The 138525-nt window shown below is 43.6% G+C and overlaps 2 protein-coding genes and 1 non-coding gene across 3 annotated transcripts; 2 read left to right on the top strand and 1 right to left on the bottom strand.

Moving 5' to 3' along the window:
• The first annotated feature begins 17174 nt into the window (after positions 1-17174).
• Positions 17175-97667, top strand: MARCHF6 (membrane associated ring-CH-type finger 6). Its single transcript, XM_070357718.1, has 26 exons — positions 17175-17412; positions 43704-43800; positions 44589-44662; positions 46444-46587; positions 51117-51189; positions 55079-55247; positions 56719-56908; positions 58386-58447; positions 59079-59111; positions 62918-62969; positions 64696-64754; positions 65993-66073; positions 66522-66590; positions 66675-66749; positions 67713-67847; positions 69672-69791; positions 70756-70856; positions 73335-73472; positions 74387-74591; positions 76465-76534; positions 79651-79832; positions 82952-83086; positions 88198-88287; positions 90127-90259; positions 91203-91338; positions 94007-97667. The coding sequence occupies exons 1-26, from the start codon at positions 17394-17396 to the stop codon at positions 94095-94097; spliced, it is 2733 nt and encodes a 910-aa protein (XP_070213819.1). The 5' UTR covers positions 17175-17393; the 3' UTR covers positions 94098-97667.
• On the bottom strand, positions 34479-34550 carry TRNAC-ACA (transfer RNA cysteine (anticodon ACA)). Its single transcript has one exon. It is a non-coding gene; the product is annotated as a tRNA-Cys (tRNA).
• A 5785-nt stretch (positions 97668-103452) lies between the features above and the next one.
• On the top strand, positions 103453-125735 carry ROPN1L (rhophilin associated tail protein 1 like). The gene is given in 7 exon segments (XM_014479387.2): positions 103453-103492; positions 103495-103582; positions 109796-109919; positions 111095-111256; positions 119188-119363; positions 121751-121806; positions 121809-125735. Coding segments are annotated over 7 exon segments (690 nt in total). The 3' UTR covers positions 121853-125735.
• The last annotated feature ends 12790 nt before the right edge of the window (positions 125736-138525 follow it).

Genomic DNA, 138525 nt, shown 5'->3' with positions numbered 1-138525 from the left:
AGGGGCAGAGGAGAAAGTGGGGCATAGGCCAGTGGGGAGCCTGGCAAGTCCCCTAAAACTCTGAGTTTAGAGTGAAGAAGGAGCCATTCTCTGAAAGAGAGGCAGATCTTGTTGCTAGGAGAAGGGGGGATGAAGAGCTTTACACACACAGATAACACATCTGTGTGGTCATATGCTTAAAGTCTGTGCAAAAAGAAGACTTCAACCTAAGAAATCTAGAAATTTAGATCCTAAGAACTGTAGAAATTCTAGTTAGACCCCGGAGTTACATCTAAGCAGTCAGAATACTAATCATGACATGGGTTTTCAGAGTGAGGTAAAAAAGTTTTTTTTTCCCAGTAATGCTAGATGTGTGTGTGTGTGTGTGTGTGTGCACACTAAGTCGCTCAACTGTGTCCTACTCTTTGCAACCCCACAGACTGTAGTCCACCAGGCTCCTCTGTCCATGGAATTTTCCAGGCAGGAGTCCTGGAGTGGGTTGCCATTCCCTTCTCCAGGGCGTCTTCCCGATTAAGGGATTGAACCCTGGTCTCCTGCTTTACAGGCAGATTCTTTACTGTCTGAGCCACCAGGGATGCCCTTAAAACTAGGTAGTCATACTAATTCAGTGATAACCTTTGAGCACAGGAATCAGGTCTTAGACATACCAGACGGGCTTATCTTCTGGGTTTAAAAACATATTTCACAAAATAAATGATCAGTAAATGTTTAATGATAATGAACATTTGTAAGGGGAGGCCTTACAAATAGCTGTGAAAAGAAGAGAAGCAAAAAGCAAAGGAGAAAAGGAAAGATATAAACATCTGAATGCAGAGTTCCAAAGAATAGCAAGAAGAGATAAGAAAGCCTTCTTCAGTAATCAATGCAAAGAAATAGAGGAAAACAGAATGGGAAAGACTAGAAATCTCTTCAAGAAAATTAGAGATACCAAGGGAATACTTCATGCAAAGATGGGCTCGATAAAGGACAGAAATGGTATGGACCTAACAGAAGCAGAAGATATTAAGAAGAGATGGCAAGAATACACAGAAGAACTGTACAAAAAAGATCTTCACGACCCAGATAATCACGATGGTGTGATCACTGACCTAGAGCCAGACATCCTGGAATGTGAAGTCAAGTGGGCCTTAGAAAGCATCACTACGAACAAAGCTAGTGGAGGTGATGGAATTCCAGTTGAGCTATTCCAAATCCTCAAAGATGATGCTGTGAAAGTGCTGCACTCAATACGCCAGCAAATTTGGAGAACTCAGCAGTGGCCACAGGACTGGAAAAGGTCAGTTTTCATTCCAATCCCAAAGAAAGGCAATGCCAAAGAATGCTCAAACTACCACACAATTGCACTCATCTCACATGCTAGTAAAGTAATGCTCAAAATTCTCCAAGCCAGGCTTCAGCAATACGTGAACCGTGAACTTCCTGATGTTCAAGCTGGTTTTAGAAAAGGCAGAGGAACCAGAGATCAAATTGCCAACATCCGCTGGATCATGGAAAAAGCAAGAGGGTTCCAGAAAAACATCTATTTCTGTTTTATTGGCTATGCCAAAGCCTTTGACTGTGTGGATCACAATAAACTATGGAAAATTCTGAAAGAGATGGGAATACCAGACCACCTGATCTGCCTCTTGAGAAACCTATATGCAGGTCAGGAAGCAACAGTTAGAACTGGACATGGAACAACAGACTGGTTCCAAATAGGAAAAGGAGTACGTCAAGGCTGTATATTGTCACCCTGCTTATATAACTTATATGCAGAGTACATCATGAGAAATGCTGGGCTGGAAGAAACACAAGCTGGAATCAAGATTGCCAGGAGAAATATCAATAACCTCAGATATGCAGATGACACCACCCTTATGGCAGAAAATAAAGAGGAACTAAAAAGCCTCTTGATGAAAGTGAAAGTGGAGAGTGAAAAAGTTGGCTTAAAGCTCAACATTCAGAAAACCAAGATCATGGCATCTGGTCCCATCACTTCATGGGAAATAGATGGGGAAACAGTGTCAGACTTTATTTTTTTGGGCTCCAAAATCACTGCAGATGGTGACTGCAGCCATGAAATTAAAAGACGCTTACTCCTTGGAAGGAAAGTTATGACCAACCTAGATAGCATTTTCAAAAGCAGAGATATTACTTTGCCAACAAAAGTTCGTCTAGCGAAGGCTATGGTTTTTCCTGTGGTCACGTATGGATGTGAGAGTTGGACTGTGAAGAAGGCTGAGCGCCGAAGAATTGATGCTTTTGAACTGTGGTGTTGGAGAAGACTCTTGAGAGTCCCTTGGACTGCAAGGAGATCCAACCAGTCCATTCTGAAGATCAGCCCTGGGATTTCTTTGGAAGGAATGATGCTAAAGCTGAAACTCCAGTACTTTGGCCACCTCATGTGAAGAGTTGACTCATTGGAAAAGACCCTGATGCTGGGAGGGATTGGGGGCAGGAGGAGAAGGGGACGACAGAGGATGAGATGGCTGGATGGCATCACTGACTCAATGGACATGAGTCTGGGTGAACTCCGGGAGATGGTTATGGACAGGGAGGCCTGGCGTGCTGCGATTCATGGGGTCGCAAAGAGTCGGACACGACTGAGTGACTGAACTGAACTGAACTGAATGATAATGAAGGCTTACAAGAGGACAACAGGAGATTCAGCTTAAGAGCATAATGGTGTCCATAAATACAGGAGTGAGGGGTGCCAGGTAACCCCTGAAGTTTCCTTTGGGCTCCACACTACCTAAGGTAAAAATTTCTGGGAAGAACTCGCTTTAGGGCAACTACACAATTTCAGATTAGAACCCAAAGTATCAGAGAAAAATGCATATTTCAACAGACTCATCGATTAAAGAGACCACCGTCCATTGGGGCCCCGGGAGCTGCCTCTGGAGGCTGCATGTAACCACACGTGGCAGAGGGTTGACCCTGGAGGTTTGGTTGCAGCCCCTGGAGCCAGTGAGTCAACACTGAGGTTCAGATGGGTGATGAGGCATGCATGTTAGTTTCCTGTGACCGCTGTAGCAAATTGTGGCAAACTGGGTGTCTTAAGACAATGGAAATTCATCTCTCACAGGTCTGGGGTTGAGAAGTCTGAGATTAAGGTGCTGGGAGGACAACGTTTCTTACAGAAGCCCTGAGGAGCGTTCATTCCTTGTTTCCTTCAACTTCTAGTGGTTGCTGGTGTTCTTTGACCTGTGGCTGCACCACGCCAATCTCTGCTTTCATCTTCACGTGGCCCTCTTCTCTGTGTGTCTCAGATCTCCCTCTGCCTCATTCTAATAAGGACACCTGCCAGTGGATTCATGGTCCACCCGGATAATCTAGCTCAGATGGCAAAGAATCTTCCTACATTGCAGGAGACCTGAGTTCGATCCCTGGATTAGGAAGATCCTCTGGAGAAAGTAATGGCTACCCACTCCAGTTTTCTTGTCTGGAGAATCCCATGGACAGAAGAGCCTGGTGGTCTGTAGTCCATGAGGTTGCAAAAAGTTGGACATGACTGAGTGACTAACACTTTCACTAACACTTGGATAATCCAAGATGATCTCATCCCCAAATCCTTAATTACATCTGCAAAGACTTTTTCTAAATAAGGTGACACTTACAGGTTCCAAGGATGTGTTTTCGAGGGCTAACCTTTAGCCCATGACACTCATCTTCCCAAGGCGAGAACATTAAGACGTTCAGAGTTCACTCCTGAAAATGCTTGTTGCATGCCATGGAGCTCCTGGAATGTTCTAGGGCTGAACCGATGAGCTCAAATGGAATAGCCCATCATCCATTCACCCTTGGAGATGGCATTCGTTGCCAGCCTGTGGTAATCTGACATAGCTGGGATATCCAACAGGGTTTCATGAAATTCCTGGGCTAAAGGATCCTCTGGATATGGAAGTTTTTATGGCCAACATAGATGATTTTCTACTCTCAAGGGTGGACTTCTTGGTCCATTTATCCTTGGGGGTCCTTGGGGCTTGTATGGCTCAGCATTTTGCAGACTGCATGCCCAGGCACTCCAGCTGTGTGAGATGGCCTCTGAGAAAAGAGTTCAGTGATCAAGAATGTGTGAACAACACTGGTGACTGTATCCCCGCTCTGTGGATCCTCAATACATTTAAATAGATTAAAGGCACTCAGAAATCCTATGGTGGAGAAGCCCAGTATTTGCCCCTCAGAAATCATACTTGGCTTTGGAAGGGAGACCTGTTGAAGAGGAAATGTACCCTCAGATGTTTGCACTGTGTCTTCTGTGTTGGCAGAATGAGGGAATGTCAGATTCCACCTCCTTCCTGGCTTTATTTGCAATCTCGGAACTTGGGCCAACTGCTGACTGTAGTGGACTCTGGTCTCTGTTAGCCACCAGCTTGCCTGCTGACACTCTGCTTTACCCCAGGGTTCAGCCGTGTTTGCCCAGGACTTACTGACTTGTTTGAAGTTACAGCAGAGAGTACAGAATCCTTTGTTGTGCACATCCTCTGTGGTCCTCCTCACATTTTGCTCTTTTACAATCATCGAGGGGCATGTGGGTGAGCTTTTGTGGCCATGGTACCAAATAGAGCATCTCCTTTAGCTGCTTCATTGAGTAAGAAGGTCAGATGTGGTAACTCAATTTAAATTTGTGGGACTTACACTCAACTTCTCTTTTTCTACCATGGGTCTCTTCAGAAGGAACTTTCAAGGCCCAGTTACATCGCATGGACAGTCAGGATGCTGTCCCTTGGGAAGACCTGTAGGAGTCAACAGTGATTTGCCTTTCTTTTTCTGTCTCTCCTTCCTTCCTTTCCCTTTCTTTCTTTCTCTCTCTCTTCTTTTCCTTTTTTCACTCTTTCTTTGCAAGGATTAGGAGATGGACACAAACAGAACAAGGTTGTCTTTCATTGGGAAAATTACAGGAGAAGTTTTTAATAAAGAGCTTAAGAGATTTTGTAAAAATACACTTGTCATTGTGAATATCAAGAAAGTTTTTAATGGTAGCATGTGCTTTCAAATGAAAGAATAATTTAAAAATTTGGTTGTCCTACTCGTGAAAAAGATATAAGTGAAGGACTGTAGCTTTCATGTTTTACTCCACAGATTTTGTTTTTACTTAAAAAAATATGTTTTGGGGGCTTCCCTGGTGGATCAGTGGTAAAGAATTTGCCTGCCAAAATGCAGGAGACATGGGTTCGATCCCTGGTCCATTAAGATCCCACATGTCACAGAGTAACTAAGCCCGTGTGCCACAACTCTCGAGCCTGTGGTCTAGAGCCTCTGCTCTGCAACAAGAGAAGCCACTGCAAAGAGAAACCCATGCTGCTACTGCTGCTAAGTCACTTCAGTCATGTCCTAACCCCATAGACGGTAGCCCACCAGGCTCCACCATCCCTGGGATTCTCCAGGCAAGAATACTGGAGTGGGGAACCCATACATCAAGCTAAAGAGTACCCCTTGATAGCCACAAGTAGAGACAAGCTTGCACAGCAAGGAAGACCCAGTACAGCCTAAATAATAATAATAATAATATGTTTTTTGTTGTGCCACAGGCATGTGGGATCTTAGCTCCATGACTGGGGATCAAACCCAAGCCCCCTGTATTGGAAGCACAGAGTCCTAACCACTGCCAGGAGGGAAGTCCCTACTCTATTGATTATTAATGAATGGTGAGACTCAGTAACTATTACTTCAACCAACGGATCAACTCAGTAACAGTAATCATGGTCCAACCTGACATTCTGACTTCCTGATGTGCTGCTGCTACTGTGATGTGCTACCATATGAAAAACACATCATCTATGAAATATTCTTCTTGACGGTGAAAGTCGCTCAGTTGTGGCTGACTCTTTGCAACCCAATGGACAATACAGTCCATGGAATGCTCCAGACCAGAATACTAGGGTGGGTAGCCTTTCCCTTCTCCAGTGGATCTTCCCAACCCAGGGATCGAACTCAGGTCTCCCACATTGCAAGCAGATCCTTTACCAGCTGAGCCACAAGGGAAGCCCAAGAATACAGGAGTGGATAGCCTATCCCTTCTCCAGTGGATCTTCCTGACCCAGGAATTAAAACAGGGTCTCCTGCATTGCAGGCGGATTCTTAACTTGAGTTGCCTCAAGTCTCTAGGCTATCTTCCAGTTTATAGGAAATACAGAGGCTGACGGAACAGTTAAATTAAACCAGGACAAATCAATCAGACAAATCTAGAATGAAGAATATTGTATAAAACAAGTGTCCTGTGATTTTCCAACAGGCATTGTCATCGGAAAATGAAAAGTACAAGGACCATTTTAGATTAAGGGAGACTACATAGGCTTAAATCAGCAGCAATGCATGAAGGTCAGTTGGATACTTGTTCGAAAAAATCAAAACAAAACTAGAAAAGACACTCTTGGGACAATTATAGAGACTTTAGGTTCTAGATATGATGGCTTTAAAGGACATTAACTGTAGGAGATACTTGCTAAAGTGCTTAGGCAGAAAGCTGTTCACACGCATTTTTTCAAATGACGCAGAAAAACACAATGGTTAGAATACATGGCTCCAACTTCCCTGGTGGTCCAGTGGTTAAGAACCCACCTGCCAACGCAGGGAACGTGGGTTCAGTCCCTGGTCCAGGACGATTCCATGTGCCGTGCGGCAACTAAGCCCTCTAGCCACAAGTACCAAGCCTGTGTAACCTAGAGCCTGTGCTCTGCAAGAAGAGAAACCACCGCAATAAGAAGCCCACGCATTGCAACTGGAGAGTAGCCCTGGCTCGCCGTAGCGAGAGAAAGCCCACAGGCAGTCATGAAGACCCAGGGCAGCCACAAATAAACAAACAAATAAAAAATTATTTTAAAAAATCCATATGACTAAATGTTAATAATTGTTTAACATTTAATTTAACATTAAAATAATTGTTTAATTCAATGTAAATAATTGAATTTAGGCTGAGAGCATATAGGTGTTCGTTGCGTTATTCCTTCAACTTTTCTGTACGTTTGGTTGGTGGTTTAGTCACTAAGTTGTTTCTAACTCTTACGACCGCATGGACTGTAGCCTGCCAGGCTCCTCTGACCATGGGATTCTCCAGATAAGAATACTGGAGTGGGTTGCCATTTCCTTCTCCAAGGTCTGTACGTTTGAAAATGTTCATAATAAAATGTGCAGGAAAAAACCTGGTCTTGAGGGCCTTCATCTCAGTAACACTTTGGCCTAAATTGCAAGTCATTTTTATGTGACTGTTGTATCTGAATGCGTTAGGGATAAGAAACACTTGATACTCTGTTTTGATGATTTGATTTGATTCAATGTACCTCCTTGTTGAGACTGTTTGAAGCACTGAAATTGAATTCATTATTACTGAGAACAGATATAAAAGTACAGACACACAAACCTAATACACTGTTGTTGCTCAGTTGATATTTCAGCTGCCACATAATTGAATCTCTTGCTAAGAAAGGCATTCATACACATGTTGCTATTTCGGCAACAAAAAAGTATCTCCTGGAAAATTATGCTTTGCTTATTAAGCTAATATTTATTGACTTACTGCTACATGCCACGCCTGTGTTGGCCTAAGGGAAACATCAATAAATGAAAGATGGGTGGTTGGGGGTGGGGGGTGGGTGAGGGCACTGCTGTTGAAGATCCAAGACCACAGACTTCCAAATGCACAAGGACAGAGGTAGCCTCATTTATGCTAAGTTCAGAATTCTCTAAAGATTTTGCTTGTGCATACCTTAAAAAATTATTAACTTCATTTCTTGATAAATAAAGTTTCTCATTGTATGTTTAAATGGTAGCAAAGATATAATTCTGGAGTAAAATTCCTATTTTTAAATTGTTCCATCACTTTAAGAAACGATCCAAGTAAGTATGATTCCTTTATAGTCTTTTAAAAATTATTAATTGGAGGATATTTACTTTACAGTGTTGTATTGGTTTCTGCCGTATATCAAGATGAATCAGCCATAGGTATACATATGTCCCCTCCCACTTGAACCTCCCCCACACCCCCCAGGTTCTTTAAAATCTTTGTCTGGTAATCCCCATATCTGAAGTCCTTGTTGGATGGGTTCTGTTATTTGTTGTCTGGTCTTCTTCACATATATATTTGGTCATGTTTAATGTGCAGCTCAACTTCTTTGTGAGTCCATTTGTGAAAATTCTTTGAAGGCTAGTGTTACGGACTGAGCTGGCTCCCTAAGATTAATTTGTTGAAGCCCTAGCCCTCAGTGTGATTGTATTTGTAGATAGAGACTTTAGGGAGGTAATTCAGGTTAAAGGAGGTCATAAGAGGAGGGCCCTCATCCAGTAGAACTGGTGTCCTTATAGGAAGAGAGACACCAGACACGCATGAGCACAGAGCAAAGGTCATGTGAAGACACACAGAGAAGGTCTCCATCTGCAAGTCCAGGAGCGAGGCCTCAGGAGAAGCTAACCTTTATGGCACCTTGGTCTTGGACTTCTAGCCTCCATAACTGTGAGAAACACATTTCTGTTGTTGAATCCCCCAGTGTGTAGTATTCTTTTAGGGCTGCCCTAGCAGACTATGGCACCCCACTGCAGTACTCTTGCCTGGAAAATCCCATGGACGCAGGAGCCTGGTGGGCTGCAGTCCATGGGGTCGCTAAGAGTCGGACATGACTGAGCGACTTCACTTTCACTTTTCACTTTCTTGCACTGGAGAAGGAAATGGCAACCCACTCCAGTGTTCTTGCCTGGAGAATCCCAGGGACGGGGGAGCCTGGTGGGCTGCTGTCTATGGGACCACACAGAGTTGGACACAACTGAAGCGACTTAGCAGCAGCAGCAGCAGCAGACTAAGGCAGCGAGAAATCAAGTGCTTTCCTCTGGAGAGAATTTGTGTTTGCTTTTGCCAGATCCTTAGGGGTCCCAGCAGCACAAGATCATTTTCAACGACGTTTACTGCTTGAGATTATTTGGTCACTGGGGTGTCATGAGTTTGAGATGCAATCCATTCCAGGGCTGGTTCATGGGTACAATTTTCATAAGGCTCAGCAAAACCAACTTTTCCTAGAACTTTCAGAGAGGGGGCTTGACTTTTGGTTCACTAATCCTCTTGAGATAGCAGCTCTGTGGGCCTTGGGGGAGGATCCTGGGAGAAGGTCTTTTAATAGTTGTTTCCCCTTGGGCAGGCTCTGGGCTTTGATGTTATTCTTGCCCCTGGAATCTGTCAATACACAAGTTCAAAGTTTGCCTGTATCAGTAGAGGAAAAGTCACGGCTGTGTTCCGTTTACATCAGGTCCTTAGATTCTGGCCTGTTAGTTTTTATTTTTCGTCAATGTGTCAGTGGTTTTACAAATATATTTTTTATATTTTGTCAAGCATTTTCAACTGTTGGTCTAAATAACCTGGCCTGCTATATTCTTAGAAAGGGGAAGTGAACATCATAATTTTTCTCAATACTTTAAGTGAGAAGTGTTGTGTTTGTTTCCCCCTCCAAACATATTTATTTTAATGGAAGGAAAATCGCTTCACAATACTGTGTCGTCCTCTGCCATACATCCACATGAGTCAGCCACAGGTATACGTATGTCCCCTCCCTCTTTAAACTCCCTCCCAGCTCCCACCCCTTCCCATCCCTCTAGGTTGTTATAGAGCCCGGATTTGAGTTCTGAGTCACACGGCTAATTCCTGTTGGTTGTCTATTTTGCGTATGGTGTATACGCTTCCATGCCACTCTCTCCATTCGTCCCATCCTCTTCTTCCCTCCCCCGCCATGTTCCCAAGTCTATTCTCTGTCTGCATCTCCATTTTGCTCTGCAAATAGGTTCATCGGCACCATCTTTCTAGATTCCATACATATGCGTTAATATACATTGTTTTTCTCTTTGACTCACTTGACTCTGTATAACAGGCTCTAGGCTCATCCACCTCATTAGAACTGACTCAAATGCATTCCTTTTACAGCTGAGTAATATTCCATTGTATATATGTACCCCAGTTTCTTTATCCATTCGTCTGATAATAGACATCTAGGTTGCTTCCATGTTCTAGCTATTGTAAACAGTGCTGAGATGAACACTGGGGTACATGGGCCTTTTTCAATTTTGATTTCCTCAGGGTATATGCCAAGAAGTAGGACTGCTGGGTCATATGGCAGTTCTCCTCCCAGTTTCTTGAGCAGTCTTCATACTGTCTTCCAGAGTGGCTGTATCAAATTACATTCCCACCAATAGTGCAAAAGTGTTCCCTTTTCTCCACAGCCTGTCCAGCATTTATTGTCTATGGATTTTTTTGATTAAGGCCATTCTGACTGGTGTGAGGTGGTATCTCGCTGTAGTTTTGATTTGCATTTCTCTCATAATGAGCGATGCTGAGCATCGTTTCATGTGTTTAGTAGCCATTTGTATGTCTTCTTTGGAGAAATGTCTCTTTAGGTCTTTTGCCCACTTTTTGATTGGGTTGTTTGCTTTTGTGGTATTCAGTTTTATGAGCTGCTTGTATAGTTCAGAAATTAATTACTTTGTTAGTTGCTTCATTTGCTATTATTTTCTTCCATTCTGAGGACTGTCTTTTCAGTTTCCTTTGCTGTGCAGAAGTTTATAAGTTTAATCAGGCCTCCCTTGTTTATTTTTGTTTCCATTTTCATTACTCTGACCGCTGGGTCATAGAAGATCTTTCTGTGATTTATGTCATAGTGTTCTGTTTATGTTTTTCTCTGAGAGTTTTATAATTTCTGGTCTTACATTTAGGACTTTAACTCATTTTGAGTTTATCTTTGTGTTTGGCATTAGGAAGTGTTTTAATTTCATTCTTTTGCACGTAACTGTCCAGTTTTCCCAGCACCACTTATTGAAGAGACTATCTTTGCCCCACTGTATATTCTTGCCTCCTTTGTCAAAGATAAGGTGCTCACAGGTGTGTGGGTTTATGAGAAACTCTTTTAACCTGAGGTTTCCGCACAGACTTGAAGGCATCCATGAACTCTCAGGAAACTGTATGCAACATTTTGAGTTTATGCAATTTTTCTGGGAAAAAAGCCCGCAGATTTTGTCAGATTGTAAGAGGTGCTTATGACTGAGATTCCCCAAATTTGAGAACCACTACTTCACAGTTCTATCAGAACTTAGCAACTTTCATTTAAAAAATGATGTCAGAAGAATTTCAGACTCACAGAAGAGTTGCAAGTACAGTCCAAAAAAGCTCCCATATTCCTTCACCCAGATTCACCAGCTTTTAACATTTCTCTCTCTTTCTCACACTTGCACACACAAACACACATTTAGTCTTTTTCTGAACCATTTGACTACAAGCTTCAGACCTGATTCTACATCACCCCTAAATTTCTCTAAATGAGGACCCCTCAAGAGATCGAGAAATCAGCACTGATACAACGCTATCATTCAAAGAACCTATTAGAATTTCAGTTTTGCTACTTGTCTTGAAAATGTCTTTTCTGGTCTTCAGGTCCAGGATTTTCATACATTGTGGTTAGTTGTCATGTGTCTTCTGCCTCCTCCAATCTGGAACTGCTCCTCAGTCATTCTGTCTATCATGTCCTTGAGAGTTTAAGAGAATACAGGCCTGTAGACTGGCACTCAACCCAATTCCATTGGATGTGTCCTTATTCTCAGACTCAGGCATGCATTCCTGATAAACTTTGATTTTCTCATTATGTCAGTCTTTCCCATAGCTGATGACTGCAACCTTGATCATCTAGTTATGTTTGGTATAGTCACTGTAAAGCTATTATTTTTCTTTTTAATGATTGGGAAATGTTGCAGTAATATGCTAAAATGCTCTTCCTCATTGAAACTTTACCCATTCTTAACCTTTATTGACAACTCCAGTTTGAACCACCGTCAGGTTGGTAAGTGGTTTTTCTGTTTGTATCATTCCTTTTTACACTTACTGGGTGGCGTTATACTGCAGAGGAAGAAGTTTTTTCTCTCCCTACTGGTTTATATCACAATGAGCTCATGGATTCTTGTTTTATTCAATAGGCTATAATCTGTTACTGTAGTACGTATTTTCATGTTCAAATTGTCCCCAGCATGGCAAGTGGGAGCCTCTTTGGGCCAGTTTCTATATCCTTTTAGCATAACCCTGCCAATTTTTGAGCACTTCCTTAGCTTGTTCACAATGTTCTAGGCTTGTCTTTGGTTTTCCTGCCCTAGCCCTAAAATTTAACATTTCCTCAGAGTCTTGGTTCCTCTTTTTTCCCCATATAAATCTTTTTTTGTAAAATTTTGACCTTTATTTTTTTAGAGCAGTTTAAGGACCCAGGGTGCTCACGATGGTACCGACGGCTGAAACCTGCCTCTTTGTCTCCTTCAGGAAAGCGCTCAAGCATCTAAGAGTGACTTGTTATGTGGCTGACTTTGTCTACAGCAATTTATTTTCTGAGTAAAGCATTTCCAGAGTGGGTTTCCAGGAAATGGCAACCCACTCCAGTATTCTTGCCTGGAGAATCCTGTGGATGGAGGAGCCTGGGGGACTGCTGTCCATGGGGTCGCACAGAGCTGGACACAACTGAAGCAGCAGCAAGGTTCACAGAGAAAGGGAGAGGAAGGTACACAGATTTCCAAGTACCCATGCTTGTTGTTGTCGTTCTGTCACTAAGTTACGTTCGACTCTTTGTGACCCCATGAACTTTAGCACACCAGGCTTCCCTGTATAGTTGCCCCCACCCCCGCTATCAACATTCTCCCATGATATCTTTGCTACATTTGCTAGAATTGACACATCATAATCACCTCAAGTCCATGACTTGCGTTACACTTCACTCTGTGGGTTTGAGCAAATGGATAATGACATATGTCTATCATTATGGTATCATACAGTCTTGGTTCCTTTTAGTGGGACATGGTATTAGAGACCAAAGTCTGTATTTTCAGTGTGCTCATAGCTACTGGGACATCACTGCATGGAAATCCTCTCAGGGGACAGACCTAAGAAATATATATAACACATATATAACATTACATAATATATATTTACCAGTATACATACTTAATGTCTGATATGTATTACATGTTATATTTGTAGACATACATATGCAGTTGAGCTTTGAACAACATGGCTTTGAACTGCATGGGTTCACTTGGACTTTTTCAATAAATATGTACTATAGTATTACATGATCCGAGGTTGGTTGACTCCAAGGATGTGGGACCACAGATATGAAGGCTCACTGTAAAGTTATAGTCAGCTTTTGGACTGGGTGGAGGGGGTGTGTCCATGCCTCTAACCCCCTACATTGTTCAGAGGTCAACTGTATATATTTTTATATCTGTTTATATGTTTAAAAATGAGTTCCTAATGATATCTATAGTTCCAGTCCAAGACTCAGGGTTCTTCCTAGCCTTCTCCTTTTCCACGTTAGTATTTTCTCTAACAATGGAAAATCTGATGGTCATTATTCAATGTAAAAAATTGTCCAACCCCACCAGTCTTCCCCTTTCTGCCACCTGCGTGCCTCTCCCTTCAGCACCCATGTTCTTGCCCACATTACTGTTGTATCTCATCACAGGAAAGGAAGAGAAATGGAAGAGAAAAATGGAAGGGAAGATGAAATAAGAGGAAAAAGAGAACAGGAAGGAAGGTGAGTTTAATGTTAAGATAATGTCTTCAATAATTTGTGGATGTTAATAATGCTAAGCTTATAGCAAGGCATTTTGCTTAATTGCTGTATCAGAAGCAATTCTGTGTAACTGTTGCAAAGTCTTGGGTTCTCTGTAAACATGGGCTCACAGTAAAAAGTTGAGAGTGTAATGGTAGTGTTAAGAGTATGGCTGTTAATGGGAAACAGGTGAGGTTTAAAAATCAGAGGTTTGGAGTCAGAAAGACCTGTGCTTTAATTTTGGTTCCTCTTCTACATATGGCCAAAAGCAAGTTACTTACCAATTGTGAGTCTCAGTTTCCTCATCTATAAAATGGGTATAATATTTTCTTCACAAATTGCTACTAATGTTCATTCATAATAGGGATTAGGGTTAATTATTGTTATTGTTAGTGTGTTAGAGTTAGTGCTCAAAAATTTATACTGTTGTCTTCCCACACAAGCTCTGTTGCTCATTTTATTGCTATATGGAAACCCAGAATTACTATAGTATTCTCATGGCAGAGTAACACAGACACACACATACACACGCACATGCACACACACACACACACACACACACACTCAGGCTAGAACCACATATATGCTATACCTTTAAGTGTCTCTTTTGACTAAAATAACTTTTCCCAGGGTAAAATTCTGTATGAATTCTAATTGGTTTCCTTGGATAAAAGTGTGGCAAATTAAAATATTTTTTTACAATCTTGGTGTACTTGTTTGAAAACAATGAGAATTCTAACTATAACACCTCTCTATAGTTTTGGGCTCCTTTTCTCCTGGGAAATGCTTTTTCTGCACTTCAGCAACCGAGTTCATTGGCAGCGTACATATTCTTACAGACCCTCATCATTGGGTTCAGGGATGTGCACCTCGCTGGACCAATTAACTGTCCTTCCCTGAGAATTACTGACTTGGGGCTGGAGAGCGTCACCCTCAGCCTGTCTGATGGAGAAGCTGAAGATATGGCCTTGAGAGCTATCAGTCCCCAGCCACGTGGAGGAAGCTGGTCTGACCACAAGAAGCTGATGTACAGAACGAAGCAGAGCTGAGGGGTGTGGGCAGAGGGAAGACTCTAGTTCCAGCAGTTCCAGAGGCCCACTGGACCACTACACTTGTCACAGTTTGTTCATGTCAACAGTACACTCCTCCCTTTTGTCTGCGGGCTTAGTTGGGTTACTGTCAACGGTTAACTGCATCCGCTAGCTGAGTGACTTTATTTCCAAGGCCCTGTTGTAAGGACCACTGCCTGACACATAGTAAGGACTCAGCAGATGTTAGTTGATTACTCTTATCTTTAAACTCCAAAGGCTGAATGAAAAAACATTGGGGCAGTGCTTAATTCTTGAAGTAACTTTCCTTAGAGCACCACAGAAAGACGTAAAGACAAAGGCAGGGAGCCCTCCACCCACACCACATACCTTCCTCCAATTCTAACCCTGTTCTACTGCCCGGAGGTTCACATACCTGCTCTGACAGACCGCTAGCACGTCCCTCAGTAAATCTCAAAGTCTACATCTCAGAATCCTACCCCCTTTTGCTTTATGACACCTGAGACTGGGTCTGAACTGGTGGTGGTGAACTGCGCCCCTAGTCTGAGCTGAGTGAGACGTGCCCTGCCACAGGCCTCAGAGTGGACGTGCCTGCTCCACATGTTGGGTGGGAGGAGTGGGGACTGAGGTATGAGCCTCCTTCAGATACAATTTCTTGGGAGACAATATAGTCCAAACATATTTAAGGAAAAGTTTAAATATGTTCAATTCTCAAGGTCAGCCCTTGAAATTAGTGGGCCTCCATTATTGCATCAAGAATTTGAATTCTTTCCCACCTTGGGCAACAAGAGTGACTGGAAAAATCAATGGCATTAGTCTTCAAAGGCTTCTGTTTTTCTGGAAGTCCTCCATTATCTTTAATCTACATCTCATTCTGATTGATGAGGCTTACAGGAAGCGGGGATCTTCCCAATTCCTTCACTCTCACAGATAGAAAAAGTATTGCTAGCATTCTTATTTTTGCAATTCATTTATATAGTCTTTGAAATATATTTTCTTAGGATTACCTATATCTCTAGTTCTACTCAGGCAATTCAAAGATGGTGACATAACTTGTATTTTCTAAATAGGTTTTTTTTTTCTTTTAAATTGGAGTATGGTTGATTTAAAATGTTGTGTGACAGTTCTTCCTTTAGAGTAAAAAGCAGGAATTACAGTGAGGAAAGGTGTGTGCTGATCCAGGCAGGGCTGTCTTTCATCAGGCAGAAGCAATTCACCTCTGGCCAGGTAAACGTCCACAGCTCAATGTATCAAGCCCTGTGCACAACGTGTCAACTAAAAGGATGTAATCACAACCTGAAAATAGTTACCTGGTGGGAATGTTTAGGACTCGAGAAAACTGCTCCAAGGACGCAGGTGGGGAAGTCAGGCTACATACAAGTTTACAACCAAGGGAACTCGCGGTCTGAACATCAAAGATCAGGCTATCAAGTTAAGGAATTTAGCATTCCAGGTATAGGAAGATGCAACCCTCTGGGCTCACTGAATTCATTCCTTTCACATGCACCTCAGCTACGGGGGGCGGGGCGAGGGGTCAACTCCGTTTCCTTATTCACCTCGCATTTCCCCCAGCTCCTGAGCAATCAAAGGCGGGGTTGGGGTAGCAACATCCAGAGGATTGCAGTTTGGGATTCGTATTTGGAGGTCAGAAATTGCTGATGGCTGTGACACTTAATAACAAAGTGAGTGAAGTCGCTCAGTCGTGTCCGACTCTTTGCGACCCCATAGACTGTAGCCCACCAGGCTCCTCTGTCCATGGAATTTTCCAGGCAAGAGTATTGGAATGGGTTGCCATTTCCTTCTGCAGGGGATATTCCGAACCCAGGGATCTAACCCATGTCTCCTGCATTGCAGGCAGACGCTATACTATCTGAGCCACCATGGAAGCCCCCTTAATAACCAATTTCCCTTAGAGGCGGATGTTACAGCCTCCAGCCTAAGCAGTTTATTGAAGCGGTCCTTCCAGTCAAATGAAGAAGTCTCCTGGGGGAGGGATGTCGGTAAAGTTAGGACTTGCCTTTCTCATACTAATGACATTTTAGCACTTCCTCAAAACGTGCATCAGAACTGCCCACAGGTACGGAACAAAAGTGCCTATTCCTGGACCGACGGAGTATCGGGCAGGAAGAGGGGAGTGGAGCCGGGTGCAGAACTCGTCTTTTCACAGGCGCCCAGGTAGCTCTTCAGCCCCGAGGCCCGCCTGTGTGGTGCACCGCGGTGCGGCGGCGGGTGCAGGGCTCGCTCCCGCTGCCCTCCTCCCTTGGCTCCGTGCCTTCTCTGTCGCCGCCTCCCCGCCCCCACCTCGGTGTCATTAGAGTTCAGTTCCTTCTAAGGTTTCAGCCTCGCCGGCCGCGCAGCCCTCTGGACAAAGCCCAAGTGGCCCGCGGCCCACGACAGCGGCCACCCCGCGGCCTGTGGAGGGAGTCGGGGGGTGGGGAGGGAATGTCCCGCAACGCCCCCACGGCCATCGCCCACTGAGCATGTGCACAGCGGCGCTGCCGGAAGTGACAACACACGTCGCGGAGTCGCCCCGCCCCTTCCGCCTGCACGCCCCGCCCAGGCCTCGCCCCTCCGCTCTCCCCGCCCCTCCCCCTCCCCTCTCTCGCCCGCTTTCTGTCAGCCTCTCTCCCTCTCCCTCTCCCCCCTCTCTCTCTTCCTCTCTCGCACCTGAGCACACGCACCTGCCCGGGCCCGGCTCCGCTCCCTCCTCCTTCCTCCCCTTCCCTCCCCCTTCCCCGCCCCGGCCGGAAGGCTCCGGCCGCGGCCGCTGGAGCCTCGCGGCTGCGTCACCGCCGCCCCCCCAGACAAGATGGACACCGCGGAGGAAGGTAAGACGGCAGCGCCCGCGCCCTGTGCTTGCGGCTCCCGCGGTCGGGTCGGGCCCGTGCCGGTTCCGTGCGGCGCTCGAGGAGGGCGGCGGGGCCCGGGCGGCGCGTGAGGTGGCGGAGTGGGCGGGGGCGCCTCCGCTCGGGTCAGGGGCTCGCGATGACAGCGTCGCGAGCGGGCGGGACCGTGGCGGGGCCGGCACCCGGGCCGTTTGCTCCGCGGAGGAGCGGGGCGCGAGGGGCGGCGGGGAGCCTGAGGGGACCCGTCGGCGCCTCCAGCCGTTCCCCGCGCGCCCGCGCGGGTCGTGGGCCGGGGGCGTCGGGCTGCGGTGGCCGGCGTGGCTCCCCGACCCACCCCCCAACTCCGTCCCGTCGGCCCCGGGGGGCGACGGCGCCGTCGTCGCGGCTCGAAGTCTGAGGGGGCGTTTTCTACGTCCTTCTCCCCCCCCCACCCCGCCACACTCGGTTTTGTCCGTCTTTTAACGTTGCTTCGCCCGGCCGTTCCAGCGGCCCGACCCCTTCGCGACGAAACTTCTTTGTTGACTCTGAAACTTCGCGAAAAACACCTCGCCAGGTGACGGCCGAGTGACCCCTATCTGAAGCCCTCGCCCTCTTGCTTGCGTGCCCCCACCGGTAATTTGTTTACAGACGAGGAAGGAGCAGGCCCAGCGAGGTTATTCGAAGCAGGAAGGCTCTGAAGAGACTCCTTTTGTTTGGGTGCAGTTTATTTTGTGCTCAGCCCCTGACACCGATAAGCAGAGTTTGTGTGTGTGTGTGTGTGTTTGCCTGGTGGGTGCGTGTGCTTTGACACCAGCTGACTCGTAAGCAGAATACAGAAGAGAAGACACAACTGAACATCTGTGGCTATTGACATGCATTTGCTTTATTCAGTGAAAGTAGTTAGGTTGTTTTTAAGCAATTTTATCTTCCTAGAGTCTATCGAATATTGAGTGAGTGTATAGATGAACTTACTAGTTTGTTTCTTGTTTTGATCATCAGTGAAGATACATTTATGCTTGAGGTATCTTATGTGGGGATGTGATAAGCGTCTTTGAGCCTTTCAGATTGTGACTCTTGGTGATTTTAGATGAAGATCGTTGAGGACTGTCGTGGTATGCAATAATTAGTGGTAGAAAATATGATATTGTCCATATATGTAATGAGTGGAGGGGATCAATGTATCATTTTTTAAAGAAGTCTTTTATTAAGAACCTCAGCTGTAATGATATTTTCATGTTATACTTGACAGTTTACAAAGCATAGTTACATGCCTTCACATTTGATCTTACTAAAAGCCCTGTGGAGTAGGTAGGTATTATCTTTTATAGATGTGGAAGTTATTGGTAGTTATTTTAGTTAAAGTTTGTCCAGGTTTCACACCCTAATAAGAAAGATTTAAACCTAGGTATCCTAATTACAAATAATTTTCCTTTCATTGTGTTTCGGCTGTTTCTATTATGTACTGTGAGTGAAGGAAAGATCATTGCCACAGGAGACTCCTTTGGAAACAGTCAAGTGAAACTGCTGAGATTAAGAATGACTTTTTTTGGACAGGTGGTCCTAGTGTGTAAATTTCTGTCTACATCCATACATCCTTTTGGGTTCAAATTTTAGTGACTCAACCTAGTAATACATGTGTTTATTGATTTATCACTTGATATATACCGGCATGTTTTATTAAGTTCTCATTCTTCGGGCTTATGCATTTAGTACCTGCATACACTTACCGTACAATAGTGGTGATTCAGGAATTGCAGAATCTCAGTCTATGTGGAATCGTGGAAGACATATTTTCAGTGTGCTTCTTAGTGCACTTTTTTTTTTTTTTCTTTTCTGTGTAAAATTATAATCAGGATGAGGTATAAATGATGTTTATGTACTGACTCGAATACTGTTCTCTATTGAAATAACTAACATTTATTGAGGGCTTGATGTATGGGCATGTCCTTCACTAAACATTTTACACACAACTCACATTTTACATACAAACACTTATCGGTAGGTAGCATTCTCTTTTCACAGATGAGGAGACTGAGGGTTAATATGATTAAGTAACTTTGCCAGGGTCATAACAGGTGACCGATGTCAGAGGCAAGATTCAAACTCAGTCCTGTCGGACTTTGTGATTACGTTAGATATTTCAGACCTCATGTTTAAATTAGGTATTTATAAGTGGATACTCTGTGTCTTCTTGGTGGCTCAGATGGTAAAAAAATCTTCCTGCAGTGCAGGACACCTGGGTTTGATCCCTGGGTGGGCAAGATGCCTTGGAGAAGGAAATTGCTAACCACTCCAGTATTCTTACCTGGAGAATTCCATGGACAGAGGAGCCTGGTGGACTGTAGTCCATAGAGTCACAAAGAGTTGGACACAGCTGAGCAACTTTCACTTTCACCTTGTATCCAATGTTGAGATAACTGAATTTTTGTTACTCTGTTTATAAGATGAATCATTTATATGATTGGCAAAGTGTAACTTTGAATTTGTTTTATGACACTGTTAGCTATGAAATGAAAGTGACTTTTAATACTTCTCATGCCTAATTTTGCAAAATTCCAAATTAGAAGTCTTCTGAAATTTTCAAATTAATGTAAACTTAACTTGAAAAAAGGCTGGAAAGAGCAGGAGGATTACAGAAGATTTCATGATAAAATGATATAGTGACGATACCAAAAAGCTTGGAAGCAACATCTGTTTGCTAAATGAGTTACTACAGGTTATTTCTTTAAAAAAATGCAGTTGGATTTTTATGTGATTATAAAAGAAACTTTCTTTTTGTAGGAGACTTGGAAAATATGGCTAAACATAAAGAACATAAAAATTTTAAAAATCTTTAAATTTTATCACTCATTGTTAATAACACCAAAGACATTGTTTACTTACCTGTTTTTTTATTATGTTAATATGAATAGATTGTTACTGAAATACCAACCAGCAAATAGTGTTAACTCTTCCATCTCTTTTAAAAATGCATGTTGCTTTCCCTTAATGGTACCATATATGATGTTATATGCCCAGAATGTTTCATATTTGTAGTAAAAACCCTGAATTGTTAGAAAAGTGATTGTTTGCCAGATTTTGACCCTTTGTATTAATTGTTTGTTCTGTATTAAAGTGTTCAGTCTATTCAATCTTATTTTTGCAAAACCAACAGGTATATCATCATTCTCATAATACAGGCATGCCTTGATTTTATTGTGTTTCACTTTATTGAGCTCTGTAGATAATGATTTTTTTTTTTCAACAAATTGAGGGTTTGTGGCAACCCTGCACCAAGTCTGTAGGTGCTGTTTTTCTAAAAACATTTGCTCACTTGCATGTCTCTGTGTCACATCTTAGTAATTCTTTCCGTATTTCAAATTTTCTCATTATTACTGTATTTGTTATAGTGATCTGTGATTTACTACTATTACAGTTGTTTTGGGGCACCATGAACTGTGCCCACAGAGAGAGCAAACTTAACTGATCAATGTGTGTTTTCTGACTGCCCCACTCACTGCTGTTGCCATTTCTTTTTTTTTCTCCTCAGGGCCTCGCTATTCCCTAAGACACTATAATATTGAAATTAGGCCGTTTAATAACCCCATAATGATCTCTTTTAAGTGTTCAAGTGAAAGAATAGTTGCCTGTCTCTCACTTTAAATCACAAGTTAGAAATGATTAAGCTTAGTGAGGAAAGTATGTTGAAATCCAAGGTAGGCCAAAAACTAGGCCTCTTGCTTCAGCTAGCCAAGGTGTGAATACAAAGATAAAGTTGTTGAAGAAATAAGTGCTGCTGCAGTGAACATACAGATGATAAGAAAGAGAAGCAGCTGTATTGCTAATAGAGTCTTAGTGGACTGGAGAGATCAGGCCAGGCCCACACTCCCTGAAGCCAAAGCCTACCCAGAGCAAGGCTCTCACTCTTTTCAGTTCTGTGAAGGCTGAGAGAATGGAGGAAGCTGCAGAGGAAACATTTAAAGCTAGCAGAGCTTGGTTCATGAGTTTTAAGGAAAGAAGTTGTCTGTTTAACGGTGAAGTGCAAAGTGAAATAGCCAGATGTCTAGAAGATCTAGCTGAGATAATTCTTGAAGGTGGGTCACACTGAAGAGCCGATTTTCAGTATCCACGAAACAGCCTTATATTGGCAGAAAATGCCAACTAGGATTTTAATAGCTGGAGAGGAGAAGTCAGTGCTTGACTTAAAAGCTTCAAAGGACAGGCTGACTTGTGTTAGGGGCTAATGTCATTTTAAGTTGAAGCTGTTGCTCATTTACTATTCTGAAAATCCTAGGGCTCTTAAGAATTATGCTAATTCTACTCTGCCTGTGCTCTGTAAATGGAACAAGGCCTAGATGACAGCACATCTGTTTACGACATGGTTTTCAGAATATTTTAAACCCACTGCTGAGACCTACTGCTCAGAAAAAAAAAGATTCCTTTAAAAATGTTACTGCTCATTGACAGTGTACCTGATCACCAAAGAGTTCTGATGGAGATGTGCAGTGAGATGAATGTTGTTTTCATACCTGCTGACAAACAGAATCCATTCTGTAGCCAGTGGATCAAAAAGTACTAATAATTTTGACTTGGAAAATCAAAGTCTTATTATTTAAGAAGAAATTTCTTAAGCTTATAGCTGCCATTTGTTGTTGTTCAGTTGTAAAGGCACGTCTTACTCTTTGCAACTCTGTGGACTGTAGCATGCCAGACTCCCCTGTCCTTCACTGTCTCCTGGAGTTTGCCCTCATTCATGTCCATTGAGTTGGTGATGTTATCTAATCATCTCATCCTCTGTGGCTTCAGCAAGCTGACATGGAGATAATGATTCCTTTGATGGATCTGGACAAAGTAAATTGACGACATTATGGAAAGGGTTCACCATTGTAGATGCCATTAAGAACATTTGTGATACTAGAACAACATTGTAAATCAATCATCATTCAATTAAAAGAATAAATAAAAAAATTTAAAAGAGAACATTTATGATTCACAGGAAGAGGTAAAAACATCAATGTCAACAGGAATTTAGAAGAGTTTGGTTCCAACCCTTGTTGATTTTGAGGGGTTCGAGACTTCAGTGGAGAAAGTAATTGCAGATGTGGTGTAAATAACAAAAAGCCTAGATTTAGAAGAGGAGCCTGAAGATGAGACTGAATTTTGTAATTTCATGGTAAAATATTAACAAATGAGTTGCAAAGGGGTGAGCAAAGAAAGTAGTTTCTTGAGACAAAATATACTCTTAGTGAAGATGTTATAAAAGTTGTTGAAATGACAGTATAGCATTTAGAATATTATGTAAACCTAGTTGGTAAAGCAGGGGCAGGGTTTGAGAATTGATTCCACTTTTGAAAGACATTCTGTTAGGTAGGTAAACTGCTCTTTCATTAAATCTGTAAATGTCAGAGCTTGAGAAGATCTTATATCTTTCTCATTTTGTCAGGAGTCTGATTCTGCAACGCACTGAGGTTATCAGTTTCAAAGAAAAAATGCTGTCCTTTGCCAAAGGGTATGTACTTTTAAAAAGTAAAAGCACTGCAATATTGGAATTGATGTTGCAAGCAAGTATTGATGTATGAAACTCTCATTAAGATATTAAACATTTTGGCATAGTAGAGTGCTCTTATTTCAGCCCAGTGATACATAGAGCTGACGTTTTTCTTTTTCATTTTCCTAAATTACTGCTCAAACTAGCAAAACATAATATAAAATCTTATCAGCAGTTTTTCATGGACTGCCAAAGCAATTGTTCTTAATGCTTTGTGAATTGTATTCATTGGGAAGGGATGAAGCTCAAGTGTGTCATATTGATCGTGTTCTGTAGTATGGCAAAACCTTGAGATGACTTAGATTTGGAAGCAATGAGTTCAAAGGATAGGAAGTTGTCAGAAGCAGACAGCTAGTTACTGTCTTTCTGGAACCACATGGTCTTTTATCTGTTTCCAGTAATGTCTGCTTCATTGTTTTTGCCACAAATCAGCTGTCACTGCTTTGGCATGCCCATGGCCAGGCATACATGCAGTTATTTGACAAGTGCTTACTGAGCAGCTGTTACGAGCCAGGCACTATTTTATGCACCTGGGGTAGGTGGGTAGCAAAATAGACAAAATCCCTTTTTTCATAGAGCCTGCGATCTTGTCTTCGGCTTGGTAAAGGAGGAAGGGAGAACAGAAAATAAACGTAATAAATTATACGACAAGACAAGATGGTTATATGTGCTGTGGAGAACAGTCAGTTCAGAGGGAATGAGATGGGTGAGAGAAGGATGAGAGATGAAGGAGGATTACAAAGGGGCCTGAGTTAATTCTGGTGGTGATGGATCTGTCATTATCTCGAATGTGGTGACAGTTTTACCAGTGTCAAGCATATCAAGTGGTATCCTCTAAGTGCATCTGATTGTATGTCAGTTATCCCTCAGTAAAGCTGTTTTAAAAAATCCATTGTCTTTTACTTACGCATGACTTTGTATCATCATGTATTGATCATTTGGTAGCTATTGGATCAAGTTATGCAAATCTTCCAAATGTTGACATGTTTCCTGTATAATATAAAAGTCACATTGATTAAGGACACCACTTATCTCAGAAGGGCTTTAGATATTTGGGAAACTGTCATGCTTATTGTGGTGGAAACAGGTTTTCTAAAATCCTAATCTTTGCTTGAAAGTTTTGTCATTGGCAGCAAATATTGTCAGTTGGTTTCTTTGGTTCTTAGACTCACTTCATTCTTTTGTGACAGTACTTGCCACATACCTGCCTGAGTAACTGTTGTCTGTCAGGCTTTTTTTTTCCTTCCATAGTAAAAATGGTGTTTCAGTGGCGTAAAAGCAGTTCCAACTGGTCATACCAAAGAATAATCCAAGTGCTTTTTCTTGAGACAATCATTGCTGTTGAGCCTGAGCCCAAGAATGAGCCTAGACTCCCTGTATTTTTCAGTTCTTAAACTTTTCACTTGGTTCTTTAAATCTTCTTTTTTCTTTTTATTTTGTATTCAGTGAGGAGACTGAAAACACAGTAACTTAATTAGAGGAAGTTGAAAGAATTATTAAGCTGTGGTAAGAGAATAATTATAAAGATGCCAGGACTGCTGTAAAGGGTGTGGCTGGGCCTGAGGCAAAGTGCAGGTAGGAAGACTTGGGAGGGGTGGGACTCTTCCTCACAGCTGTGGTTCAGACTGCATTGGAGAAGTACGGAGTTGTCCAAGCCAGAGCTAGCCCACAGTTTCTGGGTGAGCAGGTAACACCACCTCCCCCCACCCCCCCTCGCCCCCCCCTGCCCCAGGGCGCATGCAGGAAACCCAAGGTTGGTGGATGGCTAGACATGCACAGAGAGGTAGGGTACCGCTGTGGGTGCAAGGCCTGAAGTGTGTTGAGGTCTTATCAGTGGGGCTGTGAGAAGCTGGCAAACCCACTGAGAGTGCAGCAGGAGCAGGCATGCTCCAGGCCTCCTGTGTTGTCCCTCCAGCACCCTCTACTGACAAATCCTTTTCTGAGAACTGTTTAAAAGAGTCCATCTCTTATTACTGAACAAGTAGTACTGAAGGGTACGTTTGGAGCTGAGAGGAATCAGACTGATACTTGGCACACTCCTGCTGACACTTGGGAGTTACTGCCTCTACTGCTGAACTTGAATTTGCCCACTGCTGGGCAAAGCCAGAAGTAGAAAACGGCGGTGCCCCTTCCCTCCGTCTCTGGTCCCACAGAAGAGCGTCTCACCGACAGAAGGTAACTCAAGTCTAGTAGTTTTCAGGCTGGAAACTAGTTTTTGGGCTTCTAGGAGCAGTAGTGCAGGTGAATGTTAATTTTGTAATGACCTGTAATCTGAAAGGATAAGAAATAACTAAGCTTTGGGATATATGGATTGGAATTTTAAATCCAATTTAAATTGGAATTTAAAATTTTCAAGGCCTAATTACCAAATCCACATTTAAAAAGTATGTATATGTATATATACTTCCGCAGTCAAAAAGGAAGTGTTTTCCACAAAATTTTAGTTCAGTTTTTTTTCTTATAGTTGTAAAAGTAGCAATGAAACAGTAGAAACTAGGGAAGGAGAAGAAAATCACCCATATTCTCATCTAACCCACTTTAGTGGCTGTCATTTGTGTGTCTTTTCTCTTTTAGGCTGTTTAGGTTTCTTACCTAGTTGGAAGAACAGTGTGTATTCATTTTTTAAATCTGTGCTTTGCTTATTTAATATTATGCATTTTTTCTATATTGTCAAATAGTTGTTAAATTTGCTGTTTTTAAGGGACTATAGACATTCCAAGTACTGAATGTACCACAGTTTATGTAGCCACACTCCTGATCTTGGCTGTAATATTTTGAGTATTGTGGCCCTGCCAAGAGACATGTAGGATTTCCCCAACCAGGGATGGAACCCACACCCCCTGCATATTGGAAGCGTGGAATCTTAATCACTTGACTGCCAGGGAAGTCCTAAGTAATACTTTTCAATAATTGTTTACTGTAATCATAGCTGCTAATTATAAGATTTTTGTCGATAATCAGATACTGAAAATCCCTTGTTACTGCAACCAAGTGAATCAGCGTCAACTTTAGCAGTCATACAAATCATGTTGTTAATATGTATCCTCTATATTATGTGATGAAATGGCACTCTGCCTGTGAGATTTTCCTTCCCAAAATATAGCTCCACTCTAATCATGAGCAAAAACCGTAAACAAATTCTGATAGAAGGGCATCTTGTAATACTCCTTGAAATGATAAAAGTTGTCAAAGACAAGCAAAGTCTGAGAAACTGCCAGAGCTAAGAGGAGCCTAAGGAGACATGACAACTAAATGTAATGTGGATTCTGGAACAGAAAAATCACTTTAGGTAAAGATCAAGGAAATCTGAATAGATTGTTGACTTTAGTTGATGATAGTGTGTCAGTATGGGTTCACTAAGTGTCATAAAAGTAACACCTTAATGTAATAGAAGTGTAACATCCTAATGTAGGGTGTTAGTAATAGGGGTACTGAGGATGTTAGTAATAGGGGTACTGGGTATGTGAAAACATTGTACTGTCTTCCCACATTTTCTGTAAATGTAATCTGTTCTAAAAAATAAAGTATATTAAACCATTGCTTATTAAAATTATCACTCGTTTATCACCAGAAGGAAAGTGGAAACTTTTTGAAGTCTTAAAGAGCTTTCGGGGTACAGTGGTTTAAGAGTTAGGATGTACCCAAAGCTATGAGTTGGTCTGTATTTTTCCTTAGAATAGATGCTTAGAATGTATGTGGTGAACTGGATTGTTGGCTAAAAAAGACAAGGGATGGGCTAGCCCTAAATGGGTGCTGACTTGGTAACCTCACACTATTGGGCTTTCCCTCTCCCTTTCATCTCCTAGGCTGTCTCCTTGCTCAGTCACTCAGGATTTGAAGGTTTCATTCAGAGTACCTTAATTGAGCTAGGTACTGGGCTAGAAACTTTCAAAAGGTATGCTTTGTGAAGATACTTGTTCAGTCGCTCAGTTGTGTCTGACTCTTTGCGACCTCATGGACTGCAGCACACCAGTCTTCCCTGTCCTTCACCGTCTCCCAGAGTTTGCTCAAACTCATGTCCATTGAGTTGATTATGCCATCCAACCATCTTGTCCTCTGTTGTCCCCTTCTCCTCCTGCCATAAATCTTTCCTAGCATCAGGGTCTTTTCCAGTGAGTCGACTCTTCGCATCAGGTGGGCAAAGTATTGGAGCTTCAGCATCAGTCCTCCTAATGAATATTCAGGGTTGATTTCATTTTGTGAAGATACTAAATATTCAAATAAGCAAACAAACTAAGCAACAAAAGTTGCTACAGGATTTAACAGAAGTTTGCCCTTGAAAACCACTAAGAGCTTTTTTTTTTCCTAGGTAGGTTTGCAGAGCTTTGATTTCTAAGTAGGTTTGTGTTCATAACCAGCAAAGTGCATTGATTTTACTTTGGCCTGAGCAAGATTTGTAATTTTACTGCATGTAAATTTGATGGAGCCTTACTCCACCACTTTTCATTTTTAGTGAAGGGCCTCAGGCTGCATCTTTTGTACACTTAGCTCTCCTTTTGTACCGTTGGCCTTGTTATTCTGTTGAAGTTTCAGGTGGTGGAATTGATCCTATTAAACAAAATAGATTATTCATTGACTCCCTCCCCGCCCCCCCTTTCCCCTTTGAGTCATTTTATTTGCACGTGTTAAACTCCTTTAGGAAAGAAATTCCAGGATTTCTCTCCTGTGTGTTTTTGTCTTGTTTCTTCATGGTCCTCATGCCACTTGAGGTGGTCAGGACAATGAAACCAAGCTAACAGAATGGAAGTAGGTTATTTTGCCATTTTCTAGGTTTTCAAATTGCACTTCCAAATCTAGGGCTGGTCACTCCACACTTGTTAACTTGCCTGTGAGATTCACTGTAATTTTCCCAGCCCTGTGATCATCAGTGATTGGAAATTCACCAGTGTAAGCATGCTTCATCATCACAGTCAGAAACCAGATGATGACTTGGGAGCATAGCCTGATAAGGACCTAGTTTTGGTCTTTCTTTTCAGCATTGTTAATGCTCTTGAGAGCATGGAAAGATGGTGGAAAGAGTTTTCTTTGAATTTCTCTGTTGGTGGTAGTTATGCTTGTTTTAGTTTTGTGAATCTGCTAAGATCCTTTATAAAAAAGGAAAGGTTAATTTATGTCTTAGTCACAAACTACCCCCAAACCTGAGCAGCTTAAACCAACAAAAGGTTGACGTTTCTCACTGACATCACATCTCAAAATGGTCCTAAGTTGGATCACCTGGAGATCTAGATGGGAGACCGTGTTTTTGATTCCACAGTCCATGAGGCAGGAGCATGGAGTGTGATGGAGTGTGTTCATCGGTGCCCAAAGCCTTCTGTCTAGAAGTGATGCCCATCACTAGACCTCATAGTGCATTGCCCATAGCAGGTCACATGTCCATGTAGGGTTTCAGAGGTGACAGGGAAGTGCAGTCCCACCACAGACCCAGGAAGTAGAATGCCGGAAACATTTGATGACCAGCACTGATGATTCCCACAGTCCCTTGCAACATGGTTGGATGGAGTAAATGTGCTCACTGCCATACGTTTCACTCTACAACTTCATTAGACCACATTTTAGAGAGAGAACCAATTTTTTTCCATGTCATTACCTTTTCTCGTTTCCTGTTTCTCATTTCTCATTACCTGTTCTTGACTCCTACATCTGTTTAGTCACTACCGTAGAAAATCTTTTGATCTTTTTTCCCCCCAAGTATAATTAAAGTAAAATTTACCTTATTTAATGTCTGTGAGTTTTTGACAAATGCATGCAGTCATGTAGCCACCACAATCAAGAAGATATAGAATACTTCTTTCACTACTCAAAATATCTCCATGCCTTTTTATGGTCAACTCTACCTCCAGACCCTGGAACCACTCATCTGTTTCTGTCTATATATTAGGTTGGTGCAAATGTAATTGTGGTTTCAGACCTTGAATTTCAAATCATTATAATTAGGCTCAAACATATCTTTATTAATCAAAATAGGAACCATTATAATCAACATGTTTTTTGCCAGTGGGAGGTGCTTGTTTATTCTTGTAGCATAAAAGTCCATGCTTCGTGATTCAACAAACTCTTGGAAAGCATTTTCTTTCTCCTGCTGGTTGTGGAAGCGTTTTTCCTACAAAAAGTTGTTGAGGTGCTTGAAGAAGTGGTAGTTGGTTGGCCAGAGGTCAGGTAAACATGGTGGATGAGGCAAAATTTTATAGCTCAATTCCTTCAACTTTTGAAGTGTTGGTTGTGCAACATGCGGTTGGGCATTGTCATGGAAAAGAATTGGGCCCTTTCTGTTGACTAATATTGGTTTCAGGCCTTGCAGTTTTTGGTGCTTCTCATTGCTTTGCTGAGCATATGTCTCAGATGTAAGGGTTATGCCGAGATTCAGAAAGCTGTAGGGTATCATATGGGCAGCAGACCACCAAACAGCGACTATGACTCTTTTTTGGTGCAAGTTTGGCTTTGGGAAGTGCTTTGGAGCTTCTTGGACCAGCCGCTGAGCTGGTCATCGCCAGTTGTCATATAAAATCCACCTTTCATCACATATCACAATCTGATCGAGGAATGATTCCTTGTTGTTGTGTAGGATAAGAGAAGATGACTCTTCAAAATGATAATTATTTTTTGATTTTCGCTCAGCTTATGAGGCAGCAACGTTTTTCACCTTTCCAGTTTGCTTCAAATGCCAAACGAGTGTAGAATGTTGACGTTGATTTCTTGGGCAATTTCTTGTGTAGTTGTAAGAGGATCGTTTTCAATGACGACTCTCGGTTGTTGTCACCCTCCGGTGGCTGGCCGCTAAACTCCTCATCTTTAAGGCTGTCATCTCTTTCGCAAAACTTCTTGAACCACCACTGCACTGTACATTCATTAGCAGTTCCTGAGCCAAATGCGTTGTTGATGTTGTGAGTTCTCTCCTCTGCCTTATGACCCATTTTGTACTCAAATAAGAAGATAGCTCGAATTTGCTTTTTGTCTAACATCATCTCTATAGTCTAAAATAAATATAAAATAAACAGCAAGTAGTGTCATTAGCAAAAAAAAAAAAAAAACCAAGAAATGTGCATTAGAATGATGTATAATGTAACCACATTTAAGAATGTATTCCAGCATCAAACAGCAAATTTCAACAATGCAAAAACCGCAATTACTTGTGCACCACCCCAATAGTTTTGCCTTTTCCAGAATGTTATAAATGGAATTAAACAGTATGTAGCTGTTTGAGTCTGATTTCTGTCCACTTAATGCATTTGAGATTTATTCGCATTGTTGCATATATCAGTAGTCTTATCTTTTTTTTAAATTGCTGAGTGGTATTCTATTGTAGAAATGTGCCACAGTTTACCATGCCCCAGTTGTGGAATTTTGGGCTTGCTTGTTTCAAGTTTGGCAGAATTACACATGAAATTTACATAGATTTCTGTGTGAACATAAGTTCTCACTTTACTAGGTCAAATACCTAGGAATAGGATTACTGAGTGTATGATAAGAGTATATATGTTTTTGGTTTTGTCATTTTAACAGGTATATAGTGGTATCTTGTTGTTTAGTTACTTAGTCATGTCTGACTCTTTTGCAACCCCTTGGACTATAGCCCCCGCCAGGCTCCTCTGTCCATGGGATTTCCTAAGCAAGAATACTGGAGTCGGTTGCCAATTCCTTCTCCAGGGGATCTTCCAGACCAGGGATCAAACCTGTGTGTCCTGCATTGGCAGACGGGTTCTTTACTGCTGAACCACCAGGGAAGTCCGTGGTACTTTACTGTGGTTTAAACATTTTTTAAATGTGGAAAAACATACATAACAAGAGTTACCATCCTAACCATTTTTAAGTGTGTAATTCAGTGACATTAAATATAGGCACATTGTTGTACAGTTACCAACAACTTAATGTGATTTTAATTTGAATTTCCTTAATGATGTTTGCATTGCTTTCATGATGCTAACTTCTCTAGGTTAGCATAAGAAGCAGCTGTTCAAATCTTTTGCTGAAACTTTTTGGATTATTTTCTATCGTTAAGACACCAATTAGTAAGCTGGACGAAGGACTTGAATAATTCACAGAGAAAAAGAACATGGCAGAATGTAGAAATAATCTAGCTTTACTAGTAATAAAACTACTTAATTAGCTATTGTACAAGTTATTTTTGTCCTTATATTTAGTAATGCAGTGTGTTTTTATTAGACGGAGCAATCTACCATTCAAATGCAAGAAAATAAAGTTGGAGGGGAGAAAGCAGAGATATGTAGGATATTAACATTAAATTATGAAAATTTTAATGTTAATAAAATTTGGCCACAGGACTGGAAAAGGTCAGTTTTCATTCCAATCCCAAAGAAAAGCAATGCCAAAGAATGCTCAAACTACCGCACAATTGCACTCATCTCACATGCTAGTAGTGTAATGCTGAAAATTCTCCAAGCCAGGCTTCAGCAATATGTGAACCGTGAACTTCCTGATGTTCTAGCTGGTTTTAGAAAAGGCCGAGGATCCAGAGATCAAATTGCCAACATCCGCTGGATCATGGAAAAAGCAAGAGAGTTCCAGAAAAACATCTATTTCTGCTTTATTGACTATGCCAAAGCCTTTGACTGTGTGGATCACAATAAACTGTGGAAAATTCTTTAAGAGATGGGAATACCAGACCACCTGACCTGCCTCTTGAGAAATCTGTATGCAGGTCAGGAAGCAACAGTTAGACCTGGACCTGGAACAACAGACTGGTTCCAAATAGGAAAAGGAGTACGTCAAGGCTGTATACTGTCACCCTGCTTATTTAACTTATATGCAGAGTACATCATGAGAAACGCTGGACTGGAAGAAACACAAGCTGGAATCAAGATTGCCAGGAGAAATATCAATAACCTCAGATATGCAGATGACACCACCCTTATGGCAGAAAGTGAAGAAGAACTCAAAAGCCTCTTGATGAAGGTGAAAGTGGAGAGTGAAAAAGTTGGCTTAAAGCTGAACATTCAGAAAACGAAGATCATGGCATCCGGTCCCATCACTTCATGGGAAATGGGGAAACAGTGGAAACAGTGTCAGACTTTATTTTTCTGGGCTCCAAAATCACTGCAGATGGTGACTGCAGCCATGAAATTAAAAGACGCTTGCTCCTGGGAAGGAAAGTTATGACCAACCTAGATAGCATATTCAAAAGCAGAGACATGACTTTGCCAACAAAGGTTCGTCTAGTCAAGGCTATGGTTTTTCCTGTGGTCATGTGTGGATGTGAGAGTTGGACTGTGAAGAAGGCTGAGCGCTGAAGAATTGATGCTTTTGAACTGTGGTGTTGGAGAAGACTCTTGAGAGTCCCTTGGACTGCAAGGAGATCCAACCAGTCCATTCTGAAGGAGATCAGCCCTGGGATTTCTTTGGAGGGAATGATGCTAAAGCTAAAACTCCAGTACTCTGGCCACCTCATGCGAAGAGTTGACTCATTGGAAAAGACTCTGATGCTGGGAGGGATTGGGGGCAGGAGGAGAACGGGACGACAGAGGATGAGATGGCTGGATGGCATCACTGACTCGATGGACGTGAGTCTGGGTGGACTTCGGGAGTTGGTGATGGACAGGGAGGCCTGGTGTGCGATTCATGGGATCGCAAAGAGTCAGACACGTCTGAGCGACTGATTTGATCTGATGAAAAAATAAAACATTCTAGAAAACTTGATCATATAACTGAGGTATGCATGATAAAGTTGAAAAGTTCTCCTTTGGAAATTGGGGCTCTGTTTTAATCCTCATTTCTTCATAAACTTGCTTGATATCGTTGGGTTAGTTTAGAACTGGAGTTAGCTGATCTCCGTCTGCTCCCCACTTGTCCTTGGTGTCAGAGGCAGTGGTAGGGTTGAAATTTTTCTTGTACTGTTTGGCTGGATTACAGCAGCAGTTATTGTCTATAAAGTTTTCTGGCTTACTGCGTTGCCCCTTTACCGGTCCTTTGGCTAGAGGGAGCAGGTTTTCGTGGGGACTTTTTTTGGTCTGCTCTCGTTACTGTTTCTAGGTTGCCAGCTTCTCCACCTTAATCTCTAGTTCAGGCTCAGTTCATTTCAGTCACTCAGTTGTATCTGACTCTTTGTGATCCATGGACTGCAGGACGCCAGGCCTGGTCTCCCTGTCCATCACCAACTCCCAGAACTTAATTCAAGCTCACGTCCATCAAGTCAGTGATGCCATTCAACCATCTCATCCTCTGTCGTCCCCTTCTTTTCCCGCCCTCAATCTTTCTCAGCATCAGGGTCTTTTCTAATGAGATCCAACCAGTCCATCCTAAAGGAAATCAGTCCTGAATATTCATTGGAAGGACTGATGCTGAAGCTGAAACTCTAATACTTTGGCTTCCTGATGCGAAGAACTGACTACTCCAGGCTACTTAAGGCAAAACACAAACCCAGAGAACTCACTACTCACTGCTGTGTCTGTTGTTCCTTGGGGCCCCAGCTCCTTTTGCTGGTCTGCCTTTGCTTCACTCTTTAGTCTTCTTATGTGTGTTTCGTATATAATATCTTGTGTTTTTAGCTGTCCTTGGCAGGAGGAATAGGGAGAAGACTATTTTATCTTGATCTAGAACTTTCCATTCTTTTCTAGTCTTTACTGCTTTCTCTAGGAGGAAACTTTATCCTGATTTTCTAGTGATACGTGTTTTTCACATTTTTGTATTTTTTTACATTTGGAATTACAAAGAGTAAGTAACTTTTTGTGTCTGGGGTTCTTTATCACTCAACATCATTTTGTGTTGTTGCTGTTCAGTTGCTAAGTTGTGTCCAACTCTCTGTGACCCCATGGACTCCAGCACTCCAGGCTTCCCTGTCTTTCCCTGTCTTCTGGAGTTTGCTCGAATTCATGTCCATTATATATGGACACATACACAAATATATGCAGTTGATCCTGAAACAACAGTGGCTTGAACTACTTGGGTCCCCTTTTATGCAGATTTCTTCCAGTAATTATATGGTGTTGCCCCTCATCCCTGTTCGTGGGTTTCATGTCTATAAATTCAACCAACTGCAGATCAAAATTTTCACGCGCCTTTGCTTGAATCCGTGGATGCAGACAGAACTTGCAGATGTGGAGGGCTGACTTTGGGACTTGAGTGCCCTGGAGTTTTGCTACATGTGGGGGCTCCTGGAAGCAATCCATCCACGGATACTGAGGTAGAGGTGTACTATAGGCAGCATACCCATGTAAATTAAGGAAAGAACTTCTTTCCCCAACTGTGATCCCTGCAAAGTAGCAACTGTTAATAGCTCTTATCTATTTTTCCAGAATAAATGTTTGGCCATGACCTTGCTTTGTTTCAGGTTTTTATGCTGAAATATGGATTGGCAGGGAAGAAGCTTCCATGCCTTCTACTCCATGCGCACAGACTAGCGAAGGAAACTTAGTTGAGGATATAGACCAAGCACAGCCTAGCTCTTAGGCAGCTTTTCTTGGCCTCCAGTTCGCTCAGTCGAATCTGACTCTTTGCGACCCCGTGGACTGTAGCCTGCAAGGCTCCTCTGTCCATGGGATTTTCTAGGCAATAGTACTGGAGTGGATTGCCATTTCCTTCTCCAGGGATCTTCCCAAACCAGGGATTGAACCTGGGTCTCCTGCATTGTAGACAGACACTTTACCGTCTGAGCCACCAGGGAAGTACTGATAAAGGGGATAAGATCAGATCAGTCGCTCAGTCGTGTCCGACTCTTTGCGACCCCATGAATCGCAGCACACCAGGCCTCCCTGTCCATCACCAATTCCCGGAGTTCACTCAGACTCACGTCCATCGAGTCAGTGATGCCATCTAGCCGTCTCATCCTCTGTAATCCCCTTCTTCTCTTGCCCCCAATCCCTCCCAGCATCAGAGTCTTTTCCAATGAGTCAACTCTTTGCATGAGGTGGCCAGAGTACTGGAGTTTCAGCTTTAGCATCATTCCTTCCAAAGAAATCCCAGGGCTGATCTCCTTCAGAATGGACTGGTTGGATCTCCTTGCAGTCCAAGGGACTCTCAAGAGTCTTCTCCAACACCACAGTTCAAAAGCATCAATTCTTCGGTGCTCAGCCTTCTTCACAGTCCAACTCTCACATCCACACATGACCACAGGAAAAACCATAGCCTTGACTAGACGAACCTTTGTTGGCAAAGTCATGTCTCTGCTTTTGAATATGCTATCTAGGTTGGTCATAACTTTCCTTCCCAGGAGCAAGCGTCTTTTAATTTCATGGCTGCAGTCATCATCTGCAGTGATTTTGGAGCCCAAAAAAATAAAGTCTGACACTGTTTCCACTGTTTCCCCATTTATTCCCCATGAAGTGATGGGACCAGATGCCATGATCTTCGTTTTCTGAATGTTCAGCTTTAAGCCAACTTTTTCACTCTCCACTTTCACCTTCATCAAGAGGCTTTTGAGTTCTTCTTCACTTTCTGCCATAAGGGTGGTGTCATCTGCATATCTGAGGTTATTGATATTTCTCCTGGCAATCTTGATTCCAGCTTGTGTTTCTTCCAGTCCAGCGTTTCTCATGATGTACTCTGCATATAAGTTAAATAAGCAGGGTGACAGTATACAGCCTTGACGTACTCCTTTTCCTATTTGGAACCAGTCTGTTGTTCCAGGTCCAGGTCTAACTGTTGCTTCCTGACCTGCATACAGATTTCTCAAGAGGCAGGTCAGGTGGTCTGGTATTCCCATCTCTTGAAGAATTTTCCACAGTTTATTGTGATCCACACAGTCAAAGGCTTTGGCATAGTCAATAAAGCAGAAATAGATGTTTTTCTGGAACTCTCTTGCTTTTTCCATGATCCAGCGGATGTTGGCAATTTGGTCTCTGGTTCCTCTGCCTTTTCTAAAGCCAGCTTGAACATCAGGAAGTTCACGGTTCACATATTGCTGAAGCCTGGCTTGGAGAATTTTAAGCATTACTTTACTAGCATGTGAGATGAGTGCAAATTGTGTGGTAGTTTGAGCATTCTTTGACATTGCCTTTCTTTGGGATTGGAATGAAAACTGACCTTTTCCAGTCCTGTGGCCACTGCTGAGTTTTCCAAATTTGCTGGCATATTGAGTGCAGCACTTTCACAGCATCATCTTTGAGGATTTGGAATAGCTCAACTGGAATTCCATCACCTCCACTAGCTTTGTTCGTAGTGATGCTTTCTAAGGCCCACTTGACTTCACATTCCAGGATGTCTGGCTCTAGGTCAGTGATCACACCATCGTGATTATCTGGGTCATGAAGATCTTTTTGTACAGTTCTTCTGTGTATTCTTGCCATTTCTTCTTAATATCTTCTGCTTCTGTTAGGTCCATACCATTTCTGTCCTTTATCAAGCCCATCTTTGCATGAAATGTTCCTTTGGTATCTCTGATTTTCTTGAAGAGATCTCTAGTCTTTCCCATTCTGTTGTTTTCCTCTATTTCTTTGCATTGATCGCTGAAGAAGGCTTTCTTATCTCTTCTTGCTATTCTTTGGAACTGTGCATTCAGATGTTTATATCTTTCCTTTTCTCCTTTGCTTTTCGCTTCTCTTCTTTTCACAGCTATTTGTAAGGCCTCCCCAGACAGCCATTTTGCTTTTTTTGCATTTCTTTTTCATGGGGATGGTCTTGATCCCTGTCTCCTGTACAATGTCACGAACCTCATTCCATAGTTCATCAGGCACTCTATCTATCAGATCTAGGCCCTTAAATCTATTTCTCACTTCCACTGTATAATCATAAGGGATTTGATTTAGGTCATACCTGAATGGTCTAGTGGTTTTCCCTACTTTCTTCAATTTAAGTCTGAATTTGGCAATAAGGAGTTCATGGTCAGCCACAGTCAGCTCCTGGTCTTGTTTTTGTTTACTGTATAGAGCTTCTCCATCTTTGGCTGCAAAGAATATAATCAGTCTGATTTCGGTGTTGACCATCTGGTGATGTCCATGTATAGAGTCTTCTCTTGTGTTGTTGGAAGAGGGTGTTTGCTATGACCAGTGCATTTTCTTGGCAAAACTCTATTAGTCTTTGCCCTGCTTCGTTCCGTATTCCAAGGCCAAATTTGCCTGTTACTCCAGGTGTTTCTTGACTTCCTACTTTTGCATTCCAGTCCCCTATAATGAAAAGGACATCTTTTTTGGGTGTTAGTTCTAAAAGTTCTTGTAGGTCTTCATAGAACCATTCAACTTCAGCTTCTTCAGCGTTACTGGTTGGGGCATAGACTTGGATTACTGTGATATTGAATGGTTTGCCTTGGAAACGAACAGAGATCATTCTGTTGTTTTTGAGATTGCATCCAAGTACTGCATTTCAGACTCTTCTGTTGACCATGATGGCTATTCCATTTCTTCTGAGGGATTCCTGCCTGCAGTAGTAGATATAATGGTCATCTGAGTTAAATTCACCCATTCCAGTCCATTTGAGTTCGCTGATTCCTAGAATGTCGACATTCACTCTTGCCATCTCTTGTTTGACCACTTCCAATTTGCCTTGATTCATGGACCTGACATTCCAGGTTCCTATGCAATATTGCTCTTTACAGCATCAGACCCTGCTTCTATCACCAGTCACATCCACAGCTAGGTATTCTTTTTGCTTTGGCTCCATCCCTTCATTCTTCCTGGAGTTATTTCTCCACTGATCTCCAGTAGCATATTGGGCCCCTACTGACCTGGGGAGTTCCTCTTTCAGTATCCTATCATTTTGCCTTTTCATACTGTTCATGGGGTTCTCAAGGCAAGAATACTGAAGTGGTTTGCCATACCCTTCTCCAGTGGACCACATTCTGTCTGATAAAGGGGATAAGCCACAGCTAATCAGGTGTGTGGCTCGGGGCCTACTGAACAGTCAGTGTTTGCCATAAAGTGTTGTATAGCTGAGGCTTATCACCATTCTGGTTGATTTAGAGGAACAATCTTTGCTTTTCCATTTAGGGAAATATTCATACAGAAAGTATGCTTGAACAAAACTCATGTAGTCACAACTTTATCATGTGGGAAAAGACAAAGCGTCAGTACTACAGAAGAGATTTGTGATATTATTTCTTGGATCAAATTCTTTTTAGAGTCATTTAGATTACATGGTTTTAAATTAGAATTGGATTGTTGGTCTCATAGAAATAGACCTTTGGAATGTTGAGACAGATTATTTAGATCTTATTCTGCTTTCTTTCCCTGATGAGGATATAGACAGTGAAGTTTGAACACATTTGTTTTTGGCCTTGCTGTGTGGCATATGAAATTCTAGTTTCCTGACCAGGGATTGAGTCCATGTCCCCTGCATTAGGAGCTCCAAATCATAACCACTGAACTACCAGGGAAATCCCCTAACACATTTTTAAAAACATGATCACTAAAATAGGAAAATTGCTAACAAAAGTTTTTATATTTGTGTGTGTATATTAAATAAACCACATGGTAAGTCCCTCTACTAAAGAACTTCGTGATAAAATTGGACTTGGTAGTGTTTAGTAAAATAGAAGTTCAGCTATGGTATTTTCACGGAGAAGGCAATGGCAACCCACTCTAGTACTCTTGCCTGGAAAATCCCATGGATGGAGGAGCCTAGTAGGCTGCAGTCCATGGGGTCGCAAAGAGTCGGACATGGCTGAGCGACTTCACTTTCACTTTTCACTTTCATGCATTGGAGAAGGAAATGGCAACCCACTCCATTGTTCTTGCCTGGAGACTCCCAGGGACAGAGGAGCCTGTTGGGCTGCTGTCTACGGGGTCGCACAGAGTCGGACACGGCTGATGCGACTTAGTAGCAGCATGATATTTCCAAATTGCATGTTTAACCTTTGATTTATATAGTTTAAAAGTTTAATTACATAAATTTAAAATTCTCACAAATAGATCAATGTAGTAAGCCATCATATTGCCAGCATCTAGATTCAACAGACACAAGCACGGCTGACAGTTCTTTTATCTCAACTCTTTCCCTCTTGCTTCCCCACACTTCTTTTGGATTGTTTTAAAGGAAATCCCAAATATGATATCTTTTCATCAGTAAATGCTTATGTATTCTAAGAGATAATAACTTATTAAAAAAACTAACCATAATACCACTATCATACTGCTTACTGTCTTTATCCTCCCAAGTTTTAAAAGGCCTGTCAAGGGGCTTCCCTGGCAGCCCAGTGGTTAAGACTCCACACTTCCTCTGCAGGGGGCACAGGTTCTATCCCTGGTTGGGGGACTAAGACCCCACATGCTGTTTGGTGCAGCCAAAAAAATAAATAATTAAAAAAATAAAAATGCCTGTCAGTATTATTGCTATTAACATGATGATTACTGAATTCTCTTTAGGTTATCTCTATAGTCCCTTTTGTCTTTGGATATAGCCTACTAGGGATGTATGATCATGTTATCAAGTCTCTAAAATAATTATTATCTGTGATTAAGCTTGATATACACAGGTTCATTTGTTTTTGGCTTATTTTCTACTTTGTTTGATTTTCACTTTTATTATTATGTAAAAGAGTTACATGATTCTAAAACAAGATGATTTAGAAGCCTAAATATTCCCTTTTCTTTCTTTTTATATAATCAGTGGAGCTTGTGAAGTCTCTGATAAAATAATAATATTGTGTACGTGTGTATTTTGAGAGAGTCATAGTTTACTGTCAATTTTACTGTGGGGAAAAAAATTATATAAGGCAGTGGTCCTCAAACTTTTTTGGTCTCAGGATTCCCATAAACTCTTCTGAAAGACTCAGAAGAACTTTTTATTTGCCATATAAGAGAATAAAAACATTAAGAAATTTTTATTCACTTAACACACTCATTATGTGTTAATATACATTTTTCTTCATGAAAATAACCATATATTCTAAAGCCAGAATATTGGTGAGAAGAGTGGATTTGTTTTATATTTGCATATCTTTTAAATGTTTGGTTTAGTGGGAAGCAGCTACATTCAAACAGTTGTGTTCTGTAGTCTTTGGAAACCTGCCACTGTACACAGGCAAGACAGTGAGAGAAGACTCTCCGTGTTAGAGCGGAGATAGTTTTGACCTTGCAGGGCCCCAGTGAGTCCCAGTTCTGTACTGTAGACTCTGTTGAGCAGAGCTCTGGGGCTTGATTTAGATTTGTTATGTTTGCTTAGTTTTGTGTTCCTTGGTTTGTCCTTTAGAAGGATGGAATCTTCTGAAAATCAGTGTCTGGATCTAATGGAGATCCAGTCTTCCCAATCGCGCTCAACTCCAGCCCTGCCTGCCCCTTGCGGCCGTCCTGTGGAGTGTGGGGGACTGTGGTGCCCCGGTGGTGGATGGGCGCACCCCGCAGTCTCCGTGGTATTCCCACCCGCAGCGCCCGCGAGCCATAGGGGCCTCCGCGTGCGTATCTAGGAGGAGTCAGGCTGACCGACAGACGTTTGCCCGCTCCTTGGTGGTGGTCCGCACGTTACCTCCCTGCGTTCCGCTGGCCAAGTGTGCCAACAGAGGCTCTCCCTGGCCCAACCCCAGTCCTTCGCCGCATAACTGCTGGCTGCCAGGGCGACGGGAGGCCAGCGGTGTTGCCACTGCTTCCCTCTGCCCTGTGTCCTGCCTGCCACACTGTCTCTGCTGCGCCCTACTTCCTGCCCCCGGGGCCGCTTGAGTGCTGGGGGAGAGACAGGAAGAGGTGGAACTACTTGCCCTGTGACTGTACCTGCCCGCCCACACTTGTACTCAGACTCCCCGTAAGTGGGGGATCTTGTGGTGGCATATGCCTGTCTCTAAAGTTAATCCACAGAGGTCTAGGCATTTTCGCTGGTACCAACCCTGACATAGCGAAGGACTTTGAGTGCAGGTTTGGCTTCTACCTGCAGAACCGTGGCCATTCTAGAACTCACCCACGCCCGTGGGCATCCGCAGCTCAGCTCTGATGATTCTAGGTCACCAGGAGGGCATGTCCTGTGGCCCTGTTAAGTTGTGCCGACCAGGGCAACTGGGAATTGGGTGATGAGGAACCCAGATTTGGTTCCATAGAGGAAGCCTGGTAATGGACTATCCCAACCAAGGGGTAGCAGACTTGTTACTCGAAGCCCAAGGGTGGAGAGGCAGTGATGAAAAACAGAACTGGTCTCTGAAGGTCTGGTAATTGGAATGAGTCCACTTAAAATTCTTTAAGGTGGATCCATTGCATGGCAAGTCTAGTACCTGCAGCCGAGGTGGTGGTGGTTTAGTTACTAACTCGTATCCAACTCTTGTGACTCCATGGACTGTACCAGGCTCCTCTGTCTCTGAAATTCTCCAGGCAAGAATACTGGAATGGATTGCCATTTCCTTCTCTAGGGGATCTTCCCTGAGAAGGAAATGCATTGCAGGCAGATTGTTTACTGACTGAGCTATGAGGGAAGCAGCCAAGGTAATCTCCAGCTTCAATGGTAGGGTGTTGAGTTCGGCGCAGTTAAAATACCGTGTGATCTGCCGCCTGGGTTTACGGATGGGGAGCCTCCGCCCCTATCCCCACGCCCTGCTTCTCGACCTCCTGGCTCCTAGCCCGGTTTCCCTGGGCTGACGTGTGGGAGCTGCCTGAACACTGCCGCTGGAAATCATGGCATGGGACCGTGGTTCTGTTTTGTGTTGGAACTTTGCAGAGGCCGATTAGACGCAATGGCTGGGACGTTCCTACTGCACCGCTAGAGCTCAAAGTCTTAGATTGATGCAAAACGGACCAGAGTGAAAGCTGTTGCCATAGATGTTTTTATTAATTAAGGATGAAGGTGTAAAAAGGAGGTTCAAAGAGATTCTGATCCCATATTGTCTCTCCATAAACGATGCCGACTGCCAGCGTTATTTCCGGTAATGTGCAGGTAGCTTACCGGAAAGCAAAGTCCTTCCCATGATGGTAGCTGCAGTGTCTGGTTCTAGAACTGAAATTTAAAGGCACAGTGGTGCAATCTGTGCTTAATTTGATACAATTCAGATAACTCTAGACTCCATGGGAACCAGGATTGACACTTTTGATAGCTTTTTCCTGGGTGGTGGTGAGTGGCTTTTCTGTCTTCCTGGAGTGATTTGTCTGGTTTGTAGATAACAGGGAGACTAGTGTGCTAACCATAGGTTACCCCAAGCGCTTGATAGCCTTAACTTCAACAAATATTGTTTAGTTGCCCAAGATTGAGCAGTCACAAGTCTGTGATGCCCTTAAGTGGCCAGAACCGCACCACACTGCTCAGCATGTGTGCTTCCAGTCGGACGGGTGCTGGAGATTTCATTATTAAATCCGTTAGAGGTAGGCTCTGGGTTGCAGTTGTTAACTCATTAATGAGGAATTCCCTGTAACAGAGTAGATCAGAAGTTTACATCAAGTCCCTGCCCCTTGTTCACACTGCCCGTTGCCCTTCACATTCCCACCTTGGGGTTGGTATTTGGCCTTGGTGGTTCGCTGAGAAGCCGTTCTAAATGAAAGTCACTACCAGGTTTTGGTAGGTGGTCCTGCGGAAGGACCACATTAATGAACAAGAGAGCTTGATGGCGCGCTTTCAGTCCTCTGCATGTCACCCACCACCCCAGGCAGACTGACGGCGGTGCAGTTAGAACCACTTGGGGCAGGAGTGTGAGGAGGAGCTGCTGCCCTCTGGCGGCAGACCCATATCCCTGCGCTCCCATGATGAAGATTAAAGTCACTCAGTTGTGTCTGACTCTTTGCGATCCCTTGGACTGTACAGTCGGAGAAGGTAATGGCACCCCACTCCAGTACTCTTGCCTTGAAAATCCTATGGACGGAGGAGCCTGGTGGGCTGCAGTCCATGGGGTCGCTGAGGGTCGGACACGACTGAGCGACTTCACTTTGACTTTTCACTTTCATGCATTGGAGAAGGAAATGGCAACCCACTCCAGTGTTCTTGCCTGGAGAATCCCAGGGACGGGGGAGCCTGGTGGGCTCCCGTCTATGGGGTTGCACAGAGTTCGACACAACTGAAGTGACTTAGCAGGACTGTACAGTCCGTGGAATTCTCCAGGCCAAAATACGGGAGTGGGTAGCCTTTCCCTTCTCCAGGAGATCTTCCCAACCCAGGGATCGAACCCATGTCTCCCACATTGCAGGCGGATTCTTTACCAGCTGAGCCACAATAGTTTCTGCTTAAGGCGGCCTCTGGCTGTTTCTCTCTGGCCTTCGTGGTCTTGGGGTGCCCCCTCCACACCCTGATTGTGTGTGTGTCTGTTACAGTGTCTCCCTCTAGTGGAGGGTTGTCCCCAGGGCCACTCACTGCTGTTTCTATAAGTCCTGAGGTAATGTTTTTGTGAAGTTTAAACTTAGGACTGGACTTAGGACTTTAAAGTGTTAGGAGAAGAATGTGATTGATTTTTGCTTATTTCTATCTATAGTCTGTTAATTATGAGGGTGTGCAGTTTTAGAGCTTCCCTGGTGGCTCAGACGGTAAAGAATCCGCCTGCAATGCCAGGAGACCTGGGTTCGATCCTGGAGTCAGTAAGGTCCCCTGGAGAAGGGCGTGGCAACACACTCCAGTCTTCTTGCCTGGAGAATTCCATGGACAGAGGAGCCTGGATAGTTATAGTCTGTTGGGTTGCAAAGAGGTGTCACGACTGACCGACTAAGCACCATGCAGTTTTAAAGAAAACCACTGTTTCTGTCATTTTCAATTTTTATTTATTTACAGAACTCTGATACAAAGAAACAATTGACCTTTCTATATAATAGGGATTTTAAGTTTCAGATATATTTGATTATCATCTTGATCACCCTTTTCAGTTCTCCATGATGTTAATGATGTTTTATGTAGTGACAGAGTCTTACTTTGACAAGCAATATTTTAGTCTTTGGTGGTCTATTTTTCATAAATTATAACCAAAATAATTCAGTTTTTCTTTTTTCATTAATAGACATATGTAGAGTGTGTCGGTCAGAAGGAACACCTGAGAAACCTCTTTATCATCCTTGTGTGTGTACTGGCAGTATTAAGTTTATCCATCAAGAATGGTGAGTCATCCTTTTGGAAAATTTTTGCCTGAGCTTCACTTTTGTCATCTGTATAATAAAGGGAACTGTTTCAATGACTTTTTCTGTAACTAGATATTTAAAAAAATTTTTTACTATGTTTGGAGATTATCCCTATTGCTTATTACCAAGCCATGTCATTTTGGTATATTGTCTTTTGCCCATTTGTTTGTTTCTACTGTGGGGAGCTTATATGTTCATGGGGAGTATTACGGTTTTCTGGTTTTGCTTAGGATGGTTATAGCTTACATTGAGGAAATGCTTTGTGTCAGGGAATACTCAGTGCTTCTGTACATTTTAGCTCATTTAATCCTTACAACAGAACTGCGAGGTTGGAGTATTACTGTCATTCGCATGAGGAAACTGAAGCATAGAAAGGTTAACTTCTCGGTGGCCCAGCCAGCCAATTAGTGATAGGCCTGGCCACCAGGCAGCAGTGTTATTAAACCAGTGTTAGAACTGATGCTGATGCTTGGAGATTCTTTTTATATTCAGTGTCTTTGAGGAGATTACAGTTTACATTAATTAATTGTTCAGTTTAATCTCAGTTGCTTTTTAGTGGTAGAAACTCGTGTTTTTTTATCTTTATTTGTTATAATTCTGTACTCTTCGAGGGCATCAGTGATAAAAAAAAATTAAAGATACTCGAATTTAAAATCGTAAAAGCTCTGTGATATGTAAAACTTTAGTAAAGCAATATTAGTTTTCAGTGAAACCTCAAAATTTCCTTGTCATAAATATTATACTTATGAATATGTTTGTAATTGCAGCTTAGTTCAGTGGCTGAAACACAGTCGAAAAGAATACTGTGAATTATGCAAGCACAGGTTTGCTTTCACACCAAGTAAGTTCTTCAGAAGTTTTCACTGCACTTCTAGATTATAACTGGCTACCTAAAGGTGTTTAAACAGTTTTAAAGCAACTATGTTTGATTTAATTTGTTTTTGATAGTAATAGAAAGTATTGCTATAGCATTTTGGAAAGCATTTTTTAAAATTACATGTTAGCTTTTAACACACACATGTGTGATTTAATTTGTGAGATATTTCTTTCTTTCCCCTTTGTATTTTAGATGAGTTCAAACATATATGAAGGTATAATGAACCTAAGTGTATCCATCACTCAGTTGCATCCATTTTCAACCCATAGCCCTTATGTGTAGTCACCTGTGCTCTTTAACAGCAAGCATTTATTGTCTCATAGATTCTGTGGATCCAGAATCTGGACCCACCTTTGTTGGCTGTCTCTGGCTCAGCATCTCTCATATGCTTGCAGTCAGTCTTGTCAGCTAGAGCCCCAGTGTCATTTGAAGGCTTGGCTTGGGAGCTGTGGGGTGAGGTCTTGTTCTGATCTCGCTCAGGTGTTTGTTAGGATTCAGTCCCTTGCAGGCCGTTTACTGGGGGCCTGTCTCAATTGCATGTGGGCTTCTCTGGTGGTTCCCTATGCTCTTGTTCCCACATCTCCATTCTTATTACAGAAATTCTATTTATGATTTCATATGTACATATTTTAGCATGTACCTCCAAGACAAGGGTTCTTTAAAAAAAAAGAAACAAAACAGCTATAATACCATTATTTACCCAGAAAAGTGAGTAATTAATGATGCCTTAAATTTGTCAAATGTCCCATCCCTGTTAAAATTTGGGATATCTTTTGAGTTAAAATTGTGTTGGTTGTAATAATAACAATAATAATGACAAATATTTAATTCACTTTTTAAAAACAAGACTTTTTAAGCTCAATGTTTTGTAAGCCTATGGTAAATATTTTGCAGATCTTTAGAATCCCAATTATAATTTATAAGTCTTTTGCCTATTGATTTATACTTAATATTATATACTTTATAAATAAGTAGATGTTCATACTGGCAAGGTATCAAGAATTTGAAGCATATTTTCACTCTGGGATCCTAGTACATTGCTCTTCTTTCTCTTCTGCCCCCTCCCCCAAAGCTTTTTATGCTTTAGTGTTTGTTTTAAGCATCTTGAACTGCTGGGTGTAAATTCTGTAAACTAGTGTTAATTTTACTTTGTTTTTATGTAAAGAGTATATATGATTAAAATCATAACAGTTTACCCTTTGAATGTTGATTGTGCTAAAATGGGAGCGGGGAGTGGCTAATGGACCCCAGTGGGCTGTTTGCTCCTGTAGGAAGTAGCTCTGCTGCAGATTCTTGTGCACTGTGAGTGCTGCTGCTGAGGCTAGTATTGGGGGAGGGTTCTTTTTTGAGGACCTCTGTCAGCTTCATCTTTTGCTCCTACTGCTTTAGGTGATCTTTGATAACTCTGGAAACTAGTTGGTTATATTGTTTGAATGCTGAAATGTGTGTGAGTTAGCCTTGCATAAAGTTCCTGGCTCTTGAGTGAGGGGATGTGTACATCTCTTGAATCTTTTTTCCTGCTCAGAGGCCTATTTTGTTGGCTTTTATATTTATGTGATTTGCTCTCATAAATGACTTCTGGGTAAATGTAGTATTATGTTGTAACTATTTGAATTATTTTTCATATGGGACAAAATACTTAAGTGCAATGCAAAGGTCAAAAGTTAGATAGTTCTATATGCCTACAAAGTAACCTATTTTTGAATCTTCATGAATTTGAACTTTTTCCTTTTCCCCCCTTACAGTTTATTCCCCAGATATGCCTTCACGGCTTCCAATCCAGGACATATTTGCTGGACTGGTTACAAGTATTGGCACTGCAATACGATATTGGTTTCATTATACACTTGTGGCCTTTGCATGGTTGGGAGTTGTTCCTCTTACAGCATGTGAGTATTCATTTCCCTACTGCTGGAGTTGTTTAAATATTACACAACTGTTTAATATTATAAAATATTTTTTTCAGTGATATTTATTAGATATTATAATGTTGTGTATTAGGAAAGCCTCATTTAGAACATGTTATTTACCTGAATGAAAAACCATTTTTTAACAAGTGAGCTTCTTAAATGAATGTGGGAAACACAGCATACAGAGGCTAATAATGAAAGTTCATGAGAGAATTGAAAAACCAAAATCAAAGCATAATTGAAAGGAAATTGACTTTTACTCTTTGAAGTTTATCAGAGCTTTCAAAAATGGCAAAAGATGTGTTTTTTTGAGATTTTTTTTTTTTTGTAATCCCCCTCTAAAAAACACATCCCCAATGGTCCTGGAGAATTGGGAAGTGTATTTTTCAAATATAGGAGTACTTCTGGGAAATTGGTATACTAACTCTTAGTTGATTCTCTCTAGGTTCTTTGTGTTCTTAAAGACATGGAGAGGAGTCAGTAGTATATGTGCCAGAGTATGTAGATAGGATTCTTTAGAGTTAAATGCAAACAAGATTTTTACGTAAGTGTGATTAATATCCTCATATCTTCTTAAATAAGCTTGATGAATTATGAAAATCTTATGAGAATAGCAGAATAGGTACTATTCACTTGAAGAATGAATTAGTAAGCTAGAAGACTGAGCAAGTTCTCTGGGATATGACTCAGACAAGAAGTTGTAAGTATGAAGGAAAAAATTGAGAGATGGAGGCCACATCCTGTTGTTTCAGTATCTGACTAGTAACTAGTTCCAGAAGGTAAAAGAGAAAGCTGAGTCTGATAAAGGAAAGAGGCAAAGCTAGGCCCATTCTAAAGTTTTCCAGTGCTGAATAGGGTAGTGTATAGATATTATGCTTTCAGATTATCCTGCAAAGTAATGACAGTCAGGCTGGCTGAATGTTAGAAGACAGCCGAAGCTTCAAAATTTGACAAAATTTTTGAACCTAAAATCTTCTAAAATTATTCAGATAGAAGGACAAATACAGACATTTCAATAGAGGCAAGGAGTTGGAAAGTTTACTACTTCAAATTATTTATGAAATAGTGTTTGAAGACATATTTTACTAAGGAGAGCAAGGAATCAAAGAGAAAGGTATAATTTACAAAGAAAAACAAGTACTTCTTACAGCTAAATTACAATTGTTGTTAATCTACAATAATTGGAGTAGGAAATGGCTGCCCATTCCAGTATTCCTGCCTAGAAAATTCCATGGACAGAGGAGCCTGGTGGCTACAGTCCATGGGGTTGCAAAGAGTTGGACACGACTGAGCATGCATGCACTACAGTTTTTTAGGTGTCGATCTGAAACTAAAATTCTAGGTGATCTTCACATGAAAGAATCTTGTGAGGGGAGGATAGAAATGAGAGCGTTTTAGATTGTTTGTTTTACTTGTGGGGAAATTATAGATGCTTTAGACAAAACAAGAAAATATAGGCCTAGCCAAGTAAGAGTCCTGAACTAGCAAAGGTGATTAAGAGCAGAGGTGCCACCACTGTTCAGGGGAGGAAAGATGGTCATTTCAATAAATATATAGCATCAACTGGTGGGGCATATGGAGAAAAACGAACCATACCATCATCTCCCACCTGACCCAAGTTAATTTTAGATAGATCATAGTCTGATTGTGAACATTAAAATTTTAAAAATTTCTAAAAGATAATATATTAGAATAACTGTAGAAGAAAACATTGAGAAATTTGACTTAATTAAAGTTAAGGTTTTTAATTCATGCTTAGATACGCTTAAGAGAGAAAGGCAAGCTACAGAGTAAGAGGAGGTATCTGCAGTTCACATATCTAACAAGGACTTGTATCCAGGATATTTGCAAGGAGTATATAATAAAAGAACTATTAAATCTAAGAGAAAGGCAGACAAGCCAATTAAAACGTGGACAGCAGATGTGAACAGGTGTTTCTGGAAAGAAGATTAAATAGCCAGTAAGCACGTGACAAGATGCTTAGTATCATTAGTCATCAGGGGAAGGTACAAGAAAGGTACTCTACAGAATCAGCAGAATGGCTGAAGTTAAGGAAAAAAACAGTGCCAAATGCTTTTTATTAGGATGTGGATCATCTGAAACATGTATTCATCAGTGGTAATGAATATAAATATGGTATAACCATCTTGGAAAGCTGTTTGGCATTATCTTTCGGTGGTTAATATTTTCAATACATTATGACCCAGCAGTTCTATCTCTGGGAATATTGATTACAGAAATATTCACAGGACACAGCCTTGTGTCCACTGAAAGACTTGTATATAATAGTGTGATCACTGCAGCTCTGCAGATAGTAGTTTAAAACTGGAACCAACCAAGTAACAGTAGAATGGATTCTGTGCACTTATCCCTATAAGGAAATTCTACGTAGTGATGACAAAAGGGCTGGCTGTCGTGACATAGGATAATATGGATGAACTTCACTTCTTTGAGAAAAAGAAGCCAGGCACAAAGAGTATGAATTGTATGATTGCATTTACCTGACTTTTTAAAATAGGCCAAACTGATCTGCAGTGATAGAGATCAGAATAGTGGTCACCTTGTGCTGGAGATACTGACTGGGAAGTGGCTTGAAGGAGCCTTCTGGAGAGCTAGAAATGTGGAGAATCTTATCTGGGTGGCAGTTACTTGGATATACAGTGATGTAAAAATTCACGCAGATACACTTAAGATTTATGTGAATTTTACCTTAATAAAAAAGTAACGAAACTTAGAGGTAATCACTTGGAGAATAGAAGTAAGATGGTGAGTTTTTATCCTAGGGAGTAGGAATAGGAGACAGTGAATAAAATTTGAAGTCCAACAAAGGACAGGAAAGACAAGAAGAGAGGACAGAGAAAGCGGAGTAAAAGTGATCACAGTAGCTGTGATCACTGTGTACATATGAAATTGTTCCACAACGAGAAAGAAGTACAAAACAGCCGGGGCTGATGTTGGAGAGATTTGTTAGCTAACAAAACACAGGAACAGTATTCACCAGCCAGATACTCTTCAAGATGAAACACTTTAAATGAGGAGAAGCATTTTATTTCATATTAATAAAAGAAAACTTAAGAATTTTTATGCATCAGCAAACAGGGCTTAGAATGTAAAACATTCAAAGTCATAATGGAAAACTAACACACTTCTCTGAAATCAATAGATCAAATAATCAAAAATTAAGTAAGGACTTTGAGGATTTAAGTAACAGGTAACAAGCTTGATTTCTGTTCTGACTTGTTTACACATACACTCACACACAATTAAAATCTATGTCATACGTTAGCCAGAGAAGGCATTGGCACCCCACTCCAGTACTCTTGCCTGGAAAATCCCATGGACAGAGGAGCCTAGTAGGCTGCGGTCCATAGGGTCACTAAGAGTCGGACACGACTGAGCGACTTCATTTTCACTTTTCACTTTCATGCATTGGAGAAGGAAATGGCAGCCCACTCCAGTGTTCTTGCCTGGAGAATCCCAGGGACGGGGGAGCCTGGTGGGCTGCCATCTATGGGGTCGCACAGAGTTGGACACGACTGAAACGACTTAGCAGCAGCAGCAGCTTTAAGTTAGCAATGTGCCCATGACTGTCTTCATGTAGGAAGGTGTTGAACTGCCCTGTTTTTAAGCACACTAGTAAGGAGGCCTTTAATTTATGAATCCATTTTATCTACAGACAATTGGCCTTCTGTCAGTTTTATTTTGCTATAAACATACTTGCTTTGAATATTTTATACACAGATAAAGCAATTTGTATTACAGAAAATCTGTTCCTATCTTTCTATTTTGACTTGACATTTGAAAACAGCCATTGAAGTTACTGTAAATTTTTGGTACAAGGCTATAGAGGATGCTTAAACTAACACACAAGTACTGGTTTGAAAGAAAACCTCAACTTTTGGGCCCCATTTCCAAATCTATTCCTGCATGTTCTGGTAAGAGGATAGGGAATGGCTGTATATTGACCTTTACTTCATATTTTCCCTTCATGGCCAGATTGAAGATTTTGTCCTTTAGTTAGAAGACCCTTGAATTTGTGTTTTTAAAAAATTGGTTGTTAGTTTGCTATTCATAGCATTGAAGCATGTACTCTACTGAAAAGTCCTTTTAATTTCAAAAAGCGTGTACCCCCAAAACTTCATTTTCATGAGCAGATTCAATGAATTTTGAAATTCTAGGTTAAAAAAAAATTCTCTGTATTATAATTTTGGAGATCTTTTCTGGATTCCTCCCCCTCTTTTTTCCAAACATCTAAGCTCATTCAGTAAACACAAGTAAGTAAATCTAGAGAGAATCTAAACTTTAAACATTATTGTGTAATACTTACTCTTTACTATCTCTATTTTTAATGCTTGATCTTTTTTTTTTTTTTTTTTTAGTTTAGTATTTTGAGATTCAAACTTGCAAAGACTGTTTATTTCAGTGGCATTCACACTTTCCCTCTGTTTAACTGAATGACTGAGTTGTGATGAGAGCTGTGACTGTGCTGTTGTGCCCTTTCTTGGCAGGCCGCATCTACAAGTGCTTGTTTACTGGCTCTGTGAGCTCCCTCCTGACGCTGCCGCTGGACATGCTGTCCACGTGAGTATTGAACCTCATGGCGGTGGAAGGCCGCGCAGTGGGAACGGTGCTCATCTTTTCTTCCACATGCTTGGATTTGTTGTGATTTGAAAAGTCCTTCTATTCCTCTTACCTATTCTAACAGCTACAGGGGAAGCAATTGATATATGAGAATGATGTTTTAAAACATACCGTCTTAAAGGAGTATTTGGTAATAGTGGGAAAGCTAGTTAAGTAAGCTGTCACATAGTGCGAGAAAATCTGTTGTTACACGTAGATGCTGAGAGTTCCTTTAAACGTGTTTTTAACAACACAGATGTTTGAAGCCAGATATCTTTTTAAAATGTTTTTTTGATTGTTAGGTTATGGACTCTAAAAACTTGTTGACTGTAGCTTTATTGTATTTTAATTTGACATGAAGCATTATAATTGCAGTTTCTTGGGAAAGACATGTGACTTATATTTTTATTATTGATGTTAGAATTAGAAATGCTGTGAATGATTAACTGTATCAAGATCATTAGAATATTAAGCTTGCAAAAGATTGGACCTCTGCTAAATCTTCTTTTGTACCCAACTGACCTTAGGTTTCTGATCCCTAAGTAAAGGCAAAGAACAATATAAGACTGTTTTTTAGAATAGAGGCATTCAGATTATATTATGAAAACAAGCCAAATGACAATAGAAGAGTGCAGGAGAGCATGTTTCATTTCTGATAAACAAGAAATCAAGTCTCTGCATCGTTATTTTGAATTATGGTTGAAAATACGTAGAAATATTAGATGTGTCAGCAGCTTGGTTTTCCTACTGGTGGTTTTACCTGCTGGTTTTACCTTTTTGGATAAAACAGTTAAGTTATTTATTTCTGTGTCTTTGACAGTATAGGAAACAGAAAAAAGGTTTTGGATTTTATTCACATTAGAACAGCTTCTGAAGTAATGTTCATAAGTAGATAGGAATCTTGGAAATAGGGCACTAATGGCTGTGGCCATGATAAAAAGGAGAAGCAGTGATTTGACACACTTGAGAATTTAGAAATAGTGTAATAATATTACCCTTTGTATGAAAATACTAACCTGTGAAGTGATTCAGTGGAAATAAATACGACAGCATTCCTATATCTGGACATCAGGTTTTTATCTCAGCCATCTAGAACACAGTTGTAGTATGGAGGCAAGGAAAATCAATCTTAAATGGCTGAAGTGTCATTCATTATGTCTCTGTGTTTATGACATAACTCACCTCTGGCTTTCCTTTAGAAATTGTATACTGAAAAAAAGCTCATGTTAAAAATATCAAGGGAGGTCAGAAAAAAGTTAAAAGTGATGAAAGTTACATTTTAACATCTATGAAATAATAAAATAACTGTTTCAAACAGGGTGGTCCTGTTCCATTTAGTTTGAGCCTGAGTTGTATTTATCATTGTATCTTTTGAGAGAACAGTGTAGCAGCCAGTCAGTATCCTGATTATTTAGAAAAGATGACTTGAGGTCCCTTGTGTGCTGTTCCAGTAAAGTGGGCTGTATTCCTTCTTTTATGGTTTCTGTTTTGAGTGGCAAAATATGTTAATATTTGCCAAAGCTTAAATTGGGAGGCTTTGGCTTTGTGAAAAACCAGGTGCCTATGGAAACCACCATGTCAGAAGTTTTAGTGTTTTGGTCTCAGGGCAGTATTCTACTTGCCTACCGCCTTTACTGTTTGTTGGTGGGACCCTTAAACATCTGATTGTTTGGCTGGTGTGGTCATTTAGGTTGTGCACTGAGGTTGTAACGGAAGGAACCCTGGCACCGGAATAAAGTTGCAACTTTTTGGTGACCTTGGGCAAATCATTGGACGGTCTGAACCCTTGTTTTTTCATCAGACAAAATTCATACTAAGTTTTTATGTGTATTTGTGAATTTAATCTTTGAACAGCCCACTCTTCAGAGTGGGCTGAACCCCACTCCCTGAGGCACGTTTAGAGATTAAATTCACAAATATATGTGAAAACCGTGTGTGAATTTTGAGCACTGTTACTCAGTAGCACAGTTACCACCAAAACGCAGAGCTGCTGCTTGCTTTACGTTGGCAGGCTCCCCTTTTCACGCCAGCCTGGTGGGTTAGGGCCACGCCTGAATTGCCTTCATGAGCTTCCTCACTGCCACCGGAAGAATACTGGAGGCTTGGTGGGGATCGTTGAAAGAAATTGTAAGCGTGGGTAGATTTTATAATCTCATGCTGCCTTTTAGAATGTGAAGAATTGAACCAGTTTTTCTGAAAGCACTTATAGTTAAATCACTTATTTTTTCTGAGTAATGTTTCATTTTCTCTATATTTTCTGAAAGTTTACTTAAAATTTCTTAGTACCTTAGCAGGCGCTACATATTCCATAGCCCAGGTCTTCAACATCTCAAGGCACAGTCTGTCAGTTAACTATTACTACAAAACGTGCTGTCTCCAAAACTTGGTGCCTTAAAACAACAAGCGTTTTAATTCACTCGTAATTCCAGGGGTTAACAGTTTGGATTGGGCTCAGCTGATCAGTTTACCTGTTGGACTTGCCTCAGTTATGCCTGTGTGTCACTGAGGTGGGATGGTCTAAGATGAGGTACTTTGGTTCTTGCATATGACCTCTCTTCCAGAAGGCTAGTGGGGCTTCTTTACATGGTGATCTCAGGGCAGCCTTCTAAAAGGGTGAGGATGGAATCTTGAAAGCTCTCTTCTAGGCTTTGGAACTCAGGAATTCTCATTTATGGTCCAGATGGTTCCCAAACCAGCCCAGAGTTAAGGTGTGAGGAAAAAGCAGAGGATTCTACCAGGAGTCTGTCACTGTTTCAAGTCTGCGGTGATCGGTTGCTGTTCTTACTACTGGTGACAAGACAGGAGTCAAGAGGGGTCCCCACCTATCAAAATTTTAATGGTCTGGAGGGTTCCTTACCAGAGGGGTGATTATCATTCCTCTTTCTATTAAGATATATTCCAGATAGTATCTGAGGACCACATTATTCAGTTTGCAGCTTAAAGGCTGGGGTCTCCCAAATTGACCCTTCCTTAAGTCTCCATGAAGGGAAAAATGTCATTTTATTATGGTAGTGAATTTTCCAAAGGCTCCCAAAATTGTTGAGTTACCTTTGAATTATTTTAAAATCAGACATAGACCAGGGAAGGATATGCTCCTTCAGGGAGGAAAAGAACAAAGAAGTGTTCAGCAGTGTAATACTCTGTGTATTGTCCTGTGGATTGCCCATGATCTGTCAGAATTTGTTGAGGAGCTAACATACTTTAGTGTATTTGCAGTTAGCGTCAAAATTCAGTCTGCCTTCTGAATGAGGCGTTCATAAAGCTTCCCACAGGCTTCTTGCCTCACGTGTTGTGACCTGTGCGTCTCTCAACCTTCCTGTAGTGTCTTTGGACCTTACTAGAGGCTCTTCTTTTTGATTTGCTGATTCTGTTCATTCTCATGGGTTTAAGTATGAGCCAACCAAGTTGGTTAAACTTGTGTGTAAAATAAGGATAAGAAAATTCTTAGTAAGTGTTGGGCAGAGTCATTTATCTTTAGTAAATTCATGCATTTAATACTTGACCTTTGTCCAGTATTTGGCTACTCTTATTTTTTGCTTGCTGCCTTCATTTTTCTCAGTCATCCTCAAAGAGGCTGGATAGCTGGTTTATGTAGTTCTGATGTTATTCTTTGCCTTCTATAATATAAACACATACAATACAAATACATAAATACAAATATTTGACCCTCTTATAGATAAAGTGCCACCATCCTCAGAAATAACTCTTTTTGAGAGACTGATTTTCACCAAAAAGTTACCACTTTTCTGGCTGTTCTTTCTAGATTTTTGTATAAAGTGAATGTTACCTTGGTTTCTTAACTTGAAGTGTTCTTTGGAGTAATTCTATATACCTCTTTTTTTTTAAACAGGGACAACTTGTTGGCGGATTGTTTGCAGGGTTGTTTTGTGGTGACGTGCACACTGTGCGCGTTCATCAGCCTGGTGTGGCTGCGAGAGCAGATTGTCCACGGGGGAGCCCCAATCTGGCTGGAGCACGCCGCTCCGCCCTTCAATGCTGCTGGGCATCACCAAAATGAGGTAAACCCTTCCGTCCCCGAATTCCTTTGATCTGGGTGGGACTACGAATTATTGTCCCCCTCCAGGATCCAAAGGCTTGACTCCCGTGTCCCTCATTGCGAAGCAGGACAATGACAAGGTTTGGGAGAAGTTTAAGGGAGAAGTGAAAAATCAGAAGCACGTGGCTGTGACTTTGCCTGTTAGTTTCCTGGTGAGATGGGGGCAGTATTAGGTTGTGTACCGAGTGCGCCTTCATTCCCTTCACCTGGGCTAACAGCTGCCTGGAACTTAATATCCAAATCTCCTTCATGTCCTTTTGACGTGCTCCTTAACATTAAGGAGGCCCCTTGCCCTCTTTGTTCATTAGTGTCTTCATGTGTAAAACAACTCAACCTTTGTCTTGGTAGAAACATTACCAAAAGTAGAAAAAAAGGAATACTGTTGATAACAGTCTTGTACAGTTTTTCTTTTTCTTAATGAGAGATGGCATGCAAGATGAAGAGCGTTTGCTTGAGGCATTACGAAGAGGACGGTATGATAAATGATTTTTAGTATCTTGTTTACTGAGAAACTACAGGGCTAAAGATATAGAAAAAAAAGAACTGACACATAAAAAAACAATTTGCACCTTGTAAAATTTTTATTATGAAAAAATTGACTATAAAATTAACTCTATAAATAGTTAACGACAGTTTTTCATTTAAGTACCTTCGCTTTTTCTAGTGTTAGGATTGATTTCATCAAATTCCGCCATACCCTTTTCTCTACAGATTTAAGGGTACAGCTTCTTTGAAAACTACACATGTGAAAAAATGGGACTATAAAGCAAGCATGCTTTTCTTAATCTAGTGTTAGTACTTCATCATTGTATCTCATATTCTCTTATTAGAGTCTTTGTTACCTTTATAGGAGTTCAGTGTTTTAATTAACTGCAACTGGGTCTTTGCATTTGGTGGGTTGCAGAATTCAGGAAGAGGCAGAGAAATGAGTGTGTGGGAACTGATGACGTTCCTGTGGACAGGCTTAACCTGCAGTGCAGACATGAGAAATCTTTCCTCAGGTGTTAACTGATGACTGAAAATTAAGTTATATATCAGTATGTGTGTAAACAAGTAGAGTGCATAAATACATTTTCATCCCTGAAGTGATCAGTAAAAACAAGAGATTGCCTTATAAAGAAGGATTATGAAATGATGTATTCAAAATAGCCAGATTTGTTCATGTATTTTCTATAATGCTTTGTGAAATGTTAATCTCTAAATTATACTGAATGAACGTGTATACTGTTAAGTGAGTTGTGTTCTTATATTACCAAGTTGGTACAAATTCAGATACATTTAGAAGAGATGCCCTTGAGAGCTGATTTTTTGGAATTTTAGTAGAGTTTTTGTCTGTTTGCTAGTTTTGTTTTTTTAGAAAGGAGAATACAATTTGGAAATACAGCAAAACTGAGACAAGTTAGCCAAATTTCTGGTCTGTTCTGTCATTTTAGGCTCCAGCTGGAGGAAATGGTGCTGAAAATGTTGCCCCCGAGCAGCCTGCTAACCCCCCAGCAGAGAACGCGGTGGTGGGGGAAAACCCTGATGCCCAGGATGAGCAGGCGGAGGAGGAGGAGGAGGAGAACGAGGAGGAAGACGACGCGGGTGGGGAGGATGCCGCTGACGCCAACAACGGGGCGCAGGGTAATGGCTGCGGCTTGTCCCCACCCTTCCTCCACGACCATGAGTCCGTTCCCAGCTCCCCAGGGAGGGCTGCAGTCTTCAAAACTTCATGGGTTTGAAGTTCTGTTTGTAACCTGATTTTACTTTATTTTAGCAGACTTGTATTTATGGGCATTCATAAGCATGACATTCGTTTTAGCTATGAAGCAGGGCATGTTTTGTGTTTTAAAATTCCTCACACAGGACTTTTTATAGGATGGATAGGAAGTTGGAGTAGATACTATATTTTTTAAAAAGAAATTTTTAAAAAATACTATATTTTTTAAAAAGGAATTTACTACCATTTTATCTTATTCCTTTGCCATCTTTATTGAGTCAGTGCAACTTCTCTTATTAAAGAATTCTTGAAGTGTATTCCGCAGGCCAGACATCACCCAGAGACACTCATTTTCTGGCAGTATGTAAAAACTCTAGAATGTAAAAGAATGTCTGAGACCAGCCCACCAGTCAGCTGCCAGTAGGTCACCATGTTCTTTTCTCTCTCTGGCCCCAGAGGTTTCCTGTCAAGTGCTGCACTGTCTCTGGGTCCACTTACCATTGCTGAGTGTTTCCTCTGCACAGGCATGCAGACACTAGGTCCTTGCCTTCCTGGAATTTCTGGTCTAGTTATGAAGCAGAAATACCCAAGTGAGAGAGTCTGTTATTACACAGTGTGATAAGTGTGCAGCTTACTCTGGGGGTGCTCCTGAGGAGAGACCTGTTTGAAATAATTCCCTGGGTAGCTCAGAGTAAGTGATAACCTGAGCTGTGGCTTGAAGGATGAGAGGAAGCCAGGTGTATAGTGGGAGCAAGGGGCCTTTGAAGGGAGAGGTGGGTGTATGTTCAGAGGCTCTGAGAGTACAGCTGCAGTGCCCCAGTGACAACCCTGGTTTCCGTCTGTTTCATGCAGTGGGTCCTGCCTGGACCTTCTTCCCTTCCTGTTCCACACAGTGTTTATACTGATCTCTTGCCCTTAAAATCTGTCAGTGATTTCCCCATTACACTAAAGAACAAAATAAAATCCAGGCTTCACTTTCCTTTTGTATCAGTATGATACGATCCCTGTCTGTCTTTCGTAAACATCCTCTACCACCCTCTTCCTCACCCAGAGAGTTCTAGTTGCCTGGGTTCTTCACTTTTCTCAAATCCACCAGGTTCATTCTTGATGCAGAGCTGCTGAATTCCTCTATTTCACATAATCCTATTTATGTCCTTTTTAGCACTTATGTCACAGTCTGGAATCATCTAATTTATTTTGTGCATTGTGTTTGTTTATGTTTTTAAAAAATTGCCTAACTAGCAAATACTCAGTATGGAAAAATTTTAACTTTGGTTTAGCCTATTTTAACTGTCGTGTTTAACAACAGTTATAAAACACTGTTAAACACAACTTAAAAGAAAATGTCTTATTATTTATTAAACTCACATTCCAGAAGTAATATTTAAATTATATTTCCAGATGACATGAACTGGAATGCTTTAGAATGGGACCGAGCTGCAGAAGAGCTTACGTGGGAACGAGTAAGAGTTCTATCTATTAAGTGTCCTAGTGTTTTAATTCTAATGTATGTCTTAACGTTGGCCGTATTTAGATGGATACACTGATTTTGCAGTTATATTTGATGAAAATAATTACCAGAACTTCAGTTTCTAGAGGAAATTAAGTGATACATTGTGATGAAAATACTACAAATACTATGATAAAGATCTGTTAATGCCTTTTCTATCTTTTGGTACAAACCTTGTTTCACTTATGAAATTTATAACTTGAAATTGTGCACTTTTTAAAATGAAGTAACAATTTAAATATAAGTATTATTCTGATATTTCAGTTAACAAAACAGTATAGTGTATCTTGAAATCTTGACTGGCTCCATATCTAATGTAAGAATAAAAATCCAAGATGGAATTTTTTTTAACTTTATATAATTTGGATTAAAAGGATATACAAAATATAAAACTCCTACGATATGTTTTTCAGTCTCTGAAAATGATAGGCTCTTTTGGAAAGTAGTGGGTAAATATTATGTTTAAAGATATTGAAAGGAAAATGATCTTTTTCATAAATAAAATTTATTTTTAATAAAATTTATTTTCATAAATAGATAAAAATCCTGTTGAATCTTGATTTAATGCTTATTATTTATTTTAGATGCTAGGACTCGATGGATCACTAGTTTTTCTAGTAAGTAAAGCTAATCTTTTTTAATAATAGAATTGTAACTTTATTTGTCTTAGTGATTCAGTGATCTCAAATTTACAGTATTACAGTATATGGTTGCTTTTTATACTAAGGTCAAAGAGCCATTTGATTTTTGATTACTTGGTGTATTGAAGAAAGTCTTTTTTGTGTATTGAAAATATTGGCAAAGCATAAACATAATGCTATTTTAAAAGGAAATTATTAAAAACATTTGAATTTTAGAAAAGAAAATGAAATACAAAGTTGATGGTAATTCAGAAAACTTGGCCTTCTTTTAAAGACCCAGCTTGCTGTGTTTTAATGCCTGAACTGGTGAAAACAGCAGCTTTGAGATGTTCACAGAGAAAGCCCTGTTTGCAGAGCCTCACCTGTGTTTACCTTAACGATAAAGAGTACTAGTCTAAGGTAAAGAGCAGTTCTTCGAAGAACTTGTTCTTTAAGGTGAAATGATGTTTTTTCCAGGTTCTGTGATATAAAGTCACAGAACTCGCCCTTTGGGATTTTTGAATAGCTTTGGTTATCAAGATGATTTTGGCTGCAGGTAGCCAAACTCCAGCTGACTGAAACTGTTAACATGAGAGGAAGTCCAGAGGAAGGATGGGCTTCAGGTGTGCTTGATCCAGGGGCCCAGCAATGTCATGGACCCAAATAATTTCCCTCTGCCGTTCACAGTATTGGCCCTCCTCAAACTGCCTCTGGATGGAGCCGAATAGGAATTGAGCTCATAGCTTGAGGATTTGAGGAACTCTATCCGATAATAATTCTCAGATTAGTAAGAAGGTTATATTCGTGAGCTCCTATTCAAGGTTAGATCACAGTCAGTATCAGTTCAGTTCAGTCGCTCAGTCGTGTCAGTCTCTTTGCGACCTCATGAACTGCAGCACACCAGGACTCCCTGTCCATCACCAGCTCCAGGAGCCTACTCAAACTAATGTCCATTGAGTCGGTGATGCCATCCAACCATCTCATCCTCTGTCGTCCCCTTCTCCTCCTGCCCTCAATCTTTCCCAGCATCAGGGTCTTTTCCAATGAGTCAGCTCTTTGCATCAGGTGGCCAAAGTATTGGAGTTTCAGCTTCAACATCAGTCCTTCCAGTGAACACCTAGGACTGATGTCCTTTAGGATGGACTGGTTGGATCGCCTTGCAGTCCAAGGGACTCTCAAGAGTCTTCTCCAACACCACAGTTCAAAAGCATCAATTCTTAGGCGCTCAGCTTTCTTTATAGTCCAACTCTCACGTCCATACATGACTACTGGAAAAACCATAGCCTTGACTGGACAGACCTTTGTTGGCAAAGTAATGTCTCTGCTTTTTAATATGCTGTCTAGGTTGATCATAACTTTCCTTCCAAGGAGTAAGCGTCTTTTAATTTCATGGCTGCAGTCACCATCTGCAGTGATTTTGGAGCCCCCCAAAATAAAGTCAGCCACTGTTTCCATTGTTTCCCCATCTGTTTGCTGTGAAGTGATGGGACCAGATGCCATGATCTTAGTTTTTTTGAATGTTGAGCTTTAAGCCAACTTTTTCACTCTCCACTTTCACTTTCATCAACAGGCTCTTTTAGTTCTTCTTTACTTACTGCCATAAGGGTGGTGTCATCTGCATATCTGAGGTTATTGATATTTGTCGTGGCAATCTTGATTCCAGCTTGCTCTTCATCCAGCCCAGCGTTTCTCATGACATACTCTGCATATAAGTTAAATAAGTAGGGTGACAATATACAGCCTTGACGTACTCCTTTTCCTATTTGGAACCAGTCTCTTGTTCCATATCCGGTTCTGTTGCTTCCTGACCTGTATACAGGTTTCTCAAGAGGCAGGTCAGGTGGTCTTGTATTCCCATCTCTTGAAGAATTTTCCACAGTTTATTGTGATCCACACAGTCAAAGGCTTTGGCATAGTCAATAAAGCAGAAATAGATGTTTTTTGGAACTCTCTTGCCTTTTTGATGATCCAGCGGATGTTGGCAATTTGATCTCTGGTTCCTCTGCCTTTTCTAAAACCAGCTTGAACATCCGGAAGTTCATGGTTCATGTATTGCTGAAGCCTGGCTTGGAGAATTTTCAGCATTACTTTACTAGCGTGTGAGATGAGTGCAATTGTGCAGTAGTTTGAGCATTCTTTGGCATTACCTTTCTTTGGGACTGGAATGAAAACTGACCTTTTCCAGTCCTGTAGCCACTGCTGAGTTTTCCAAATTTGCTGACACGTTGAGTGCAACACTTTCACAGCATCATCTTTTAGGATTTGAAATAGCTCAACTGTGATTCCATCACCTCCACTAGCTTTGTTTGTAGTGATGCTTCCTAAAGCCCACTTGACTTCACATTCCAGGATGTCTGGCTCTAGGTGAGTGATCATACCATCATGATTAACTGGGTCGTGAAGGTCTTTTTTGTACAGTTCTTCTGTGTATTCTTGCTACCTTTTCTTAATATCTTCTGCTTCTGTCAGAGCTATACCACTTCTGTCCTTTATTGAGCCCATCTTTGCATGAAATATTACCTTGGTATCTCTGATTTTCTTGAAGAGATCCCTAGTCTTTCCCATTATATTGTTTTCCTCTGTTTCTTTGCAGTGATCACTGAGGAAGGCTTTCTTATCTCTCCTTGCTATTCTTTGCAACTCTGCATTCAGATGTTTATATCTTTCCTTTTCTCCTTTGCTTTTTGCTTCTCGTCTTTTCACAGCTATTTGTAAGGCCTCCCCAGACAGCCATTTTGCTTTTTTGCATTTCTTTTCCATGGGGATGGTCTTGATCCCTGTCTCCTGTACAGTGTCATGAACATCTGTCCATAGTTCACCAGGCACTCTATCTATCAGATCTAGGCCCTTAAATCTATTTCTCACTTCCACTGTATAATCATAAGGGATTATGATTCTATACAGTCAGTATAGAAGCTTGCTATTGTTTAGTCGCTCAGTCGTGTTTGACTCTTTTGTGACCCAATGTGCTGTAGCCCGCCAGGCTCCTCTGTCCATGGGATTTTCCAGGCAAGAATGCTAGAGTGGGTTGCCATTTCCTTTTCCAGGGAATCTTCCTGACTCACGAATCGAACCCATGTCTCCTGCATTGGCAGGCGGAGTCTTTTTCACTGAGCCACCTTTTGTCCTTTATTGCGTTTAGTTTCTCATAGATGAGAGACCTTAAAGAAGGCATAAAAACACACTGAACACTGAAAGAAGTGCTGTGCAGTTTATATTAATATGTTCAGAAATAACGTGGTTTTCAAATTTTTCTTTATTTGGATATTTTAGTGTTGTGATACAAGTGAAATCTGGTGTTTATGAGAATCTATACAGTTCATGGTATATTATTAATTTCTGAAGAGGAAGTGTTTATGGATTAATTTGATTTTTTTAATATGTGACATTAAGAACTTCGAGTTCTTTAGGTTTAGTTTTAGGAGCTACCTGGGGATTTCCAGGTGGTGCTAGGGGTAAAGAACCCACCTGATAATGCATGATATGTAAGAGTTGCATGTTCAAGCCCCATGTCGGGAAGATCCCCTGGAGGAGTGCATGGCAAGCCACTCCAGTTTTCTTGCCTGGAGAATCCATGGACAGAGGAGCCTGGCGGGCTATAGTCCATAGGGTCGCAAAGAGTTGGGCAGAACTGAGCAACTTAGCACACACACATGAGCTATCTAATGAAAAATGAAAAGTTGCATATAATTTCTGAATGAAATCTCAAGATTATAGTAAAAATTTCAATCTTCTTAAGTAAGTGAATTAAATGTAAATCCAATAGGAGATGAATATGTTTTATTAATCTTTTTTTTCTTTAGGAACATGTCTTTTGGGTGGTGTCTTTAAACACATTGTTCATTCTCGTTTTTGGTAAGTGGTGTTTTGCTTTTATTTATGATATTATGATAGGAGTTTAGTTTTCTTGGACCTTGTTACAGGTTTTGTTTTGTTTTAACCTTATATGAAATATAAGAATGGAATATTTGAATGGAATTTATATGGAGTATATGAAAGGAGTTTTAGATAGTCGTCTGGCATAGGAAGGCCCTAGGTATACAGATATTTTCTTTCCTAAGCAGCACTGACTGCTGTTACTGCCAGCTCTACTTCTGTTGGGCATTTCTGTGTCTCTTCTTGTAGCAGCTGGTTTCAGACTGACTTGAGAATACACAGTGTCCCACTTTTGAAATTAATTTTGTGCTGGTTATCTCTCTGTTCTTTCCTGTGGCAGAAGGTCTTGTTTTTAATCTGTTAAAAAGTCCTGACCAAGACCTTACCAGAGACCTTGGCTTGGGAGCTGTCGCAGAGCGAGATATGGGTTTGAGGAAAGACAGTGAACTTAGCCCGAGTGTCACTCCCCTCAGAACCAGATTCCAGTAATGCCATGACTTCCAAACACTTCACAGCTGTACCTGTGAGGTTTGTGTGACAGCACTGAGAGTTCCTCCAGTTGGGAGTCATGAGAGAAAGAAAGGCAGAATTCAGAGGTAGCTCACAGGTTTTTCTGCTTTGGGGGAAGATAGTGAAACTGAGTCAAGTAACTAAGGTTCCTCCAGCAGTTCTTCAAGGTGGAGTCTGATAGACTTGGGTCATTGGTTAGACCGTGTTTCGGGTCTCCCAGAGAGAGACTGCAGGCTGCAGACTGACCTTAGAATCCTCTTAGTGCCTCACCATCTGCCCCTTTCTAATTGCTTCTTGATGACGTCTGCTACCTTGCTCCTTTGTCTCTGTATTTCCTCTAAACTGGAAGTTAGATCTAAGACCCAATTTCATTCAGGGTCAATACTTGTAGGACAAAACCTTCACTAGTCATACGTTGCCTGATAATACATGTCAGGAGGTACCTGATGTTCGGTTCTCCACCTTTGTCTTTGGTTCAGGTCATGGTATCTTGAAGCCATTATTATTAGGTTTCATGTTTCCCTTTAACCACCAGAGAGTAATCTGTGGGAGGTGGTATTTTAGTATCATGCAAATATCTAGTGTTCCATCAACTTTTTACCTAGTAATTTTATTAGCCATTGATATTTGCCTGGATTAATTGATTTTTATTAGGCATTGCAAAATGGTAATTTTCAAATTTTAAACATTCATTGGCTGGTTTTCCTATGAAGAAAAGCTTGTTCTTACCAGTTGGAACCATTTAGTTAATCTGAAGCACCAGGTCGGATGTGCAGTTCTTTCCCTTTAATTATTAGCACAAACTGCTTTCCTTGCTGATAAAAATGTTTTGTGTTATGTTGCTTTTTTTCCTCTTGTGGTTTTTGGCACTCCCTTTTTTGAATATTATGAACTCATGCGTTTGTATATATTCTGTATTTTCTTTAGTTTTAGGGTTCTTTTTGACGCTCATAGCTTCTTCTCTTTGGCCTGTGAGACCCTTTTCACAATGGATCTTGTGTCCTTTCAACATGAGCTTATTAGAGCTTGATAACTTTTTTGTTCTCTGGTTCTAGAGAATACCACAGGCAGTACATTTTTGGTTCTGGGATCTTTCATTTCTCTAAGAAGCCTTTGTTCCTTTTAGTGGGGTTGGTACTAGGAGTGTTCATTGTTTTGATTTTGAAGTTTTCATTGAGTTTTTCCCCCCTTTTAGCATTTTGCCCTTACCACATCGGTCACTTTTCCCTTGTTGGTTTGGGATTTGAAGAACACGTGAGTATGATACTTTTACAAACTTAATTTCAGTAATTAAACCCCAAATTTAATGTCTGTTGAGTAAGTAATAATATTGTAAAGAGTTACTTCATTCCTGTCTGCCTTACATGAAGGAGTAGTTATCCAGCACCACCTTGTTCACATCTTGAGCCAAAAGCGGCTCAAGACATAGAAATGCTGGGAGGTGTGGAAGGTGTTCTCTGAACCTCGTGAGGCATAGTCTTCCTCCCTGTGGGGCAGGCGGGAGACACACCGTGGGGAAGCTTTCTTACAGACTGACCTTTCACCTGACCACTGGCTTGTGAGCTCTGTTCTCTCCCTTTTCCTGAGTTGCCTCATAGTGAATTTAGAAAGGTAACGAGATATTAATCAGTTTTTTAAAATGTTGATATGTGTCAGAATGACGAACTGTATTATCTTCTAAATAGTTTGCTCTAATTTTGACATTTATGGTTATTTTCCAGAGGTAGATAAATATTGGGATGCACAACTACTATTTTCGGCAGGGGGGTCCCCAGAAAGAGTTAGTTCTTTAAGGACAGCTAGCGTAGTTGGAACATTCTGGTCCATTTGTGTGTGTGAATCCTGAGAGATCACATTCTGAAGTTTCCGAAATGGCAAAGAGACATGTTTTGGTATTTAAATACACCTCTCCAGATTCTCACTAGATGAATGCGAGAACTTGAAAAGTCAGATAAATACTTTGATATATTTTAATAGCACTTGCTGTGTGAAACTCAGGAACCAAAAGGTGAGCAGTGTTTGTCAGGATCCAAGCTCTTGCTCTTTGTAAGCTGAGAATGAAACAGATTTAGAGAGCAAAGAAACCTGGAACCGTGGCGGTAGGAGAGAAAGTGGCTTGGTTGCACGTGGCCAGTGAATAGCCCAGGCCGTGTGCTGCTGCTTTCAGCACTCAGCCTTTAGCAGGTCCACTTCAGCGTGGACTAGAGTGCAGACTGTTACAGCTTCTTCTTATTTTTGTAAAATTTAATTCACTGTACTCTGATTTTGTCTGCTTGAGCAAAGTGTTACTCTTTAATTTCTCCTCATCTTTTTGTAGTAAATCCCAGTCAGTGGAAGAATCCGGTTTGCTGAGTTGTCATCCAGAGGGGATTTTATGGACGTTTGCTAGTTATAGGGAATTATATAGTCAACTTGGATTGTTTAATAAACATTTTTTAACGGATATAGGCCATGTAGTAAAATTAATATTTTATGTATTTTCTTTTGTCTAGGTCCAAGCATCTCATTTTGAAGGCCTAATCACAACCATAGTTGGGTATATACTTTTAGCAATAACATTGATAATTTGTCATGTATCCTTTAATGAACCAGGTTGGTGTTCAGTGATGTTATTATTATTAATCCAAGAGTTGTTCTTATTAATGAAAACTATTTTTCTCCACTAGTCCTTTTTAGTAGAAATTGTGGGTATTTGTAGTGAGGATGAGAGCAGAAAAAATATGAGATAAATTAATTCTGTCTGTCAGATAGTACTGAGTGTTGCCTAGTTACCTGTTTCATTGTGTCTTTATCATTTTTAAATAAAAATTTTTTTTTTTGGTTGGAGTATAGTTGATTTACATGTGTTTTACAGCAAACTGATTCAGTTATACGTATATATGCATTATTTTTGAAAATAATTCTTTTCCATTATGATTTATCATAGGATATTAAATGTTTCTCTGTGCTCTACAGTAGGACCTTGCTGTTTATCTGTATCTTTTCTTAAATGTTCAGTTTTTCCTTGACGACATGCTGTAGGGGTTGGCAACTCTTGTTAAATTTCATAGGTCTCGTCGCTTGCTGGGAGTCTGCTATATTGTTGTGAAGGTAATTAATTCCTTTTTATAAATTGAGACTGGAAATGCTTTCTCCCCATTTAGGTGATATTGATGACCTTTATTTTTACTTAAGGTCTCTTTGTTAGTGGTGGTAGAAATTGGAGTTTTCCCTCTCATTTGTGGCTGGTGGCTGGATATCTGTTCCTTGGTGAGTTTATTTTTCATTATCTAATACAATCGAATAATTTAAAAGCTTTTTAAAAAGTCTTTAGAATGGGTTCCTTTTACTGGAAAGCCAATATTTGATGATAATTTTTTTTTTTTTGAGAATGTATCATCGTAGATTCTCAATGTTGCTAATTTTTCCTGAGTACCTGATTTTTGTGAGGTTTTGTACACATTTTTGATGTTCGAGTGTTTTGACTGGAACCTTTCTAATAATTAGTGAAGAACTTTCTTAACTCTTCTCACTTTTATAAAGATGCCAAGATGTTATAAACGTAAAAAGAGTAAATCAAAGGAGTTCCCTGGTGGTCTGCTGGTTAGGACTCAGCGCTTTTACTGCTTATGGTCCAGGTTCAGCCCCTGGTTGGGAAAACCTCAGAGAAAGAAAAAAGGGGAAAAAAAAAAAAAAGCAGTCTTATAAGAAGACTAACTTTATAGTAGTAAATTCAACCCTAACCATTTGTTTTAACTAAGATGCTCAGTCTTGATTAAAATCTTTAATGGCTGTCAGTGATAATCAGTTTCTTCTCAAAAAATATTTAAATATAGAAAAGCTGCCTTTTCTGAGGTGACATTTTCTCTCATACCATAGTATTAAAACCCACCATTAATTTAGATCTGTAACCAAGAAAAGAAGGTATTATGGTAACATAAATGTTTCTTTCACAATGGCAGTATTGGTAAAGTTCTTATTCACAAATTGGTCTGTCAATATTGCCTCTTTTAAAATTTTCAAAATGTCATGTATGTCTTTGAAATAGCATCCAACCCTAATATTGTTTGTATTTCTGTGATACTATGAAATAAATGCCTTTAAGGGAACAGTAATCCTAGAAACATCAGAACTTACATGTATGGTGATTCATTCACTTCCTAGAATGTGAAGATGTTAATTCAACAGAGGTAAGTGGTACAGATCTCTCTCACCTGTTCTGTCTTGATTTAGGAAATGTTTGACGCTACTCTGAAAGATCGGGAGCTGAGCTTTCAGTCGGCCCCAGGCACTACCATGTTCCTGCACTGGCTGGTGGGAATGGTGTATGTGTTCTACTTTGCCTCCTTCATTCTGTTACTGAGAGAGGTAAGCTCCACGGGAAGTGCCAACATTGCACATTCATGGAAAGGACTTCTGCTTTAACCACATGGCATGCCTTAAAGGCTATGATGATTTCCTAGCTAAGTCTTTTTCTCTTTTTCTTTATTCTGAGAGGGAATAGCTATAGACTAGTTTGGCTCAATTGCTTTAAACCATTTTTTAGGTAATTGGTCTCAAAAACTGGCAAGTTTTATTATTTCCATCAGTTTGAAATATGAGTAGAGTGAGGGGAAAAGTTAAATAAAAGCACATGTTTTACTTGGTATGTATTTTAACCATCCTCAAATATGTGTTCTTGGACTTTTTAATGTGATATGAGCCTGTTCTGGATTTCATTCAAGGACATGCTAGAAATTCCCAAAGGGTATGGTTTCACAGGATCAGATATATACAATGGTCTTGAAGCCGTTAATACTTCTTAAGTATAGTGTTATAGAGGGCCTCCTTTATGATTCTGGTTCAGTCGCCAGATGGGAAGTTTTACTAATCCTGTTTTCAGAATACGGTCCTTACTGATGTGAAGACAGTAAAACAGTGTGAGTATTTGACTAGGATGCATCTCATGCTTAGTCATCTGGTGCAAAAGGAAGTGTGAGACTTGAGTAGTTGTAATAAATGTACTTTTTGCTCTGAATTCTTTCCCCAAATAGTACTGTACACTTACTCTGTGCCAGCCTCTGTGCTGTATGCTGGGGTAATCGTGAGAAACAAGGACAGTGTCTACTCAGTGTTACATTCTGGGAAGGAATACAGCCATGGAACAAATCCGCTTACTCTATGAGAGCAGTGTGGAGAAGTGGGGCTGAAGGAGCAGGCTGGCGACTAGTCCAGTGTGAATGGAATACTAACACACAAAGGTTTAAAGCTGTTCATGATTACTCTGCTCTTCTGAGAGATTTGAGGAGCTAGGGATGAGGTGGGGTCCAAAATATTCTCCTGAAACATAAGAGTATAAGTTCAGTAAATTCTGTTTGCAAATAAAGCCTGTATTCTTGTTTTGAAACTAGTGATTAAAACTAAGTGTATTTTTCAAATTGTAATTTTATGTGACCTCTAAATTACATTGTTCATTGATAAAATATTTTATACTGAATTTTTTCATTTTATCAATGTGGTAGTTTTTTGTTGATACAGAATCCTAGTATTTTGGAGTTAGATGGAAACTTAAAGGTCATGTGTAATAACTGCTTTGTTTGGAAGATGGAAAAATAGAATTTGGGCAGATGAGAGACTTTACACAGGGCAGCTCAGTGAGTTTGGGCCACCCAGAACTAACCCTCAGGCTCATCCATTGCCCCATCACCTACAACCTCTAGAGTTGATGCTTTCTCCTGAGCCAGCGAAAAAGATGTAATAGGTAGTCACTTAAGATACTGAGAAGCGAAGGGGTTTCTTAATTAAGGTAAGTCTTCTTGGAAAGTGTAAGACTGAAATCACATCTTTTGTTTAGGATAATTATAAATTATAACCAAATTCTTCCCAGATTATACAATATAGTTATAATTTTTCTAAAAATACTAATTTTTATAAAAATACTTATTGTTCATCTTGGAGGTCTAGATTTCTTGACAAATTATACTTAGTAAATTTTTTCCATTGAATGGTTAAAAGCATCAGAGAACATCAGGCACAGGATAGTTTTAATTCTGATATAGGAACTTCTTTTCCAAGTAGAGTAACATGAATTTTCTAGGGCCAATTTTTTAAGATGCTAAAATAATTTTAAAAGCTTCTCTGTTAATGTTTTAGCTCATATGCAGAAGCGGAAGACATTGATGGATATTTATAGCATTTGAAATAAATTTTCAGGTACTTCGACCTGGTGTTTTATGGTTTCTAAGGAATTTGAATGATCCAGATTTTAATCCAGTACAAGAAATGATTCACTTGCCTATTTATAGGCATCTTCGAAGATTTATTTTGTCAGTGGTAAGTGTATTTTTTTTTTTTATTGATTTTGAAGTAAAATGGGCTACCCTTGAGTTTTTTTGTTTTTTGGTCAGAAGGACTGGTAGAGTGGATTGAATAATTTAGGTTTATCTACGCCTGTGGAAGTTGGTTATCAAATACTTATTTTGTTGGTTACTTTGATAAAATAAAATGTTAGTAAACAAAAATGCCTTTTAGTTCTTTAGAAGTATAATTAATTGCCAAATTATGGGTTTCAGAATTATATTTAATGTGCATTTAAGCAATAGAGACTTGTTAATAGCTTCTAAATTAAACTCTTGGGACTTCCCAAGTGGTGCTGTGGTAAGGTATCCACCTGCCGATGCAGGAGATGCCAGAGATGTGGGTTCAATCCCTGGGTCAGGAAGATCTCCTGGAGGAGGGCATGACAATTCACTGCAGTATTCTTGACTGGAAAATTCCATAGACAGAGGAGCCTGGCTGGCTGTGTAGTCCATGGGTTTGCAGAGAGTCAGACACAGCTAAGTGACTGAGCACAGCACATTAAACTCTTAATAGAACCATCTCAAAATTTCTTCCCTGGGTGGAAAAAGAAATTGCCTAGTTAAATCTTAAGTTTTTCCAAGATAAAATTCTAAAAGCAATATTGTGTGCCCTTTGGAAACTTGTGCCATTAGTATGGGTTCTCTCTTATTGTCACTGGTGATTTATTATGAGACAGTTCTGATCCTTCATTGTGAGTTTCTAGCTCTCTTTTCATATACCATGCTATGGTTATCCTTTGTGGCTCCTGTCTGAGCCCTTGTGTCCTAGAGAGAGAGGAGCAGCTGTCCTAGGAACGCGTCTTCACACAGAGTGACCCAGGTGTAGTGTGTTGAGTGAGAACACTCAGTGCCCTGGGCATACGTCTACCTAAACAGGAGTCTGCCATCTCTCACGGATGGTGACAGTGGTGCCCGGCCTGCCCTTTCTCTTGTTGCAGATTGTCTTCGGCTCCATCGTACTCCTAATGCTGTGGCTGCCTATACGGATAATCAAGAGTCTGCTGCCTCATTTTCTTCCATACAACGTCATGCTCTATAGGTAAGTTTTTGACATTTGGAAGCTTTACTAATTAAAAGTCTGTTAGGGATTTGATACTCAGAGTACATACATTTAATAAAACATTTCATTTCTCACAGATGTTAACAGTCATCTGATAACTAAATTTTTCCATATGAACATTAGCAGTTATATTTTCCAAAGAAAGACTTTTTTCTGCAAATACAGTGTGCCTTTGTTTAGCATCAAAATGTTAGCATTCCTAATGAGAGATACTTAGTAATGTCATCTTTATATGAAAAGCATTACATCATAGATAAGGTAGCCATAGTTAAACATGTAATTACAGATGAAGATAGGATCTAGGGCTTATAAATAGAAAAATATTATTTTGATTTAAAGACTAAAGTAACCTGGAAACCTAGTCTCCTACATTCCCTTCTTCAGTGATTTGTATCTTCTCTTCAATCATCTAAATATGCCAGGCAAATTGAATTTCTTCCTCAGATTTACTTGTAATTGTCTTTAAATCTTGTCAGTTCTAATTCTTTATGATCTCTTATATAAATCAATATGATATACCACTTAGTATTTTAGGCCTTTTTCTTTTTCTCCATTTATAATCCATCTGTAACAAATCTGCCTCTTCCTCCATAATATGCATAGTAATATCTGGGTAGTTTAGAATGACATACAAGGCTTGGCATAATCTCACACTGCGTTTTGAGCATCTTGTCCAGTATCGTCTGACTGGAATTCTACTCCACAGCCCCATGCAGCCTCCATTGAGTCTGCCCATAAAGGCCTAGCTGTTCCTGGTCTTTCCCTCTCTGTTTGTAGTGACCTTCTGCAAGCTTTTGCTGTTTCTCCTCAGAATCTAAATTGAGGTTTTATTCTCTTGAGTTTTTTGCTATCTAGAGTAAGTTACCTCCCCGTCCTTGTATGTTTCAGTGGTTGTAGGGAGAACCAGGAAGCACAGTTGGTTTTATGTATTGTTGAAATAGTCCCATTTTGGTACTCGATTATACCTAGAAGTTTAATGGAGATTTTGTAGCAGTGTTTAGTGCATTCTTACATTCAGCAAGATTGAAGGCCCATCATGTACTAGGTGCTTCTCTGTGTACAAGGGATGTAACAGTGAACAAGTCAGAATCAAGAAAAATCTGTGTCCTTCTGGACTTGTTTTTCAGTGGGGGAGACAGCCAATAAAATAGGTAAAATATGTGATATGTCAGAGAATCATAAGTGCTGTGGGAAAAAATGAACAAAGAAGTGACTAGTGAGGCCCTGAGGTGACAGTTGAGGAGGCCCTGAGGAGGTGACAAGGGAGTGAGCCACATGAATCTCTGAAGGCAAAGGGCCCTTTGCAGCCGGGCAGGCATGTGCTGCGTCATTGAGTTTGGGTTGAGGAGCAGCCGGAGGCCAGTTTGGCTGCAGTGAAAGAAGGAGAAAAGTAGTTGGCTGTGGGTCAGAGAGGTGGTGGGAAGCTGGGTCCTACAGAGCCTTGTAAGCCACGGTAAGCACTTCGGCTTCAAGTGATTTGAGGGGTGGGGGTTTTGGAGAGGTTGAGCAGAGAGAGGAGTGATCTGACATAGGTTTCCCGGGATCAGTCTGGGTACTGTGATGAGAAGAGCCAGGGTTGGGATGGCCACGGCAGAAGCAGGAAGCCAGCCAGGAGGGTAGTGGCACATCCTGGTGAGAGGTGAGGGTAGCTGAGATGGAGGAAGTGGCTGTGGAGTCAGGAGAGGTGGTTTGATTTAGGGTACGATTAGGGTACAGTCTGTAGGATTCTCTGGGTGTTTGAATGAAGGGTGAAGAACTTAGGCAGCGAAGGATCTAAATTTCTGTCCTGAGCACCTGAAAGGGTGGAGTTGCCATTTACTAAGAAGAGGAAGATTGTGGAGGAGCAGGGTTTAAGGAGGAGTGGGAATTTGATACTGAACACGATCAATTTAAGGTGTCTTGGGTGTTCTGTGAAACATTGGGTTGGCTCTTTGGGTATGTAAGTTAAGGATTAGGGCAGATGTCTGATAGTACATGGAAGTTTACAGAAACTTGCTGTCTTAAGCCACAGGAGGTTGCGTGCATCCAAAGAGCACATGCAGATGAGAATAGAGAGATCAGGGGAGCCTTTCATTGTGTCCAAGTCAGGGAAATGAGGAGGAACCAACACGCCTTGGCGAGGTGTCCATGGAGAAAATGTTCTGAGGAGCGCAGAGTGGCCAGTGGTGTAATACACTACTAATATTGCACGTGAGTTGAGGACCAGGACCTGCTCGTCATTCTAACAACACGACGGTCATGGCAGTCTTTATCAGGAACAGTTTTGGTGATGTTTGAGGGAGATGCCTTGTTGTCTTCAACTGAGAGTGGATGTGAGGTGATAAAGGCAGTAAGTTCATGTGACTCTTCAAGGAGTTTTACCATCATTCCATTAAATGTTTAATATGGTACAGGGTGGGGGTGACAATGGAAAATTGAATCCACATTGTGAATTATGGCTTTTTGTAATTGTCTTAGTGATGCTCCAGTGAGTGAACTGTCCCTTGAGCTGCTTCTGCTTCAGGTTGTCTTACCAGCGTTACTCGAACAGGGACACACGCGGCAGTGGCTGAAGGGACTGGTGCGAGCCTGGACTGTCACTGCTGGATACTTGCTGTAAGTACGGCAGGTACCTCGTAGGCATATCATTTGTTATCGTTTAATAACCGTTTTGAAAAAGCATGCCCCACTCAGGAAGAGTTAGTTTTAATAAGAGACATTTTGATGATATCTGCAAGTGTATATAATACTTATTAAAACTTTTCTCATCATTGCTATCCTTTTAAGGAGAATGTATACATGTTTTGGGAGGCTTCCAAGGTGGGTCAGTGTTAAAAATCACCTGCCATGCACACTTACTGGATTATAGTCAAGTGTAAACATAAGTTTTATATACACTCAGAAACCACAAGTCTTGACCCCTTTACTGCAGTGTTGGCTTTGTTGTGGTGTCCCGAGCTAGACCCACAGTACCTCCAGGGGATGCCCGTGTGCATCCAAGGTTCCACTTGAACATGTGTCCTTCTCTGATGGCTCAGTGCCTGCCATGCCTCCTCCCTCCCCATCTCATTTGTGGCTTGGAGGTTTTAGTTGAGCTGCATGTCATAGCAGACACGGTAGTTATCTATAGTGAAAAGAGAAATTGATACTTTTTTCCCTAAAATTCTTCACATAGGGTATCTTGTATATTGTACACTTTGAGTATCTTGTATATTGTACACTTTTTTTTTTTCCAGTTACTGATTTTTCTCAGATGTTGGCTGAAGAAAACATAAAATAGATCGAATTTATGGGGTATTCTGTATGTTAATTAACTTTACATTTGGAAGGGTTTCATTTAAAGCAGGCAGCAACATTTAGAGCAGATTAAGGTAATGGTAATGCTCTGCATAGATTCTACTTAGACCTTTTCTTCCCTAAGTAATAATTATTAAGGGTCACCAATAATTATAATAATTATTATTAAAGACAGTGTCATATCTGCTGTTTTATTCTGAGTGAGAATTTTCACTGATGCAATTTTTACACAGGGATCTTCATTCCTACTTGTTGGGAGACCAGGAAGAAAATGAGAACAGTGCAAACCAACAGGTTAACAATAACCAGCATGCTCGAAATAACAACGCTATTCCCGTGGTAGGGGAAGGCCTGCACGCAGCCCACCAAGCCATACTCCAGCAGGGCGGGCCTGTTGGCTTTCAGCCTTACCGCCGGCCTTTAAATTTTCCACTCAGGGTAGGTACTGTACAGACTTAACAGAAGATCTTTCAGATTTCTGTTGAGAGCTTTTGCTGCTGTTATTGGTGCTGTTAGTATAGAGTCCTTGGTATAAACACATCTTACAGTCTTCTGAGGAGAACCTACCTTTCACTCCTCTCATTCTACAACACGTTATGTATGTAAATGTCAGGTAAGTTTATCAAATTAGACGTGGGCCATGGAGTTGGGCTTCCATGTGCCATTGGCCCCTGCCATTTGTAAGGAACAAGAAGACCCTAGATCAAATAAGAAATTAACATTCTTGATTCATATCCGTCAGGAACTGGAATCTGCATTTTAGAGTTTTTCTCTCTTTAATCCTTGCAGTATTAATCCCAGTGCTCCAAGGAATGAGTAGTAATCTTTTATTTATATCTGATAAAACTGAAGACCAGATTGGTTAAGGAAGTGCCTGCCAAGGTCACCAAGACCTTCCTCCAGATGCTACCAAAACTAATCCTTCAGGGGTCTCCAGGGACCTTCAGGGTGTTAAATTCAATGGTCAGGTCTTAGTCCTCACCTCACTTGCTATATTACTAGCATGTTACATGATTGCCCACTTCTTGTTCCACAAAACACTTTTTTGGAAGTTGTTCAAGAAGCTTCATGGAGGAGTCGATACTTTTAAATCTTTAAAGTTAGGAGATCAAGCAGATTTAAAAAAGCAGGTGGGAAAAGGCATTCCAGGCCTGTTGTCAGGATAGGAGGCACGTTAAGATGTATGGACCTGCAGGGAAGTGAACGGATGGAGTTGAGGCAGGAGGTGTAGGCGAACTGCCAGAGATGGAGGAGCTGTGAGAAACGAGGCTCTTCAGTTGCCAAAGATCCTTTCCTAACCAGATGGTACTTTGTGGTCCAGATTAGAGAGAGGACTACCACGGGGTCTGTCAGGCAGGCAGTGGAAGCTGACCGAGTCTCCATGCCTGGTCGTGCAGTGTTATCGCCGGTGCTTGCCGTCTCCCTGCCAGAGCCTTGCCCTCAGGGCCTGGTTGGGTCCCGGCCGGAAGCACTCTTTATCTTTCTGTCCAGGATGGCCACTTCCTTCTTGCCTCAGCGTGTTTCCTTTCTGTCTACACTTTTCCATATAGGAGCCACCAGCTATAGCTATGATGATTGTTTACTTTTAAACTTAATTAAAAATAAATACCACTTGTAGACATGTGGTAAATTATCTTGAATGGTGGGTATTCCTTCACAGCATATATGTGTGTGAGATCACATTGAACACTTTAAATATATTATTAATATAGTTTAATTTGTCATTTATATCAATTAAGCTGAAAAAGTAAAAAATAAAATTCTTGTAGACATACTCTAAGTACCTAGAATTTTAAATTCCGGCATTCATTCGCACTGATCCCCGGTGAAGTGCTGGGTGGCCTCATGTACCCGTAGCTCCTGTGTCCAGCAGTGCAGGTGTAGACATCTCCATCATCAGAGTGTTCTGATTGGATGGCATTGTTAGACAGTAAGCTTTCTTTTCATGAAAAGTTGTTTTTGAGAATTTGATAAAAATAAGTGACTATTTTTAGTTTTAATTAATAGTGAGGGAAAATGTAAGTTGATCGTGTTTTATCTTTGTGCTCTCTGATTTAAAATATGTTTGCTTGTTATTTGCTGATGTATCTGATTATATGAAAGTGGAAGCAATTTCCTTTTAGCCAGAGTTATAGTTAATATTATCTAAAATGAAAATTTCCTTTTTATGTAAAATGGAAGGAGTCCTGAAAATACCAGTATAGACAGTTTGTTTTTACTGAGAGAATTGTGTTGATTCTTTGAGTGGTGTCCTAAAATACATTGAGCACATGTGACTACTGTTTATGCACTGCTGTGTTTTGCCTTGCAGATATTTTTGTTGATTGTCTTCATGTGTATAACCTTACTGATTGCCAGCCTCATCTGCCTTACTCTACCAGGTATGAGCTTATCCTAGCTCTCTGCTAATGACATCATGAAAAGATGCTACGTTTTAACAGGGTATATTTTGCTGAGATGTGATCTTTTCATCAAATATAAACTTGAAGCACTTTTCCCTTCATTTTTATTGAATGTGGGGTACATGGGGACAGAGTTGAAAGTCACAAAGTATCAGAAGCAGCTCATTGCCCCCCAGCCTCCTTGTTAGTGCTTCATAGCAGCAAGAAAATCCTAAATCATACTGATGTGTTAGTCACTTAAATCATCACTAAGTGGAAGATAAGACTTTTCAGGTCTTAATCAAGTATGCAAATGTATAGTGAGCTAGTGTCTTGATTATAGCACTCAATATAACTTTATAAATCAGATTTACCTTAAATACTTGATTTTTTTCCCATGTGGGCTAAGGCTGAGGAGGAGCAACTAGTTAATTTCAAGTGAGGTTTCTTAAAAAAATTATTTTCTGATTTGTGTAAGAGTTGTGATTTACCTTAAACTGGTAAAAATAAAGTTGTTTAAAATTTTGTTTTATTTTTAACTGTTTTTTCACTGATTTTTGACTGTTAAAACTTTGCTCCTGAGTTCACTACTCAGATCTCAGCTGTTAAAATGACAAAGCCTAGTTAACCATTGCTAAGTCACTTGAGTGTGTCTGACTCTTTGCAACCCTATGAACTGTAGCCTGCCAGGCTCCTCTGTCCAAGGGATTTTTCCAGGCAAGAATACTGGAGTGGGTTGCCATGCCCTCCTCCAGGGGATCTTCCTGACCCAGGGATCAAACCCACGTCTCTTATGTCTTCTACGTTGGCAGATGGGTTCTTTACCACTAGTGCCACCTGGGAAGGTGCAGTGAAATAAACATATTTTTGAGAAAACTTAAGTTTTTGAACTTTGGACAGCTTTGTGGGTTTTATGTTCCATTTTCGTTTTTATCAGAAATATTAAAAAGTTAACAAAGGAAAGAAATCCAGTTTTATTACTTGAATTTGGCAATACAAGTACTTTAATCTCGTTAAAGATTGTTAAATAAATACTTCCCTGTTAATCCAGTCCCAGCATCTGGGGGAAGGAATGCAGCTGTGTTTAATTATAGAAATACTTGTCATAGTACACATTTAAGGTGGTAAGGATGCTGTTTTCCCATAGGTTACCTTCCTATAGCTACATTTTAACTAATGTTAAGTTACTACAAACTAGAAACTAATCTGACCTCTCAAAAACACTTTAGAAGTATGTGAAGTACAGAATTAAAAGAGGGCTTTAAATTTTTTAAAACCAGCCAACCAAAACAGAACTAAAACTTTGGAGTAAAAATCAGTTCAGTTCAGTCACTCAGTCATGTCCAACTCTTTGCGACCCCATCAACTGCAGCACGCCAGGCTTCTCTGTCCATCACCAACTCCCAGAACTTGCTCAAACTGATGTCCGCCAAATCGGTGATGCCATCCAACCATCTCATCCTCTGTCTTTCCCTGCTCCTGCCTTCAATCTTTCCCAGCATCAGGGTCTTTTCCAGTGAGTCAGTTTTTCACATCAGGTAGCCAAAGTATTGGACCTTTGGCATCAGTCCTTCCAGTGAACATTCAGGACTGATTTCCTCTAGGATTGACTGGTTTAATCTCCTTGCTGGAGTAGAAATACATATACATATAGAATGCTTGACATTTTTACAGAATTATCAGTGATACTTTTAAAGCTTTAACAAGCATATATGTTTATTTCATGTGACATTTGCATGTGTTTGTCTTTAAAAATTACTTATCTTCATACCCAAGCTGTTTTGTGATATTGCAAAGAAGTCTGTAATATTATCAGCATTATGGCCTATAAACTTGACTGTTGAGGTGGTTTGATTGGGATTGGAGACAATGTGGGTCAGTGATCAAGAGCATGATCTTGGTCATGTAAACGTGAGTTCACCTTCAGCCACCACCCTTGTGTGCCCTTGGTTGGGGCCTCGGTTTCTCAGTTTTCAGAATGGAGGGTCGTTACTACTTGGCAGGGTTGTTGGCTAGATTATCGAGAAAATGTATGGAAAAGTTCAACCCTTTTAGACATTCAAAAATAACACATAAGTTTAAACAAAACAAAACAGATAACTACTGTGTCAAGGAGAAAGGGACACTGGAAATGGGGTCTTGGTCTTCTCTCCAGCCTTATTAAGGAGTAACCATGTGAAGAAATTATATAAATGATCTTGCCTGATAGATTTTTGTGGGTACATTGTGGAATTTATTTGTAATAGCTCTTTGTTTGAGGCCATCCCTTAGACAACTTTCACGTATTTCCTAAGTTTCATTTTATTTTTTTCCTGAGAAAATTAGTGTGAGATTCTTTTTTTTATTGTGCCCACTTATTAAAATAAGCTTAGTTTTCTATCTTAATGAATGAGCTAAATGAAAGTAAGTTACTCTAAATTCTTTGTAATGTTGCTGCTAAGTTGCTGCTAAGTCGCTTCAGTCGTGTCTAACTCTGTGCGACCCCATAGATGGCAGCCCACCAGGCTCCCCCATCCCTGGGATTCTCCAGGCAAGAACACTGGAGTGGGTTGCCATTTCCTTCTCCAGTGCATGAAAGTGAAAAGTGCAAGTGAAGTCGCTCAGTTGTGTCCGACTCTTAGTGACCCCATGGACTGGGATTTTCCAGGCAAGAGTACTGGAGTGGGGTGCCATTGCCTTCTCCTTTGTAATGTTACTAAATATTAAAAATATTGACAACACAAATAATAGAAAGTATATTCTCCATTTGTGTCCTGTTACGTGCACAATCATTTCATTTGATGATCAGACAGCAAGAACGCCCCACTCCGCAAGTCCGTTCGGTCCCCATAGAATAAGCAGTTGGCCTCGCAGGTCACCATGCAGGTCACAGGCAAGCTTGTACCCAGTGACTTGCTGTGGCTTGGTTGTATCTTAAGTTATGACATTCTTTAGAGTTTGGGGGATTTTGTTTTTATTTTGTTTGCTCTTAATGAAGACACTGATACATCAAAACATGTTGTCTTTTTAATAATCACTTAAAATGATCGAAAATACTAGTAGTACAACATTGACATCAAGATTAGAGTTGTTTTTGCACGATCGCATGTCTCATTTATCAGCCTTTGTATTTTCAGTATTTGCTGGCCGTTGGTTAATGTCATTTTGGACCGGGACTGCCAAAATCCATGAGCTCTACACAGCTGCCTGTGGTCTCTATGTTTGCTGGCTCACCATCCGGGCGGTGACGGTACTGGTGGCGTGGATGCCACAGGGACGCAGAGTGATCTTCCAGAAGGTTAAGGAGTGGTCCCTCATGGTAGGCCTTTCTAGTCAAAACTGGTCCTGTCTGATAGCAGTGGTAAATGTTTTTCCAGAGGTTTCTTTAAATCTTTTCACTTTGTTTCTTCACTGTGTTGATTGTGTCAAGAGAGTTGAGTTTTTGAATTAAAAGGAGTATTCCTTTAAGGCAGTAGTTTTCAGGTTTTACTCTGAAAAATACAGTCCAGATATATCTGAGGGTTAGAAGAAAGTCATGCTATTAAATGATCCAGTAATGCCCTTGAGACATAAGATAGTCTGTAGAATTTAAAATCAATTTCTTTAAGTAGAAATTTCCTTGAAAGTTATTTTTTTCTAAAATTTGATTAAATTCTTTTAAACATGACTTCAGGTTTCAGTCAGTGTTTTCTATATAAATAAGATTCTTTTAATTATAGTCTGTTGTTATTCAAGAATGTCCTGGCTAGTGTGAAAGTATAGTAGGTAATGGGAAGTATTACTCTCAGAAAAGAACTTAGTTGTCACAGGAGTGGGGGAAAATGTCACTGTAAGATGATTGTCTAAGGGTGGCAACTTATTGATTGATCATAATGTTGATTATGACTGATAAATATGTTTAGGTCACTGCTTTATGCTTTTTCATTTGTATAATCAACTGTAGTCTTGTATCTGAATTTTTATTTTGATTTTACTAGAAGTTTAATAGCTATTTAATGTTCATGTTTAAAGAAAACCACAAGAGATTAATTGTATATTAAGAATGGACGGATTTGATTGCTATGTCATCTGTAGATAATGAGACACTTAACTCTATTTAAATAGAGAAACTAGCCAGTTCCAGTTTCCATTCGATACTCTTCCACATCATATTGCTATGTAAAGAAATAATTACTGTGTCTTAATGCACACCATTTTAGTCTGTCGCTGTTGAAACAACTGTCCTCACTGAGGCTCCCTTAAGAAAAAGGGACATCAAGGCCACTTTAAAACTGATTTCTTTGTCAGGATTTCATAGTGGCTCTTACGTGTTATCTCTTCCTTCTTTTTGTGCCTATTTTTATTTTGCCACTTTGTCCAAATTCTGTAGCTGTGCTAATAGAGTAGCCATGTGACTAACGACTGCCATCTTGCACAACACAGATAGAGGTCATTTCTGTCATCTCAGGAAGTTCTGTGGGACTGTACTGTTCTCAGGGGAGCTAATTTGATCAGCTTGGTTAATTACCTTAACTGGGTTTATACAGAATGCTTCAGCTATATCAGTCCATCTCAGAGGTCACAGGTCAGCCTATGGGTGGGACAACCAGGGAGATGACAAACACTGGCAGTAACACTCCAAGACGGGGTGTGGAGACTTGGTCAGTTTCTTGGACAAACAGAAGCCTATTCCTGAGGCTTAGATTGAGAAAAGTAGCACAGCCACTTGGTTAATATATGTAATAAGATAAAGCTAATGGAGGTGATGGAATTCCAGTTGAGCTATTTCAAATCCTAAAAGATGATGCTGTGCAAGTGCTGCACTCAATATGCCAGCAAATTTGGAAAACTCAGCTGTGGCCACAGGACTGGAAAAGGTCAGTTTTCATTCCAATCCCAAAGAAAGGCAGTGCCAAAGAATGCTCAAACTACCACACAGTTGCACTCATCTCACACGCTAGTAAAGTAATGCTCAAAATTCTCCAAGCCAGGCTTCAGCAATACGTGAACCATGAACTTCCAGATGTTCAAGCTGGTTTTAGAAAAGGCAGAGGAACCAGAGATCAAATTGCCAACATCCGCTGGATCATCAAAAAAGCAAGAGAGTTCCAGAAAAACATCTATTTCTGCTTTATTGGCTATGCCAAAGATTTTGACTGTGTGGGTCACAATAAACTGTGGAAAATTCTTCAAGAGATGGGAATACCAGACCACCTGACCTGCCTCTTGAGAAACCTATATGCACGTCAGGAAGCAACAGTTAGAACTGGACATGGAACAAGAGACTGGTTCCAAATAGGAAAAGGAGTACATCAAGGCTGTATATTGTCACCTTGCTTATTTAACTTCTATGCAGAGTATGTCATGAGAAACGCTGGGCTGGAAGAAGCACAAGCTGGAATCAAGATTGCCGGGAGAAATATCAGTAACCTCAGATATGCAGATGACACCACCCTTATGGCAGAAAGTGAAGAGGAACTAAAGAGCCTCTTGATGAAAGTGAAAATGGAGAGTGAAAAAGTTGGCTTAAAGCTGAACATTCAGAAAACGAAGATCATGGCATCTGGTCCCATTGCTTCATGGGAAATAGATGGGGAAACAGTGGAAATAGTGTCAGACTTTATTTTTCTGGGCTCCAAAATCACTGCAGATGGTGACTGCAGCCATGAAATTAAAAGACGCTAACTCCTTGGAAGGTAAGTTATGACCAACCTAGATAGCATATTCAAAAGCAGAGACATTACTTTGTCAACAAAGGTCCGTTTAGTCAGGGCTATGGTTTTTGCAGTAGTCTTGTATGGATGTGAGAGTTGGATTGTGAAGAAAGCTGAGTGCCAAAGAATTGATGCTTTTGAACTGTGGAGTTGGAGAAGACTCTTGAGAGTCCCTTGGACTGCAAGGAGGTCCAACCAGTCCATTCTGAAGGAGATCAGCCCTGGGATTTCTTTGGAAGGAATGATGCTAAAGCTGGAACTCCAGTACTTTGGCCACCTCATGCGAAGAGTTGACTCATTGGAAAAGACTGATGCTGGGAGGGATTGGGGGCTGGAGGAGAAGGGGACGACAGAGGATGAGATGGCTGGATTGTATCACTGACTCGATGGACTTGAGTCTGAGTGAACTCCAGGAGTTGGTGATGGACAGGGAGGCCTGGCGTGCTGCGATTCATGGGGTCGCAAAGAGTCGGACACGACTGAGCGACTAAACTGAACTGAATTTTGTAGCAATATAGTATAGTAATATGTTTAGTAGTAATTTCATGCTTTTGTTAAGTAGCTTGAATTTTTGTAGTTATACATTCAAATTTCATTTAAACATGTAGCAAAAGGTGAGTTGTTTAAGGTATGTATTTGTTCTGTTAGGCGTCAGGTCAAAGAAAAATAAACTTCACGTGAGATAAGGTGTTTGGCTAGAAGTTAGGGAGACTCTCTAACTCAATAGCCTTTGATCTCCCACTAGATAATGAAGACTGTGATCGTGGCAGTGCTGCTGGCTGGGGTGGTCCCGCTTCTTCTGGGGCTTCTGTTTGAGCTGGTTATTGTTGCTCCCCTGAGGGTTCCTTTGGATCAGACTCCTCTTTTTTACCCATGGCAGGTAAGTGCATGTCTTTTGCTCATTTTTCCTTTTGTATTTGGAATCAGAAAAATTCTCAGTTGTTTAAAGTGATTTTAAGCAGCTTGTTTAGAAAGACTCCTTAATTTTTTCTATTGTAGGAGCTCTTGTAAAATTGATCAGATGATGCATTGTACCTTTTGAAATACGCAGGTCATATAAAGTAAATACCTTACTTTATCGGTTAAAATGTCACTATAGGCTTCACTAAAAATGCAAGCTAACGTGTTGGTCTTTTCACTTTTAGTTAGGTTGATGAGTTGCTCCTTTTAGTTTTGAGCCTTGAAGCGATAACCTACATTTTTGAATAATTACACATTTTCCCCCACAAGAGTCACAGGCTTATTAAAAAGAACATTCTGAGGGTAACTGTGCAGGTCATAGCAAAGGCCTCAAAATACACTTGGAAGAAGAGATTTAACTTTTCTGTCATACTTAGAGCCTGAAGTTAACATCATAGACCTCAAATTTTTAAGAGAGATTAGGGAAAGAGTAGATCTTGACTTCAGTCATTCAAAGCCTTTTCAGCTTTGTTTTAAAAATAAACTTTCCAGAGATGAAAATTTTGTCTACTTTCCTGATGAAGAACCTCCGTAAACTTCAACAGCAGATACTTACTCGAGTGCTTTAGTGTGTGCCCAGACCCTGTGCAGTGTGCCTCAGACGGGAGTGAGGCTAACGCGAGGACTCCTGGGACCTTGCAGGCTGGTGGGAGAGACAGGTAGACAGTGCTGTGGTGGGGCACGCGTGAGGAGCACAGCATTAGGGGGCGAGGTCCTCACCCATCTGGGGGTTTTACATACAGTTTTCTGTAGAGACGACGTCCAGGACAACATAGTAGAGTGCAGAGGAGTGGGTGAGAAAAGAAGTATATTCCAGGAAGGAACGAGTGGGCAGGCCTTGAAGTGAGACTGCACACATAGGGGACACTCTCATCTGGTGTGCTCGTAGGTTACAACCTGAGTGAAAGTGAGCAAAAAAGGGAAATTGTTACGTGTATGTGATGCCTTCCTGTAGGAGCTGAATTGCAGTGTAGTGTGATAGCATCAGGGATTGAAGGAAAGCTGTTTTTCACAGAATAATAGCAGCTATGAAAAATAGAGGAATTAAGGGAATTAAGAAAATCATTATTTTGCAATAATTAAAATAATTGATTCCTCTAATTGTCAGTGGATACTGAACCCATCAAGTGAAAGTTGATGGGTCGGTCTTTGGTTACTGTGGTGCAGTAACAAGTTACCTGACAGCCCCGGCTTACTGGCTTAAAACAATCATTTACTTTGTCCACAGAGTCTGTGGGTCAGAAGTTAAGCCAGGGTGTAATCTGCTCATATCTGATTCACGTTCTCTGGGGTCTCATGTGGGAGACTCAGGGCTGAGTGTGATTTGACAGCTTTAGCTGACATCATTTGAAGATGTCATCACTCATGTGCGGGCTGGCGCTGGTCGTTGCCCCTCATTTGGGCTCTTGGCTGGAGCCGCTAGATGTATTTGAGCTTTTTTATAGCTTGGTGGCTCGAGGTACTGGGGCTTATTCCATTGCACTTCAGGGAAATGAGTGTCCCAGCCAACAAGGCAGAGGCTACATCAGCTTTCATGGCCTCCTCTCACAAGTCCTGCACATCGCTTTTCACTGCCTCCTACTGGGTACGAGCAAGTCACAGGTTGGCTCAGACCTATGGGAAGTGGACATAGACCCCTACCACTCCATGGGAGAAGAATTTGCAGTCATGTTTTAAGGCCACTACAATGCAGAAGTGGTCGTTTGCATGGTGACAAAGTGTCACCTTTCAGATTACTTGATACCCGAAAGGGAAACAGCTTCGTAGAGGAGGGGTCAGCAGACACTACCTTGATCCATGTGATCATTGCAGATGTGGCCAACAGATGCTCTGTGCCTCCTGAGGTTGTGTGGTATGCTGCACTAAAAACATCAGAACAGCCCGAGTCCAGGAGCTGTGCCTCCTGTTGGATATGAACAGTTGACGGAACATCAGCATTATACTGCCACTCTGTGACCGTGATGGATCACAACAAAATTAAGGCCGTAATTAAGGCCGTAAAACAAAATAATCACGTCTGAATGCAGGCAAAGCGTGAGCATTGTCCAGACCACACAAATGATCAAATGTGCCCATGCCTGGCTGCTCCTTTGTTTCCAGCGGCAGTTTTATTAGCCTCAGTCTGTCCTGTCTTCTGGGTAAGATTTACTAAAATATCAAATTATAGATTAGCAGGACTTTTCTAATGGGCTTCCCTGGTGGCTCAGACAGTAAATCATCTGTCTGCAATGCAGGAGATCTGGGTTTGATCCCTGGGTTGGGAAGATCCCCTGGAGGAGGGCACAGCAACCCACTCCAGTATTCTTGCTTGTAGAACCCCATGGACGGAGGAGCGTGGTGGGCTACTTTTCTAAATAGCATCTGGAATAGAGCAAAGCCCTGCTTCCTTAAATTCTCCTCAGATCACTTCACACAGGCCAGAGAACTATCATAAGCCTTTGCTAACACTCGTACTCAGGGCTCTGAGTCCTCCCACTGTCTGTTCTGCCTCACCGCGTTGAGTAGTGATGCAGCTTGTTCGCCTGTACATGTGTTCTTGGTGGTCTTGATGGTGTCCGACATCCTGACCTTGGCAGAGTAGTTGAAATTACTGTTTCAAGAATGCTTGTATGTTGTGACCCATCAGTTTCACTTTTGAGAAACCCTGCAAAGAAATATTTACATGTGTGCAGGAGACGTGAACAGGGTTGTCCTGCTGTCATGTGGTTTTTATGATGTCAGAAAACTTAGAAGCAAGCCAGATGTCCATCAGTAGAAAATGACTAAATCCGATACATCTTTGCTTTTGAATTCAGCGCAGCAGTTAAAAAGAAGTCACACTGTGTGTTTCATTTTTTGCTTTTGTTTTGCTGTGTGTTTTAATACAGCTTGCTCTCAGATACATTTTCGAGTATAGGATAGATATAAGTTGCCAACAGCATGATATCCTTAATATTCTGGATAAAATCCCAAGTTTGAAGGAACAACTTGTGTTTTGTTCATCCCTGACTCTAAGCTGTTCTGTGGGAGTTTGGGCTCTTCTGGAATTCTAGCACAGTAGGTAGTGTGGTGTGTTTTGTTTTGTGGGAAAGAACTGCAAAGCAGAGGATTTGAAAGAGCTGGAACCTCAGTGTTCTGTGTTCCTCCCCAGGTGAACATTAACTTCACTTGGGTGCCTTCTAGACTCCCAAAGGCCACGAGAGAGCTGAGCTGGTGGGTTGAAGCTTCTCTGCCTGGAGCCTGGAAGGATAGAGAAAAAGCAGAGAGGCTTTCTCCATGTTCTCATTGGCAGGCTGTTGGCTTGCTACCTTAGAGGTCTAATGAGCTAAAAGATCCTTTTGCAGCCTTGTAGGCTATTCTCAGTCTGAGCCTCTGAGCCACATTGAGCCTGCAGAGAAAAGTAACAACTGTTGTATGTAAGGAGGGGCCCAGCAGCCATAGAAAGAAAAGGTCCAGTGACAGGGAATTGCTTGCAGAGCTGTGAGCATCCAAATAGAAGATAAAAACACAGGCGATTAGGATATGTGTGAATGCACACACAGCAGCACCCATAAAACACAGTGAAATTGTCGTGGTGTTTTATAGCATGGATTTGAAACAAATTCAATAAATGAATTAAAAATGTGACCAGTCACCATTAAGGCTCAGACTGGAGATCTGGAAGACCAATGCCCAGTGCACAACTGAAGAGCAGATGATTGAGGGGAGAAGAGGTGGAGGATACAGCCAGGAGACTCAGTGACACTCATAAAAAGGGTTCTACAGTGCGAAAGGCCACATTGAAACAGAAATAGACGTTCTTAAATGAATGGAAGAAAAGAACTAATCTGTAGGTTGAAGGAGCTTATCAAGTTTGGTGAAATGGAAATTGATGAGGAAAACACATATTTGGGTACATCTTGGTAAAATTTCTGAATTAAATCACAAGCTCCAAAAAGAACCGTACTGGCAATGGACTTTGTACCACTGAAACCATAGAAGGTAGAAAGGTGTTTAGAGACCACTAAGATAAAAGGGACAAAAACTATGCTTCCTGTACCCAGACAAAATGTCATTCAGTCATTCATCTGTCACGATAGAGTGGTGTTCGAGGTTATGCAAGAATTCAGTGCATGCCTCAGCCTCCCACCCCATTTTGAAGATGTTTTGGAAAACCAGCCAACCAAACTGGAAAATCAGAACAGTATGAGCAAAATCCATGTAAAACAGGTACTACGTATTTCCTGTGGGACATTACACGTATAGAAAATGGTTGGTGCCTAGGGAAACCAATGTAGAAGATACTTAGCAGATGTTAGCTGTGGTTACTGCTGCGGGGTGGTCACAGAGGACTCCAGCCGTCCCTGGAAAGGTTTCAGTTTTATGTAAGAGTAGATTTAAATATTATGTGATACTTTAAAAAAATACACAGATATTTTAAGATAAACAGAGAACAGATTATGAAGGACTTTGTGTGCCATGTTTAGGGTTGTAAGCAGGGAAGGCTCTTCAGATGATCTGATTTGCACTTTTAAAGAGATCCCTTGGGTGGTGGGAGTGGCAGTCGCTTTGGCTGCCTGGTGGAGAGTGGGGTTGGGCAGGAGGCCCCCGTGAGGAACTCCGTGTGGCAGTGGGGGTCCTAGTGACAGTTCAGCAGAAGTGCCAGTGCACCAGCTCAAAATGCTTTGAGCCCTCGGGATGGCTTCTTTACGTCAGACAGGGCTTCCCTGTCCAAACCAATAGAACAGCCTGAGAATGGTGTGATGAAATAAAAGCAGGGCACTGGTTTATTTATTTGCTTGTTGAGATCTCCACTAAAGTAAATATGTTTCTTAGTTCTCTTGGGAAAATAATGCAGATTTTTTTGGGGGGGGCGTAGATAATAAGAATGAGTTTTGGTAGAAGCATTGAACTTTCCTGAATTTTTTTCCAGTGTATTTATTACTCTTATATAAAATTGTTACTGATCCAACAGAACTTGTGTTTTGAAGTAAATAATGTAAGAAAATTGTATAGCCTTTGTGTTGGGTTTATTGCTAAAAACAAAACCTGTTAAGTGATTTTTATTTCCAGGACTGGGCACTTGGAGTCCTGCATGCCAAAATCATTGCAGCTATAACATTGATGGGTCCTCAGTGGTGGCTGAAAACTGTAATTGAGCAGGTAAGCAAGTTTGACTCATGGGACCTTTATTTTCCATGTTCCCACTTCTCTTCAAGTTTTCTACATTTTCCTTAATGAGGATATAATTTTTTTTTTTTTAGGAGAAAGGCACTTTTTACTCTTACCATCAACTACTCTTAAAACTTCCCTTACCTGAAGTTAACTGGTAGCTTAAAGTACCTAGAAGCCTGAGCAAAAGTAAAGGCAGAATTTAGCACGTGTGCTTTTCTTTGTTTTTTAGAGCAGGGATTCAGGTTTGTAAATCTCTAGTAGAGAAAAGAGGTCATTGTGTAAGGCAATAAACAAAAAGGCAGGAAAAGAATAGATTTTTAAAATAGAGCTATTCTAGCTACGTAGCACCTAAGACAGTTTTATATTATGGAACTGTCAGATAATTTGGTCATTGTGGTGATAACCTTGAAAGAGATAGGTTGTGCTTCTGTACTTCGATAATAAGGCTAGGAAGTAGGATAATTCATTTTAGGGAGATTTCTTCCAAAATAACCAATGTAGTAAATTTTGGTACTTCTTTTAAGTTTGGTTTCCTAGAGGATGGACTTACAAACAACCTACTTGTCCTTAGGGCAGCACCAAATTAATCAGGTGTTACAGTTGCGTAGCACTAAAGGTACACCTCCTTTTGATGTATAGGAAATAGTTCTCAGTCCAGTGTGCACAAAAAACTAGTCCAAAAATTCCTGTACCTGGAGATGTGTGGGAGCGGGAAGAGCTATTATATGTGTTTGCATGTGTCTCTCAAGAGAGGGCTGATTCTGAAGTGAGATGGATTGTGGGGTACATGGCAGCATATCCATTCACTGTAGGGGTACAGACCAGTTCACTTCAGAGGTTCTAGGTGAGACCCTGACCCTCTTGGAGAATAAACATTGTTGATCTTTATGACATTTTTCTCTCTGATGCATTCTTTCTCATACATGTGTCTAAGTCTTTAAAATGATTGAGAAACAATGAGCTGCTTTGCTGCATTAATTTAAATGCATTTGGGTTAAAAGGACTTTGAGGGGGTCAGAGGAGCTTGTGTGTCATTCACACTCTGATGCTCTGGTGCGTGTCCGAGGGATGCAGGGCCTGGAGTGAGCTGCACCGCACTGTGTGATCGAGCGCCAGGAGAGGCTGAAGCATTGGGGAACACAGTGCTCTTCAGTTTGGTTCCCTTCTGCACACCATGTTTGTTTTCCATTATTCCCAGGATCTCCCCACTGCCATGCTTTCTTTCCTCTGCAGTACTACTCAGTAGAACTTTCTGGATAAAATGATGGAAATAGTTTAGAAATTCTTGAATTAAAAAAAAATTTCACTGTAGCATTCTTTCATACTGAATTGTTATATAAATTACCTTTTGATTTGTTCAAATATGATTTATAACTAGATTTTTAGAAACATGCTTCCTATTTGTAATGTTTTCTTATATTCAGATAAAATGAATGTAATCTTGAGTAGTAACACAGCTTACTCTCACACAATTTATATATAAAGTTAGTTCAAGTTATGTGGTCCTCAACTAATGTTACGGATGCCACCTGGTGGTGTATAGCACAAAGCTAGTATAGCTGTTATTCTCGATTAGGTCTTACTACTTCATCTCTTAGCAGAGTTAACTGCAAAGTTTTAGGAAGTAAATGCATGTCTTTTAAAAATTTGTGGACACCACACCTATGTTGTGTTCCAGAATTTGCCTTGACTTCTGAAAAAAAACAGCCACGTTGAATCTGTTTGAGCTAGTAGATCCCGCCCCGTGGCTTGACTGCGGTAGAGATCGCCCTTTAGCCTGGAGGAATTTGTCTTGTATATTGGCTCTCACCCTCCCCTGTGTTTCAGGTTTACGCAAATGGCATCCGGAACATTGACCTTCAGTACATCGTTCGGAAACTGGCAGCGCCAGTGATCTCTGTGCTCTTGCTTTCCCTGTGTGTACCTTACGTCATCGCGTCCGGCATCGTTCCTTTACTCGGTGGGTTTATCCACATCAGTACATTCTTGTCCCTTCCAATATGAGGTTACCTGGCTCCAAACGCTTTATTGTAAATATAAATCCAGCTAAAACAATGATTTTCAAAGACTGTTTTTTTTAGATTTCACTAGTCAGGGCAAGATAAGGATAATAAAACTCTCTGTCACAGTTTTTTTCTCTAGGCAGGTAAGAAGGTGTTGACACGTAAAAAAATCTTCTTTAGCATAAAAGAAAAACCAAAGAGGAGATGCTCATTTGTGACACTTAAACATGTAGACAGCTGAACAAGCCTCACACGACCTTAAAGCACATGTTCAGTAATATAGACAGTTTTCCCCTCCAGGTATTTTTCTTCTACTGAGTTCCCTGTCTCAGTTACCTCCATGATCATCCAACAAATAGCATGAATCAGAGACCTTGAAGGTCTTACATGTCACCTGAGGCTCCGCTCTTCTGACTCAGCTGGCTTCTGAGTGCTGCTGATCTGACCCCAGGAACCCGTTCTCTCATCTGTTAGCCCTTGCCTGCCTCCTGTTGAGACAGAGATTGGCTCTCACCGCAACCTCAGCTGTCTTGTCTCTGGGTTTCTCTGCTCAGAACCCGATACCACTAACTCATTCTCCACACTGCAGCCACGATGACCTTTCAGAATAACAAATCTTACTGTTCAAGACTTCCTGGTGAACATGCTTTCTTTGGTTGCTCTGTGGCCTTCAGAGCACAGTCTAGCTCCTGGGGTAGTTCACGGGGCTCCTCCTCTGGCTAGGGCTGGCCCCAGGCACTCCTGGCTTCATTCTGGGTCGTACAGGATGAGTTTCAGTTAAGCTCCCCTTCCCTCTTCTTAGGGAAGGGATGTATTTTCATTTCACTGTCTTTCTGTATACACTGTATATATACTTAAGAATTCTCCTTTCTTGTTTTAAAAAAAACACTTGTTTTACAGGTGTTACTGCGGAAATGCAAAATTTGGTCCATCGGCGGATTTATCCATTTTTGCTGATGGTTGTGGTGTTGATGGGAATCTTGTCCTTCCAGGTCCGCCAGTTTAAGCGCCTTTATGAACATATTAAAAATGACAAGTAAGTCCAGACTTCATTGGTTTATCTGCCCTTGTTAAAATGTCGTGTATCTTAACTATTGTGTCTGATGTGATAAATCACATGAGGGAAAAGTGCTCAGATTCTGGATGTATTTTGAGGTAGAATGAACAGGATTTGCTAACAGGTTGGGTGTAGAAAGTAAAAAAGAGAGTTATTAAGTACTTGGCTTGGATCAAACAACCAAAAATACAGAATTATTGATGGAGATGAAAAAGACTGAAACTCATTTGGGGGGGTAGATTTTTTTTAATGTCCATATGAAGTACTTTTCAGTCTGTTTTCAGATGTCTTGGTCTGGCAGTATATTAAGTAGTTTTAGATAAAAAATAAGAAACCTAAAGAGAAAAAAAAAGAAACCTACACTAGGAGCTAGCAGCTGTGCCTAAGCCCTTCCTGTAGCCACGGGCCAGTGGGTTACTCTGCCTGTGGCTGAGAGAAGAGGTTGAGGTTACGTTAAAGTGTTGTGCTGCACTCTCTTTTGAGGAAACGCTGCTACCTGCCCTCTACGAAAACCCCTTCTGGGGTAACAGCCCTTTGACCCTCTGTCTCCTACTGGAAGGCGGAATCCTCTTCTGCTTTAACGGTGTCTCACAGAGGAAGTGCGTCTGTCATTCTCCGTCCTCGTCTGCCCGGGAGAGTCCCAGTTTACACCTGCCGCCTTCGTGTCTTTGTTAGCAGCCACCGGCCCCCACCCCCCCCACCCCGAACCGGCTCCTGTTTAGTCATGAGAGCCAGCTTTGGACAACAGATTATTTGGTCACCTTGTTACTCTGAGGACTCTTACTTAAGAGTAACTTTTTAAAGAGTGAAATCTAGAGTGTTCAGGGCTTCTCCAAATGACTTACTGATGATGTAAACACTAGACCTCTTAGGGAGTCAGAGTGTAAGTTCTGTCAACCATGAAAGAATGGGGAGGGGTTTGGCACGATTTCAGCACGATTCAGTGCTGAAAGTCAGTTTGTCTCACCTCCCCTGTCTTGGCAGTGCAGTAATACTGCAGTAACACACAGGAGACACGCCCTCAAGGAGCTGCCCGCAGCCCAGCGCACTCTGTTGTCTTTCCCCTCCGTCTCTCTGTGCAGGCGCCACGGAGGCCACATCCTGTTTGCAGTGTATATCTCTCAGGGCTTGATCCCTGGGAGGCGCCGAGGTTGCCTGTGTATGGGGGGGGCGAGGGTACCAGGACTGCCTGTGGGCTCAGAGGCGTCTTTTTCTGCCCCTACTTTTTGGGTCCTGGGCACGTTTACTTTGCTTTTCTCTGTGTGCTTGATATCTTGATATGGTTTGAACTTCAGGTGTGTGTCAGGTAGTGCCCTATGGATTATGTCAGGTACTACTAGGTTGGCATTGTCTAAAACATTTACAAAATCCTCACAGTTTGAAAAAACACTGTTTAGTTGGGGAACAGTGGGATAAGGAATGGTTACCTTCAGAAAATAATCAGGAGGACAAAAAGAAAGGGCTTAAACAGTGAGCTCATGACAAAGAAGCTGTAGGATTAGTGGAATGTTTTTAATAAGCTCCTTGGCATAAACTTGCCAGAGCACCTTGTGCGGCATATGTGTTGGCAGAAGAGTGATAAGATGAAAGTCAGGGTGGGGAAAATCATGGTGAAGAAGAAAAGCTGCTGAGTCCTGAGTCCTCAGCACATGCCAGGCCTCCGTCCCTCGGGCTTTTGTGTGCTTGCTGTTGGCTGCAGCAGTGCCCAGTGCCCTGTCACGGGCTAGCTTCCCTCTCCCACGCTCACACCATCGGGTCAAATCCTGCTGGGCACTTCTGGATCCCTGTTGCTGACTCCAAGTGGGTGCACTTGTTCCCAACCCCTGGCCCAGCTTGTTGCCATCAGCTTTGCACCCACTTTTCTCCTGGGGTCAGCCTCCAGGAGAGGCGCGTTCCTGCTCCTCCTCCCCAGCTCCTGCGGTTGTTACGGGGACGCTGTCCCTGGTAGGGGACTCCAGCCTCGTCACTCCAACTGCAGGAACTTCCATCTCCATCTCTGCAGCCCTGCTCCATCTGTCGTCACCTCCCTGCCACCACATCGCACAGGTTACGGACAGTTAGTCTTCTTTCTTGGACCATAAACTCCTACCTTCTGTCAGTCCCTTGCACACACACTTCTCCGTTGGACCTCCTTGAAGACTTTGCCTTTTGATTTCTCCTTTTCTTCAGAGCTAGAGCTTTTCAGAGCTTGACTCTCCTCCCTACCCAGCTTCCCAGTGATATTTCCAGTCCATTTCTTCAGATCTGTCCACTTACCTGTGTTGTAAAATATGATCTGTATGATCTGTAAGACATAAATCCCCTGAGTAAGTGTACTTGACCTTACCTACCTCTGGCCTCCAGGGCTCAGTTTCTGAGGGCCCCTGGCCTGTGGACCAGAGCGTATTCTCCATCGCACAGCATCCGAGGCCACTGACCTGTGAGTCTCTGTCTCCCATAAGCCGCATGGCTTGCTATGAAATGCCTGCTTTTGTGCTCGTGGTCATTCTAGACCCCCCATTCTACCTCCCTAAGTATTGAAGGGTTCTAATAGGGAGTGAAGTGATGTGATTTACATTTTTAAAAATGTATCACTGGCTACCCCGAGGAAGGATGTTTAGTAAGGAAGATGACAGAAGAGAGTAACCAACCTGTTTTTACAACCCAGGTACCTTGTGGGCCAGCGCCTCGTGAACTATGAACGGAAATCCGGCAAACAAGGCACATCACCACCACCTCCACAGTCGTCCCAAGAATAAAGTGGTTGTCTCCACTACCTTGGCCTTCCCCTTGCCTTCACGTGTCCTTTTTTGTGGACTTCTCTCTCTGGAGATTTCCCCAGTGATCTCTCAGCATTGTTTTTAAGTTAGGTGTCTTTGACTTGTGTGCTCAGCACTCAGCGAGCAGCAGCGAGACCCTGCCACCCTTGCATCTTCTGACATCACTGCTGTCCGAGGTCTGTACATGTGTAAATAGAAGTTCCTGGATACCCTAGAGCCCTGGATTAAACAGAATGTGCATTGTACATCTTTAAACAAAATGTATATTAATTTATTAAATCTAGTTGTCACTTTATTTTGGACCTGCTGTGATCTTGACAGGAAATGTGCCACAGAGCTGTAGTGCAGAGGCAGACTTGTTAATGACGTCTTTTGGAGCACACTGTCCTGGTGTTCCTGCAGTTCTTTTTAAGTGAACTGTGTGTTCTGTGTGTCCTGGCTGTTCAGACCTTACCAAGAACGTAAAAGGAAACAAGTAGAAGTCAACAGTGAGTGTCTGTGGTAAGGAAACATGAACTTGTGCTTCACTGTCAGTCGTTTTTGGAAGTTATTTTGTATAACACCAAAGCTGTTGTACATTTTCTACTGCCTGATTTTTTTTCATATGTCTGTGTTTGTAATATTGTATAGTATCTTGTGCTAGGTGAGGAAATTATTTTTAATTTTGATAATTTAATATTCCTAGTGATCAGCATCGGGAGTTGGGGTTTTGTGCTTGTTAGGGGCATGTCTACACTTAGGAGGAAAAACAAAAGTCCAAAAGTTTTTTCCTTAGGTCCCCCAATTCCGCTTTCCCACACACAGCTGTCCTTTTGGCAGCAGTGGCCAGGAGTCACTAAAGATCATAAATCTTAAGAAAATAACATCACCAGTGATCCTACATCTTCCTGGAATAAGGACATACTGAATGTCTGTCCAGTGTAGCCAGGGTTTGTGGTCTTAGGTTGATAGCATTAGATTGTGGGCTTAGATTAGAGGAGACTGGCTGGAGCCCCAGGTCCCACTGGCGAGCACGTCCCTGGGTGAGGATTAGGGCCAGTGCTTTTCTCCAAAGTTTCTGAAGCTTTTTGTTTACAGAATAAAACTGTCAGTAAAACCAGCTTGATTTTATTTGACCAGGAGGAAGCTGGCCATGCTGGCCTTTTAACATAGGAGTGCAGAGTGTATTTTATTGGAAGCGTGCTGTAAAATCTCAGAAGGCAGAGCACTTAGAGACTTGGTTTTCCCGTATAACCAAAGCTTCAAGTGAGAAGTGGAGAGAGAGAGTGGTCGGGCCCGTGATCCCAGTGTTTGATGGTGATGGTATATTGTAAGGGGAGTGTTTGTTTTATGAATGATAACTTAGAAGTTCTCAGAGAAAATGATCAGCAAAGGTCTTAAGAAACCATAAAAGAGTTCCCATATAGTATTAAAACCTATATGCTTAAATCCAAGGATTTTTAAAGTATGAGAGTCAGCCAAACATAAGCTACCAAAATCAAAAGCACCAGGTTCTGATTGTTTCATATTTCAGCAATTTTTCCTGAAGTTGTAAGTGAAAACTTTAAAACATCAGTATCAAAAAAAGAAAAAGCTTGACATAGGACTCAGTGTTACAGTTTCCACACTTTGTAGTGGCCCTTTCTCATGTTTGAAATAAGGTCTTTGCTAGCCCTACCTTCACTTAGAAATCTAGTCCTACTGTAAAAATTAGGAGCATTTTTTTAAACATAATGCCACTTGTTATGGTATATGTCTATATAAATTGTTCTCTTTGGGGAAAAACATATGATCAAATTGGGCATGTAACTTTGATTATGTTAATTTTGTTTCTTTTTAAATTTTTCAGAGAATTTGTAGATCTTGATACAAAGTTATTGGAACACACTTATCTGTTTTGCCAGAAAGAAATCTAGACAGATACCACAATAGATAAAAATTGTTACTCTACAAAATTTTAAATGAATCTTATCAGATATTTTGTAAAAAAAAAAAAAAAAAAAAAGAAAAAAAGAATGGCCAGAAAGTAGCCCTCCATCTCACTGGCAGATCCCTTTGTCTTCTCTTACTTAAGGTCTCCCCTGGGTTTCATTTATGCTTTGTCCTGTTGTTTTCAGTGAGGTGAATACTTTCATGAAGAAAGCATTTGCTGTCATACTATTTACTTGGGTAGCATCAAGATTTTATTATTAACTAATAGTATTATAAATGTTTAAACTTCTAGTTCAGAAAGTGCTAGTATTGCTACCCTTCTTCATGTAGAATTTTTTAAAAAAAAAGTCTAGTTCTGCATCATTTTACATTGGGCTAAAACTGTCTTCAAGGAAGTTCATTAGGAAAGACCTTTTTGCTTTACTTTTCCTGTTTATAAATTGAAGACAAATCAACATTTGGGGTTAGTTTTACGTGACCAGTTATCAAATGGTCACAGTAGGAAGTGTGCAGTTGTTCATTATTAGCAAATTATGTTTGATTTTTAAACTACTATTAAGTACTAATAGTTGAGATGAAAGCTGAAGAAAAAAATGCCAATGTGAAGTTTGTGTATAGCTAGCCTTAAAAAAGCTCCATGTTTTTAGGTGATTTTTTTTTCCTGTTAGTTCTCTGGAAAAACAGTGGAGATTGGACATCTCAATTCCAGATGTAAATGAAAAGTAATTTTTATTTCAACATTTAATATAACTGTTATTACTGTGGATTCTTGTCTTGTGTTTTTTCTTTCCCTTATTCAAGTACTAGAGAATAACTTTTTCTCAGATGATTTGCTCCTAGATGGTATGTCCTTTCTGTATTGGCAAAATGCTACTATTAAACTGTAATTCTTGAATTTAGGATGAATTAATGACTTTTTAAAACACACACACCCTTACTCACTCATTTACTTACTCTGAAGAATGTTGCACCAGTGTAAGAACATTGGCATTTTTAAAATGTTCAAGTGAGCTACTTATTCTCATTTTCAGGACTGAATATTTTAAGCTCTCTTACTGTGATAAATGTTTTATATTGTAAAATTAAATGATTATGTTTAAAATACTCCTTAAGAATGTTACCTGTTCAGTCGCCTTCAAGAAGAAAACAAATGTCTTAGCACAAGCACTAGGAGAAGCCTGACTTGGGAAGACTCTCTGACTTCCTTGTGTCTCCTCATGAGCTTGCCCTGCAGTCGGATGCTTTCCTTTCAGTCCGTTACTGCCCTCTGTCATTTTTAAAACAGCCATCATGAGTAAACAAGGGCTTCTTTCAGATGCTCCCCAACAAAATCTTGGGCATTTAATGCAACCTGAAGATAGGATACATCTGTTTTCATTTCCATCTGTTTTGTATGAGTGCCTCATTTTGTAGTCATGAAATTAGTACCTTAAATGAAAATGTAATGACCATAGGGCCTAGAAATTACTGTTGTAGAAGCTCAATAAATAGAACATTTACGTAGTTGGGATGTCAGTTTTCTACTAAACACAGATACACAGACCAACTTCATGTGTACATAAAGTGCTCCCTTTTTTATGTGGTCCTTTGTTGCCTTCTGAGTTGAGAGAACAAAATTGAATAAAAATGTTAGTTGTAGTCTAGCTTTTTGGTTCGTTTATTTGTGCTTTGTGGCATGGTTGCTTCAGAATTACAGAAATGTGCATTATTATTTGGCAGAGGCAGATAATCCAGACCGTTAAAAATATAATAATTATGAAAGAGAAAACTCAAATAACATGTGATTATAGCCCCTCCAGTCTGTTTTAAGGGTGAATTTAAAAGTATAGTTGCAGAAGGGACACCCTCCCTCCCTCCTTGCCTCTCTCTCCACTGTGATTACAGACCATCCTCACCAGGAATAGTGAAGCCCAGCTCCGAGCCTTCATTGCAGGGTCCCAGCATGAAGCTTCCCCAGGTGGGCTCTTAGTGGAGATCTGGATGGAATGAAGCCAGTCAAGTCCACCACACATACTGATCATGTGTATCGGAGAAAAAGGAAAGGACCGCAGTGAGGGTTACTAAAGTGCCCTTTGTGACAAAATTCCTTTTTTCCTAGGTTCAGTTTTGTTTTGTTTTTTTCTATGATTTTTTTTAAAAAAATCAAGTGTATGTGTATTTTATATGCAATAGTGGTAGGTGAAATGCTGTTTGACCCACAGGGTTATGTATAAGCTGTGAAGTTGAAATTTCACAGCAGAGGATGTTGTACGCTGAATCTCAGTAAGTGGTCATCAGTTCCCTCCCCCTCACTGTGCGACTTGCAGCCCCTCTTGTTGAAACGGAACCCACATCACAAGTGCCATAAGGGTCTGCGGAGGTAACACTCACCTCACCGCCACCCTCATTTACTGTGGTATCTGTCTTGTTTCCAGCACTGTCCTTAGTACCATAGTGGAATGAAGTATGGGATCTACCTTCAAGGAGCCCAGTTAGAATGTAAAAGAACAGGAAAAAATGAGCAAAAGGTTCTATTACAGGTATGAGTAAAATGCCAGGAGGAACACAGAGCAAGGACGCACCTGGCGAAGTCTGTGATGAGTTGACTGCATCCTTCATTACTGTCGCGTGAACATAGCACCCCAGCTCCCACACACCCACAACTCCTCTACACCCTCATGCGGTCGACTTCTGCGCAGACCCACGTGGCACCACAACTGTCCATATGTCAGTACTTAGTAACCCATTGTACATTGTTTAAGCATCATCTTTTTGAAATTTCTTCCTTTACATATATATGTAACAGGGCCCCAGCCTTTCTGCTCCTCCATGTTTGTTCTGTAACTCTAGGACAAGATGCTTCATACCTGGGAGCCCCATTCATTCACTCATTGGTTCTTTGCTTAAAATGATCAGTCCCTTCTTCTAGCTGCACAAATCCAATGTGTGATGGAACATAAGAGCCCAGAAACAGACCTACACACGTGGTCTGGTTTTTGACAAAGGTGCAAAAGTGAACAGATGGTGCTAGAGTAATTGGACATCCAGATACAAGATTAAAAATTGATCCATGTCTCAACATTTGCAAAAAGTAACTTACAGTGATTACAGTCCTAAATGTAAAACCCTAAACTGTGTAACTTATAGAAGACAAAGGGGAAACTTCAGCCTTTGGTTACAACCCTAAAAGCACAATCAATCCCTGGAAGAAAAATTTGATGAATTGGGCTTTATCCGCTCTTTGAAATACACTGTTTAGAGGACAAGAAGACAAGTCATGGAGTGGCAGAAAATATTTGCAAAACATTTCTGATGAAGTGCATTTGGAGTAAAGAAGTCTCTCAACTCAGCAGTAAAATCTATTTGCCTATTTTAAAAATGGGCAAAATTAATACTTAACTAGAAAGTCTATATCAGTACTCTTGCCTGGAAAATCCCATGGATGGAGGAGCCTGGTAGGCTGCAGTCCATGGGGTCACTAAGAGTCAGACATGACAACAACTTCACTTTCACGCATTGGAGAAGGAAATGGCAACTCACTCCAGTGTTCTTGCCTGAAGAATCCCAGGGACGGGGGAGCCTGGTGGGCTTCCGTCTATGGGGTCACACAGAGTCAGACACGACTGAAGCAACTTAGCAGCAGCAGAGAGGCTACATAGATGACAAGTCAGCACATGAGAAGATGTTCAACAGAATTAGCCATAAGTAAAATGCATGGTTAGATAGTATCACGGACTCAATGGACATGAGCAAACTCTGGGAGATAGTGGAGGACAGGGAAGCCTGGCATGCTGCAATCTGTGGGGTCTGCAAAAAGTCAGACGTAACTGAACAACAGTGCAAATTAAAGCCACAGTGAGACACCACTACATACCTAACCTATTACTAAAAAACACCATCCCACATCCTGATGAGGTGGAGGAAGTGGAACTCATACTGTGCTGGAGGGAATGTAAAATGGTACAACCACGTTGGAAAATAGCTGCACAGTTCTTAAAACATATACTTAACACTCCTAGTTATTTGCCAAAAGATAAAGTCTGTATGAAGAGTTCTATATGAATGTTCATAGTAGCTTTATTTGTAATAACCCAAAGCTGGCAACAACTCACATGCCCATCAATAGGTAAGTGGATAAATGATTATTCATATAATGAAATATTGCTCAGCAACAAAAAGCAATTCACTATCTGATACACAACACTGATACACCTCAAAATGCTTATGTTGAGTGAAAGACAAAAAATGTATGCTTTCATTTATATAGAATTCTAGAAAATGTAACCTACAGAAATCTGTAAGTAGCAGATCAGTGGGAGTGGGGTTTGGCAAGGAGGGATTTGAGGGGTTTCAAAGGTGCATGAAAAAATGGGGCAGGGAGGGTGTGTGTGTGTGATGGATGTTTGCTGTCTTGATGGAGTTCTGGTTTGACATGTCAGAATTTAACGAGTTGTGCAGTTTGCTGCATGTTAAATTACAGTTCTACTTTAAAAAGTAGTATGTTCATACATTCTCGCCAGTGGACCATTTCATACATTCTCTTTCTTTAAAGCACCTCCTCCTCCTCCTTCCAGACTTTTGGCTGATGTTTTTCCTATTTCAGCTAGAAGATAGACGCAATCAGAAGAGAACTTCTCACAGGCTCACACCATCACCCCCGCCCGTTGTGTTTACCAGTCCCCAGGCAGCCTCCCCTTCTCCAGAACAGGTCAGACCTCAGGACGTTTGCACTTGCTGTTGGCCATACATTAATATCCAAGCTTTCCCCAACCTCATTTCTACACTAAAATGTCTGTTTTAGGGAGTCTCATCTAAAATTGTAGCTACTGGAGCACTCCTGTCTCCAACTTTTTTCTCTTTCATATTTAGTAATATTGTACAGTTTACTTATCTCATTTGTACTTGCATGTTTTTCCTCACTTGAATATAAGCCCCAGAGATTTAAAAAAAAAACCCAAAACTATTTGGGGATTACTACACAGCTTCCCTGGTGGCTCAGATGGTAGAGAATCTGCCTATAATGCAGGAGATTAATCCCAGGTTAATCAATCCCTGGGTCGGGAAGATCCCCTGGAGAAGGGAATGGCTACCCACTCCAGTATTCTTGCCTGAAGAATCCCGTGGACAGAGGAGCCTGGTGGGGTACAGTCCAAGGGGACACGACTGAGCAACTTTCATTTTACTTTTTTTTTTTTTAACTGTATTTCAGGACTGGGCCATATTGGGCATCGAGTAAATATTGTTAAGTAAATGAATGGATCAGAATCAAAATAATGTATATATGGTTAAAATAAAACCTGAAAACCATCCTCCAAAGGCAAGCACTTGTCAGTAGTTTGGTGTTTGTTCCAGACTCTGTGTAAGCATGTGTCCACAGGTACTTTTATCAACACCTGTGTCAGGTGGCATGAGCCCCGGGCAGCTCTGTGGCGTGCTTCTTTCCCTTCATATTACTGAACATCTTTTTATCTCAGTACATAAGTAGCTGTCCCATTGAAAAATTTATAGCTGTATTGTATTCCATTGTGTGAATAAGATTATGATTTAAGTTTTCTGAAAGTTAACTCATTTTATTACATGCTACAGTAAACATTTTTGTCCATATTACTTAGTATTTCTGTAGGATAAATTCCTAGAAGACTGCTAATCATCAAACATATTTAAAGTGCCACGTTGCCCCATTAACACTTCTCTCTCTCAGTGTATGAAATTCCTTGTTTTCCCATAACGTTAAATAGTGCCTATTTTCAGTTTTGCAAGTGCTCTGAATTTCGAATCGTGTGTCTTCACTTGCCAGGTAGGCTTCATTTTAAGTTGCCCAGTCGAGGAGTTGTGTTTGGGGCCTCATGCCTCTAGGGAAGGAAGGAGGGCTTGTCGGTGGCCCCTCCTGGATATAGTTCAGTCTATTGATGTAGCAGGTCTTCATCTTCGTGCCCAGAGAAAGCAATGGCACCCCACCCCGGTACTCTTGCCTGGAAAATCCCATGGACGGAGGAGCCTGGTAGGCTCCATGGGGTTGCGAAGAGTTGGACACGACTGAGCGACTTCACTTTCACTTTTCACTTTCATGCATTGGAGAAGGAAATGGCAACCCACTCCAGTGTTTTTGCCTGGAGAATCCCAGGAACGGGGAGCCTGGTGGGCTTCCGTCTATGGGGTCGCACGGAGTCGGACAGGACTGAAGCGACTTAGCAGCAGCAGCAGCAACAGCGGCTTCGTGCCTGGAGGCGGGAAAGGAGAGGTCGGTCTCAGGCCTGTTTTTCCCAGTGTGGGTGTTAAGGCCACCTTGCAGCAGCCAGCCAGGAGACCCGGAAACTAGGCTTCACACCTTGTATGCTACCCTAGTCAGCATCCACCAGAATGGAACAGTTTCTCCTACCCTCTGACCCCAAAGCTATCGTATCGGGAAAAAAAAAGTAACTTATTTTCTCCCAGGCCCAATTAGATCGGCTCAACCCCACCATCTTGTTTAGGAAAACAAGTTAAAATCTTTCGGCTGGAAACTGCCACTCTCTAAAGTGACTTTTAAACCGTTATCTGAAGAATGAGTTTACCGAGGGTGCCGACTGGGTCCGGGCCACTGGGAACAGCGCGTGCGAAGGCGTGGAGGTCAGACACGTGCTGGACAAACGGCCAGGGGCTAGGTTCCCGCAGGGAGTCTCGGGCCGCGGGCACATGTCAGCTCCCAGGACCTCAACGGCTTCCTTCCACGGAGGCCAAGAGGCATCTCGTTCCAAAGCTTCACCGAGCCAGTGCAAAGGAAAGGAGGGCCTTTTTCGAATTCGCCGCTCACAGTTAGTAATGGGAAATCGATCCAAACGTCCTCTTATTTTAATTGAAATGTTCCGCTAGTGCATCTGTAAACTACCCGTTTACGCAAAGCGGGCGCCGAAGCCAGACTGAGCAAGCACATCGCTCCCCCGACACCAGACCAGCACAAGCGGCCAATCCCGGCTCGAGGCGTGTGCGCCTGCGCGACGCCAGAGGGGCGGAGCCCACGCGCGCGTCTCGGTTGCCTGGTTACCGCTGCGCGACAATTAGGAAGGGCAGTTGGCCCTCATTTTCAGAGGAGCCTGCGGAGGAGCGGTAAGATCCCTTCGCCGCCGCCCGCGCCTGGGAAATTCGGACCCTTGGCCCGCCTCCAAACCCGAGACCCCCCGCCCCAGTCCGCGCCCCACTCCAAACCCAGGGAGACACTGACGGCCTGGCCTGGCCCAATTTAACTCCGGGACCCCGACCTGGTTCTGAATCCGGGACCCACACCCCCAGACCACCGGCCCCGGCCAGGCTCTAAACTCGGGACCTGGGACCCCGGCCCCGGAGCCCCTTGGCAGGCACGTCTCCTGCGCGCCCCAGGCTGACCGATTCGCCCTTCCTCTCCCCCTTCCCCGCCCCCCTCAGCACACCTTGGTTCTTCCAGCTTGGTTCTGGTTTGCGGAGAGCGATGCCACTTCCCGACACGATGTTCTGCGCGCAGCAGATCCACATCCCCCCGAGCTGCCGGACATCCTAAAGCAGTTCACCAAGGCTGCGATCCGCACCCAGCCCGCCGACGTGCTCCAGTGGTCCGCGGGGTAAGCCCTCCTTGGGCCAGCCCTCCTTGGGCCAGCACCTGCAAGAGCCGGCCCGTCGGCATGTCCAATCGTGCCTAGTGAACCCTCCTACCTGGACCAGTGGTCCAACCCTCAGGACACAGACCGAGTACCGATAGAACTTAACATCGGTGGCATCTACACCTAAGTATCTGTCTAGGAAACATCATGCATTATTGACCATGAGACCAGAAATTACTGCACAATGCCCATTTATCTACGTAGTGACACCTCCATTCTTAGAGAGTGGTGTTTATGCAGGTAGACTGAATAACACGGGATAAAAAGGTTTTGCATTGTGTTATAAAAGTCAAACTGTCACAGTCCCTTTATTTTACTTGTGAAATGATTTTACAAAGAGAAATCTTACGCTTATGTTCCTTGTCATCAGAGAATCCCCCAGGATTAGGTACTTGTTGAGTTTGTTGGAACCAGAGGGACTGGCTCCAGTTAGAGTAAACATCCCAAGAATGCAGTAAGGTTAAACTGTCCATCATAGTTCACAGCACAAGAGACTTGACAGTTTCTTGCAGCAAACATTCTAACCATTTCCAGGAACAGATTATCAGTACTTTTAAAGTCACAAGTCAACAGACCTTTTGTGTGTGTGTGTGTGTGTGTGTGTGCGCGCGCAAGCGCGCGCGCACTCAGCCTTGCTCAGTTGTGTCCGACTCTTTGTGACTCTCTGGACTGTAGCCCACCAGGTTCCTCTGTCCGTGGAATTTTCCAGGAAGAATACTGGGGTGGGTTGCCGTTTCTTCTCCAGGCAGAGATCTCTACCCAGAGATTGAACCCGAGTCTCTTGCGTCCCCTACATTGGTAGGAGGATTCTTTGCCCCAGCAGACTTTAGAAGCATTAAAATAAATCGTGATGCTTTTACAGGAAAGCTCTTTGTCCTTTTGCAGTAAACAGACTCAGATTCAGAAACTCAAATCTGTGGTCACAAGAATCAGTAGAAATTTAACTTTTTTTTTTTTTTTTTTTTAGTAATGAGAGTGTCAAATTTTGCTGAACTTCTCTATGAATTATATGACCAAAGTGAATTATTATTAGGATGGCTGTAACAGATAACCACCAAATGTGATGGCTTAAAACAACAAACATCTCTGTTCTCACAGTTCTGGAAGCCGAAAGTCCAAAATCAGTTTCACCAGGCTACACTCAGGATATTGCCGGGGCTTTGCTCTCAGCTGGTAAAGAATCCGCCTGCACTGTGGGAGACCTGGGTTCGATCCCTGGGTTGTTGGAAAGATCTCCTGGAGAAGGGAAAGGTTACCCACTCCAGTATTCTGTCCTAGAGAATTCCATGGACTGTATAGTCCATGGGGTCACAGAGTCGGACACGACTGAGCGCCTTTGACTTTCACTTGCTCTCTCTGGAGACTCTAGGGAGAATTCGACCCCTCCCCTTGCCTTTTCCAGCTTCTGGAGCTGCATTCCTTGTGTTGTTGGGCTCCTGGGTCCTTCCTCCATCGCCAGCACTGTGGCGTTCTCACATGTACCTCTGCCTCCCTCCTCTAGGAACACTTGTGATTGCATTTAGGAACCATCCAGATAGTCCTGGATGGTGTTCCCAGCTCAAAATCCTCTCTCAAATACATGAGAAACTTTGAGCAAGTATTTGCTCAAAATACATGCAAACTCCCTGTTGCCATGTAAAATAAGATCCGCAGCTTCTGGGATCAGGGCCAGGGTATCTTTGGGGCCCTCACTGCTCCTACCAGACGAGGCTGCTGGTTAACCAGTACTTTACCTCTGACAAATGCTTCTGAAAGACTCTTTAAAGGTTCTTGCCCCAAATCGTGGTCTCTGGGGTTTTTTTTTTAATAATTCATTTTATTTATCTGTTTTTTTCTTTTTAGTTATGCTGAGTCTTTGTTGCTGTACACTGGCTTTCCCTGGTTGTGGAGAGCGGAGGTTACTCTCTAGTTGCTGTGCTCAGGCTTCTCACTGGGGTGGCCTCTCGTTGCAGAGCACAGACGCTAGGGCGCACAGGCTTCAGTAGCTGCAGCATTTGGGCTCAGTAGTTGCGGCTCCTGGGCTGTAGAGTATGGGCTCCGTAGTTGTGGTGCATGGGCTTAGTTGCTCTGTGGCATGTGGGATCTTCCCGGACCCGGGACTGAACCCGTGTCTCCTGCCTCGGCAGGCAGATTCCCATCCCTTGGGCCACCAGGGAAGTCTGTGGACTCTGGTTTTATCCATTATTCAAGCCTAAATAAAAGATACAGCTGTTTCAAAAGAGTTTATTCATATTTTACCAAACCTTCCAAGATTTTTTTTTTCTTGGAATGTTATATTTGGTAACACTTTAGAGGCAGCCCTTTTAAGCTTCACTTTAATTGAAAAGGCTTAATCAAGAACCTTCTGAATGTTCCATGCCACTAATTTCATTTTTAAGAACAATTTTGGAGTTGAGGAGAAAAAGCAGGCATTGTTCACGTGTCTCTGCTCACTCAGAACAGAATCTGTTAGGCAGAGATGTTGTTCAGGAGAACGTAAAGTGGTCTTTGAAAGATTTTGTAACAATTGGGGTTAAGACAAGGCAGGAGAAGAAATAGCCTATGACACAAGGACCACGATAGGAAGGAAAAACAACGAGAAACCAAGCAGGGAGCCAGGATGCGTGTGGAAGTGACTGCTGCAGAAGGCTCTAGCAGGCACTCACGGGAGGGTTCTTGTCAGACGAGGTTGTCAGGAGGCAAAGGTGGGCCAGCCTGGCTCCCAGACTCTGCTGTGACTCCGCAGCCCATTGGCTGCACCTGATTATGTCATTGAGCCCTAAAGGCTTTTGCTCACGTGCGCCTTCTGTGCATGTGACATAAATTGGCCTGGCCGCTCAAGCAGGGCTCCTCCACCCTGGCTCTGATGATGCTTTGACTATCCAGACCTTTGTCAGCAAAATGATGCTTTTTAATACACTGTCTAGGTTGGTCATAGCTTTTCTTCCAAGAAGCAAGCGTCTTTTAATTTCTTGGCTGCAGTCACCAAAAGCTCCCTGGAGGAGTGTGAGGCTGTCCTGTGTAGGCCCTTAGCAGCCTGCTGACCTGCACCCACCAGGTGCCAGTAATACCAGTCAGCCCCAGCTGTGAAAACCAACGGGGCCTCCAGGCACTGCCCGTGCCTTCTTGGGGAGGGGGCACTGCTCTAGAGGCTGCCCCGAGCCTGGGGCCTGCTCTGATGGCTGATGAGGAATAATCTGGGTGGTGGTTGTTCAGTCGCTCAGTTGTGTCTGAATCTTTGCGACCCCATGGACTGCAGGACGCTAGGCCTCCGTATCCATCACCAACTCCCAGAGCTTGCTCAAACTCATGTCTATCAAGTCAGTGATGCCATCCAACCATCTCATCCTCTGTCGCCCACTTCTCCTCCTGCCTTCAATCTTTCCCAGCATCAGGGTATTTTCCAATGAGTCAGCTCTTTGCATCAGGTGGCCAAAGTATTGGCGTTTCAGCTTCAGCATCAGTCCTTCCAATGAACACCCAGGACTGATCCCCTTTAGGATGGACTGGTTGGATCTCCTTACAGTCCAAGGGACTCTCAAGAGTCTTCTCCAGAACCACAATTCAAAAGCATCAATTCTTTGGCACTCAGCCTTCTTTATGGTCCAACCCTCTCATCCGTACATGACCATTGGAAAACCCATAGCTTTGACTATACAGACCTTTGTCAGCAAACTGATGATTCTTAATATGCTGTCTAGGTTGGTCATAGCTTTTCTTCCAAGGAGCAAGCGTCTTTTAATTTCTTGGCTGCAGTCACCATCCACAGTGATTTTGGAGCCCCCCAAAATGAAGTCTGTCACTGTTTCCATTGTTTCCCCATCTATTTGCCATGAAGTGACAGGACCAGATGCCATGATCTTAGTTTTTTGAATGTTGAGCTTTAAGCCAACTTTTTCACTCTTTTTCGCTTTCATCAAGAGGCTCTTTAGTTCTTCTTTGTTTTCTGCCATAAGGGTGGTGTCATCTGTATATCTGAGGCTATTGATATTTCTCCCTACAGTCTTGATTCCAGCTTGTGCTTCATCCAGCCCAGCATTTTTCATGATGTACTCTGCATATAAGTTAAATAAGCAGGGTGACAATAGATGAAAACCCCAATTAGGATTAACATGGTCACATGAAGCACCCTTCCCCCAGCCTGGCCCTTTAGGTCTTCGGATCTACATTTGTCTAACTCACAGCTGCCTGCCTCTTAACTTTCCCTCAAACTATCAAGTTAACGAAATATGACTGTATTTGTCCTAAAAGCATGAAAACAAAATTGAATTTGAGGGGTGGAGAGAGAAAAAGGGTGTGAGATATAAAATTCCTTTTAGTCTGTTGAATGTCTATTTACCTACACTTTGTTACATGTTCTGAGATGTTTCTAATTATTCACATATCTAAAAATTTTTATTGGAATAGAGTTTATTTACAGTGCTTTTTTAGTTTCGAGTGTATAGAAAAGTGATTCAGTTATATATATATCCATTTTTTTTAAGATTCTTTACCCATATGTAGGTATGTGTTTGTATTAGTCGCTCTGCTGCTGCTGCTGCTAAGTCACTTCAGTCGTGTCTGACTCTGTGCGACCCCATAGACGGCAGCCCACCAGGCTCCGCCGTCCCTGGGATTCTCCAGGCAAGAACACTGGAGTGGGTTGCCATTTCCTTCTCCAATGCATGAAAGTGAAAAGTGAAAGTGAAGTCGCTCAGTCTCGACCCCATGGACTGCAGCCCACCAGGCTCCTCCATCCATGGGATTTTCCAGGCAGGAGTACTGGAGTGGGGTGCCATTGCCTTCTCCGATTAGTCGCTCAGTTGTGTCCAATTCTTTGCGACCCATGGACTATATAGCCTGCTAGGTTTCTCTGTCCAAGGAATTTTCCAGGCAAGAATGCTGTTGTGGGTAGCCATTCCCTTCTCCAGAGGATCTTCCCAACCCAGGGATCGAATCCAGGTCTTCTGCATTGCAGGCAGATTCTTTATCATCTGAGCTACCTGGGAAGCACCCTTTACCCCTATAGGTTCTTAGAGAATCCTGAGTAGAGTCCCTTTGCTATACAGTAGGTCCTTGTTATATATATTTTTATGTAGTAGTGGGTGTATGTCAGTCTCCCAGTTTATCCCTTCTCTCCACATTTCCCCTTGGGTAACCACAGTTTTTCGTATCTTTTATATTATTCCCGTGACCCTGGATGGTTTGGTGTTTTATTTTCCTGGGCATATCATTTCTTTGATGGTGGGAGAGTGATGTGGGCAGCAAATGGCATTGTTTCAGGAGCCGGTCTGCACTGACACACGCCCCGGGGTAGAGTTTTGCAGAGACCCCACGTGGCACCCCTCCCCCTCCCACAAGAAACTCGATGTGCACCCCTTCCTGAGTTGTTGCCCCAAACTCTCTCCACGCCCTGCTTGTTCCCAGGATTAGCAGCCATATCCACGTCCCAGAAAGGAATAATTAAGGGGATAAAAAAGTACCAAGCAGGAAAAGTGAAGGGTAGGGAATGTCAGCACCTGACTCAGCCAATCAGGTGACTTCCCTGCTCCAGGGGGTTTCTCAGACCTGAATAGGCAGAGATGCTTGAAATCCTGCCCCTCAAAAAGCGGCAGGGCCAAGTCTGCAACTGTCCAAGTGGCATGACCTTGCACGCGACCTTGCACTTGAGTTCATATGGGGCCCTGACCTCCACCTCCTCTGGCAGCATCTCTGGCCCTGGATGGGTGTTTGGTTGGTAAAAGTAGCACATGTTATTGGAGACCCCCAGGCGTGCCAGCCGGGGGGGTCCCTGAGTCTGGAGCTGCCGTTGTCCCTATTGTGCAGACAGGGAAACTGAGGCACAGGAGAAGGTGCAGTCCAAGAGCTGAGTGGAGAAGCCAAGAGGGGAATCCAGGCCAGGGGCCCCAGCCCGGTCCTCCCTCGTCACGGCCTCCCTCTGGGGTCGGTGATGAAAGTGCCTGAATTTGAGGGCTGCTTGTGTGTCGATGAATCCGCCTGTCAGTGCAGGAGATGTGGGTTCAATCCCTGGGTTGGGAAGATCCGCTGGAGAAGGAAGTGGCAATCCACCCCAGTATTCTTGCCTGGAGAATCCCACGGACAGAGGAGCCTGGAGGGCTACAGTTCATGTGGTTGCAAAGAGTTGGACATGACTGAGTGATTGAACAACAACAGCATGTGTCGGTGAAGCTTCAGAGATGTCTGTTGTTGTTTCAGGTATTTTTCAGCTTTGTCAAGAGGAGATCCACTGCCTGTGAAGGACAGAATCGAAATGCCCATGGCCACTCAGAAAACAGACACAGGCCTGACTCAAGGACTCCTTAAAGTTTTGCATAAGCAGGTATCAGAGTCTGTGATCAGTCAGCTGAGCTTGAGATAAAGCTTCAAGACCTCCATGGTCATCTATCCACAGCCCTGTGTCCCCTGCACGGAACCTTTGAAATTTATTCTCAAGGAGGGAATCTTGAATTCAGTGACCTTCCTCTGGTTTAAACCAAGATCACTGTTCACAATTATATAGACATACATTTTCTTTTTTTTAAGTACTTGCATTAAGATGCAAGAGGCTGTTGGACCAAAAAGAAAGGTTTGAAAATATGGAATTTCAGACATGGGGTTTGCAAGATCCTTTTTGAAATATGAGTTTAAAAACTATGCTAAACATGATAAGCTTGCCACCTTCTTCATCTGAAGGGGTATCTGGTTTCCAGCCCTCCTGAAAGCCCTCGAGACCCACCAGCTCACTTGCAGAGTTCGTAGAAAGTGTGTTTTATCGGAATGATCCGGCCGTATTGCCAAAACTGAGATCAGTGGTAGAGCCCTGAGTTTTAAAGTAGCTTGTCCCCATTATGTGTTCTTGACCAGGGTGCTGACTTCTACACATGGGATTCTCCCATGGCTTTCTTGCTTAAGGGAAAGCGAATAACCACAGAAAGGGAGAGGTAATCTGGGGAAAGACACGAGAAAATTGCTCAAAGCTCTTCCACGCAGAATACTGCTAGCAGATCACAGAAGTCACCTATTTTTCATCAACTTGTCTTAAAATAGTAGAAGGAATACATTTATTTTCTGGGTTAAAATTTCTCCCGTTTAACTGTCAGCATGATGCAGAGTTGGATTTCATTTGGTCTGTTGAAGTTTATTTGTGTTGTGAAGTGTTACAGACAGACAGACAGACAATCAGGCTCCTCACGTCCGTGTGCTCATTTCATTAAGTCGTAACATGATGCCGTGTTCGCTTCACAGTCCTTTTTTCTCTCAAGAGGTAACTTGTTGCCAGTCTCTAGTTCCCAGTACCACCCTGCCCTCCGCTTCCCTGTTCATGTACCCCGGCTCCCACGGCACACACACAACCCAACCCCCCTCCCCTCCCCTAGTGGTGGGCTAACAGTGTAGTGAATTCAGAGTTCATCTTTGAACGGGGATAGGTACTCTATTTAAGTCTTCGCAAGCATTATGTGAGTTCTTGGGTCCTCAACTTAACATCGGTTATGTCATGCTGTGTTTTCCAAATAGTGTAGCCACAAGGAATATGTGGACTTAGCAGATCTTGAGCAGAAATGGAAAAATTTGTGCCTGCCTGTAGAAAAATTCAGAGCTCTCCTGCAGCTGGATCCTTGCGAAGACAAAATCGAGTGGATAAAATTTTTAGCACTTGGATGCAGCATGCTTGGTGGGGTACGTACCTACAAATAGCCTATTAATAATTCTGAGTGATCATGGGCCTACCATCCAAATAATTTAGGTGTTTCAGCAACTGTAAGAACACTCTCACTTTAGTAACTCTCATGACTTTAGTCATTTTGTCTTAGGCAATTTTTTTCAGATGCTTATTATATTTTAGGCTTGTAGTTACTTTAACTTACAGAAGTTAAATACTTATGAGTGCCTCAATGTAAAAGATGTTAACAGTAGATAAAATATGTAGATACTGTGAAAATGTGTTTAGTGTTTAGAAGAGAATGCATCAATGACTTTTATTAAACTATACATCATTTGACAAATTGATAGGTTTCCCTCCTGTACAAAAAGGAATAAAATTATCTTCTATTTTAGTTAAAATCTATTATTAGTAACTTACAGCAGTTAAAATCGATTATTAGTAACTTAAAGCAGATATCTTGCTGATGTTAAGAAGTATAACCCATACGGGTTTAGGATCGAAGACACAGACATCCCTCCAGTCTGTGAACTGAGAAAGGGCAGTGGGTTTGGTGGGGAAGGGCTGGAAATCCAGAGCCTGTCTTCAGCTCTAGAATTTGAGTCGCCACGTGAAACACAGGGGTCAAGTCCACTTTCAGTGTGTGAAGAAAAGCGCTGAGAAGAGAGCCAGCTCCCTTTACCGCGGAGACCAGGCGTGCAACCCCGTCCCTTGAGTCTTTGGACCCCAGAGCACATACCTGGCTACTCCTTAGTCCTTGCTTCACGGGGCACCCTCATCTTGGGTCCCCGCACAAGCCTCTTTGATTCCATTTTAACTCTTTAGAAGTACTTCGTCTGACACTACTTCACAGGACCACTGACAGCTAAGCGCCTGCAGCTAACCTTCCATCCTATCCCTGCACTGCCCTCCGCGTCAAGCCTCGGCTGCCCTGAGCTCCTGCTTCCCGTTGAGCGCATATGGACCCCCAAGAGATACTTGATTTAATTTTAGCTGGTTTTAGCTTTATGTTGTTACTAATCTTCTGGAACTTTTCTTTGATTCCAAATTCGATTTCTCTTTTTTCCTCTGCCTGGCTGTAGACGCTATGGTTCATTTGCTGCCCGCCCCCCCTCTGCTGTGTAGTGCCTGCTCTGCGAATATCGTGCCCTTTACCACCTCTGTTCATGGCCCCAGTGAGAAACTCGGAAACCCCAGAAAAGTCAGGAGTCAGGCTGGCTGCTCCCTTTTGTGGTGTCCATGCCCACAGGTGGTGTTTCCCGTCAGCCCTGGGCTGGACAACCCAGACCCAGTTGCCACCTGTCTCTGGGCTCCGAGGCCACTGAGGAGAATCACAGCGGGGTGTCACTGAGAAGGACAAAGATGCATTTAGTTACTGGAGGAAATTTTATGTGGCTTTGTTCATCCGGAGCTCCTGGAAAGGGAGATTTTAATAACATAAAATGAATACCTAATATTTGATTTGATGGTTTATTCCTCTAAACTTGGTTTATGAGGTTTAGATTTTTATAAAGATGGGAAATCAGAATATTTCATCTTTGGGGGAATCCATCTTTGTAAGTGCTCCCTCCCAAATCAGGAGAATCAGGCGCTAGATTTCAAACCAGACCAGCTCGTGTTTTGCAAGAGGAGGCCTCTTAGCCGTGTGTGAGGCGTGACGCTAGATGGAGACATTTGTTAAGGATGGCGCTTCCCTTCCGGACTGAAGTCTGGGCAAGTGACAGGGAAAGAGCACACTCGCTTCTCTCTTCTTCCCTTAACGTGTCGCTCAGCCCGTCAGCCCGTCAGCCCGTGGGGGTCCGGCACTGGCCCCTGACTAAGCCGCCTGGGCCCTGAGTCTTTGCTGTGGGCCGTTGACTCTCTCCTATTTCTCTGCAGGGAGCCGACCCTGGGGAGGGGGTTCAGGTGCGAAAGTCCCCTGCTCCTCTGCCAGGCAGAGTTCAGAGCCTGGGGTGCCCTCTCCGTCCTGGCCTGCCCCCCAAAAAAAACCCAGGGCAGGGCTAGCTGTGTGCCACGGGGGCCGTGATGGGCCAGCCCCAAGGGGACGTGTGCTCTGTTGACCCACCGATGCCCGTGTTGGTGGGACAGCTTGGAGACGTCCCAAAAGCCTGGCGCTGTGATTTCCGGGAGATGGCTCTTCAGGCAGATTGGCACCTTAGCACTTGTCTTTATGCTTAGAAGAAGGAAACGTTCAGAAAGGAGCCAGTGAAGAACTGAAGCAGGATGAGGAGGAGGAATTCCTCGTGGATCACTGCAGTCCACTTCTGCACACGCAGGACTGCCGTGAAGCTGGAATCTGGTCACTCTGCCTCACTGTGACGCAGCAACTCTGGCTGCCCCACCTGTGGTGTCTCTTGGCTTGTGGCTTTTCAGGATCTCTTTGGAGTCTCTCTAGTTGGATGGGTTGAGTCCTCTGCAAAGACTGGAACCTTCTCTGAGATTTCCAAGCCATATGTCTCATTCCTTCCATGGATGTCTGTCGATTGCAGCTTGGTGTGGGCTTTGCTCTGAGTGCCAGGGGATCTTGACACCCCACGGGCGACATCTGGTATATCCTCTGAGCCCCAAGTGCTGCTCTGGTTCTCGAGTGCAAGCTTCAGATGTGACTGGGGGCAGGGCATGGGAGCAAGAGCATCAGGGGGCTCTGCCCCAGGAGCCTCGGCCATGGGCAGAGGGCCTGTCTCCCAAGGTGCATGATCGCTGGGTGAGATGACCACAAGTCTGTGTTGTGACCTTCAGCTTACATTTCTGCTGTCCCATCAATGTCCTAAGAGGTGGGTCAACATTTTTCATCTGTTTTTTTTTAAGTATGGAGATCTTTTTTATAATATGAAAAAGTTGAAAGTGGACCATAAGGAAGACTGAGCACTGAAGAATTGATGCTTTCAAACTTGTGGTGTTGGAGAAGACTCTTAAGAGTCCCTTGGACAGCAAGGAGACCAAAGCAGTCCATCCTAAAGGAAATCAGTCCTGAATATTCGTTGGAAGGACTGATGCTGAAGCTGAAACTCCAATACTTGGCCATCTGATGTAAAGAACTGACTCACTGGAAAAGACTCTGATGCTGGGAAGGATTGAAGACAGGAGGAGAAGGGGGCGACAGAAAATGAGATGGTTGGATGGCATCACCGATCTGATAGACATGAGTTTGAGTAGGCTCTGGGAGATGATGGACAGGGAGGCCTGGTGTCCTGCAGTCCATGGGGTCGCAAAGTGTCGGACACGACTGAGCGACTGAACAACAAGAGCAAAACCGTCGTGGACCAAATCCACCTTCCCAGCTGCCCCGCACAGGACTGAGAAAAGTGCAGTGACGAACTACTCCCCCAACTCTGGTTCATCTTTGAACTTCCTCATTCATGGGAGTGTCCCTCCGTGTGTACAGCTGAAAATATACGTGTGTCATCTGGACGTACTGCTTATGGATGGCCGTCGTCTCCAGTGTTTCTCACCGGATGTGGGAATGTTTGGAGCCCTTGTCTGTTTTCTCTTTAATCCTCCAAGCAGCCCTCTGAGGAAAGCCCTGATCTAGGAACCTGTGGGCTGGAGGGCTGAGCGGAGCGGAGGGCAGGGGGAGGCGGCGGGGTGGGATTCGAACTCAGACCACAGGCTCCGGAGCCGCCGCTCCTGGTGGACACGGTGGGTGGAGGGACCCCTGTGATGACTCTGTAGCCCAGGCAGTGTGCCGCCCACCGGTTGGGACACGCCCCAGAGAGTGACAACTCCTCGGCCTTCCCCTCGGTACCATTTTATACCCTTAAAGTGAAAAGAAGAAAGAAAGTGAAGTTGCTCAGTCATGTCTGACTCTTTGCAACCCCATGGACTGTAGCCCACCAGGCTCCTCCATCCATGGAATTCTCCTGGTGAGACTTCTGGAGTGCTTCTCCAGGGGATCTTCCCAACCCAGGGATTGAACCCGGGTCTCCCGCGTTGCAGGCAGATGCTTTACTGTCTGAGCCACCAGGAAAGCCCTGTCCTAAGGTGATCTGCTCCCTAAAACACTGTGTGCCAGCCTGCCAACAGCATTCACCCTGGAGGCCTCAGGCCCCCGTCCCGCCCAGCTGCGGGCCGCCCATGGGCTCTGGTGTCTCTGAGCACCCGTCTGGTCCCCTCCAGGCCGTGCTCTCCCCTGGTTCAGGTTCCCAGGGGGGCCTCCGGAGCCCGTCTGGAGATGCTCACCTGTGAGCCTCAGGCCACAGGCTCATGTACCAACTGCCTCCCAGCTAGGAGACAGCTGCCCCTGCCCACTGCACCCCGGCTGAGCGTCCACTCTGTGGGGCCGGAGGTGGTGGGGTCAGCAGTTGCTGGGCGTGCTGGCCCCTCTGTCCCTCCAGCCCGAGGCACCGGCTTCACTCACATCCGAGAACGTGGCACTGGCCACGAGCCCCAGGCCCGCGCTGTAAATGAGGAAGCTTGTGAGGAAAGGAAGTGAAACGGGGTGGGGGGCGCTTCTTTAAAAATGAGACCTGGGGGTCAGTGCCACTGCCCGACATTGAGTTGGGTGTCCCCCCGGAGCTCTGGCCGCAGGGCGGGAGCGAGTGCCCCCACCGTGTCCTGACTGTGTTCAAAAGGTCAGGCAGAGTGTGGTCCATGTTGTTCATTCCCTGCAGCTAAAAGGGACCCAGTGGGGGTGATAAGGTGGATCGAGGTGTCGTCGGGACAGCAGCTGCAACTCGGAGACTGCAGGGACCCACGGGCCCAGCACTGCACATGCTCGGGAGGCCAGGTCTCTTCTGTGTTTCCACTCGCATCTGAGATGAGGCTTCGGCATGCACGGGCTTCCCTGGTGGCTCAGACGGTAAAGAATCCACCTGCCAACGCAGAAGATGTTAGAGACACAGGTTTGATCCCTGGGTCGGGAAGATCCTCTGGAGGAGGGAACTGGCAGCTCACTCCAATATCCTTGCCTGGAGAATCTCATGGACAGAGGAGCCTGGAGGGCTATGGTCCCCGGGGTCACAAAGAGTCGGACACGACTGAGCAACTGACACTTTCAGGCGTGCACGCTGGGCTGGCAACACTGCAGCCGCCACCTCCTGGACCAACCACCAGCCAGAGAATAACGAGCAGCGGGTTAGTGGGGCCACTGCCCAGGAGATGGGTCCTTGTAGCTGGCAAGCAAGTAGCCTTAGGACCCACGACCCTTAGGGTGAGAGAGCTGTTGTAGGGAACAGAGTTCCCAAGCCAGGCACGTTGCCTAATGAGTCCTTGTGGACATAGAAACTGCTGCGAGTCTGCGTCGGAAATGTTAGCACTGGTAATGTCATCGCATCTTTGCGGGGGAAGTGAGGCCAGCGTGTTTGGATGCATTTTTCTTTTCCCCCTAAAATACCTCTTCCTCGGAAGCGCTGGAGCAGCATTCATGAAGAAGAGCGTCTGCTCTGGCTCCATGCCAGCTTCCTCCACCCCTCAGCTCTGCTGTAGGCCCCCAGCCCCGCCTCGATGACTGTCATCCGGTGTGTGGGCTCAAACAGCAGGATCTAACAGAGCGACTAGTCTCTGAGACATTTCAAGCAGGGAACCTGTAAAATACACAACTCTCTGTTCACCCAGTCCTCCCTGGGGACGGTCTTTCGGGGAGACGGTGCGTGCGGTGGTCCCTGCAGAAATGAATAAATGAACGCCACCATTGTTTCTAACTAGAGCATCCCCTTACCCCCAGAGCTGGGCAAACGTCAGGACTGTGGGGTTGTCCACTCACCCCCAGCATCCCGTCTCAGCGGGGGCCATCGGTCGGGGTCGGGGTGGACGGTGGTGGTTTGCAGACACCCCGAGTCCCAGCAGCTGGCGGGGGCGGGGGGCAGTGTGCACCCATGGTCCAGGCTCACCCCTGGCCGGTGTGTGTCACCCCCTGCCACCTGCTCCCCAAGCCAGCCCAGAGGTGGGATGTGCTGGTCAGGGCTGGGCTCAGGATGCCGACTGCTGGATTCCCATCCCAGCTGGCTCACCTGGGCGAGTGACCCGGCCTCTCGGCTTCCTTGACCCCATCTTGCACGGTCACCATGAGGAGTGAGTGAGATGCCCAGTCCATCTCTCAGGGTTCCTGCTGTGTGGTGATGCCAGGCCGTTAGCACTTTCTGGGCACATTTCGGTGCCCCTGCCTTGCTCCTCCCACTGTGGAAAGCACCACTGGTTTCTCTCTGATGCTCACTGTGAGACCCTGGTCCAGCCCCTGGTGGTTGACGAAGCTGGTGTGTAGTAAGAGGACCTCAGGGAGGCCCTGTATCAGGGCCTGTTTCAGCAGCCCGTCAGAGCTCAGGGGGGCTCTGGCCAGCAGCTGGCCAGAGGCCGGTCCCCCTCGTGGTCTTATAGCCTCAGGAAGTGAGTTCTGCCCACCCCCTCGGGAAGCTGGCAGTGGGTCCTCCAATAGTTGAGCCTCTGGGTGAGAACCAGACCTCTGCCGCCACCCGACTGGCGCCTCAGAGGAGCCGTGTGGCTGGGTGGTGGCCGGATAATGACTGTGTTTAAGGCCTGGCCCCGGCCCTCTGTGTGTCCCTGAGCTGCGGGACTCGCTTCCACATGGCTGCTACTCTGATCCATTCGGTCTACCTGTAACCTCCCCTCCACCTGCTGCCTCGCCCCCACCTTGGGGGACTGTCCTCAGCAGCTGGCCACCTGGGTTTTCCTGGCTCTCTCTTCCTCGTGAGCATAGCCCACATTTCATTCCCTCAGGAGCTGCCCTGGAGGGCTCTGGTCTGTCCCAGAGGCTCGCGTCTGCGCTCTGTAGGCCCCACCGTCGCCGTGGCAGCCCTCCGTGTCAGCTCCCTGAGGGCAGGACAAGGGCCTCGAACACAGCAAAGACATGCCCACCGAGGCTGATTTCCTACCATCTTGCAAAACTGCTGGGGATTTAAGCCTTCAGTTCAGTCGCTCAGTCGTGTCTGACTCTTTGCGACCCCATGGACTGCAGCACGCCAGGCCTCCCTGTCCATCATCAATCCTGGAGCTTGCTCAAACTAATATCCATCGAGTCAGTGATGCCATCTAACCATCTCATACTCTGTCATCCCCTGCTCCTCCCACCTTCAATCTTTCCCAGCATGAGGGTCTTTTCCAAATGAGTCAGTTCTTCACATCAGGTGGCCACAGTATTGGAGTTTCAGCTTCAGCATCAGTCCTTCCAATGAATATTCAGGACTGATCTCCTTTAGGATGGACTGGTTGGATTTCCTGGCAGTCCAAGGGACTTTCAAGAGTCTTCTTCCAGCACCACAGTTCAAAAGCATCAATTCTTCGGCATTCAGCTTTGTTTATAGTCCAACTCTCACATTCATACATGACTACTGGAAAAACCATAGCCATGACTAGACAGACGTGTTTGACGTGGGCGTGTTTGACATGGGCCAGGGCTCCCCTGACCCTCACCCTCATGCCCTGGTGACTAGAAGGGGTCGAATGGGGGAGGGTCAGCATGCTCTGGAATGTTCTGGAAGCTCGTGCCACGTTTTGCAGGGAGGAGTTCTGGCTGAAAGTCAAGGATGCCGGTGGATGGTGGTGTTGAGGGGGTTACTGACCCAGGTTCGACACTGCCCCCAGCCTGCTCAGGGCCCTGCCAGTCCCACCCCCTCACCACGGGTGGCCCAGTTGGGGAGAGTTTGCTCTGTCTCGAGGTATGTTGTGGGGCCAGAGGGACTGGTGTGCAAGTTGCCTTGTCCCTCGTCAATAAGATCGAGGCTTCCTCTTGTCTAAGAGTCATTCCCGTTTAACATGAGAGAGAATCTGGAAATCAAACTCTTTTTCAGGCCAATTACATCCTGATCAACCCTTTTCTTTTTCTTTCTTGTGGCGATTGTAAATTCCCGGTAGTTCTTAATTTAGACCGCCGAGAACATACTTGGGGGAGAACTTCTGTGGCTGTACCCAGGTGTCTGTGGGCGGCTGTCTTTGCTGTCCGTCTTAGCGCATCGCAGCGGTAACCGTTTCCCCGCCTGCTCTCTGCCGTCTCCAGTCACTGAACACTGCGATGAAGCACCTCTGCGAGATCCTGACCACGGATCCCGAGGGCGGGCCCGCGCGCATTCCTTTCGGGACCTTCTCCTACGTCTACCGCTATCTGTCGGGGCTCGACTCGGACATCCCTGAGTCGGACACCGAGGCCTACCTCTCCTCGCTGAAGGAGAACGCGTAAGTGCGCGCGCCGGGGTTCTCGGCTCTCAGACGACCGATCGGGCCTTTGACGGGAGGGAAGGAGCACACGCCGAGCCCCCAGCCCCGAGGTGTCAGGTGTGGCTTGGTGGTGTGAGGAGGCCGGGCGGGGGCGCCGCTCAGCGCGCAGACTTCACATCCCGCCGGGGCCTTCTTAAGCACGGGATGTCTGATGGTTTAACACCAGGGCGCGTTCAAAAGGGAGAGTTCGTTTCTCGACAATGCAACACGGAAATGGGTCCCCGCAAGTGGAGGGAGTCCAGACTCCCCGCGTGGGTGAGGAGCAGTGGGGAGCGACCCCGTGCACCCCGCCCCCCACCTTCCCCCAGTGCTGCCTGCAGGGGCTTCTGCCCCGCGAGGGAGGAGCCCCACCCAGGTGTCGGCTCCGCACCCAGGTGTCGGCTCCGCCCCAAGTATTGGCTCCGCCCCCAGGTATCGGCTCCGCCCCTCTGCGGGTCGGAAAGGTGGTGCTCGAGGGCCTTCAGACGGCGGGGCCGCTCCCCAGGCCCCCAGGCGCCGCTGCCCACAGCCCCCCGAGCCCCCACACCCACCACCTGGAGCCACAGGAGAGGTTTGCGGAGAGCCACGCGTGCAGTGCCGGGACGTAGTGGCGGTGCGCGCGCGCGCGTGTGTGGTGGTGATAGATCACAAGACGGCAGGGCGACGGAGCCGCTGACGGTGACACTGACCGTGTCAGTCGCGCTGCCCGGCCCCCGGGAGCCCGCACCAGGCAGGCCCGTCCCCACCTCCCAGGCTCTCGTCCCCTCCCCCTGCCCCCCCCAACCCCCCTGGGGTGCTCCGGCGCTGGCCCCTCCCCTCGGCCCCTAAGGGGACCCTGGCCCCGCCACAGCCCTCACCTGGAGCTCTTGAAACCCCTTCCTGGTCCTCCGTCCTTCAGATTCGCATTCCCTACCCCCCACCACCCCGTTCCCCCGCCCCTCCGGCCACGGGAAGGGGCGAACGGGGTCGCTCCTCACTCACGCAGGGAGTCAGGACTCCCCCACCTGCAGGGACCCATTTCTGTGTTTCATTGTTGAGAAACGAACTCTTCCTTTTGAACGCACCCTGGTTTTTAAACCATTTGACACCCTGTGCTTAAAAAGGCCGGTGGCGGGATAGCTCGCCTCCCTCTGAAGTCCCCCTCCCCGCGCCAGCCACCAGCTGAGCCCCAGACCCTGTGGTCCCCGTTTTCTTCCCGCTTTATCCACCAACTTGAAAACCTCTCCCTCCTCCTGGAAGCTGCCAGCCCTCCGTCCCTCTCTCCTTCGGGGACACTGTTCCTGTCACCTCACCCATTCTCATTTTCCAGTCCACTCCCATCGGGGATTTCCCTTCCAACCAGGCCCCGGGGGCTTCCCCTCGCCCGCTCCCATACTACCTGGACTCCTCCTGTGCCTTCCTCCCTGGGACGGGCCCTCCATCCCGGGTGTCTGGGCTCCTCCAGGCTCAAGTTGCCCGTGGGTTCTATCTGACGTTGGCCCCCAGCTCCAAACTCCGATGTCAAGTGCCTACTGGACCTCCCCTGGGGGATGTCTGGTGCACCCGTCAGGCTTAAAATGGTCCCACCAGAAATGCATGTTTGCCCAGCCTGAAAGTATAGGTAAAGGGCATTTAACTGCAGGCTGCAAGGTGAGAGTTTATAACCCGGTGTTTACAATTACAAAGACAGTAACAGAATCCTGCCTAAGCAGAGTTTGGGCTCCTGAGGTGGGAGGTCCCTGCACACAGGAGGGCAGGTGGTCAGGGAGAGGTCCGCTCTCTATTGCCAGGTGGCTCCAAATGGGAGGCTCTTCCTGAGGTGTCATTCCCCTGGGCCCATAAGAAGTGGTTCCTTTTTATGGAAAAGTATATTTCGGAACCACTAACTTGTGTTCCTATTACTTTTAAATATGAGCCCTCAAGGCAGTTCTTATGTTCCTACTGACATGGAAATGAACATTGTTCCAGTTCAGTATTTTTACATCTAAGATGCTTGTAGAAATTTACTAACGTTCACATCTTTTAAGAAATAAAACTATCTGTAGTTAAGGAGAAAAGTCAAAAGATGTCAGTGCCAAAGTTTCATAGACTTAAGACACTCCTTTGAGCTCTACTGGATCAACTTTTAAAATACTAGAAAGAGCCTCTTATTATACTAGTGACTAAATTTGAGTTGTCAATAAAGAAAAATTTTTAAACCTAGTACTAATTTTTTTCACCTAGAAATATATATGCATTTTTCAATGTAAGAAAACAGATCCCTTTATTTTTAGAGGTAATAATTACTGATTTGAGACCACAGTCAATTTTTAAGGTAAAGCTAAATTATGCTATATTGCATAGAAACAGTAAGAGATTACTAATGGGTGCCTTTGTTTCCCATTTAGAGCTGCTAGAAAGAATGGTATGATAGGTCTTTCAGATTTCTTCGTTCTAAAGAGGAAAATTTAGAAAGCCTTGAAGAGAAAACTCAGAAGACAGGCCATTAATACAGAGAAGAACACATTTTAATGTCAAAATAGTGCCTTTCAAAACCTTGACACCAAATACAACACGTCATTAACCACATACGTATGTAGTGTGAGTTTTTCTTGTAATGGAATGTGACCAATGCATCATGGGGCCCTATTTAGTGATTAAAAGATGCTTCCTCCTTAGAAGGAAAGCTATGACTGACCTACACAGCATATTCAAAAGTAGAGACATCACTTTGCTGACAAAGATCCATATAGTCAAAGCTATGGTTTTTCTAGTAGTCATGTACAGATGTGAGAGTCGGACCACAAAGAAGACTGAGCACCAAAGAATTGATGCTTTTGAACTGTGGTGTTGGAGAAGACTCTTCAGAGTCCCTTGGATTGCATGGAGACCCAACTGGTCAATCCTAAAGGAAATTGACTCTGAATATTCACTGGAAGGACTGATGCTGATGCTGAAGCTCCAATACTTTGGCCACCTGATATGAAGAGACAACTCACTGGAGAAGACCCTGATGCTGGGAAGGGCTTCCCTAATAGCTTAGTTGGTAAAGAATCTGCCTGCAATGTGAGAGACACCTGGTTCAATCCCTGGATTGGGAAGATCCCCTGGAGAAGGGAAAGGCTACCCACTCCAGTATTCTGGCCTGGAGAATTCCATGGACTGTAAAGTCCATGGGGTCGCAAAGAGTCAGACAGGACTGAGCAACTTTCACTTCACTGATGCTGGGAAAGATTGATGGCAGGGGAAGAACGGGGTGACAGAGGGTGAGAGGATGAGATGGCATCACTGACTCCATGGACATATGTTTGAGCAAGCTCCAGGAGATAGTGAAGGACAGGGAAGCCTGGAGTGCTGCAGTCCATGGGGTGGCAGAGTCAGACACGACTTAGCGGCTGAACAACAACAACATTTAGTGATCGTTCTGCTCCGCGTTCTCCTAAGAACCTCAGCTGCAACTCATTCATAGCAGAGAAATGACCCGAGGAAAGCAATCTGTTTGGAGGCTGCAGAGTAGGCAGGGGGAGGGGCAGGGTAAGATCAGCTGTACCTCTTCTTTCAAAACTCCTGAGCACAGGAAGGCAGAGGCCCTCTGCTCGCTGGCCATCACCTAGCCTCCCTGGGAGGAGTGTCTCGTGCTGAAGCTGGATCTTCTCTGTGACAGGAGGGCCCAGGGGACTCGCTGGCTGGGAGAGCATCCACGGATGGGAGGCAAACGGGGCCATCAGCTTGGATCAGCACTTGGTCCACTGCACAGAGACAAGCAGCTGAGAGAGTGTCTCTTTGCTTTCTTCATATAAAATCTTCAAAATGACAGAGCCAACGAATACGTCTCAGATTGTTCTTCTGAGAACTGGGGAATGGTTTGGCTTGTTGGTTCTCTGAAAATGTTACCATGTTAGTAGTCAGTTTTACCGGTATTCAAAGATTTGTGAAAACCCAGTTTTAGGGAGACCCATTTGTTAGGTCAAAAAGCGTGTCATTTTTTGCAAAGGGGTAAGGTATGTTTTTCATCTGGACACGAAACTACTGTATTTGAGATGATCTTTTGCCTGGACTTCCAGTCACCCTCCCAGTGAACAAGAGTTTGTTCATAAAATTACAAGAAACTTACTAAAGTTGGAGTTTTAAAAGGTTTCACAATTTTTGGAGCTGCTTTACATCTTAAATTTTGCTCCAAAGAATTCAAATATTTTTTCCCTTCTAACTGTAAACCCTCCATGCGTGGAGATAAGCAGAAAGACACCTGAGGCTGCCACTCAGTGCAGTGGCAAATCACGCGGAGGGATCAAACGTGTGCAGGGGACGCACTGCAGTGGGAAGGGATGTGTGGCCCCATGGACTGTAGCCCACCGGGCTCCTCTGCCCATGGAATTTTCCAGGCAAGAATGAGTACTGGAGCGGGTTGCCATTTCCTCCTCCAGGGGATCTAAGGTACGCTCTGTCCCCTGGGTGACAATGATGTGTCAGTGTAGGTGGCTGGGCTGTAAGAAATGAACCTTCTGCTGGAAATGTTGATGGTGGGGGAGGCTGTCCGTACATGTGTGAGGGGAGGGGGGACATGGAATGAAGTGTTAATTCCTGTGGCAATATGGGTTCCAATAGATCATCCCGCTGGCAAACGGGCTCTGGGGTTTGTCCCTGGTCTTAAAGAGCAGCTATTCCTTAAGAATAACTTTGTCATGGAATTGGAAATGGCATTCCTTCAAACACATTCAGTCCTCAAAATTGTTTTGGTCTGATTTAGGGCTCTGTCAGGGCCCTAAAATTCAAACAGAAAGAACTTGACCCAGAAACATTAACTTGCCTTTGTCTAAGTGAAACGGCAACCCACTCCAGTATTCTCACCTGGAGAATCCCTTGGACAGAGGAGCCTGGTGGGTTATAGTCCGTATTGTTGCAAAGAGTCAGACACAACTGAGTGACTTTGCATGCACAAAGGGAGGGCGCTTTTCTGTCCCACTTTTCCCGGAGCACCTCAGTGTCGTGCCTCTGTGTGTCCCCCCTGGATCGTCCGCTCCTCAGTGGCCAGCTCCCAAGCCTCCAGACAGCGGCCTTAGCTCACCCCTGTCCTCGTGGGGACATGGGCCCTTCCTACGACACAGCTGAGTCACCCTTGTTCTCCTGCATGCCCTGCATTTTTTTTTTTTTTTTTCTGTTTTAAAACTTGTTGTAGGAAGCTTGGCTTCCAGTCAGATTGTTCATGGTCTTTGGAGGGCTCACTCAGATGGTTTAATTAATAACTACAAGCTTTGTTGCAAGTACCATTAACTAATCAACGTGCTGGATAAAATAAACCGTTCAAGCAACTGAAATTTTTGAACAGAGGAGCTCTAGACAGAGACCAATTCCTCTTTTCTGCGGGAGCCTGGGGTGGGTCCAGTAGAGCCTGGACTGTGAGGGGCTGAGGGTGAGGGCGCAGGTGACCCCATCTGGGTTTACCTCCTCGAGAGAGAGAGACGTTTCTGAGTAAAGTCACTTAGAGAAGAGACTTTGACGATGATGGAGACTCAGCATTCAAAGGGCTTCCCAGGTAGGTCAAGAGGTAAAGAATCCGTCTGCCAATGCATGAGGCATAGGAGACCCGGGTTCGATCCCTGGGTGGGGAAGATCTCCTGGAGGAGGGCATGGCAACCCACTCCAGTGTTCTTGCCTGGAGAGTCCCTGGACAGAGGAGCCTGTCGGACTACAGTCCATGAGGTCACAGAGAGTCAGACAGGACTGAGCACACACGCACAGCATTAAAAACAACAATCCCTGGCATTTGTGAGCTGTGGGTTTGGAAAGTACCTGCTCTCCCTTGATGGCACAGGGGTGGGTTGGGGGAAAACAGGATTGGAAAAGCCACAAATGCAAATTAGCCAAAGGTGACTTTGGTCTTAGGAACTGGCTGTCCCATTGAAAGCACCATGTCCCTGCAATGCAACCGGCAGATGAAAGGATTTTCAATCTATTGTCAGCTTCTGTGTTTTTCCGCTTTAAAAAAACTGAGGTTTGTTTTTTTTTGGTTGGTATTCATGATGTATAAGAAAGAGAAAAAGGCAGAAGTAGCAATGATTCTGGAAATAGACAATCCCCTGGCAGGATGGAGTTCACTGGGGAAGACCAGTGATTTTGTTCTTAAAATTATTGGGTTTCAGGAGTTCCCTGGTAGCCTAGTGGTTGGGATTCTGGGGTTTCACTGCTGTGGCCCAGGTCCAGTCCAATCCCTGGTCTCAGAACTGAGATTCTACAAGCCATGTGGCCACACACACAAAAGATTTCGCTGTAAGTCACTCATTTAACTTGCGATTAGCCGTTATTTCCTGGCAGGCACTGGCATACTTGTGAATTCTTGTGACATGAGAAAAATCTATCTTTACAAACAGTTTTCAAATGCAGTGAGATTTTGATGTCTACTCAATTTAACAATTAATGAAGAGTGAATATATAAATTAATCATTTGTGGAATTTGATTTTGCTATTGCTATTTCCATAATCTGCAGACTATCATTTTTTTTTCAAGACTTAAACATTTTCAAAGATCCTTGAAGCTCTCGTTAGGCCCGAGGCTCTGTGCCTTAGCGTCCGAAATGAAAGCGGTGCAGTCGCTCCCTAAGGAAAACCCCAGCTCTATTACGTCCCTCTGTGGACTTTGTCCTCCTTGGTTATTAACGTGGATTCTCTCCGGAAGCCCATGAGGTGGGCTGCAAAAATATAATTAACCCCCTTTCTGGGGCCTGAGCCCTAGAACTAAGAGGGCAGGGGCATCTCAGCTGGTCTTCCTGCCCCGGGCTCAGGCCCACCCTCCTGGCCTCACACTTCTGTCCCTCTCGACTTCTCCCACATCAACCAGCATTTCTTTTCTTTCTTAAAGTATTTATTTATATATTTGGCTGCCCTGGGTCTTAGTTGCAGCATGTGGGATCTAGCTCCCTGACCAGGGATGGAACCCGGACCCCTGTATTGGGAGTGCGGAGTCTTAGCCACTGGACCACGGGGGACGTCCTTCAACCAGCGTGTCTAATACCCACCCCTCCATTTCCTTGGTGCTGGCTTTCCATGAGGTTGGAAGACCCAAAGGTAAAGTAAACTGAAAGGCGTTGCCATGTCCACCTGCAGCTTTCCCCAGGACGGCTGCATCCTTCCAGACATCTCATGGACAGCTGGAACCTGATCCACTAAGGTGAGGCAGGAGTCCCGTACTTTTCAGTGCTGAGATGGAGCCACTGACGTGGGATGGAGAATGGCTCCCTTCTGGACACACGTTCCATCAGTCACCACCCCAAACCCAACCCGTGTTCAAATCTGCCTTGACCAGGATGGCCAGACAGGACGTGAAGATCCCTGGCAGAGGCTGCCCGGTGGGGCCTCAGGGACATTGGGGTTGGGATAACATCTGGCTTAGATGAGAAAGCATTTAACCAGCACCCACTAAGGGCTGGGCCCTCTACTAAGGGGCGTGTTCACAGCACAGTCAGTTTTCACACCACCTGCAGGGGGTGGTTACTACCACTGCCATCGCAGGTCAGAACAGTGTCTTTGCCCAGGTGACTCAGGTCAAAAGTGGCAGGGCTGTGACTAAACCCTAGCACTCTGACTTCAGAGTCTGGGGAGCCCCGACTCTAAAGAAGATGTGAAGGGAAATGGGGAGGGGACAGTAATTGGGGCAGAATTCATTTCTTGATTTTCTATTGAAAAAGTGTGTACAGTGGGCCCTCTAATAGGGATAGGCTCACCTTGTTGGAGAGGAGGTGTCCCAGAAGACTTTATCAAAGTGTGGGGAGGGTTAAGGGGAACCCACGGGGGAGGGTGCAGGGCCCTGGGCCAGCCAGTGTGGGGGCTTTATGTAGTAGAGGGGCAGCTGCCTCTGGGGTTTGGAGAGATGGCAGGAGCTATGAATTTAGTAGAGGGGTAGCCATGCCTTGGGTCTTCCCAGGTGGTAAAGAACCCATCTCTATCAATGCAGGAGATGTAAGAAACTCGAGTTCGATCCCTGGGTTGCCATTTCTACTGGAGTGGGTTGCCATTTCCTCCAGATGGGGAGGAAATGGCAACCCACTCCAGTATTCTTGCCTGGAGAATCCCATGGACAGAGGAGCCTGGCGGGTTATAGTTCATGGGGTCGCAAAGAGTGGGACATGACTGAAGTGACTTAGCATGCAAGCTATGCCTTGGGACCCACATGGCGGCAGCTGGGGGAATAAATACTCCCCTCCCACTTGCCTCCAGGCTTCTAATCTTCCGCCAGGGCCTTAAGTGGGTCAATCACAACTAGAAGCAGGGGCAAGGAAGTCCCAGGCCACAGAGATCAGTGCATCTGGCTTTGGGAAAGGGCAGAGCGAGGAGAGGAACACTCAAAAAAGTGGGAAACATCCACACACAATCATCTGTGTGAAAAAAAGGTGCAGGAAATTTGTATCTACATCTCTATGCATTGATGTGCATGCTTACAGATGCACAAATTATTTCTGGAATGTTAACACACACAAAAGGCACTGGTAGAAACTTCTGAGAAGCAGTGGCCTACTTGCCACGGTGCAACTTTACCTATTGTTTGATTTTTATCATGTGCATGTATTATACATTCAATCCATCCATCCACCAATCATTAACAAGAATTGATGTTCTGGGTGCTCTTTGGGCTTGGGATGCAGCCAATAGGGGCATGCCTGTGATCTATGCTAGACCAATCACAACACTCCCCTCCCCTCCTGGCCACAGTGATTTGTCAGCAGGCTGGCACATGACCCACACTCAGCCAATCAGAGCCTCCCTTGAGCTTTTCTTCCTGGAGCTGGGAGGGAAAAGTCCTTTTGCTTTCCTGTGGTTGAGGCATCATTAGGAGGTGGGCCTAGAGCTGTAGGTGGTAACCTTAGCTAACAATTACATGATACGGGGGCTTCCCTGGTGGCTCAGACAGGTAAGAATCTGCCTGCCGTGGGGGAGATGTGGGCTTGATCCCTAGGGTTTGGTAGATCCCCTGGAAAAGGGAATGGCAATTCCACTTCAGTATTCTTGCCTGGAGAATCCCACAGACGAGAGCCCCATGGGCTAGAGTTCATAGGGTCGCAAAGAGTCGGATATACCTGCAAGACTAAGACTTGGACTGTGTTCTGCTGAAACATGTAAGTTACAGATCGACTCCATTTTTCATCCCTAAATGTCAGTTTCATCTCATTTAATCTAATACATGCCAGGCCATCAAGGAGAGGGGACTGTGAAGGGCAGGTTCACCAGCGTGGTGGGAGTTTCAGAGCCAATTAGAATTCTACCTACTTTACATACATGGCCTTATTTAACCTTCATAACGACACCCCATAAAGAGAGTGTCACTGTGATTAACTTCATACTATAGGTGTGGCAACTGAGGAAGAGAGGTTGAGCGTCTTGTGTAGGGTTTCAGAGGTCTCTGTGCTCCCTTACCTCCCCATCTGCGGGACCCCCCTGGGGCCCTGGTCTGGAGGAGTCTCTCTCCAGGGCAGAGCAGCAGTGTCCTGGGGGTTAGGATCCTGGCCCTGTGCCTCTCTAGGGGCACCTTGGCCAGGCTCACCAACCAAGGCCTCCCCACCGTGCTCCCACAAGATTGAGGCAGATCACTGGTCTTTGCAACTGATATAAGTGGACTTCTAAATAAATAGTCTCCCAATGCAATCGGTTGAATAGTGACCCTCTGAAAAGATAGTCCACGTTTACTTATTTTTATTTTATTTTGGTTATGCAAAGTAAAAAATAAACAAAACCTGACCTGTTGTATGTGGGCTCTTCATTGCAGCACGTGAGTTTCTCTTGTTGCAAAGCACAGGCTCTAGAAGGTGTGGGCTTAGTTGCCCCATGGCATGCGGGATCTTAGTTCCCTGACCAGGGATGGAACCTTCGTCTTTTCACTGAAAGATGAATTCTTAACCCCTGGACCACCAAGGAAGTCCTTAGAAACATGTTTTAACCCTGGAAGCTGTGAATGTGGCCATGTTTGGAAAAGGCCTTTGCACATGTAATTAAGAATCTTGAGATGAGATCATCCCTGCTTTAGGGTGGGCCTCCAGTGACTGGGGTTTTTATAAGAGAAAGACAGAGACTTGAGACACTGCAATAAGGCCACGTGAAGATGGAGACAGGGACTGGAGAGATGCAGCCAAAAGCCAGGCACACCTGAGGCCACCAAGGGCCCAGGAGAGGCGAGGAAGGACCCTCCCCTAAGCCTCTGGAGGGAGCACAGTCCCACCCACACCTTGATTTTGGACCTCCAGCCTCCAGAACTGTGAGAGAATAGATTGTTGTTTTATGCCCTGCAGGTTGTAGTTATCTGGTACAGCAGCCTTGGGAGGCTAGTATACCTGCCGACCTCTTTTCTTGCCAACTGTCCAGAGGGGGCATCAGAAATAGAATAGAACTCTGCTCTTTATGTCTGTATCTCCATTTTTGCTCTGCAAATAGCTTCATCAGTACCATCTTTCTAGATTCCACATATATGCGTTAATAGACGTTGTTTGTTTTTCTCTTTCTGACTCACTTCAGTCTACAGACAGGCTCTAGCTTCATCCACCTCATTAGAATGGACTCAAATGTATTCCTTTTTATAGCTGAGCAATATTTCATTGTGTATATGTACCACAGCTTCCTTATCCGTTCATCTGCTGATGGTTATCTAGAAAATAAATAAATTAAAAAACAGAAACAAACAAACAAACAAAAAACAACAAAAAAAGAAAAGCTGCTAAAAAAACAAACCAAAAAAAGAAAAGACTAACCTCTGGCATGGCCAGATCTGGATGTTTTTCTATTGATCCCTAAGAAGAAAGCCCTTTAAATTCCAGATTTGGGGAATGGGGATTGGTTTGAGGATAGAGGAAGTCAAAGTGTAATGAGGGAATCCTGGCTCATTTAGAAGATCAGAGACATTTCTAGAATGGGTAGAAGCTAGACTTGCTCTTGGTAATTTTCAAATTGTCCCAGACTTTCTATGAGTCTCCGCGGCAGGCAGAATTCTGAGATGGCCTCCAAGATTCCGGCCCTGGTGTGCACTTGCTCTGTGATCTCACGGCCTTCAGTGTGGGTAGACCCATGATTACAATGGGATAGGTGCTCCCTTGGTTGTGTTACATTATTTAAGACTCAGAGGTGTCTGACTAGAGAAATGCTCCCGCTGGCTTTGAGATCTTAGCTGTCATTATCAGAGGCCTAGGTGTCGAGGACCTGAGGGTGGTCTCTGGGAGTTGAGAGCAACTTCCAGCTGACAGCGGCCAAAGAGCTGTGGAGCTCAGCCTGATGAGGGGCTTCCCAGCTGGTGCTAGTGGTAGAGACCCTGCCTGCCGATGCAGGAGACCTAAGAGGCAGGGGTTCAATCCCTGAGTTGGGAAGATCCCATGCAGGAGGGCATGGCAACCCACTCCAGTATTTTTGCCTGGAGAATCCCATGGACAGAGGAGCCTGGTGGGCCACAGTCCATGGGGTCGTACAGAGTTGGACACTGAGCCTGACCCGAAGTGACTGAGCCTGCATGCATGTGGCCCTAGGACCACAAGGAACTGAATTCTGTCAACAGTTCTGAGGGCTTGTATGTGAGTCCTGCATGTCAGGTGAGAGAGCAGCCTCAGCCCTCACCTTGATGAGGTGTCTGCCAAGTGAGCAGAGACTCGGCCAGCCCATGCGTCACCTCCCGATCCACAGAAACAACAAATTAATGAATGTGGACTGTTTGAAGCCGCTATCTTTGTGACCACGGGTGATGCGCGATAGAAAACGAACGCAGTTTCTGACCAAAGTCCCTCCCAAATGGTAAAGAAGGAACACTGCTGAGCCTTGATGTTGTGGGTTTTAAAAGTGATCCCATATGAAATGTGGTTGTATATTTTTAAGTTGTGTTTTAAGATGAATCACACATTAGTTTTAAAAAAATTGGAAGTTTCTAAGGATAATAGAAACCTTCCTGGGTAGCGCTAGTGTTAAAGAACTGACCTGCCAAGGCAGGAGCCCTAAGAGATGTGGATTTGAACCCTGGGTTGGGAAGATCCCCTGGAGGAGGGCATGGCAACCCACTCCAGTATTCTTGCCTGGAGAATCCCATGGACAGAGGAGCCTGGTGGGCTACAGTTCATGGGATTGCAAAGAGTTGGACACGACTGAAGCGACTTAGCACTCACACTCACGCATGCAAAGATAAGAGAAAAAGATGAGCAAAAGATGATTGTTGCTGGTTCACAAATGTACTCTAAACGACCGGTAGTTGTCTGCTCATTATCCTTTGTGGCCAGCAGCTTCCCTAGAGCCCCGCGTGGTTTCAGAGCAGTGAGGTGTCTCCTGTGACTCTTTCCCTGAGTCCCCAGAGGGCTAGTTTCTGGCAAGTTCTCCAGCACAGAACCACAGATCTGGAGCTCAGCCCCAGGGCAGGGGTGGGGGATGGGGACGCTTCCAAGTGCCCTGGTCCCACACCTGGGGCTCACAGCTGCTCCCTACAGCTGCTAGTCAGATGGCCTTCAGAGTTCTCTTTACTTCTTTCTATCCTGTTCCTCGTACCCTACTCCTGTTACAGCGACTGATTCTTCTATTGTACGTTACCTGTTTGTCTTAGTCTGTGGTTTCTCTCTCCTGATTGGACCCAGGCTGACACACTGTTCCCAGCAGCATATTGGTGTGCGTGCGTGCAAAGTCACTTCCGTCGTGTCCAACTCTGCCACCCCATGGACTGTAGCCCGCCAGGCTCCTCTGTCCATGGGATTCTCCAAGGCAAGAATACTGGAATGGGTTGCCAGGCCCTCCTCCAGGGGATCTTCTTGACCCAGGGGTCCAACCTACGTCTCCTACATTGGCAGGTGGGTTCTTTACCACTAGTGCCATCTGGGTAGCCCATGGGCACCATGTGCTAAGCACTGGGTGGATTAATTCAGAGGCTGAGGGAACACGGGCTTGTCTCCAAGAGCAAATATAATGCCCATGTTAAGTGGACAGAGCACAGGGCTCCAAGTTCAGAGGTTGCTTCAGACCGGGTTCTGCAGCTAAGTGTGGGGTTGGCATCAAGGGGTGGTTGGCAGATCAGCCAATCACTCAGCTTCCACCTCCGCTTCTGTAGGCCGAGAGTAGTGGGCTGCCCGGCTGTGGGTTAGTTAGAATGAAAGCTAAGCCACTGTGACAAAGTGTACCCTGCATCGCAACGCAGATACCCAACCGTTGGGCCACCAGCAAAATGCCCCCTCTGTGTTGCTTTTGATGTCAGGATTTGTACAGTTTGCAAGAATGTCCTTTAATGCCGAAGAGTAAGGAGGTGGCAGGTGTGCTTAACAAAGCACCTCTGTGCATCTGCTGAGGAATACGGATTTTTTTTCTCCTCCATGTAACAAATTAGAACCCAGTTGGGATTTGAGAAATCTGAGTTAAGGTCTCCTGGATCTGTTTGTCTATGGACCAATAATGAAAAGTGAAGGAAATGCAGAAAAAAGGAGAAAATGATAAGTTTGTGTTAAGTAAAATGAAGACTTGGAAGTTTTTATTCATCCTACTCTGGTGTAGAACAATGTAGGATTTAGGGAGACAGGATTAACATGAAGACCTGAAGATAACTTAACCCATCTATAGTATTGTTCTGTGCCAGGCACTGTTTTGAGACCTTAGAATGATAAGTTGTCTAATTGTCACAATAATTAGAAATAACTTGTGTGTCCATTTTAGAGATGTGGAAACAAGAGAAGAGAGAGGAAAATAACTTGTCCCAAATCACAGAGCTAGTAAGTAGTGGAGCTAGGATTTAAAGTTAGGTCATCAGACTCCAGAGTCTATGCCAGGGGCCAGCAAACTTCTTTAAAGCATCAGCTAGTAAATATTTTAAGCCTCGAGGGCCACGCGGTCTCCATCACAGCTACTCAAGTCTTCTGCTGACCAGTGAAGACAGCCACGGTCTCATGGAGACTGAGAAGTGTAGTTGTGTTCCAGTAAGACTTTACCTGTGGATAATACTGTATTTCATGGAATTTGGACAAGTCACAAAATACTCTCCTTCAATTTGCTTTCCTTGTGCTTGCAAAGAGTCGTGTCCAACTCTTTGTGACCCTATAGACTGTAGCCTGCCAAGCTCCTCTGTCCATGGGATTTTCCAGGCAAGAATACTGGAATGGGTTGCCATTTCCTCCTCCAGGGAATGTTCCCAACCCAGGGATCAAACCCATGTGTCTTGTGCCTCCTGCACTGGCAGGCAGATGCTTGATGCCTCTTGAGCCATTGGGGAAGCCCCAACAAGGATTCTGAGGTCAAGGACTCTTTCGCCCTCCCCTGGTCTTGCAATTGACTTTGACTGTCAAGGTCAAACTCTTGAAGATGCAAAGTGTTCCAGCGCGCTGGCAGCACCAGGCACCCTGTGAAGGCCTTTCTAGGCCCCGTTCCCCATTTACGGACTCGCTGCCTTCATCTGGGAGAAAGGACCCATTACCATCGTTCACATTCTGCAGACGAAAAGAGTGGAGAGTCCCCTGGAGAAGGCGGAGGAGGATGGACAGCCGCTGAGGACCAGTGTGGAGACCTGACGATGCAGCGGCAGGAAGGACCTGGACTGACACCAGGGCACTCCTGCGGAATCTGGGGAAAAAAACGGTGAGAAGATCTCCTGATCAGTCTTGTCAGAATGAGAGGGAAGGGAGGAAGTAGGTGCGGAAGAATGGGAGGATATAGGACCCATGGCCTACTTGTCTGACCACTTCCTGGGGGAAGAAGGCGCTGTTGAAGGGGTCGCTGGTCCAAGTGAGCGCGGGAGAACCCACAGGCCTTTCACTGATTGGTCAGATGAAGCTCCTCCTCCCACAAGTACAAGCAGAGATGGGGGAAGGGGGCGATGAGGGATGGGCAGATGGGGCATGGGGGGACGGGGAGGACAGACATCACGCTGGCTCCTTCCTGACCCTGTTCTTGGTTCCCCAGAGCGTTTGCTCCCTGGGATGGATCAGAAGGGACCAGAAGGGTCCTGAGCCTTCTCTGAATTCCTGAGTGGCAGCCCTGGAGCATTCTTGAAGCCTCTGCAAGTTTCCCTTCTGGGTCTCCTGGTTCCCAGGTCCTGGTTGTCCTTCCTTATTCGTTTCCTCGGGCTGACATAATGCAGTACCATATAGTCTGGAGGGCTTAAAACAATAGAGACGTGTCCTCTCACGGGTCTGGAAGCAGGTAGTCCTAATCAAGGTGCCTGCAGGGTCGTGCTCCCAGGACTCTAGGGAAGAATCTTTTCTTGGTCCCTTCCAGGGTCTGGTGGGATTTCCTGGTAGCTCAGACGGTAAAGTGTCTACCTGCAATGCGGGAGACCTGGGTTTGATCCCTGGGTCAGGAAGATTCCCCTGGAGAAGGAAATGGCAACCCACTCCAGTACCCTTGCCTAGAAAATTCCATGGATGGAGGAGCCTGGTGGGCTGCAGTCCATGGGGTCGTGAAAAGTCGGACTTGGCTGACCAACTTCACTTTGATTTTTCTAGGGTCTGGTGGCTGCAGCGATTCTTAGGGTTCCCTGACTTGTGTCTGCATCACTCCAGCCTCTGCTTTCCTCTGCACAGGGCCTTCTCCCCTGCGTGTATTAGTGCGTCTTCTCATCTCGTAAGGACAGCAGTCAGTGGTGATTCTGTTTGAGGATGACTTCATCGTAACTAATCATCTCTGCAGAGACTCTATTTTTCCAAATAAGGTCACATTCAGAGGTTCTGGTGGGACCTGCGTTTTGGGAGGGGACATTATTCAATCCACTACCTTTTCTTACCCAAATATTGTTGGATTCTCATGTCTGAAAAAAATTTATTAATTGCAGAAAATAATAATAGTTTCAATCCTTCTGTCAGGAATGAGGACAGATGGTAAAATGAGTGTCAATTTTGGAAAGAGTCTGCAGTGCCCTGGAAGCATGCCTGGTGATGACAGGGATCATGTTTTCTTGTATTAGCCGCCTCCTGTCCTCACAGAGGCATCGTGAAGATTAACGCCTTGGAAATCTTCTGTGTTCTAGTGCTGTGTTACTTTTGTTACACTGATGATTATCCCAGTGCTTCCATTTTTGATGTGGCTGATGGAATTAGGGTAACCAGTGTGGATATTTTAGAAAGATTTCACGAGTGATTAAGCTGCACATTAATCCCTGGGGCTGAGCAGTAGCTCCTCCAAATTCCAGGAGTATAACTGGGTGCTGATGTTCAATTCAGTCACTCAATCACATCTGACTCTTTGCGGCCCCATGGACTGCAGCACGCCAGGCCTCCCTATCCATCACCAACTCCAGGAGTTTACTCAAACTCACATCCATTGAGTCGGTGATGCCATCCAACCATCTCATCCTCTGTTGTCCCTTTCTTGTCCCGCCTTCAATCTTTCCCAGCATCAGGGTCTTTTCCAGATGAGTCAGTTCTTCGCATCAGGTGGCCAAAGTATTGGAGTTTCAGCTTCAGCATCAGACTTCCCAATGAATATTCAGGACTGATTTCCTTTTAGGATGGATTGGTTGGATCTCCTTGCTATATTTATGATTCACACATGATTCATGGGGAAACTGAGACCCAGCGAATTTGAAGACTTGCTCAAGTCCTTGGCATGGTCAGTGTCAGTTCTGGAGCTCAGCACCCCTGTTGCAATGACTACCCTCTTTCAGATATTTTTACAGGCTTAGAACGTGGGTTTGGGTGCAGCTCACACGTCCCACATTTTTTCATTGAGTGGCTTATAAACGACCATTTGGTCCAGTGCGCTTGGTGCTTGGTGGAGATGCAAATACAGGGACGAGGCTCCAGCGTTAATACCTTCTCTCTGGAAGTGGGAAGAGAACAGGTGGATGGAGGAGGACCCTTCCTACTTGGCTTCCTGGAAGCTGTGGAGAGCTGAGTCCACGAAGACAGGAGGAGCTGGCACTGGCACTGGAAGGCTTCTTCGGGGACAGCCTTGTGATACTTCCTGGCCACTCTTATCCACCTTTATTGCCTTGTGACTATTTTAAAAAATGTTCTTATTGAGTGAAAGACTCTTTAAATTCTATGTTGTTGTTCACTCACTAGGCCGCATCTCTTTGTGACCCCATGGTCTGCAGCACGCCAGGCCTCCCTATCTTTCACTGTCTCCTGGAGTTTGTTCAAATTCATGTCCACTGAGCTGGTGATGCCCTCCTACCATCCTGTCATCTGTTGCCCCCCTCTCCTCCTGCCCTCAATCTTTCTGAGCATCAGGGTCTTTTCCAATGAATCAGTTCTTCTCATCAAGTCGACAAAGTATTGGAGTTTCAGCTTCAGCATCAGTCCTTCCAATGAACATTCAGGGTTGATTTCCTTTAGGATTGACTGGTTGGATCTCCTTGCAGTCCAAGGACAGTTTTCAAAGGCCTTGTAAATATTCCTGGGGGCTGGGGGCCCCAACTGTCAACCCCGTTGGATGCAGGACATGACTCTGCAGTTCATAGGCTGAGAACTGTCAACTCTTTAAGAATGCTCAAGGGAAAAAGAAAAATGCACTTTTGCGCCTGGGAGGTGCTAAAAATAGGAACTTAGCTTCCTGAAGAGCAGATCAATGAATAAATAGGCCATAAACAAATGTGGTTATTTCTGCCGGAAGTTTTCTTTTCTTTCCATTTTCCCCTGGAGCTGCAACACACACACTCACAAATTGATAGGATTTTTTCATTAATTCAAAGCATGTTTCTTGGGCCCCATCTCTGTGTAGGGTGCTGGATGCGGCAGCAGATTTCTGAGAGTTTGGAGGTTGCCTGCCTGAGGCAAATCTTCCTGGGGATGTTAGGAGAAGGATGGAAGTCAGGGCCCTTCTGAGAACCCCATCTTCTGTTCCAGAAAATTCCTCAGATTCCCTTGGGAGTCACAGCCTCCAGGGCCCCTATGTTTGTTGCTGAGTTAATCCACACTGTGGAATTGAGGCTGTGTGTGCTGGGGTGGGCTAGGGGACATGGGATTCAACATGGGACAGGATGGTGCTGGTGGCTGGTCAGAGGAAGTCCTCTGGGCCCCATCCTCCAGGTGTACCTATAAATGTGGGCCTTGTGTCACATGCATCTCTAGACACCTGCTCCAAGTGTGGTCCCAGCATGGGCTTCCCCAGGAGCTCGCAGATTCTCATGCCCCCATCCAGCAACAGTCCCAGTTGTTCTAGATTTCCACAGCTGGACCTGGCGAATCCCCTCTGGCCTCAAACCTCCTATACCTTTTGGAGAAGCTGTCCTTTTTTGCCACTAGATCTTCTATTTCTGCCTTCCAACACCACAGCTCTTACAAAACCTACTGCAGTACAGGCCTGGGTCTTGTCGGAACTGTAAGAGTCTGAGAATCTGCCTACGTTCAGGCTCACAAGATGTCCTGTCAGTTTCATGCAGGCTGCCAGATGCCAGATGACACAAGACTTCTGGGTCAGGAACAGGAGCCTTTATTACTCATAGCATAGCAAACAGCATGAGATTTTAAAATAGAGTGTATTCATAGAACACTAGGGCTTCCCTGGTAGCTCATATGGTAAAGAATCTGCCTGCAATGCATGACATTTGGGTTCGATCCCTGGGTTGGGAAGATCCCTTGGAGAAGGGAATGGCTACCCACTCCAGTATTCTTGCCTGGAGAATTCCATGGACAGAGGAGCCTGGTGGGCTACAGTCCAGGGGATTGCAATGAGTCAGACAGGACTGAGCAACTAACGCTTTCGCTTTTTCATAGAAAGTTTGAGACAGAGTAAGGATGGACATGAGTGTGAGTAGGCTCCGGGAGCTGGTGATGGACAGGGAAGCCTGGTGTGCTGCAGTCCATGGGGTCGCAAAGAGTCGGACGTGACTGAGCGACGGAACTGCAGTGAACCAAAGGCCCCACACATTGGGAACCAAGGTCGTTGAAGAGACAACTTGTTGCTCACAGTTTCCAGGAGGAGGGGGTCACATGGGGAAGCACCAGGGGTGGTTGGGGCAGAGGGAGAGAGGGGAACGTGGGAGGAGCCTTTGATCCACAGGAAGGAACGAGTGAGGCAGGGTAGCAGGCTTCGGATTGGCTAGCTTGAATAACTTCCGTGGGCTCTGGGTGTAGGGGTGACCCTAGCTGTGTGGTGCCTGGCCCTGGGGGCTATTAAGGCAGGGGGACAGTGGCCTGGTATGTTGTTGCTGTTCAGTCGCTCAGTCATGTCCGACTCTTTGCGACCCCATGGACTGGAGCCCACCAGACTCTTGTGTCCATGGGATTCTCCAGGCTAGAGTACTAGCGTGGGTTGCCATTTC

This window comes from Bos mutus, chromosome 20 (genome assembly GCF_027580195.1).
Source record: "Bos mutus isolate GX-2022 chromosome 20, NWIPB_WYAK_1.1, whole genome shotgun sequence".
NCBI classification, from domain to species: Eukaryota; Metazoa; Chordata; class Mammalia; order Artiodactyla; family Bovidae; genus Bos; species Bos mutus.
The sequence above is the reverse complement of the archived record's forward strand: the minus strand, read 5'-3'. Positions and strand labels throughout refer to the sequence as shown.

Excerpts from the sequence above, each read along its gene's own strand:
- MARCHF6 (XM_070357718.1), top strand. Across the intron at positions 69,792-70,755 it reads GAAGATTTATTTTGTCAGTG|ATTGTCTTCGGCTCCATCGT; the intron begins GTAAGTGTATTT and ends CTCTTGTTGCAG. Across the intron at positions 88,288-90,126 it reads TGAAAACTGTAATTGAGCAG|GTTTACGCAAATGGCATCCG; the intron begins GTAAGCAAGTTT and ends CCTGTGTTTCAG.